The sequence below is a fragment of the Heloderma suspectum genome, chromosome 6 (assembly GCF_057233095.1).
Source record: "Heloderma suspectum isolate Gila_16-S chromosome 6, 16-S_ref, whole genome shotgun sequence".
In the NCBI taxonomy this organism is placed as follows: domain Eukaryota; kingdom Metazoa; phylum Chordata; class Lepidosauria; order Squamata; family Helodermatidae; genus Heloderma; species Heloderma suspectum.
In genome coordinates this window covers 129,084,035-129,205,930 of record NC_139463.1, presented here as the reverse complement: position 1 = coordinate 129,205,930, position 121,896 = coordinate 129,084,035, and the positions used below count along the sequence as shown (strand labels likewise).

Below are 121,896 nucleotides of genomic sequence, written 5' to 3'. Positions count from 1 at the left end.
TTCTTGAAATTCAGCTAGTAAACGTCCATCTTCCCTGATGTCAGTCAGTTGTTCTTGCAAACTAATTGGAAGGTGTTGCATTTTTATATTTTTAACAAATGGATTCAAAACCCACTGAAACTCTTCATTTGGAAGATTTTTAAACAGGTTAGAAAATCCCATTTCCAAGTTTTTAAAATGTTCAGATATGAGAGTTTGTATAGGTGACACACATTGTTTTCGGCAACAAAAACACATACTGATGGAAACATTTCTGAACGTCCACTTTCAAAATGCTCTCTCCATAGCACGAGTTTCTTTCAAAAAGCAGTTACTTTCTCACTCATTGTTAAAACGTCACCTTTACCTTGAAGGGACAGATTAAGTGTGTTTATTTTATTTTTTTTAAAGATCTGGGTAGCTTACTGCTGAAAGCTGCTTGTCATCACAGAAAAGGTCAGCACATTTGGAACAAACATGCTCTCTTTTGGCAGGCTGGCAGCTGCTCCGGTGCCGCGGCCGAGCAAGCAACTGCTCCTTCCTCCGCCATGCCTAGCTGAGACTGGCACACTTGCTCTCTGTGGCCATGGCAGAGGCAGGATAGGACTGGGGCTGACAGACATGCCATGGAGCTTCCCTCTCAGCTCCCGTTGCATCCTGCCGCCTCCGCCGCCGCCATCATTGCACACAGTTGCAGCTCATCTGGGCAGGAGGAGGTTGGTCAATTATCAGGCGGCTCACCCACCCCAATGGATCATCTTGTGCACCCCTGGGGTGCACGCACCCCACTTTGGAGACCACTGGTCTAGAAAGCTGCTATTCAGAAGCAAGTCCCACAGTTTCAACAGGACCTGCTCCCTAGTAAGGATGATTGAGCTACAAAGCAGGAAGTCCTTGGTTCGAAGTTTGCTTGTGGTGTGAGAGCCTTAGACCGCCCACCCCCACCTGCAACGTTTGGAGAATACTACTGACCTACCTAGTAGAGTTGTTGTAAGGGTTATGGTAAGATAATGTGTGAGTGAAGGGCTTTGAATGCCCAAAGCACTAGTTAAATGTGGAGCATTATGATTTATTAGATGCAGTATCCTGTGGTGGCTCTAAGGCATGCACTTGCTTGAAGACTGCCCTGTAAAAAATCAAAAAAACCAGAAGTGTGTGTGGGGGATTACTGTTTTAACTATTGTGTTTTGACTATTTTTATGGGACCAGCCTGGCTCCAAACTAGGTTCTATACTCAAGTACACAATTTTAGATTGGGAAATGTTGGTAATGGAGGAACTGGTTTGGGAGGACTTGTAGGTAAATACACGGAGGCACGTTCTGAGAAGAAAGGGTTGTGGGCAATGGGTTCCTAAGGCCATGGCAGGGGGCAATCAGTAAGAAGGGATTAGGGATACAGAGATGCGGTTCCATCAGGGAAAAGCTGGCCTGGGGAACTCTGGGTAATGAGAGGGATCGCCATGGCAACAGGGCCTTGTGACAGAAGCAGGCCTGCCTTGCCTGAGACAACAATAGTCGCGACGCCCCAGTGGATTGTGGGTAATGCAATGCCGTGGGGCAAGGTGTGTGGGGGGGAGGGGGCACTGGGACGTACACCATGGGGTGGGGGGCATATCTGATAAGAAGTGGGATTCTGCCTTTTTGCCTCCTCCAAAACCCCAGCTGCAGGGCCAGAATTTTTTACACGTTCCTTTGAAAATTGGCAAAGAGGCCTCAGAGCCCAGAGGAATTATGGATCACTACCCATATATTGGTTTGGGGGCAGCAGTGCTACAGGGCTGGTAGAGCTCCACACACACACGTGCGCGCGCACACAGGCAACCGCTCCCACCCCCCAATATGTCTCCTGCCAACCCCAGATTTGAACGGGTGTGCCTAGAACCCAGGCCCTCGATGGAGAGTTGGGTTGCCACCTCTGAGCAGCAGCTGGAGAGGAAGAAATTCAACGGATGAAGCTTCTTCAACCCCCTCTGCATGTCTGTGTGTGGGGGTAGTTTTTCAATTGTAAATCCTCATAAAGGGCCGCAGGCTTTTATTCCATCCTCTCCGCACACCCCTTTGTCAGCCCCACCAATTACGGGATTGCTCTGTCCATATCGCCACAGTGATTACCCCTATAGGATGATGGAGGATGAAATATTTTAGGAAATAGTGGGCAGGTTTTCAACTAATTAATAATATTTATTGACCAAACTTGATTCCAGGGAGGTTTCCTATAATTAAAAATACATCCATATTAAAAGAATACAACACCCCGCCACCCCCCACCCACAAACCATTAGCAACAAGCAGCAGCTACAAAGAAAGCAACACAAAACGCCGGGCAAATGGGAAGTTTTTGCCCGTCAGTCACCCAACGGTAATCGTGTTGGCACCAGGCCAGCCTCCTTGGCGAAGGAGCTCCACGATGGGGCCTCCACAGCCCCAAAGGCCCTCTTTGCCAGCCAGGCTTGCATCACAGAGTGGCATGATCATTATGGGATGTCCAGAGACATTCTCAATCTCTGTTTCTGTCTCACACACAGCTGCAAAGCACATGTGTACACAATGAACGGGCCATAGGAGTGTTAAAGGTGACTAAATCTGGGCCGCCAGATGGCGCCATGTGCTGGGCCTGAACATCCCCCCCATGACCACCACACACACACAGACAGGCCTGCATCTCCCCCCGCCCCCATGAAACCCCATGGGCAGAAGGACGAGCCAGGAAACCGCACCCCAGTGACCTTTGCCTGTGGTAGCTTCCCGGGCCTTCTTGGTCTGGGACATCTCTCCCGCCCCCCCGCCCCCGAGTTCAGGTGCCCACCCAGCTTGCCTTCGGGATGTCGGCTATCCCACTAAAACTCATTCTCTTCCCAGAGAAGCCAGGAATCCTGTGCTGCTCTCCACTAGACAACACTCTCCTCTTAGATAAGAACGCTGTGCCTGTGTAGACTTTGCTTCCCTTTTCCTAAGCACCTCTTTTCAAATCCTCACCCCCCTCCCAAACAGGTTTGCCTTCCTCTTTCTGGCAGGGCTTTTGTGTCTTTAGCAGGCAGAAATGTGCTCAGTGCAGCTCCTCTTACATGTAACAAGCTTCACCCATTTCATTTCTGTTTGAAGTGCAAGAGGCCTGACAGAAAACCCTCTTCCCAAATCTGGAATCTTCCACACCAATTGCGGCCCTCCAGGCCTTTCTCAGCCCCCACTGCCCCCAGATCCCAGGACCCCTGGCTCACAGCTCCCAAGATGCCCCTGGCACAAGGACTGCGACCAGACTTGTTGGTCTCTGGTGCTCCAGCCCTTGGGTGTCCGAGGGGCTTCCCCCTGTTTCCTCTGTGTCCGGAGAAGGGATCCCCCCACTCCAGGCCTGTGAAAGGTGAGCGGCAGCTAAGGTTACAGACTCGTCCTTTAAGCTGCTGCTTGGAATGGACCCTTTGACCTTTAACACGCGCTAAATTTAGGCCAAGACTTCAGTGGAAGGGCCTTGCTTCAAGGGACCATCTGCAAGTGAGTTCTCCTAGCCTGCACCTCATATGGGGCTGGCGGAGCACCGCCTCTAGGGTCACCGGGGCCCTCTCCTTTGTGCAGCTGGAGCCCCAACCCTGGAAGGTGCTACAGTGGAGGGAACCTGGGATTCATCCTCGCTCTGCTGTAAATGTCATTCATAGCCTTGAGTCTTTCTCTCCCTGCCTCAGTTTCCCTTCCTGTAAAATGGAAACAGTGTGCAGCTGATTTGTAGGGCTGAATCAGGGATAAAAACAAGGAATTCCAGGGGTGTTGAACTGAATCATCATTCATCAAATATTAGTTTGTATGTCATTAGTCCAATGTAATTGATTGGCAGTCACTTCAGGCCAGACCAAAGAAAAGAGCTTTTTTGCACAATGTGCAATGCAGTGGCCATTCGCTAGATGGCTTTAAAAGGCAATTAGGTCAATTAACGGAGGAGGAGAAGTCAGGTCCCCCAGTGAGAATTTGCCTCTGAACATGGAGGCTTCCTTTCGCCACCATGGCTGCTGCCACCCCCTAATTCCAGCAGCTGGACAAAGACAAGCTGGGGACAGGCAGCTGTTGCCTTTGTGTCCCGCTTCTGAGCCTCCCTCCCGGAGGGCTCTGCTTGGCGATTGCTGGAGGCAGGCGGGCTGCTGCCCCAGAGGGCGCTCAGCTTGGATGCCGCATGGAACGGCCCCTGCCCTGTTTCAGGGTGGTGCTGGGCAAGAGGAGTGCAGCTGCATTCTATGTGGCCAGCTCCACGTGGCACGTGGGCTTTCTGGCACGTGTCATGTGTGTGCTGTGGCACACCTGCAGGCTGGCTGCCTGGGCCGTCGATCCTTGGGGGTTGATGCTGCTCGCGCAGGCAAGCCGGTCCAGGCTGAAGGAGGCGCTGAGCACCAGGGCACCACCTGGGTGAGTTTCCCTGATGTCTCCAGCATGATGTTTAGACCCCACCTTCCAGACAAGCCAGGGAGGTGCAGCTTAGCAGTGTGGGAAGCTGCCTTGTCCCAAGCCAGGCCCGCTCGGTCCACAGGAATATAGGAAGCGGCCTTATCCCGGGTCAGACCATTGCTGCGCCTCGCCCAGCCTTGTCGACATGGGCTGGCAGCAGCCACGGCTCTCCAGGGCCTCAGGCAAGGGCCATTTCGGCCCGCTCTGGAGATGCTGCCGGAAATCGAACCAGAGACCCTCTGCGTGTGAAGCAGGGGCTCCCCAACTGGGGCGCAGCCCTTGGCCCACTCTGTGGGCATACGCCCCTCAAAAATCCTCACACAGAGCAGGCCCCCTGAGAAGGAATGCTAGGAGAGCTGGGCCAGAGCACAGCAGCCTCTGGCGGGGCTGGGGAAATGGATCTGTTTAATTCCGGATCGGTTTAGTTCTGCAGCCGCACGAAGCTCAACGCTGTGCCGGATTAAAGGCGCCCCAGGCGCGGGGTGGGGGTAACCAGAGGGGCGGGGCGCTGCGAGCCCGCGGCCCTGGGCCCCCGCAGCGCGGGAGCGAGCGAGCGAGCGGGCGGGCGGGCGGCGAGGCTGCCGGGGGCGCGCCGGGGAAGCCAGCCAGACACGTGCCCCGCTCAGGGCGCGAGCCCCTCTGTCCAGCCTGCCGCTTGCGGACGGCCCGGCCGGGGGGGCGGAGGGGGCGGGGCGGCGCGGGGCGGGGCGGGGCGGCAGAGCTCCTTCCCGCGATAAAGGCTCGGCGCCGGCGCCAGCCTGGGCACTGTCAGCAGCTCCCAGCCACGGCCGCCGGCCCCGAGCCAGCCCCACGCACGTGAGTGAGGGGGCGGGGGCCGAGGACCACCGCCGGGCGGGCGTCGCGGGGGCGCTCAGGGCCCCCCGTGCCTGGCGTGCTTGGGCCCAGTTCGCATGCTGGGATGGAGGGCAGGGACGCCAGAAAGCCCCGAAGGGTTGGAAGTGGGCCACGCCGCCGGGCAGTCCGGCCCGAACTTCTCAGGGCCGCTCTCGCCCGCTCCCCCTTGTTGGGCTGCGTCACCGCTGAGCCCTCCCGAGTTCGGGATTCACTCGATACTGCAGCGATCCCAGCTGGGTTCCCAGCCTTAAAAGCAGGGAGTGTGTGGAGCTGGTTAAAGCCTTCCGAAGACCATCCGCGTGGCCTCTTCGGGGAGGCTATGGCCAGGCCACGCCTGGGGCAGGGGGGCACAGCAAGGGCCCCTCCGGACTCCCTCGCATATTGGGCGCCTTTGCTGCCTTGAGCAAGAGGCAGGCAGGCGTGACATTCCCCTGCCTGGGGCAGGAAGGGAACGGGGGGGGGGCAGAGGTATTTTTAATCTTGGCAGCTGCCCTTCCCTTCCCCCACTAGCAATGGCAGTGTTAAGCGCACAGCCCAGCTTCTTGTCTGAAACTGCTGAACCGCTTGGGGGCCGCTGGAGAAGGGGGTCAAGGCCTGGGGCGGCGGCGGGGGGGGAGCGTGCTAGGAAAAGAGACGGGGGCGGGTTGCGGCTCTGCTCCTGCTCCCTTCGGGAGGGCAATGGGTGACCTTGGTCGGGCTGCTGGAAGGCAAGGCTTTCTGGCTCTCGGAGCAGGGCAGGACGGATGGGGGTGTTCTAGAAAGGACAGCAGCCGAGTTCCACCTGCTGACCCCCCTGTGCCTCCATCCCCCCCACAGCCATGTCTATCCAGAAGATCCACGCCCGCGAAATCCTCGACTCTCGGGGGAACCCAACGGTGGAGGTGGATTTGCACACTAGCAAGGGTGAGCTGGGGAGAGGGGCCCTTGGTGCCGCAGTGTTCTAGGGGTCGAGGGGGGTGCTGGACATCAGCCCACCTCCTTGGGAGGCAGGGCATCTTGCTGAGCCTCTCCTCTCCTCTCCAGGCCGTTTCCGGGCTGCTGTGCCCAGCGGGGCCTCCACTGGTATCTACGAGGCCCTGGAACTCCGGGATGGGGACAAGGCCAGATACCTGGGCAAAGGTGAGGAGGGGCAAGACTGCGGTGCAGGCGGGCTCAGCCTTCTGCCGAAATGGCCTGTGGTGGGGCTGCGGGCTGGGGAGAGGAATAGGCCTGTGGCTTTGGGGGTTGTGAAGAGGGTGGAGAGGCAGGCTCCACTTGGCAGGACAGGTGGCAGTGCTGGCAAAGTGCATGAGTGAGCTGTGGGACTCATTGCTACAGGATGGTGCAACGGCCGCCATCATTATTGGCTTTAGGAAGGGATTTCGTGTACAGGGGAGGCTTTTGAGGGCTACTAAGCAGAAGAGCTGGAGGCACAACACCCCCCACCCCCCAGGACAGCATTCCCCAAGATCCCCAGCAAGGGAAAGACCTTCCCAGCATGTCTTGCAGAGGCACCTGAAAACAGGATGCTGTGCCTGAGCGAGAGGGAGCCCAGCCGGTCTGGGGTTGGCCCCCTTCTACGCTGCCCTGCCTTGGATGCTTTCCCTCCTCAGAGCCTCCCAGGTGCACCATCCATCTGCCTCTGTTGCCTGGCTTGATGTTTCCAGGCCCCTCCACCCATTGGTCCAAATTCTGCATCTTTGTTCCATTCGTCAGTTCTTTCCCCAAAACCCGAACAGGATGGACAATGGGCTTTGGGGGCATGCGCCGTTCATGCTTTGCAGGATAACCTCTCCAGCGATACGTTTGTCTCTCTGTGTGTCACACAGGAGTGTTGAAAGCTGTGGAACATATCAACAAGACCATCGCCCCCGCCTTGATTGAGAAGGTGAGAGTGGTGGGGGGGGGGGGAGCTGTGGGTAGAGAGGAAAGCTTTAGTGCATGATCCTGAGCAGCTCTGGATTTCTAAACAAAGAGGAGATGGGGCACAAACCTAGAACCCCAGAATTAGGAGGTTCCCCCAAAGCCATCTACTCCAGTGCCTCCTGCCCCCATGGTCAGGTCATACACACACACACGCAACCCACCATGTAGACCAAGAGCAGGTGCTGTGTGGGGCAAAGTGGTTCAAGCCAGACAGGTTTTGCACGGGAAGGCAAAACATTCCCACCATTGCTGACCAAGCTAGCCGTGTGCGTGTGTTGGTGGCTGTGACCTCAAATCCATCCACTGAAGCATCCAAGGCAAGTTTATTGGATGCAATTGAACTCCCCCCTCCCCGCGGTTTATCCCCATGGATGGAAACAGAGGTTTGATATGGTTTCTAAATGGTTGGGGAATAACACTCTGCACATGCTCGGAGGCCCTTTTACCTGTTCAAGAATGGGGTCCTGCCAAGGTCCCCAGGCTTCAGTTCAAGCCTGACCTTGGAGCTTCAATGATTTGGAGGGAGGAAGAGGAGGAGGAGGAAGGTGGCAAACGAGAGCTGGAAGACAGGCCAGGGTCTGAGGCATGGAGTCACCCCCTCTAGTGGGCAGAGCAAGGCATGCCGGGAGCCAGAGCTCCGGAGTTCTTGTGTGGGATGGGGTGGGGGAAGAGGACTGTTGGGAACGTCACTAGAGAAGAAAATTCCCACAGAAATCGTGCGCGTGCTCCTAACTGAGAAGTCTGTGCAACAATCCTAGTTTCCCCAGTACTCAGAATGTCGGGAAATTCATGCCCCCCGCCCCCTTTTCTCTTCCCTCTGTTAGAAGATTAGTGTGGTTGAGCAGGAGAAGATCGACAAAATCATGATCGACTTGGATGGAACAGAGAATAAATGTAAGTGTGCGGGGGGGGACTCCCATTGTGGCCCCCTCCTCGCCTGTGTGCTGTTAGTTTCTTCATAGGCTGTTGCCAAGAGCCTCACTTCTGGCATTTTATTTCCTCATTGTAGCCAAGTTTGGGGCCAACGCCATCTTGGGGGTCTCCCTCGCGATCTGCAAGGCTGGTGCAGCAGAAAAAGGGGTCCCCCTCTATCGCCACATCGCAGACCTCGCTGGGAACAAGGAACTCATCCTGCCTGTCCCTGTGAGTGGACGAGGAGGGGGATGGAAGGCAGTGTTTGTGCAGGGGGTGGCAGTGGCTGGAGGGGAATAGAAGCCCGCTCCCCAAGGTTGGCGGGTCTGGCAGTAGTGGAGCTGGGCAAAGGCCCCCGAGGGGAGGGGCTCTGGGAGCAGCGGCGGAGAGCGGGAAATGCTAGGGTGCTGCTGCCCGTCACAGTGGGTGCCACAGAGCGTGGCCTAACAGAGGAAGCACAGAAAAGGGTGCAGAGCCTCCTGCTGGCTCCGACTGTGGCTCTCTCTGGTCTCGTCTCCTGCTCGCACCAGCAGGATGGGGCCAGGCCTTCCACAGGAAGGGGTGGGGGCTGGACTGCCAGCAAGGAGACGGCTTCTGGCTGGTCAGCCCTCCCTTTTCCTCCCCCCACATTCAGGCATTCAACGTGATCAATGGGGGCTCCCATGCTGGGAACAAGCTGGCTATGCAGGAGTTCATGATCCTGCCTGTGGGGGCTACCACCTTTAAGGAGGCCATGAGGATTGGGGCCGAAGTCTACCACAACCTGAAGGCTGTCATCAAGAGCAAATACGGGAAGGACGCCACCAACGTGGGGGATGAGGGTGGCTTTGCCCCCAACATCCTGGAGAACAACGAAGGTACCCTGGTGGGCCGGAGCTGCCTGGCCAGGCTGCCCACCTGCTGGAGTCCACGTTTAGCCAGCCGCAGGGGGTTGTGTTTCATCCCCCTCCCCCTAAGGCCACCTCGCCCTTTAAAGGCTGGCGCCAGAATTAGCTCCGAGGCTGTAACAGGAGCCCCAGGGAAAGGCCAAAGGAGATGCCGGGCTGGGGAAGGCATACTTGGCCTCTGCTGGGAGGCTGCGGGAAGGACCCCTTGGCCTCTGGAGGGCAGGGACTGGAGAAGCCAGTGGGTGAGGCACCTGGCACAGAGGAGGGTCCCCTGGGTGAGTCACCTGGCACAGAGGTGGGTCCCCTGGGTGAAGGCTCCAGTGTCAGATGGAGCCCCGCCATCAGGTCGTGGGGGGACAGGAGCACACGCTCATCCTGTGCAAAATGGGACTGTTCAGGCCATTGTTGTGCTGAGGGCCCAGAACAGGGGTGGCTAGAAATACAGAGGAAGTGAGGTAGTAGCGCTGTTTGATCTGGCTAGTCTTTAAAGCACTGGTTTCAGGCTTCTGAGTTGTACAGGTCTCTTCCTCAGGCTGGACTTTCAACAAAATGGAAATAGGAAATAGTTTTTTCCCAGACAGCTTTCTCAAAATGAACATCAGGCTGTACTGCTGAACTCTTCCACCTCCACCCCACCCCAAAACACCAGGTCAGGTTGCTCAAGAGGAGGAGGCCTGGGGCTTCCTCTGGGCCTGGTGCAGAAACGCAGCTGCTTCTGGGGTGGGGCGGCTCCTTGTGTTAACACATCCCCTGTTTCTCACTCCCCCCCCCCAGCCTTGGAGCTGCTGAAGAGTGCCATCGAGAAGGCTGGCTACCCTGACAAAGTGGTCATCGGCATGGACGTGGCCGCCTCCGAATTCTTCCGCAAAGGCAAATACGACCTGGATTTCAAGTCCCCTGACGACCCAAACCGATACATCTCTGGCGAGAAACTGGGGGAGCTTTACCAGAGCTTCATCAAGAACTACCCTGGTGAGAACGTGAGAGAGTGAGTGAGAGCGGAGTCCCCGTGGCATGAACGTGTCACAGAAGGAAGGGTGCCAGGGTGTGTCCCGTGGGTAGATGCACACAGGGTCCCCTGAGAAAGAGACACAAGGGTTCACCTCTTCCTAGCGAGGGACAGGCGCTCTGGGCATGCTCAGGGGCACTCAGTTCATTCTTCAGGCCCCCTGGGTAGAGCTCTGGTTTTTCCCATCCATGTGATGATGCTCTGATCCATGACTGAGCCAGTTGGGGAGGGGCTTGGCCTTTCACCCCACCTCTTCCTCCCCCACAGTGGTTTCCATCGAAGACCCCTTTGACCAGGATGACTGGGAGACGTGGAAGCAGTTCCTGACACATGTGCAGATTCAGATTGTGGGGGATGACCTGACAGTCACTAACCCCAAGCGCATCCAGAAAGCCGTGGAGCAGAAGGCCTGCAACTGCCTCCTGCTCAAGGTCAACCAGATTGGCTCCGTCACAGAGTCCATCCAGGCGTGAGTCTCTTGGGTGGCTGGAGGGCAGAGCAGGCCTGGTGGCTGCTGGACAAAACATCAAGCATCGGTCGCAGGGAGGAAGAGGTCCAGGTCCACCTCATTCAGGGACCCTTCGGGTGGAGTCCCCTGTGGTGGGGCACCCATACCTGCCTCCCAGCGCTCAGTCAGACTGAATGGCCTCCCACCCCCCCTCCCACTTTGGGATGAGGATGAACTAGATTTCTTGGTCCCCTCTCGCTTTACAAGGATCCAAGGTGACATAAAACAGAATTATTAAAATACACAAAATATAAAATACCTAAGAACAATTTACATTAAAAGTTCCAAAACAAATACCCACATCTGTCTCCCTTCTGTCCCTTCCAGCTGTAAACTGGCCCAGTCAAATGGCTGGGGGGTCATGGTGAGTCACCGCTCTGGGGAGACCGAGGACACCTTCATTGCTGACCTGGTTGTGGGGCTCTGCACAGGACAGGTGAGAGGCTGGCACCAGCCTGGAGCCACAAGCCCCGTTCTCTTTTGCCCATCCCCTCCCCCTCCCCTTGACAGGCCTTGGAAACATTTAGGTGCCCTTTTGCAGATCAAAACGGGAGCCCCCTGCCGGTCTGAGCGTCTGGCCAAGTACAACCAGCTGATGAGGTGAGCAGAGGTCTCCCTTCCTCGGAGAGTTTGCGAGCACTGGGGGCTTTCAGGACGAGGCTGGACAGCCATCTGTCAGGGATGCTCCGAGTTGGATTCCTGCATTGAGCAGGGGGTTGGACTTGATGGCCTTGCAGGCCCCTTCCAGCCCTACTCTTCTATGATTCTGGATCTGGAGCCTATGCAGCCTGCTGCGCCATTTCAGAACTGCACCTTTCTTCTCTTTGCAGAATTGAGGAAGAGCTGGGGGAGAAGGCACATTTCGCTGGGCGCAAATTCCGGCACCCTCTGGCCAAGTAAAACATGGCTCTGGCCCAACCCCCCCCCCCCCCCGAAAGACCTCCAGCGAGACCCAAGACCAGCCTCCTCCCACCTGGGATGCTGTGCAGCCACGTTCCTGAGAGGTCACCAGAACATCCACCAGGGCCATTTGCATTTAAGCCTTTTTTCGCATCCACCGTCTTGTGCGAATGCACTCATAGCACACCTGTGGGGCTGCTGCCCAATCCCACCTTGGGGCCATGAATAAAAAGACCCTTGTGCCAAACCATGTCGTGTGCTTCCTTGTGAGGCGCGTGTGTGTGAGGGTGACCAGTGTTCCCTTTTCTCAAACCAGTTCTTCCTCCTTCGTACAGCTCTTACTGGAACAACCTTAGGCCTCAGTAACTAGCACACACGTAAAATGTATCTTACATGTGCCATTGTCTTGTATGGCCAGTACTTTAAACAGCCAAATGTGTTGCTTTTGCATAGCATGGGCAGAGGCCCTTTGGAGGTCACCCTCAATTCATATTTATTTAATCTATATCCTGCCTGGCCACCCAAAAATGGCACTCAGTATGGGCTTGCACAGAAGGCCCTGTCCTCTTGCAGCATGAACCCAACCCCCCCACCCCGCTTAGTACAAGGCAGGCTGTGCTGGACCAGATCAGAGGCCCAGCCAGCACAGTGGTCAGCCAGGTGCCCCGGAGGCCAAAGCAAGCCATGCCCCCCCTCCCCCCCCAGTGCAGCAGCGCAGTGCTTGCAAATGTGGCAGAGAGGTAGCCATGAGCAGACTCTCTTTCTCCTCCATGAACCAGCATCCCCTTTGGAAGCATCCCCAACCTCCGGAAGCAGTAGGGACAAGTTATGCATTGCGTGAAGTCTGTTCTTGAATCTATGGCCAGTTCACTCTGCTGGATGACCCCAAGTTCCAGCTGGAGTATAACCCTCATCCACATTCTCCTTGCGTGTCTTTTGTTCTAAACTAACATTTCCAAACCCTGAAATGAGCTGGGGTCTGATTCTTCCTCTCAAAACTATCAGAGGCAGACACAAAGCAGCGCTCAAAACAAGTGTTTAATGGGGTACACACACGCTCTCTCTCTGCCCCCCTTATAACAACCCCCCAGCACTTACAGCTAGGCATTATGGGATCCACACAAGCAGAATGTGGAGCATGACCCGCCTCTCTGCTCCCCACAGCAAAGTCAAAGCGGGAGGGCAGGCCGAAAATCCAATGCTATTTACACACTTAAGACTCTCCAAACCTGGCAAGAACACCGGGAAAATAGAAAGGAATAGAAAATAGTATGGGAACTGCCACACTTGCCCTCGCCCCTGCCCCTCCAAATCCCCAAAGCCAGGAAAAAGGGATCCTGCCCCCAATGCAACCAACATCCCACAGCTTTTCCTTGCAGGGGCAAGTGGCACCTCCTCACTTGCAGGCCTGGCCCCAGCCCCACTGGGGAAAGAGGCGGCTCTTTGTCCTCCACCCCTTACTGTGCACACGTGCCCACATGCACAGGAGCAGGGAAGAGGTGGCCAATGCAATGGGGGGGGGGCAAATAACTTGGGAAGTGCAACAGTGACATCTACTGTAAGGAAGGCAGTACGGCAACTCTGGCTCCCCAGCAGCTTCTCTCTCTGGTAGGGAAAAAAAGAGCTGCAGAAAAGTGTCCCTGGGTGACGCACTTTCTAGCAGGGCAGAAGCAATACTGCAGCCCCAAGGACAACCCCGCATGGGACTGCTGCTGAACAGGCATCTATGGTGGAGGGCTTGAGATGGGGGAAAAGGCCAGGGGGCTGCAACCCCACAACCAAGCCCAGCAAGGAGGCCATACTGCAGGACCCCCTCTACAGGGTAGGAGGGGCAACAGCCATCGAGGGAGGGGGCTTGGGAAGCACACATGGGAACAATTTCGTGGGGAGGAGATACATACTTTTTCTTCTCTATATTTTCTAGGACATTCTCCAAAGGCATATGCGCGCGCGCACACTGGCCCACCCCAATGCTAGGCTGGGCTGGGCACGTCCCTCTCGGTCCCTTCTCACCAAGCTGGCAGAACTTTAAAACGATCCTCTCCATTGCCAGTCTTAAAATGCACTCCTAGGCTACAGATTAAATACCCAAAGGTCCAAGGAAAAGGAGGGAGCATGGGGAGGGGAACATCTGAGGAGGGGGGAAGGATGCACTGTGACACCCCTCCCCTGGGGCACCCCACAGGATTCACAAATAGCAGCAGCTCTGGAGACTGTCCCTGAAATGATTGCGCGTGCTCAGGCGGTGCAGGGCCACTGCCACGGCACCCACAACTCTACGAGCTGTTTGTTGGCAGAGCGGAGCCCTCATCCTCACTCTGGCGCAGGCGTTTCTTGGCTCGGATCTCATTCATGGCCTCTTCAATGGAGCGGGTGTCCCTCTTGTTGGCGACGGGAACTGGAAGGTAAAAGGAGAGGGGTGGATGGAAGCCAAAAGGCTTGGAGCCCAGCCAAGGGGGCCCCTTTCCCAGAGAACACAGGCCGCTCTAAAGCTCTGCTCTACAACAGGAGCCTGGTGAGGGGACCTCTCCGTAGGAAACCAGGAGGCTTTCCTTAAAAGCCCCCACCCACCCACTCATACGGGATGTGGGCTCACCACAGCCATACGCCTTGTTAGCCTCCATGGTGTGGGCGGCGTCCTTGGCAGCCACTTTGCCAATGAGATGGCTGTATTTGTCTTTGTAGTCCGTGTTGGGGTTCACCGCAGTAGGTCCTTTCAGCGCTTCCTCTTCTGCCTGCCTCTGAGCCAGCTCCTGTTGGACATTGAAGGAGTGCAAAGGAACACCAGTGAGGAACTTGTGGCAGAAACCCACCCCTTTAAAAAAGTAGAGGGAAAGGGCCCACTCTAAGCGGAACAGGAGGCGGGCAAGCTTCTTGTCTTCCACAAAGGAAACGAGGCACCAAAGGATGGGTTGGATTTTTTCAGAGAGTGGGAAGGAAGTCCAGCAGCTAACCCCCACCCCCCATTTGGTCTCAAGCAAGACAGCCCTCCCTATCCTGCAAGTGCGACTGCGCAGCACCGCATGTGTATCTATGGAAGAGCTTGATGCTCTTGACAGCGTCTGCTCTGATTGGAGTGCAGTAAATGGACCCAGATCTTTGCTGGCAGGTTTCTCTTCAGCTTCTCCCCAGCTCCTCAGTTCTCGAGTGCCCACCACGGGTGGTGGGTGGAGACCCTGCCCAGCGGCACTGACCCCAGTCCTCCCACCCCGCCCCCCAAGAAGGAAGATTGCACACCTTGAGCCGGCGTTTCTCCTCAGCCTGCTGTGGGTCCCATTCTTCCCCCCGGCGATAGGCATCCAATTCTTCATCTGATGGGGCAAATTCCTGAAGTACAGAAGATGTGATCAGCATGGCAACTGGGAGGTAGAAAACCTGGCTTGTCTGAGCGGGGAGCGGGGCATGGGCCCCAAGGAGAAGGCCCAGATGCGCAGAGCTACAGATCTTCCGCTTGCCTTCTTAAAAATCATGACGTAGCGTGATTCCTCTTCATCGCCAAAGGAAAAGGAGGTGAGGCCAGCCACTTCCGCTACATCGTGTCTGAAACAGGAAACCAGGTGTGAGGGCTAAGACCGGGCTTTGGAAAGAAGCATCCAGACCATCGTGCTTCTTCCCCTGGAGATGAACGGCAGCCGAGGGTGGTCATTTACAAGGCAGCCCCTCTGCCCTGCCCTGCCCTCTCGCCCAAGCTGGCCCACTCACAGAATACTGCGCTCAATCTTGTTCATAGGCTGGAATTTTTTCTTGGTTTGGTTGCTGTCTTGAATGAAGTCAGAGACCTCCTTCTCCATCTGGAAGATGGAGCAGGGGAGGGAAGAAGGTGCACTCAGGCCAGCGGCAGGTAAGAGTAACGCAAAGGGAGAAACCCCAGGTCCCCACCCAGACCCCATTTGGGGACACAGGAAGTAGGGAAAACAGACCCGTTTCCGGAACTCCACTTTCTGGCGCTTCTCTTGCTCCTGCAGCTTCTTCAGCCGCGCAGTTTGCTCTGCGAGGAAGAGAAAGAACCAGTCAGGAGCTGGCGAGGGGGGGCGGGGAACCTCTTGCAGCCCGAGGGCCGTTTGTGGGCCGCATGCGAGAGATGGGCGGGGCCCAAGGGCAAGGGGGCAGGGCCAAGGAGCAGCGGGCAAGGCAGCCACGCCAGCCTAGTTAGCGCACGGCTCTTCCCAGCGCACCCTGCCGCAGCCGGGAACGCGTGCGGAAGGGGGCGGGGCGCTGCTCGCACTTCCCGCTGTGGCGTCCGCGGCTGGCAGCCCAGAGCCCGGCGGCCCACCGAGGAGTCCGCTGCCGCTGCTTCGGGCCGGGCAGCCCTCAGGTGTGCCGGGCCTCCTGTCGCTTCCGGCTTGAACCCGCGGCCCCCCACCGAGTCCAGCGCAAGAAGGGCGCAGGAGCTCTGGGCCCCGTTTGCGCCGAGTTCCAGGGCGGAGCGGCCCTTCCAGGCCCCCAGCCCACTCCTCGTTTCAGCAGCACGGGGGGGCCGGCGAGGCCCGCTCGCGAAAGGCCGGCCGGCCGGCCTCGGCGCCCCCCCGCCCCGCCCCCGAGAGAGGCCCGGGCCGGCGAGGGCCCCGGCTGGCGGCCCGCGCCCACCCCTGGCGCGGCGGGCCTCGCGGTCGCCCAGCCCCGGCGGGGGCTCCATGGCGCTCAGGATCGAGCCCAGCAGGTCCAGGTCCGCCATCTCGGCCGCCGCCGCCGCCCGCGCGCGACGTCACGGCGCCGCCCTGGGGGCGGGCTCTTCCGGGCCGGGCTCGCGCGCCGCTCTGGGCCGCCCGGCGCCGGCGGGCAGCCGCGGCCCAGGCCCAGCAGCGCCCGCGCGGCGGCGCCCAGGCGAGGCGGGGCGAGGCGAGGCGGGCCCTCCTCCTCCGGGGCGCGGCAGCTCCTGCGGGGGGCGGGGAGGAGTCAGCGGCCTGCTGGGCCGGGCCGGGCCCCCCGCCGGGGCCCTCGGGGAGGCCTCCGGGCCGCCGCCTCGGGCGGGGCTCTGGCCGCGCTTCGGCCCGGGGCCCACGTCGCCGCCGGGGCTTGCGCGGCAGCCGGCAGCGCGGGCGGGGCGCCCTCCGGGGCGGGGCGCGCAGCTCCTGCCCCCGCGGCCGCAGCCGGCCCACCGCGCAGCTGCCGGCGGCACGAACGGGGCAGCCGGCGGCACGCGGGAGCGCGACACGGGCCACGGGGCCGCCCCCGCGGAGCCCGCTCCTTGGCGCGCCGGACGTGCAGCGGCGCGGCGCGCGACCCGACGCGGAGGCAGGCGCGCCCCGCAGAGCCGCGGCGGAGGCGGAGGCGCGCGCGGGGCGGCCCACAGCACGGAAGGGCGAAGCAGCCGGCGGAGCCCTCCCGGAGGAACCCGTCCTCGGAGGAGGAGGCCGATAACAGAGGGCGACGTATTTACCATTTTGTACATGCGTAAAAAGACAAATCTTTACAATATCTCAATTTTTTTCTCTTCAAATATATATATAGTATATATAAAATATATAGATGTATAATTTAATATTTTTAAGGCAGCAATGGGGAGTGAGTCTAAAGGGGGCTGGAAGTTGGGGACAGGATACAGAATAAAGACCTCCCTGGAAGGAGGCGAGAGCCATGTTCTCCCTGAATTAAGGCATTTCCACTTAACTGTGGCTGTAAGGCCTTGCACGCTTGGCGGCACACAACGCCGGAGATAACACAGGAGGGGGAGGTTGTACCCAACAAAAGGCAGGCTAAAAATTTCCACACATACATAATGAGATTTCCATACAGGATCCCGCCCCCCGGCAGGTAGATGAAGGTAGAAACTTCATGTCCAGCGTCCAATGCAGGCAGGCTCCACTGGGTAGTGCCAAAAGGGGACAGAGTTCAGGACAGCAAACCCCAGGAAACTTTGGAAACTGGTTCCCAGGTGGCTTACAGCTATGCAGTGCAGGGACCAAGTGAACAGCAGCTTTCGAGGAGGGTTGCAAGTATTTGGCCCCCAGACAGAGAAATGTCTTGGTCCATGTGCCAGGAAAAGGAATAGAGCAGGGGCCAGGTGGTGGGATGCGTGTGTCCCTGTCCAGAGGCACCCCACAACCCACTTTGGGGTACAAAATAGCAGAGAAACTTGATAACGTCTATAAAGAAGTTTTTCCAAGGCAAGGGAGGGCAACAACTCCTGCCAAAGGGGTGTGTTTGTGTTTGGGGTATTTGGTTCAGAAACCAGCAATGGTTCTTACCTAAAGCAAAAGGGGGGGGGGGGCAGCAAGAGAGAGCCAAGGGCAAGAGGCTCCTGGAGTTTTGAACAGCCCTTCTTTGCAGGAAGAAGTGGGCTCAGGACTTCATGCGCCTGCAAAGACTCACAGGGGCGCCCATGCCCCCATGCTGCAACAACTTGGTATGCACGTGTGCCGCCCCTTCCCCTATAGGCACTCTTGAATTAGTGCAATGCAGCTTACATGCACAGAGGCGGGGAGAGAGGAGGCCGTGGCGGCTTTCTCCTGGCAAAAGCATTTCTGGCGTCCAAACACCGTAACTACAGAACAAGGCACAGATGTGACTGAGTCTTGCGGGGCAGGGGGAGCCCACCTGGAGCCGGGGCGAGAAGCCCACTGACAGTTAAGCAGGACCACTCCAACCCTAGTGCCACATGATCTGGACAGAGGGCAGGGAGATGCAGCTGCTGTGGATGCCCAATTGTGTGGCGCCAGTCTTGACTAGGGGAGGGAGGGATGTGGTGGCATTTTTAGCAGGGAGTTCCCAGGTAACTGTAGCGGAGATGGTGCTGAAGGGCTGACATGAAAAAAAGAAGATGCGCCCTTAACCCCATCCTCATCCCCCCGGGGTTGGAGTCTTTGCAGAAATCTATCAAGGAAGGAAAGGCAGGAGGGTGCCCCAGGAGGAGAAATGCAGAGGGCCTCCGGGCCACGTCCATCGCTGTGCAGACCTCAAACCTCCAGGAGAACCTGGTCCCACAAGGCCCCATTGCTGCCCCCCGCCCCACCTTCCTCTCAGCAGCCCCAGAGCTTGCGATAGGCCAGGTACAGCAGCAGCATGACGAAGACATAGAAGACGCCAAAGCCTGCAAGGTGCTCGGAGAGGGCAGCAGGGGCAGGGAGAGCCGTCCCCGCTGTGGGGCGCAGCAGCAGGGCCTCGAGGAGGCGGAGCAAGCCACGGGCGTTGCCTTGGAGGAGGAGCAGACTGTCGGAGGCAGAACAGAGAGAGACCTGTGGCGGTTGGAGAGAACACAGGACAAAGAAAGTACAGACACACACACCAAGGTTGGCGGGTGGGGTGGGAGGCTCCGGGGAGCGGAGGGCAGTGGGCATGGAAGGAAGGTGCAAGGACCCCGGAAAGGTCCGTGTGTCCGCAGGAGAAGGGGGCCTGGGATTGCTCCTCAAGGACGTCTCTGCTCACCCACTCCCAGGCCCAGCCTCACCTCTGGAACCCCCAGCTGGCGGCAGGCAGCCAAGAAGCTCTCCACGTTCTTCCGGCTTTTGACAGCATTCAGCTTTGGCTGTCAAGAAGGAAAAGGAACGGGGGGAGAGAGAATGTCAGCCTGACAGGCCTGGATGGACAAGGGGCCCGTCCTGATCCTTCTGCCCCTTCGGGGAGAGGACTCTGCCCAGGCTGGAGGCCCCCCGGGCATGGGACAGTGGGCTCGGGAGCTGGCAGTGCCTCCCCCCCTGCCCCCCAGGCTCACCACAGCAGGCGAGGGCACGTGGATGAAGGGCACAGAACGGGGGCGCAGGTGGTTCACCAGCTGGCAGAGGATGACCCCATTGGCCAGCGCCTCACCCAGGTCCTCAGCCAGCGTGACATTCAGCTGGGATTCAATGGCCTGCAGAAGGGCGGAGGGAGAGAAAGACGCAGTCACCGAGGTGGGGAAGAGGGCACAGGACTCCCGCTGCCTTCCCTTTCCACCAAAGCCCCTACCGCCGGCCGCAACCTTAGGCTTGAACAAAAGAGGGTGGAGTCCGGTGGAGAAGGGCTGGCGCAGGCTGCCAGCAGCCGGGGGGAGCTCCGTGCCCTGTGAAGCCCTCAGCCTTGTCCCAGGCCAACTGCAGAACAAGCAGTGTATGGCATGGCGCAGGATTTATGCAGGCCTCCCCGTCCAGCCCTCACTGACACAGCGCGGCAGCACGGAGCAAGTCCTGCTCTTGCCCCACCTCAAGGCCCCTTCCCACTGCTGGCCCCTCTTCTCCGCCTGCCATGCCCCAGCACCTCCCCAAACACCCAAATGCTCAAGTGACAGGGGGACAGCACTTTGAGAGGGAGAGGGACAGGGGGAGTGCGACCCTGTTGATTCTCCTGGACCTCTCAGCGGCTTTCGATACCATCGACCATGGTATCCTTCTGGATAGGTTGTCTGGGTTAGGAGTTGGAGGCGCTGCACTACAGTGGTTCCACTCCTACTTGGATGGCCGATTCCAGAAGGTGGTGCTGGGGGATTATTGCTCTGTGCCATGGCAATTGTGCCATGGGGTTCCACAGGGCTCTATTTTATCCCCCATGCTGTTTAACATCTACATGAAACTGCTGGGGGAGGGTATCCGGAGGTGTGGGCTGAGGTGCCATCAATATGGGGATGACACCCAGCTCTACCTCTCTTTCTCATCAAAACCAGGTGAGGCAGTGGCTGTTCTGAACCAGTGCCTGGGCACGGCAATGGACTGGATGAGGGCCAATAAACTGAAACTCAATCCAGACAAGACGGAGGTACTGTTAACAGGTGGTTCATCTGCCCGGCTAGTTGATATTCAACCTGTTCTGGAGGGGGTTGCACTCCCCCTAAAGGATCAGGTTCGTAGTTTGGGGGTGCTCTTGGATCCAGAACGGTCACTTCAGGCACAGGTGAACTCAGTGGCACGGAGCACTTTTGATCAGCTTAGGCTGGTATACCAACTACGCCCTTATCTGGACAGAGACAGCCTTGCTACAGTTATCCATGCTCTGATAACTTCTCGTCTGGATTACTGCAATGCGTTATACGTGGGGCTGCCTTTGAAAACGGTCCGGAAACTTCAGCTGGTCCAAAATAGGGCAGCAAGATTGTTAACAGGGACTGGCCTGCGAGCTCATATTACGCCAGTACTTTTCCAGCTGCGCTGGCTGCCAGTCCATTTCCAGGCCCGATTCAAAGTGCTGGTGTTAACATTCAAAGCCCTTAACGGCTTGGGGCCAGGTTACCTGAAGGATCGCCTCCTCCCATATGTGCCTGCCCGGACCTTAAGATCATCAGCAGCGGCCCTTCTCCGTGAGCCCCTGCCAAAGGAAGTGAGGCGGGTGGCTACTAGGAGGAGGGCTTTTTCTGTTGTGGCACCCCGGCTCTGGAATGAGCTCCCTAGTGAGGTTCGCCTGGCGCCTACATTGTACTCCTTTCGGCACCAGATGAAGACCTTTTTATTTTCCCAGGCATTTTAGCATTTTAGCTTTCTAAATTTTTATCTTTGCTGTTTTAAATCTGTATTTTAAATTCCTGCACTGCTGCTAGGTTTTATTGTGGTTGTATTGTTATATTGTGGTTTTGTAGCAGCCATATCGGGGGTCAGACTAAGTAGCCTCATGCAGTCTCATGCTTCATGTTCTTGCTGAGCTCTTTCTCCCTTGAATACATTGTTGTAAGCTGACGAGACACAGGAATTCCTTGTCTTGTCAAAGGTCATACAATTGTATATCTTGTTCTCTGCTGTTCTCTTCTGTTCTCTCCTTATCATGGCTACCCTATAACCCAGTTCTTGTATTATAAACAATAGTGCTAAGAGAAGAAATGTTGAGGACTGCAACCCCACGCGGGAGGGGGAGGAGGAGCCATTTCATATGTGTCACAATGTCTATAAAAACAATGTGCTAATGTAAATCGGGGCTTCTGGCTCTTTGGAAATGATTCCAGCCTTAAGCCCGCGCGTTAAATAAAGAATCTCTTTTTCCTTCACTCCGTGGTCTCTCTGACTCTGGGTTCTGCAACATAAATGGTGCCGTGACTCGGATGTGGCAGGCTCTGAGCCAGACAGGTGGCAGTTGCCTGCTCTTGATCGCCGCACCGGGAAGACGAGCTCGGCGCATGCCTCCCTTTCTTGGCGCCACCGACCTTTTTGTCGAGTGAATGGGAGAAAGCCTGCACCGGGATCGCCCAAACGGCAGCGAGCGGCAAGAGAACCTTGGGAAGCGGAGGAAGGAACTTGAGCCCTGCCTGTATCGCAGCTGCAATTGAGTTGAAACCCACATTGGAAGCCTTCAGGAGAAAGGCAAGTATATGGGAAAAAGAGGGCCCTGCCTTTAGGGAGAAAGGCCACTGGGCAGAAAAAAAGAGGGCCCCGCCTCATGAAGGTCAGTGTTGGTGGTATACGTATACAAAAAGAACCTACTCCTTGCGGGTAGAAGGGGGGCCTGATCACACCCCCGAGTGGGCGCCAGTACCCAGCACGCCAGTACTCAGTAGGAAGCTGGGGAAGCCGTTTTCCGCTCTGGTAAAAAGTGGGAAAAGTGGGTGGCAGGGACATATGGATGCAGTGGAGAGAATGATTGTGTGAGTGGCTACTGCGGTTTCTGACGCATACCGTTGACCGTCCGGGTGCCCAGGCCAGTAGCAAAGTGCGTGGTGTGTAAAATCCTCTTGTGTCGGCCAGTGAGACCCCTTACTCACTGACCAATTCCCATTCCCTAATTGTGTCTGTCTTCAATTTAGGAGGGAGGCTATGGGTGGTGGGGGAAGCAAACCTTGCACCCCCTTGAGATGTATGTCAAACAAAGAAGGAAAAAGGTTTTTTTAAAAGATTCAGAATAGAGAGAGAAAACAGCAAAAAGCTCAAGGTCAAGCTGAGAGAAAAAAAACAAGATCTGAGGCTGTTAATTAGAGAAATGTTGCAGGACAGTCTGGCTTTTAACAAAGCGTGGGAGCGTGAGAGTGTAAGGCCGAAGAAGTAGCTGTTAGCCTAGCGCGCCGAGAGAGGGGGGGGCAGGAAAATTGCCCACAACGTTCTGAGTTGTGCAACATCATCACCTCGCCTAATTGAGATGAAATCCCTAAGAAATGGAAACTGAAAATGACGACCCAGAAGATGAAGGCAAAATAAAAAATAAAGGTGAAGAATCAGCCCCCAGAGCACAGGCTAGACCCCTCTTCGAGTGAAAAGTGTGCCATAAGACTGGCCCAAAGCAGAATGAAGCGGAGAGACCATGTTGAAGATCTCTGTCAAGGTAACCGTGTTTAGCTTTGAACTGTGTTAAAATTGCATAGAGCCTGTAGCTACTGACCATCAGCTATATGATTTCTGAAGAGCGTAACCATTAAGCTTTTTCCGTGGGATTCCCTGCAATGAAGAAATCTCACTGATTTGAGTGTCCAGTGTTACACTGCCTAAGTATGTGTGCTGAAGAGACCGAGAAACCAGACAGCATGTTCCTGGCCAAGCCAAAATCACGCTACTACCATGCTCCTGGAAGCTGCAATAAACTGTGTAAGCTGGGAGACCCAACCTGATTGAGAAGAAAAAAAGATATTGGAGCAACTGTCTTAAAAAACAATGAGATCTGTGTAGCTAGCTGGCTGACGCTGTCAGTGATGTTACAACTTTAAATTAAGACTGTTTTCCTGTTTGAGACCCCAGCGAAGAAAGCTGACCCGAGTTATTTGTTGCCCGTGCCAAAGCAAGAATTTGGCTGCCCTGTACCTCATCGTGTCCTGTTTTGAGCTTGGGATTTACAAATACAGACAAACTGAGAAGCTTGCCTTTGAAGTCCTGCAAATCACCCCACCGCCTCCCCGAAGATTAATGGCTGCCTGAAAAATGCAAGTATAAAGCGATGCCCATCACCCCCCAGCGTCCTGAGTTTCAGCACTCAGTGTTTCAGTGCTTTCGTGTACCAGGTTAGAAGAGAAAAAAAAAAGAGTAAGTTTTTAAAATGTCTGTGAGAGAACCTGACAGAAGTAAAATAAAATTTACAGAGGAGTTGCCCAAGTTAAAGCGTCATGGCTAGAGAGCTGAGCTGTGCCGCTCTGTTTAGACAGAGGCCTTGCTAAAAAGTTAAAGGCCCTTGTCTGTCAGAAGGGGTGTAGGGCCACACTTTCCCTTTTTAAATTGATGCAAAAGTAGAGAGCCTTTGCTGGAAACATCGCATCTTCATTGCCCAGAGCCTTCTCTGTTTGCCTCCATCACTGTCTGGGCTTTTTAGAGACATTCTGCACATGGACTAAAATTTTAAATTGTCAAAGACTTGCCATGGACAGTGCTGTGAAGCTTTTGATAAACTTGAACTCTCATCGCTGTGGACCATGTGTCTGTGTTTGTAGTCAGCTCAGTGTACAGCAGGCTGAGTTTGATCTATGACTTTTAGATTTCCTTCTGCCAGAACTCATGCAGCATAGAGTTGCTGATGCAAAAATGGTGACCTAGAACTCTGCGTGTGTGGGTATGCCCGTCCCTTGATTTTGATGAGCCCTGAGCTTTCAGCCAGAAGAGCAGTATGATTGCTGGATCTGCTCCATCATGCCTTACCATGCAAAAAGTGCTTTCCATTCATAGTGTTAAATTGCAGAAAAAGTTTGTTGTATATATTTTATGATTTCTTAGATATCATAAAGTATATGTGATATTTGCAGATTAGTGTTAGTTGCAACTCCAAATGATACTAAGTGTGGTTCCCAATGGATGACAAGGAAAAAAGACAAAAGCAAGTAAAAAAGAAGGAATAGAGAAAGTAGCAGACAGATAGAGAAGAGAGGGGAAAAAAAGAAAGAAAAGGCAAGAGGCAAAGAAAAAAAACATTTGTAGAAAAGAAGCATGGCCACAGTTGCCCCCAGGATAAATTAAAAGCAGCTAATTGTGCCTGGAGCTTATTACCTGGGGTAAAGTAGCCACAATAATGTAATAGTTCTTTAAGATGAAGAAAATGTAACTAGAAGGAGAAGAAGAGCCTATCCCAAATGTGTGTCATTGGGACTAGTGTAAGGCAGAAAGGTTTAAGTAAGTGAGTTTAACTTGAAAAAGACAAAGAAACAAGGCTGGTGCATGGATCAGAAAGTTTTATGTAAAAAGTTTGAAACATGATCTGCAATACAGACAGATCAGCAAAGAAAAAGAAAGCAAAAGAAAGAGAAAAAAATTGTCTTCCCATACTAATGAATAAAAGTGTTATCAAGCACTTTGGGAAGCGAAGTTGTTTACAGGAAGCTGTGCCTGAGAACCAAACACTTCTAGCCTATGCTGAAAATGCTTGCTAGTGTTGTGTTGCCTCATGTATAACATGTAACATGTATGGTATAAAACCCATTTAGCCCAATAGCTCGTGGTTCAGAGAAGCTGTCTGATCCAACCATTAAGTACGCCTGTGTGCTGTAAGTTACCCAATAAAGTCTCCTTGTAAATAAATCCCCCCCTCGCTGGAATCCCAAAACACAAGTGGGGCTAGAGCGCCTCACCCAGTATCAAACCCTGCTGTTAGAAGCCATGAAAGCAGGTATGAAGAAGTCAATTAATATGACCAAAGTGTCTAAAGTGCTGCAAGGTGCCACCGAGGCCCCAGAGCGTACTTGGAGCGTCTTTCAAATGCCTATCGCCAGTACACCCCCCTCGACCCAGAGGCCCAAGAAGACGTGGACGAAAGAAGAAAAGAAGAAGACCTGGCAGAGGCAGAAGATTCTTAAAAAAGAACCAGTGTGCCCAGTGTGGACAAGATGGACATTAGTGGCATGAATGCCCAAATAAAATAAATCAAATACACAAAGGAGAAAACCAAAGGGGCCAGAATGGGCGAGGAGGGAGACAGCTTGAGAGGGGCCGTAACATTGACTGTGAGGGACCGTGACATTGACTTCATAATTGACACTGGAGCAGCATCAAGAGCAAGCAAACCTTAGCCTTAAACAAGAAGTCCAAACACTGAGCGAAGTTCCTCAAGCCCAGCCTGGCTTTGTCTTAGAAAATAAGCCATTCCCATCACAGAAGTTCATCCTTTCCAACCAAGAGTTAAAGTATGAGTTAAAGAGGGAAAAATAACCCTTTGACTCCCAGATGGAGAGGACTGAGAACTGTCATACTTTCCACCCCCGCAGCTATGAAAGCAGCTGGAGTTAAACCCTGGACACATTAGACATGAGTCAAGAGAGCGAGAGGGGGAAAGTAGACTGTAAACAGAAATCCTGAAAATCCTTTAAAAATCATTCTGAAAAAGCAGTAAGAAGACTCAGGCTAGACCTTACTGTGGACACACTGGGAGACTGTCCCCCTGCATACGGTCAGACCTGCAACTGGAGAATTGAAGAAGGGGACTAGACCCTACTGCAGCTTGCCAGGTGAATAGCTGCCCAGCGTACGGTCAGATCCCAAAGAAGATCAAACATGCGTGTTGTAGTGTTAGTAGTGTTGCATTGTGTTTCCTTAATAAGGTGCGGAAAGGGGGGTCTGCCCCTGGAAAAAGAAGTTTGTCCCAGTGATTTGCTGATAATTACTGGCTTCACCTGGCTAACATCACGAGAGTAAAACATTTTTGTTTGCCAAGAGGTATACCTGCAGACAGGTTTATTAGCTCTTGCCTAATGCCTGTCTGTAGACATCCTGGGAAAATTCAAAAAGATACCATGTTAAGAGTTTATGGTGTAAGTTTAACTTATTCCCAAAATGCTAATTGGGGCGTAGTTGCAAAGATCCTACCCCCTACAGAGTTCACTCTACGCACCCCCATCGTTGCTGAAACAAATGCTACGTGTGCACGAATGCTTAATTGTCAAAAATTTTCCAGAAAATACAAAGCTATCCCTGGCCCCCTTCCACTGTAATAAAATTCAAAACATATCTTTTAATGATGCCCACATACTTTTGCCTCATAGTTTTAGACATGTAGTTCCCGCACTTGGTCATTCATTCCTGCCAACTTGTCTAATAACCACCCATGTTGCCTCAGCCGCCAATTGAACTGGTGCCAATTCTTCCCCTGTGGCCCAAGAAAATCCGTCGACGGAAGCCTCGAGCACTCCAACTAACTAAAAATTGTAATAGTCATGTGCAGTTATATTTTGACTCAGAAAAATTGGCCTTAGCAATGTCACTGGTTAGGGTTCCAGGTTTAGCCTTGGCTAATTGTCTAAAGATCAACCTCACGAGCATTGTCATTGTTAAATAAAGAGTTGCGTGATCTAAGAGGTGCAGTTCTAGAAAACAGAGCTGGTATAGATTACCTCTTCCTTCTTCATCATTTAAGTTGTGAGACACACCAAAAGCTCTGTTGTTTTAACTTAACTGATAATGGCAATGCTGTAGATGAACAGATCGACAAGCTGCACAATATAGTAGCTAACAAAACAATTAGCTCAATTAGTTAACCCCTTGGCTTCCAGATCTTAGCTGGCTTGAAGCATTGTTCATCCTAATTCTACCAGTGTTGTTCATAAAAGTTCTGTTATGTCTCTGCGTTCCTCGTCTTATGCGCTGTTTAACCAATCTGTTTTATGTCTCAGCTAGTAAAACTGCTGCCCTCTACGCTCTAATAGCCCAACAAGAGGCTAAGTAATATGTATGTCACAAAAAGCTTCGTATAGTTATCAGAAATGCTATAATTGTAATGAAATTATGCATTTAAGGGGGGAATGTAGCAGCCATATCGGGGGTCAGACTAAGTATCCTCATGCAGTCTCATGCTTCATGTTCTTGCTGAGCTCTTTCTCCCTTGAATACATTGTTGTAAGCTGACAAGACACAGGAATTCCTTGTCTTGTCAAAGGTCATACAATTGTATATCTTGTTCTCTGCTGTTCTCTTCTGTTCTCTCCTTATCATGGCTACCCTATAACCCAGTTCTTGTATTATAAACAATGGTGCTGGGAAAAGAAATGTTGAGGACTGCAACCCCATGCGGGAGGGGGAGGAGGAGCCGTTTCATATGTGTCACAATGTCTATAAAAACAATGTGCTAATGTAAATCGGGGCTTCTGGCTCTTTGGAAATGATTCCAGCCTTAAGCCCGCGCGTTAAATAAAGAATCTCTTTTTCCTTTACTCCGTGGTCTCTCTGACTCTGGGTTCTGCAACAGTTTTAATGTTCTATATATTTTAAATTGTTTTATTGTGTGTTGTTTGGTTTTAATTTCTGTGAACCGCCCAGAGAGCTTCGGCTATTGGGCGGTATAGAAATGAAATAAATAAATAAATACATACATACATACATAAATAAATGGGAACACAAAACATGGAAGCCTCTATGCACGCAGTCTTTTAGTTCGGACAACAAATCCCACCCGTTTGTGGTGCCTTCTTTGCCACCGCGAGGCTGAGGAACATGCAAAGAGCCGTGCTGGATCAGGCCAAAGGCCTCTCTAGCCCAACATCCTGTTCTCAGTGGCTGACCAGCTGCACCCGTGGGAGGCCCACAAGTGGGACGAGAGCCCACTCCTGCCCATGTTCCCCAGAAGCATACTGCCCCGTGGGGAAAAAGAGGGAGCGAGGGAGATGAGTCAGGCACGGGGAACATCTGGGCATGCTCCAGCAGGACTGCCCCGTCCAGTTGACGCCGACTGCCCCGCAGGAAGCACATCAGATGCTGGCTCCTGCATTCGTTTTTGCTTCACAAGCACATAGTTCTTTCTTTGTTGCACTTTGTAAATATAGTAACTCATTTTGAGGACTGTAGTCGAAAACTGGGATATAAATCTATTAAATCAATACAAATTATGAATAGCCATCATGACCAGTAGCCATGGATAGCCTCATATGCCATGAATTCGTCTAACCCCCTTTTAAAGCCATCCAAGTAGGTGGCCATCTCCACATCTTGTGTCAGCAAATTCGATTATTTAACTATGCGCTGAATGAAGATGGACTTCCTTTTATTTAGAACCTCAGTGGGTTCTAGTACTGTAAGAGGGAAAGAAAAACTCATCCCTATCCACTTTCTCCACACCATGAATAGTTTTGTACACCAATATCATGTCTCCCCTCACTTTTTCCTAAGCCAAAGAACCCCAAATGGTGCAACCATGCTTCATAGGAGAGTTGCTCCAGCCCCTTGATCATGCCTTTTTCTGCGCTTTTCCCAGCTCTACAATTTCTCTTTTGAGGTGTGATGACCAGAACTGTACACAGGATTCCAAGTCTGAGCACACCGTAGATTTGTATAAGGGCAGTATAGTCTGGGCAGTTTTGTTTTTAGATTCCTTCCCTAATGCTCCCCAACATGGAATTTGCCTTTTTCATAGCAGCCACGTGCTGGGCTGACGTTTCCATCTTTGAGATTCCGTTCACAGTATACATAATGTGCACCAATGCAGCTACTGCCGGCTATTTAAAAATGGGTCTGCTGTGGGGTGTTGGGGCCTCCATACCTTTTGCAGTTGAACTGTTAGTTGTCTCTCATCCAGTACCTGTGACCCAGAGTGCAGCCTCAAGGGCCTGTTGAGCTCAGAAGAGGAGAAATCAGGGCAGAGGGAGCCTGGGAACAGAAAGCTCAAGTCATCGGTTTCTCCTAGGTTAAGGAAGGGCCGCTGGCCACAAACAAGAGCACCCGCTTTGTATGCAGGAGGTCCCAAGTCACATCCTGGGTGCATCTCCCACTAAAAGGGAGCTCCGGAAGCACAACGGTTCCCAGAGGCCTTGGAGAGTGGCTGCCAAGCGGAACAGAGTCCTGCACGGGGTGGACCAAGGATGTGACTCTGTAGCAGGCAGGAGGATGGCCTCAGAGGCTCACCCTTTCTATGGGGTCCTTCTTTGGCATGGGGACAGGGGTCTTAAGCACGGGGGCTAAGAATGAAAAATAATGGCTCCCGCTGTTCCACAACCCCATGCGTTGATGGACCTGATGCTAGGAGGAAGAAAGGCCGTCGTTCTCGATGGGTGTTTCACAAGGGCGGCCTCTGGGTGGGATGCCAGAGTGCACCCGGAGTTGCTCTCTTTGTGTAGCTAGGACAGAGGGTGAAACCGCGGGAAGTGTGGTTGCCTGCCGTGCCAGCACCAAGGGGCCACCAGCCACTCTGCCAACTGGCATGCTGTCAAATGCCTAAACCCCAACATTGTGTCAGAACTGGACTGGAAGGGGAGGGCGCCAGTCCAGCCCAAGAGAGAGCAGGGTCCACCATTCCAAAGGTTTAGACATGTTGGGGTTGTTCAAAGAATATGTATATATATGTATCTCTTTTTTCTACCGGCTTATTTTGGATGTTCTCCAGTTTTGTCTGACCCTGGCATTTTTAAATTGCCAATGGTGTGGCAATGACAGCCCTCTCTTGGCCACTTTAGGATTGAAACCCAAGTACGCTGCAAAGACCCGGGGACTTTCCAGGTATGTTGTCTCCCAGGAGGACGGATTAGAGACGTGACTGAAAGGTTGCCTGCACTCATAAAGTCCACTGACAGGTATCCCTTTCTTCTCATCCATGTGGGAACAAATGATACCGCCAAGCGGAGCTACGGAGAAATCACGTCAGACTTTGAAGCTTTGGGAAGGAAACTCAAGAACTTTGGGGCCCAGATAGTTTTCTCATCCATCCTTCCAGTAGTTAGAAGAGGGAAAGGGAACAAAAAATACTCCGGGTGAATGACTGGCTATGAAGGTGGTGCCGACGAGAGAGATTTGGATTCTGGGACCACGGGCTATGCTTCCTGGAAGATGGGCTGTTGGCAAGGGACGGGTTGCACCTCACAAAGGCTAGGAAGAATGTGTTCGGCCACAGCATGAAGAACTTCATCAGGAGGGCTTTAAACTGAATCCTACGGGGAAGGGAGATGTAATGTTGGGGGTAACAATGGACGTAGGCGCATGCACTGCAATGGAGAGAACAGCTCTGATAGCGCCCAATAATAGTCTTCAGACACATGTAGGAAGAAACTGGACTATGAAGCACATGGTCTTCGATGTCTATATACTAATGCCCAGAGTATGGGAAACAAACAGAACGAACTTGAACTCTTAAAACAGGAGGGAAATTATGACTTGATAGGTATAACTGAGACCTGGTGGGATGACTCTCATGACTGGAATACAGCAACTGAAGGATATAACTTGTTCAAAAAGAATAGGAGGAACAGAAAGGGAGGTGGGGTTGCACTGTATGTGAAAAAGACATACCTCTGCACAGAAATACAGGAGGATGAGTTTGGTAGCCCCATCAAGAGCGTCTGGATCAAAATAAAGGGAGCAAAGAATAAAAGGAACCTGGTGGTTGGAGTCTACTACTGGCCACCCAATCAAGGAGAAGACGAGAACGAAACGTTTGAAAAGCAAATAGCCAATGTTTCAAGGAAGCATGATGTAGTAGTAATGGGGGACTTCAATTTCCCTGATATTTGTTGGGAGACAAATTCTGCAAAACATGGCCCCTCCAGGAAATTCCTGACTTGTGTGGCGGATAACTTCCTCCTACAGAAAGTAGAGGAAGGAACTAGAGGATCGGCTATCCTTGACTTGATCCTAACCAACAGAGATGACTTAGTGGATCAAGTAGCAGTTACAAGAACTCTGGGGGAAAGCAACCATGTTGTACTTGAGTTCTTGGTTCTAAGGGAAGCAAAAGCCGAGTGTAGTCAAACGCATACCCTGGATTTTAGGAAAGCTGATTTTAATAAACTCAGAACAATGATCAGTGAGGTCCCATGGCAAGCGACGCTAACAAGAAAAGGACTCCAAGATGGGTGGGAGTTTTTAAAAAATGAAATTCTCAAGGCACAATTACAAACAATTCCAACAAGAAAAAAAAAGGTGGAAGACAACCGAATAAGCCAATGTGGCTTCACAAAAAGCTTAGGGATGACCTGAAAACAAAAAAGGACACATATAGGAAGTGGAAAGAAGGCCAAGCAACAAAGGAAGAGTACAGGCAGGTAGCACAGAACTGCAGGGATGGCGTCAGGAAGGCTAAAGCTGAGAACGAGCTGATGTTAGCAAGGGATGCTAAAAGCAACAAAAAGGCTTTCTTCAGCTACGTGCATAGTAAAAGACAGAGGAAAGAAATGGTGGTTCAGCTATTAAATAAGGATGTCAAAATGATAACAGATGACAAAGGACAGGGGAAGTGCCAGATGACTGGAGGAGGGCTAATGTTGTGCCTATCTTCAAAAAGGGTAAAAAGGAGGAACTTGGGAACTACAGACCTGACATCAATCCCTGGGAAAATTCTGGAGCAGATGATAAAGCGATCCGTCTGTAAGCACCTTTATTTTATTTATTTATTTATTACATTTATATCCCGCCTTTTTTCCTCTTTAAAGAACTCAAGGCAGTGTACATAATTCTCCTCCTCTCCATTTTAGCCTCACAACAACAACCCTGTGAGGTACGTTGGGCTGAGAGTCTGTGACTGGCCCAAAGTCACCCAGTGAGCTTCTATGGCTGAGTGGGGACTAGAACCTGGATCTCCCGACTCCTAGTCCAACACTCTAGCCACTACAACACCTTGACAACAATGCCGTGATTACTCGAAGCCAACATGGATTTGTCAAGACCAAATCCTGCCAGATGAATCTGATCTCATGTTTTGATCAGGTAACCTTCCTTGTGGACTGTGGGAATGCTGTGGACATCATATACCTCGACTTCAGCAAAGCTTTCGACAAAGTGCCCCATGATATCCTGATGAGCAAACTAGCGAAAAGTGGGCTAGATGAAACAACGATCCGGTGGATCCACAGTTGGCTACAGAATCGGACTCAAAGAGTGCTTAACAGTGGGGTCTTCTCAAACTGGGGAGAGGTAACGAGCGGGGTACCGCAGGGCTCAGTCCTGGGCCCAGTGCTCTTCAACATTGTTATTAATGGCTTGGAGGAGGAGGTGCAGGGAATGCTGATCAGATTTACAGATGACACAACATTGGGCGGGATAGCTAATACTTTGGAAGACAGAAACAAAATTCAAAGTGATCTGGATAGACTGGAGCACTGGGCAGAAAACAACAGAATATTTCATAGGGATAAATGCCAAGTTCTACACCTAGGAAAAAGAAACCGAATGCACAGTTACAAGATGGGGGATATGTGGCTCAACCACACTACAAGCGAGAAGGAACTTGGAATTGTTGTCAATCACAAACTGAATATGAGCCGACAATGTGATGTGGCTGCATTAATAGAAGCACAGCTTCCAAATGATGTGTACTAGTTCCCCTCTACTCAGCACTGGTTAGGCCTCATCTGGAGCAGTTTGTCCAGTTCTGGGCACCACACTTTAAGAAGGATGCAGACAAGCTGGAGAGGGTTCAGAGGAGGGCAACAAAGATGATCAGGGGACTGAAAACAGAGCCCTGTGAGGAGAGACTGAAGGAACTGGGCATGTTTAACCTTGAGAAGACTGAGCGGAGATAGGATAGCGCTCTTCAAGTACTTGAAAGGTTGTCACAGAGAGGAAGGCCAGGATCTCTTCTTGACCATCCCAGAGTGCAGGACACAGAAGAATGGGCTCAAGTGACAGGAAGCCAGATTCCGGCTGAACATCAGGAAAAATGTCATGACTGTTAGAGTAGTACGACAATGGAGCCAATTCCCTAGGAAGATGGTGGGCTCTCCCACACTGGAGGCATTCAAGACAAGGCTGTCAGGGATGCTCTGACCTGGATTCCTGCATTGAGCAGGGGGTTGGGCTCGATGGTCCTGTAGGCCACTTCCAGCCCTACTATTCTATGATTCTATGAATGACGTGGAGGAAGCAGCATCCTCTCCTCGGTCATCGGAGAATGAACACCCCCCTCCCCAGAGTCTGACTGCAATCCAAGCTCCCTGAGGAACTGCTGGCTGCCATGTTATTTCTTGCTCCCCACTAGCCCTGTTTCCTTCCCTCCTGTACCCATGAACACCCTTCCTTCTGCCCTCAAATGACACCCTTTTTCATTTCAACCAATGACCATTTTTCACCCTAAAACTCACCCTTGACGCCACTACCCACATTATCTTAGAACTTACTCATCTGCAGTGCCAACATCTAAAAATCCCCCCAATGGATCAAAATTGTGTCCATCTACTTTTCTCCCTCCCGAATTTGGACAGACACACACACTTCTTAGGAAATACATCGTACTTCTCAGTTAGCCATCATTTCACCTACACTTGCTAGGACTGCTAACATCTATGGTATTTTTGCACTCTCTGTTAAACCAGTAAACGCCAGTTCTGGTTGAAATACTTTTAAATAAACTGCCTAACTTTTTCTATGTCTTAGTTTATTGAGATTGGTTTATTACTCCTTCAATATCCTTGTCTCTGACTTCCTGATTCCTCTGAGGCGACGGTGCCTTTTTCCAGCTGTGTGCGGTGACTCCCTTGCATGTGCTCAGGGTCCTGGTCCGAATGGCCACACGCACGTTAGCCCGTCTACAGGTTAACATGTGGGGGGAGCATTTCCTCATGCAGGTTTCCCTCTTTGCTGCTTACCGGAGCCCTCCTGCTGCATGCTGTGCCGTGATGAGGAGCAGAAAAGGAAGCTGGAAGGTTTCTGCACTGAGCCGGGCTCACGGGACAAAGAGTTGGCAACCGTGGAGCTCTGGGGGTGAGCAGGATCTGCAGAGGCAGAAAGTGGGGGGAGGGCTTAGCTGGGGATCCGCGTTGGGGGAGGCAGCAGGGGGAAAGCTCTCAGAAGAGCTGAGGCACAGCTCCTGTGTTTCCCAACCTGTGCCCAGAAAAAGCTGTTTCCCTGGCCCCAGCACCCTCTGCACAGCCCCATGCCCAAGCTCTCTCCTCTAGGGACACACTTGCAGGCTCCCCTCACCCCACTTCCACCTAACAGCCAGGGGGGCTATCCCAGGGAACACCCCCTCACCCGCCAGCCCTCCCTCTGCTTGTTCCCCCTGCTCCTTCCACAGCTTTGTGCCTAAGGGGAAGGGAGGCCTGGGCTGGACTTACCTGCATAGCGTGGGAGTTGCCGGGAGGAACCAGCCAGCTGTTCGGCTCCCTGCAAGACAGCAGGGAAAAGGAGCCTCGTAGTTAGAAGCTGCACTCATAGCGGAGAAAACAGCCGCACTCTGAAAACTGAACAAACCGTGCAAGGGAAGGGAGGGCGCTTATCTGTTGGCGGCAGGGGGCTGTGCCTGGGGGCCACAGCAAAGCATGACACATTTTCTGAATGGATGCCATCCACAGAAAGTGCCCTGATCCTGGTCTCACGCACACCCCAGCTGCAACCTGGCCGTACCTGGCTGCGGTGCTTCAGCTGGAGGAGGCTGCTACAGCTGTTCTCTGCCAGGCCACTGAAGGGGAACAGGAAGCACCGTCAGAAATCAGGACTGCCCAGGATGGGCCTACGCCACTGACGCCAAGGGACCATGCACCAGGGTATCTGCGGGTGCCTCGCTCCGCCCCCACATCTGGCGCCCCCTTTCCAACAATCAACTGCTGGATTGTGACAAGGAACTCCAATCTCCCTTTTAAAAAAGGAATGAAAAGGAGCAACAGTGATGGCTGCTAATGGCATCTGGTGGCCAGAGACCAGGGAAACCAGGGTTCAAGTCCTGCCTCTACTGAGCACAGTGTGACTTTGGGCTAATTACTCCTCACCCCCCAATCCATAAAATGGATTTTTGGGGTTAGTTATCCCCCCCCCCAAAAAAAATCCTACCTCACACGGCTCTTGTGAGGACAGAAGTGAAGACGACTACGAAGTGCTTTGCAAATTAGAAGTGCTCTTTCGATGGGAAAGAGCAGCACTAATATATTAAGGGAGTTTCGGGTCATCCTTAGAAGAACAGGAATATTGTGAGGAGAAGGAAGGAGGTTAGTTCCCAATGGTCTTCACTGAGGAACCCAAAAAGTCTGTTTCCAGGAACATCGGGGGGGGGGGGTGGACTGGGGCACTCCCAGGAAGGAACAGGAAGCATTTCTGCCTTAATCTGCCAGGCAGCCGGTGCATACAACTGCAGGCAGACCTGAATGTGTCAAGCTGCAGAGAGAAAGAGTCATGGCCACGGGCTCAAAATCAAGGGTGGCTCTGCTGGTTTGAGACTCTGGGAAGGAACATTCCTGCTGACACATGCGAAGGCAGATGCGGAACATTCTCAAAGGGAAACGCTTGCTTGTGAGAGGGATCCTGGCTGCAGGTCCGGCCCTCGCTGGGAGGGGCTTGCAGCAGGCCCCAGGGAGCCTCGAGCCACCCCGGTCCAGTACCTGTCACGTTTCTCTACCCCCTGGCCCCCCAGGGGCCGCCGCTGCTGCTGCTGCTGGCGCTCCCTCTCCTGCCACAGCTGAAAGACCTCGGGGCGACGGCGCTCCTCCCCAGATGGCGCTGGCCGGGTCAGGATGGCCTCACCACTGGCCCGAGAGAGGGAGGAAGGGGGTCAAAGAGCTGGAGGGGACCCACGCCCCAGCGGGGGGTGGAGCCAGCTGCACATAGCTGGGCCTCCAGCGCCAGGAGCCATATGGAAGCGAGCTGAGTTGCGGGGGTGGCGGAAAGCCACCGTCTGGCCGGGAGGGAAAGCCCTTCCAGACCATCAGGGTGACCGCCCTCCCAGGGGCAAAGCCCCAGCTGAGGCATCCCAAGCAAGACGGGACCGCGCTCACCTTCAGAGCAGCCCCCTGCTGCCCAACTGCAGGCAATTCCTGATGGCTAGGAGGAGTTGGAGAACCACCCCCACCCACCCCTCTGCAAGCCCCACCGCCAAAGCCCTGTCCTGAGCCTGGGGCCCTGGCCCTGAGGGAGGGGTTTGGGCAAGGCAGGGACACATATATGAAATGATGGGCTCAAGTGACAGGGAGCCAGATTCCGGCTGAACATCAGGAAAAACTTCCTGGCCGTCATATACGACAATGGGGCCCATTCCCGAGGGAGGCGGTGGGCTCTCCCACCCTGGAGGCATTCGAGACGAGGCTGGAGAGCCGTCTGCCAGAGATGCTCTGACTTGGACTCCTGCACTGAGCAGGGGGCTGGCCTCGATGGTCCTGCAGGCCCCTTCCAACCCCACTATTCTATGATCCTATGTGGGGGAGACAAGAGAGGACGACGATTGTGGAGGACAGTTCACAAACTGACAAGGAAGGTTCGGAAGGCAGCCTGCCTGGCCTGAGAGGAGGCTGCACCTGGCACATGAGGGGTCTTCTGGAAGGCCCCTCCCCGCCCAGCCCTCCAGAACAAACAGTGGCTCCGCGGAATGCCAAGGAGTCGAAGGCCGCCAGGGGGCGCACCGCACCTGCCCGTCGGTCCCAGCTCTGCAGCACCCACTTTCTGGAGAGAGCTCTTCAACGCCTTCGAGGGTTCCTGCAAGGGGGAGACCAAGCAGCGGAGAAGGAGAAGGGTCCTGCTCCTGTCTCCCACCAGCTCACACCCAAGAGGCAGCATGGGGGGCCTTGGATCAGACAGGCCAAGCCCTGCACTCCTGCCCCCGTCAGACCGCGACCCTTAGAGACACAGAAGGCGGGTCTGAAGCCGCGGGTCCGAAGACTTGGGCCCCTGCCCAGCTCCAACACCCCAACGCAGCTTTCGCCACCTGGTGCCCTCCAGACTTCCTGGGCCAGCTCCCATCGGCCCTGGCCAGCAAGGCCAACGGTCAGAAGTGCTGGGAATCGTAGTCCAAAACCTCTGGGGGGCACCAGGGAGGAAGGCTGATTTAACACCACCCCTCGCCCAGCCTGGAATCCAGGCGCGGTGGTGCAGAACCTCAGGCCTCCCCACTGCCCCGGGGCTTCCCGGAAGGCCACATCCCCTCTCCCGGCCTCAGCTCCTCTCCCCCGCCTCCGATGCCTGGGCGGAAAGGCCTCCCGGGCAGAGCTGCTGGCAGCAAGTGTGCTTCCTGGCTGATGGCCCAGCCCCTTGCCACCTGCTTGCCCTGCTGGAGGCGGCTCCAAGAGCTTCTCCCAGCTGGGCCGAGGCCCTCAGGCCGAAGGAGGTCCCGTGCCCCCGACCTGCACCGCCTCCCCTCTGCCTCCCAGAACCCCCGCCCCATCCCTGTCCCACGCACCAGTCCCCCAGGAGCCACCTTCCCAGTGACACTGGGAGATCCTGCGTTCAGGGCCCACGCCCAACGCACAGCAGCCCGCGGGCTGCCAGGGGAGGGCCAGAAGGGCCAGAGTGTCGGAGGGGGCTGGCCGGAGCACCACGTTTACCTGCACAGATGCGGCCCCCCAAGAGCCACTCCCCGACGTGCCCGTCCCTGTGGCCACTGGGGTGTCCTCCTCCTCCTCCCCATTGACGCTGCTGTCGGTACAGTCTGTCTGTTCCAGCTCACTGGCATCAACTGGGGGAGCAAAAAACTGGGCTTAGGGCTCTCCTCTCTTTTCACCCTCAGCCACCCGGCCAGTTCTCACCCGAAATGCCAAACTAGTATCCAAGCGGGTCTAATAGCCATCCTAGCTATTCACCTGCCCCATTGCGCTTCTCCTTGAGCTGCCTGGGGTCCCGGGCCAATTCAGCAATGCGGAAGGAGAGGTCTGAGAACTCCTCTGTGGACTGAGAGGAGGAGGAAAGGGAACAGTCTCAGAGGAGATGCACAGAAGCCCTCTAGAGAAAGGCAGGCAGACAAGGGCTGGAACGGAACACACGATGGTTCAGCACTGGGAGTCCCACAGGCCCCCTCTTAAAGCAAAAGTTGGCTCTTCCGTTCTGGCTGCACAGGGACTAGGGCCCTGGGGAAAACCTCCCCCTTTCACCAGCGCAAAAATTATTCCCGTGGCCAGAGCACGGCCTCGCTGTACCTCATTCCCCGACCACCGTTTGCTTCCACTGTCGACACTGTTGAAGCCTGAATCCAGGCCGCCATACAGCCGCACAGGGTAGAAATCATCTGGGAGGCTGGGGTGTGTGGGAGGGGCGAGGAATAGGAGAGACACACAGCAGTGTTGTGGGGGGAAAGATGCTCCAGGTGTTCCCCTTCTCAAGACCCTCTCCCTCTCGCTCTGTGGGAGCAGCCTCCCCTCAGATACAGTCTCCCCACATCAAAACCGGTGCTGCACAGGACAGGCTGCTGTTTGATGGGGGGACGGCAGCTTGGCAGCATCTCCTCCGCCTGCCCAGCCAGCCGTGTTCCTCACCACGCGCCAAAGCCAGCGGGGCGGCTCCCTCGGGCAAACTCTGCCAGGTCCGGCCTCACTGTGCTGCAGGCCTCCATGTTGAGGTATTTGAAGATGTGGATTTTGCCCTTCAGGCAAACCTGTGGGAAACGGAGATGCCAGGCGCAGTCCAGAAGCGACCCCCGGAGGACGAGGGAGCCGCCTCTGCTCAGCGAGCCCTGCTGGGAGAGGTGGCAGGAGCCCATGCCCCTCTGGATGTCCGCCAAGCACCACGCGCACCACTCTCGTAGGGCAGGCAGCTTGTCTGCCCAGGCGGCCAGATCAGAGGGGGTCTCAAGGCAGAGGGAGCCCCTCGAGTCCCTCTTCCTCCAGCCACGGAGCCGCCCAACTCAGTTCGAGCCACCCGCAGAAAAGGAGCGGCCAGAACCGGGGTGCTGGCAGCCGCCACACACAGCTGCCGCAGAGGCAGCCGCCGGGGCCAAGGCAGCGAGCGACGGTGCGGGAGGCAGCCTGCGGAGAGCGGTGTCCTGGGTGAACCCCCCCCCCCCCCGGAATGGGGAGGTCTGGCCAGAGGAAACAGGCCTGCTGCAAGCCCTGGGGAGTGGGGAAAGGAGGGAGGCGGACAGCCAGAGCATGGGGGCATGGATGTGGGGATTTCTGGAAGAACCACCAAGGACACAGATGTGTCAAAAGTGGGTCAGGCTGCAAGGGGAGGGGGTGTTGGTGGCTTGGGGGCAGCCATGGGTCAGTGCCTTGCTCCCAGAGCAGTGTTTGGCCCTTGCCTACTCGCTGGCTCCCCCCGCCCTGCCCCGCCCCGCCCCACACACGCTACCTGTGCAGGTGGGGACTGCAAGGGGTTATTCTCCAGAAGGATGCACTGCAGGTGTTGTAGGTGGCGGTAGCAGACAGGAATGCGAGTGACACGGTTGCAAGAGAAGTCCAGCCGCACGAGGGGCAGTTCGGCCAGCTCTGAGGAGGCACGAAACGATGGAGGCAGCTGGGGGGGCACCGCCGTGGCCACGGGAAGCACGGGGCCACGACGAGGGAGCAGCGCCTGGGAAAGCGTGCGTGAGCCGCGAGCAGCACCGAGGCAGCGAGGAGGAGGCTTCTGCCCGGCAGAGAAGAGCTGCGCGCCAGCAGCCGAGCCAAGAGCTGCCCACAGAGCTACTGACCTTCTGGGAGGCTGACGATTTGGTTCCTCCGAACGCTGAGGTCCCGAAGAGACTCCAAGCCCCCCACACTTGCTGGGAGGGACTGCAGCTCATTGCGGCTGACGTCCTGGTCAGGAGGGAGTGCAAAGCCACGGGTGAGCGAAGGGCCTCCCGCCGCAACCCACCCCCCGCCCCGCAGCTGTCTGGGGGGAAGGGGCATGCGGGGTGCAAGGGAACCACACCGTCCCTCCGAGACCACTGATAGGCGCTGTCTTGCCGGGCTGCCTTTGAAGGCCGTGCAGACACTTCCGCCAGTCAGAAATACTGGCAGTGAGGTTACTAACTGTGACCAGTCGAAAGGGATGCAGTTTACCAGCACACTGGATCCCAGCCCATTTTGCTAGGTGCTAGAGCTTACCTTGACAGCCCCGCATGGTTGGGACTTGGGTCCCTGACGGATCACCTTCTCCTGCACGAGCCTGCCCGGGTATGAGCGTCTTCCGCCAGGGAGGTCCGACTGCCTCCAGAATGAGGGCAGGGTGACTGGGGAGATGACAGGATCTGCTCTTCTGTGGCACCCCCTTCCCCCCACCCCAGGGAGCTTTGCCTCAAGGTCTGCTGGCACCAGGGGAAGATCTGAGCTTTTCCCTGGTGGCCACCAAGGCCCTGCTGCTGCACTGGTGGTACTGAAACCAACTTTCACTGACGCCGCTGTCATCGCCGTTTTATGTCCTACTTTTGTGAGCCACTCTAGGAGCTTGAACCAAAGAGCAGAAAACAAACTGTCTGCAACAAGCATAGTGGTGCCAAGGGGACAGAGGAAGATCAAGGGTCACACGCAGGCATGCGCGTGTCTGGATGTTTCCGTGTGCCATTCACAGGGGCAGCTCTCCGAAGGGACCTGGGCTGGGCGGGTTCTCTGCCCCTACTGGGACATTAGGGGTAGAACCCCGGGTGCAAGGAGCAGAGTCCCCACTTCGCAAGCAACTCTACGCATTGCTGAGGACCACAGCTCAGTGGTGGAGCCCCTGCATTCAATGCGGAAGGTCCCCGTTTCAATCCTCAGCAGCTTTTCCGGGCAGGGCTAGGAGATCTGCACCACCTGAGACAAGGGTCAGCCCCCCAGCTCTTTGTAGTCAGGCATCTCAGAAGTGACATGGGCTGGGCGGGCCGGGAAGGCGGCTCCCCTCCCACAATTACGTGATCTCTGCCCCTTCTGGGCCATTAGGGGCAGAATACCAGGTGGATGGAACAGAGGCTCCAGCCCCACCCACATTCCTCTTTGGAAGGCTCAGCGGATGAGTTTTGCTCCTACTCAAATTTCAGCCTGTCTCCATACTGGAGGAAAGGGAGGGACCCAAGCAAGGCTGGCGGCTGTGGCTGCTGCAACATGGGGCTGGCGGCTGTGGCTGCTGCAACGTGGGGCTAGGCTTAATGGTTTGAGGGATGTAGAGTCTGGCCGGGAGGGTAGAGGGTCTGGGTTTGGGCAGCCTTTGGGATTCCTTCCCCCATGACTCCCAGCCTTGTTTACTTAGAAGGAGCCACCACGGCTGAGAAGGAAAGGGGAGCGCATGGCAACCTGACAGGGTCCCCTTCAGAGGACTCCGGCAGCCCAGGCTCCCCGCATGCTGACTCACCAGCTGGCGTAGGCTGCCGAGGGAGCCGATGTCGTCAGGCAGGGTTGCCAACTTATTATTGCTGGCGATGAAGACTTTGAGGGGCAGGCGACAGAGGCAGGAGGGCAGGGAGGCGAGCTGGTTCCGGCTGAGGAGAAGGAAGGGAGAGGCAGCACTAGCTGAGAGGACGGCCTCTAAGGAGGGGGGGGCTGCATCCTCACTGGCAAAGCAGCGGGGGCGGGGGTCTGCTCCCTCCAGCAAGATAATCCACCACAGGATAATCTCATCAACCTGCCCAGGGGGACAAGAGTCCCCATCCCAGTCCGCCATGCCTTTCTCAATTTACCTGACATTCAGGTAGGTGAGGGCCTGGAGGTTGGCGATGGCCGGAGGGATGCTGCGCAGGCAGTTGTGGTACAGGCTCAGCCCTTCCAAGGACATCAAGTGGCAAGTGTCCTCGGGCACCTCAGCAAAACGGTTGCGGGACAGGTCTGCAAAGGAGGGGGAGAGGACAGCTCACCCCCGAAGCACTGCCCCTCGGCCCCTGCAGGAGCCCCAGGGCCCCTCTGCCCCGCTGCAGGAGGCCCGCTGACAGCCCGCCCCGGCCTCTGCTCTGGCCTCGGGGGGGGCAGCGCGAAGCGGGGCGCACCTTCGGCCGAGGGCCAAAGTCCAATCTGGGAAAGGACAGGGGGTGGCACTCCTTAGGCCCCGCCCCCATCCGGAGAGGGAAACACTTGGATCAGCAGCTGATCGGAGAACAGACCTTTCCCCTGCTGCACGGTAGCAAAGGCACAGCAGAGAAGAGCTCTTACTGCTGGTCAGCAGCTCATCAGAGAGACGAGCTTTTCCCTGCCCCAAGACAGGGCAGAGCCTAAGGAAGAAGCTGGCAAGCTGGATCAGGAACCCCCGTGGGCTGTATCAGTTTCCCATTCCTGGTATAGAGAGAAAGGAGGAGAAAATACCGGCAGCACACGAGTACTCCCCCCGCACCATTCCTTTCCAGACCCCACTGTTGTGCCACCAGAGGCGGAAGGAAGGGTTGCTTCACTCAGCCCTCTCCAAAGGGGGAAGACAGGGCCGTTTCTCCACTGCGAAGGTGAAGCCAATAATTTTTCCTTGCAACATAATGAAGTTCCACGTTGGTTAGCACCTCACTCGAAATCTAATTAGCGAAAGCAGAGGGTGGGACCTGGGGAGCATGTTCCCTGCAGGCTCTGTGCCCTTGTTCCAGAAAGTGCAAGCTTCCTGTTTCACACTTCTGGGAGCCTTCAGAAGAAATCTTTACACAGCGCAAGTCACCATGTACCAGGATGGGGTTCTTTCCTGGCACATTTCAGGATGGGGTAATTTTTCACAGGTTCAATTTGCCGTGTGAATGAACACTCAGGGCAAGACCAAGCCAGTTTCTTGCCCTTCCCCATACTGCCTACCATGGGGGCACAACCCAGTGGGGAATTCTCCTGTGCTATCCCCACTGAAAGGAACAGGAGATGAGCAAGGGGACAGCATTTCAAGGAGCCTGGGCAGGACAGCACCCCTGTGGGTCCAATCTGTCAATCTCCAGCCACAGAGACTGGCTCTCTGAGTAGAGACAAAGCAAACAGGCAGCCATCTACATGATACAGGAAGTCCTGGCTAAGCCATTCCATCACCTCCCCCTGTCCGCAAAACCCCTCTTCCTGGGAGCGAAGGGCAAGGCATGCATGAGCTCAGGGGACAGTTTCACATCCACGCAAAAGAATCTATGGCCACCTTGGAGCACCAGGAGAACAAGAGCCAACGCCCAGGTATGCATTTGCAATCTTCCTCCTCCTCCCTCTCGGGATCTTCAGGGAGGGAGGGAGAACCGAGACAAGCTCAGGAAGGCAGCCCTCACTTCTTTACTGTGTCTGCTTGAATGACGTTCGGAAGAAGAGGGGACTAAACTTAGAAGCAGAGCCCCAAGCACTTCCAAGTATTCTGGAAGACTTGTATGTCTGAGGAGGAGCGGCAAGCCCTACTCTGCTGGGCTGTGCTTTTCAGCTCAAAGGTTTTTCAAATGCTCCCTTTGCAAGTGCAAAAATCTCAGCCTGAAGGACTTCCAAGTCAGCAGAACTTTTGGCTCCCTCAATCCAGGGGTTTGCTCCTTGAAGCATTTTAGTTTTTGAAAGAAGGGGGAATATGCAAGTTTCAAATGCGCTTTCTCTAAGCCAGCCCCAGGGGGAAACCTCAGGACAGGCCAATCCAAAACCAGAGACTTTCATTACGCTCAAGGCCCGCTGTGCTCCTAAGCAACAAGGTGTGGGACAGCCATGTGGGGAGTGCCCTGGAAGGGGAGGGCAGCAACTCTCAGAACAGAGGGAAATGCCTGACGGAACTGGGAATCCTTTGGCCAGGGGAATATTCGGGGATGGGCTGGACTGGGAGTCGGGAGATCCGGGTTCTAGTCCCCACTCGGCCATGGAAGCTCACTGGGTGACTTTGGGCCAGTCACAGACTCTCAGCCCAACCCACCTCACAGAGTTGTTGTTGTGAGGATAAAAAGGGAGGAAGGAGGAGGATCATGTATGCTGCCTTGAGTTCCTTGGAGGAAAAAAGGCAGGATATAAATGCAATAAATAAATAAATGGGCAGGAGGGGGATCAATCCCAACCCATCTAAAAGATGAAGAAACCTGCTCACCCCAACAAGCTACCAAGGACACGGCGACAGGCTTAAAGCAGAAGGTTGGAGATCCAGGCTGGATATGGGGAAGACCCTCCCAACTCACTCTGGGGCAGATGAGGAAGGGACTGCCCCAGCAACCCCAGAGCTGCCTCCTTCTGGAGACGCCACAGCAGCCAGGCATCTTTTGGTGCTGTGGGAAGGGAGAGGGCAGGGCCTGGACGTGGGCAGGGCAAGCCACAGAGCTGCAGCCAGTGAGTATGCAACAGGATGCGAGCAGGGAAGCCGGCCTTCCCGACATCAACCACCCCCCACTCCCTCACAATGCTATGCCAGTCAATGCCCCTTTGATCTGAGCAGGAGCCAGCTGGCCCTGCAGATGCTGGAATGCAATTGGGGGCAGGTGGATGACAGATGAAAGAGGGCGAGCAGAAGCCCCTCTTGGTGCAAGCCCCCCACCTCATCAGCTGGCCGCAGCGAGAGAGCAGCAAAGTTGGAAAGTGGAGGAGGAAGGTGCTGGATCCTGCCAGACGATGGCACCGTGCTCTGGAGTCCCGCTTGCAGCCAGACGCCCCCTAAGTCACCAAGCATTCCAGCCAGGATATCTGTATACTCCCCATCTCCACATCCAGCAACTGAAGAATGCCCCAAGGGCCGGGGGTCGGGGGAGAATGACAGTGGCCTGGCAGATGGTGGAACAGAGCCAGCCCCACCATCCCCAAGTTAACACCAGCGACAGGCAGGCCGGCCCACGTGCTCCACCTGGACACAGAAGCCACTGTGTGTGTGCCAAGCCTGCTGGGCTGGCTAAGCGTTTTGTCAGCCACATGATTCAAAGGGGATGGCACGAGGCTACTCAGAAGTGCATTTGTGCTCCGGGGAGGCTGATGGACACGTGGCCCAGTGTGGTGGGCCAGGCAGGAGCCAGCAAGATGCTGTCACCACCCGAGGGGAGAAGACCACAGCGAGATGACAGCCGTTCTTTGCCAGTTGTGATGAAAAGCAAGCCAGACAATGCCCACAGATTGCGTCCTGCCCCCCCAAACCAGTTGCCCCCTCCTTCCCCAAGGCCACGTTACTCGTGTCTGGACATCCGCAGAAGAACAAGAGTTTGCAACGAGGCCACCAGTGCCCCAGAGCCAGCAATACCACTTCTCTCGAGCTGCTTCTGGGACGCTCTCTGCCCCACCAACCCTTGTGCACTCTTTTGTTACAGTTTAGGACTCTGGATCTTAAGAGACAAGGCATGCCTCCCGAGACAGCAGGCTCCTTTGCTTTTCAGGCAGCAGCTCACAGGAACAAGGCTGGGAAAATTCTCACGCACACTGAAGCGGCAGCATCAAAAATGTTTAGCCCCCAGCCCCAAGTGGCAATTATGGAGAGACACAGGGAGTGCTGCCAAAATGGTCAGTGCTACCATGACGTTTAGGAGTCTAGGCATCGAGCTCAGGCAGATGTCCATGAAATCTGGCTGGCCCTGGTGGACAGACCAACATTTGTGGTTGCCGGAGCCTTGCCCTTCCCCAACAGAGGGCAGCAGAAGGGAGGGTCCTGTCTCCAGCGCTGCATCCAGCCTCAGGAAGTGCTCAGGTCCCAGGTCAGGGATAACCCCCCTGCCACCCACGAACTCAGTATGGGTCCTGTGGCTGGTCTGTGTCGTGCTGCACTTCCAAGGCACTCCTGGGGCACCTCAGAAGTACAACGTGGCACAGAGTGGCCGTGGGGGATCTGCAGAGCACTGCAGGGATCCCCAGAGCACTCTACAGCGCAGGGCAGTTGCGCAGGTGATCCCCGCCCGCGAGCTGGGGAGAAGGGCTGGGCGTGCCACGCCTGCCAGCAGCGGGCAGGCACGGAAGTACAGCCTTCCGGGCAAGCAAGAGCACCGATCCCACCCGGAGCAGCCCATCGCAGTCATCAGCACTGACAAGCACACCACACCCAAACCAAAACAGGCTGGCAGGGCTTCAGCCAGCCTTGCAAATACGCCCACAGAAGGTACGCGCCTGCAAGAGATGTTTTCCTAGCAGGCTCAGAGGAAGTAGCAGGCATTCCCAAGCTTGCTGCAGAGGAAGGAAGCCCTCCTCAGCCTGCATTTCCCTGCAGCTACTTAAAAAGAAAAGCCTCAGCAACAAGAGCCATGCTGGACCAGACCAAAGACCCATCTCTTCCAGCATTCTGACCCACAGTGGCCAGCCAGATGCCTCCAGGGGAGCCCAAACGCAGGACACGAGGCCAAGGGCCACCCTCCATGAACTGGTCTAATCCCCCTTTACAGCCATTCAAGTTGGTGACATCACTGCATCTTGTGGTACCACATTCCATAGTTTAACTATGTGCTGCACAAAGTACTTCCTGAGCGTTGTAACCTTTCCTCATAGGGGAATTGCTCCAGCCTTTGGATCATTTTAACTGCCCTTTTCTGCACCTTTTCCAGCTCTACAATATCCTTTTTAGGTGCAGTGAGAAGAACTGTACATAGTATTCCAAGTGTGATGGCACTATGGATTTGTATAAGAGCAGCATGATCTTGGCAGTTTTATTTTCGATTCCTTTCCTAATTATGCCTAACATGGAATTTGCCTTTTTTCAGAGCAGCCACACACTGGGCTGGTTCACACAATCAAATAAGCTACCACAGCTTATTTAAGCCAAGGAGGGCTGTGGCACAGATGGATGGCCATAATGAATATTCAAGCCTCAGCTTGTCAGGTCATCCGAACCCAGGCAGTGGGAGTCGCGCGAGGGATCTTCATTGAGCTGTGCGCCACAAGCCCAACACGATATCTGGAATGTGCATCACTTTACACTTGCTTACATTGAACGACATTTGCCATTTGGCTGCCCATTCTCCCAGTTTGGAGAGATCCTTTTGGAGCTCCTCACAATCCCTTTTTGTTTTAACCACCCTAAACAATCGGGTGTCATTGGCAAACTTGGCCATTTCACTGCTCACTCCTAATTCCAGATCATTTATGAACAGGTTGAAAAGCATTGGTCCCAATACAGATCTCTGTGGGGCCCCACTGTTTACTTCCCTCCACTGGGAGAATTTACCATTTGTTCGTACTCTCTGCTTTCTGTTCTTTAACCAATCCATAAGAGGACCTCTCATCTTACACTATGACTGCTCAGGAGTTTTTGATGAGGGACTTTATCAAAAGCCAGTTCAAGTAAAGTACCGAATCACTGCTATCCACATGCTTACTGACACTCTCAAAGAACTCTAAAAGGTCAGGGAGACAGGACTTGCCTTTGCAGAAGCCACGATGATTCTTCTTTCCCAGATCAGCCATTGAGCTAACTGTCCTGTATTTTCCTGAATTCCCCCAGATCCCTTTTTAAAAACGAGCGTTACATTGGCCACTTTTCAGTCCTCTGGCTCAGAGGCCAGCCTTCGGAATATGTTGCATAGCTTTGTTAGAAGATCAGCAGTTTGACATTTCAATTCCTTAAGAACTCTTGGATGGATACTGCCTGGGACCGGGGATTTGTTGGTTTCCAATCTGCCTTATATCAAGCAGACAGGGAGAGGAGGGACGGCGTGCTCCGTCGCTCCTCGGACGGACGGCTTGGTTTCCTTGCAGGTCGTGGAGGAAGGGGCTCCTCTTCCTCCAGGGCTCAGACCACGTGAACTGGTGGAGGGGAACCCAGCCCACTCACTCAGCCACCGGCATGGAATTCCTGGGCTAAAACAAATGGCAAAATGTGTGCATGTATAAGTGCGGATGGGGGTGGGTGGGAATTGCATTACAAAGTATTTTAGGCTGGTCCTTTATGATCCCTGCTGCTCTCCATCACACGCAAAGGGGCTTAGCAAGAGGAAGGGAAATGGCTGGGCTAAGGAGAGAACACCGGATGGCCAAGGCCTCCCCTGGCCACATGCAGCCTCAGCGGATGGCTTCACAGAGCTAGTGGCGCCATGCACCGGGAGCCACCTAAGCACAGGCAGGGATTGTCGCAGTCGTCTGCTGTGGGTGCTTCCGGGGAAGGGCGGCTCCCGGAGCTACCTAGCAAAAGATCTCACGCAGCAGGTTCGCCTTTTTTTCCTAAGCGGATTTTCTGTGGCAAGGGAAAAGAACGAAGAGATGGGAAAATACAGGGGGGTTATGAGTGGGAGATGTTGTTCCCTGCCCCGCCCCACTCATAAAATTCCGTGGATGAGGCAGGGCGATGATGCTATAAATGCCTCATTAATGACATTTCCCAGCTTTGCCTGAAAGCAAATTCAACCCCAAAGGTTAGATGTCCCCATGCTGGTGAGGAAAAAGACAGTAACAGCCACATCGCTTTTTAAAATGACGAACAACTCCTCCATGGGAGTCCTCTCCTTGCCACCTGTGGGGACACTTTCCCTGGCGCCAGACTGGAAATGCCTCCGTGTTAGAAACAAGAGTCCACCTCATTTGCTCAGTAAGCAACTCCTAGGCAGATCAGCAAATCCTGGAGAGCAGTGTCGGGGAGAGGCAGGCACTCTTGCCTTCTGCAGATAAAGGGTCGCCTTCTTGCTATCCGGGCATGCAGAGTACTACAACAGTGACAGGCGGTGCCGACGGAGAGCTGACCGGTGCCTGCCGTTCCACAGAAAAGGGCTGTTCCAGGCTGCAGAGTGCTCACACTACTCAAGGGGTCAGGAGGGACCACAGCAACCCCTTGCCTCACTGCTCCTGGCTACTGAAGTCCCAGGCCTGGCCACACAGAAAGCCACCAGGAGAAGCAGAAGATAAGGTGCCAAGGAGGCAGGGAGGGCGGCGCAGGCAGACGCAGGGCTGCTGGCAGGGCTCAATGGGCCCCATGGCCCTGCAGGAGGCCTTCAGAGGATCTCGCTCAGGGGTGCACAACCTACAGGTCACATGTGCCCCCTCCCCAGTGCTATTTGGGGCTCCCCACGATCCCCACAGCCCAAAGTGCCACCTAATTTGCTGCCGCTGACAACACTCTAGCAACCAACACGCAGAGGGCTGTTTTAGGTTTGAGGGGAAGTGTGCGCGGAGGAAGAAGAATGTGCACACGTGTTTGTGTATGTATGGGGGGGCAGAAGAGAGAGAGTGCGCGCATTTGCCTGTACTTGCAAACATGCGTTTGTGCACGTGTGTGGCCCCCAGTCCCTCCACCGACACCACGTCTGACCCTTGGAGTCGAAAGGATTGTGCAGCCCGGCTCTAGCTAGTCTGGTCAAAAGGTTTTGGCACATTAAACATTCAATTATACATAACTGATAAAGATACAGCCCACACCCTTTACATTTGTAGGCTCTGCTTTCATTGGGGTGTTGCTGCACATGCGGTGTTCAGAACAGAGCCCCCACCCTGGAGGTGAAGTCACTTTTTCCCTGGTGACTGGTGCGTCCTCTCTTTTTCTATTGTCCCTGTTTCCTTCAGTGGCAACAAATGCATACCGATGGCACTCCTGGCAACAGTGTTTTATGGAAAAGGATCCTGCCCACCCCAAGGAAGGCCAGCCAGCGTCTGCAGCAGCATCCCCGCCCCAACCCCCACTACCCACTCTCCCTACCCCACTACTCTCCCACACTGGAGGCGTTCAAGACGAGGCTGGACAGCCATCTGTCTGGGATGCTCTGACTTGGATTCCTGCATTGAGCAGGGGGTTGGACTTGATGGCCTTGTAGGCCCCTTCCAGCCCTACTATTCTATGATTCTATACCCATTCTGGCGGCTCCATGGAGGAGGGAGAGCTCCCTGCCCACCCACAGCCATGGCCGCCACTGTGCAGCTAGGTGAGGCAGCACTGGAGAACTTCCATGCTGTGGCTGGAAAGCAAATGCTCTTACTAAATGCATAAAACCTCCTGCTCTCCTGCCCCAGCTGGGAGGGATCCAGCAGGGAGAGGTGATGGAGGGATAGGGACGCTCTGAGGTATGCTGCTACTGCCTCTGGGCAGGCCCAAACAATTATGAGAACAAAGGAGTTTCAGAAAGAGGTTTCTGTCTGAGGCAGCCAGGAAGGAGGAAAGCCTGCCCCTTTGAGGGCTTCCCACCAGGCCTCTCCTCATGAGCTTCCTTCCTTCCACTCTTGCTTGAGAGATGCTTGGGGGCAGGGGGATGCTTTGTTGTTGTCCAGTCGTTCAGTTGTGTCCGACTCTTTGTGACCCCATGGACCACAGCACGCCAGGCCCTCCTGTCCTCCGCTCCCTCCCTCCCTCCGTGTCTGGTGCCTGAACTACGTGGCTGCCTTTTCAGCACAGAGGACTGCCAGAGAAGGGGTTCTGCTGGGGCAGAGCAGAGAGGCAGGCAGCAGGGCTTCACCATGCCTTCGGGAAGAGGTGGCCCAAGCAAGGGTGCTTCGACAGCAGGAGGGCTCCTACTGCCACCAGAGAGAAGGCACCGTGCAGCTATTCCGTCTTTTGTTTCTTAACAGATTATCTGCGAGGAGAGAACAGACAGAAGAAGGGGGTGGGAAAACATGGGAGGTTTCCCATCACTTCCACAAGTGAGAGACAATGTCATGTGGACACACACACCCCGTAACATTCTGTGAATGGGCCATAAAAGCCTCGCCTGAAGCCATCCTAAGAGACATGGACCTTTTTCTTTGATTAAATCTGCCCCACCACTGCGTTTCGTGCTCCTCTCTGCCGCCTCCCTGCCTGGCTGGCTGCTCAAGGAGGCCCCCAGCCACACACAGGTCATACTCTGACTCACAACTCTCCCCCATCTACTGGGCACCAGCAATCCAGGCACTCAGGACTCCCCCTGGACTGCATCGAATGAGTTGCGACTGGGATTCTGTCTAAGCATCCCATGAAACCCTCGACAGGCAATCCAGCCGTGGAGAGGAGGGGGCAGGTTCACAAGGAGCAGATGAAGGCACTGGAGCCAGGGCCAGAGGAGGGATGGAAGGAGCGGCAGGGAGGACCCACTGGTGACACTCAGCCAGCCAGGATGCTACAGGATACTAGAGAAGAGAGAGTATTCCCCGGAGGTCAACATCTGCGGGGGGGTGGGGGGGGTGGATCAGTGGTGGAGCCCCTGCTTTGCAAGAAGAAGGTTCGATTCCCAACAGCATTTCCAGGTAGGGCAGAAAAATATCTCCTGCCTGAAACTCCTGGAGAGCTGCTGCCGCCAATCAGGGTCAATAATACTGGGCTATAGGGCAACTTCCTCTCTTCCTACCTTTGTCACTTGCTTATTCTTGCCATCCTGTGCATAACTGTTCCCCCCCCCCCAAACACACAGATACACCCCAAAGCAAGGCGGGGAACCTACATTGCACTTGGCTCCCCGTTCCTCCACAAGATCCTACACTTGGGCTCAGAGAGAGGTTGCCCTGCAAGCTGATCCTTCCCAGCCACGCACGGCATTTTGCAGCTGGCCCTGACTGTCCATATTCAGCACAGCCAGCTGCCTCTTCCCCTCCCCCCATACCCCCAGCCCCCTAGAATCTAGATCACAGGAGAAGGGAGAGGATGAGGAGAGCACAAACTACCAGCAAGCAGACTGGGGGAAGTTCAGACCCCTGGCTAAAAACAAGAATGTTAAAAACTCCAGATGTTTCCTTTCTTGGATAAAAGGGGTTTTTGAAGAAGTAATTGCTGGCTGGACATTCTTGCTGTCAGCAGACACAGGTGGAAACGTTTGGTGGGAGCCAGAAGCGTGCTCGGCTCCAGAGGGAATGGCGGAACTGACCCAGCCAGGAGGGATGCCCATTTATACTCTTAGGGCACGGTGGCGGTGGGTGGATGGGAGAGACGGGGGCCAGGAAGAAGCTCTCCCCCAGCCAGGGAACTTCTGTCCTCTCGGTCACTGCTGTCAGCAAACCCCACATGCAAATAGCCACAGAGGAGCCCACAGCCAGGTCTTCCTCCATCTGTGCTCAGGGGCCTAAGCACAGAACACAAGCCCAGCAGCTGGGCAGCATTCAAGGGTGTCTCCAGCAGCAGCAGAGGACAGCATGGGCGGGGACACAGAGATGGCCAGCCCTGGAGGAGCAGGGGAGAGGCCCCGGAGCTCACGCTGCGCATGGATGCTCAGCTGCCAGCTGGACAAGGGCACGAGGAGCAGCTGCTGCTGCTGCTGCTACTGTCTGCCCGTGAAGCCTTCAAGCCTCAAGGAAGAGCGAGGATGAAACTGGAGTTTATTGTGTAAACCGCTTCAAGAACTATTCTAACTAAATGCACCGAGGGGCCATGACCTTCTGGGCAGCTGCTCTGCTCAGGGACGGGATGCCAGCCACACACGTGCCAGTGGCTTCCTGCCTGCTCCCCTTCCAGCCTTCTCTCACCCGCACGCTCTACCACCTCCCTCTATAAAATCATAGAACAGTAAGGTTGGAAGGGGCCTACAAGACCATCAAGTCCAGCCCCCTGCTCAATGCAGGAATCCAAGTCAGAGCATCCCTGGCAGGTGGCTGTCCAGCATCGTCTTGAACGCCTCCAGTGTGGGAGAGCCCACCGCCACCCTAGGTAACTGGTTTCATTGTTGTATTGCTCTGACAGTCAGGAAGTTTTTCCTGATGTTCAGCCGGAATCTGGCTTCCTGTCACTTGAGCCCATGATTCCGTGTCCTGCACTCTGGGATGATCGAGAAGAGATCCTGGCCTTCTTCCCTGTGACAACCTTTCAAGTCCTTGAAGAGCACTACCCTATCTCCCCTCAGTCTTCTCTTCTCAAGGCTAAACATGCCCAGTTCTTTCAGTCTCTCCTCACAGGGCTTTGTGTCCAGTCCCCTGATCATCTTTGTTGCCCTCCTCTGAACCCTCTCCAGTTTGTCTGCATCCTTCTTAAAGTGTGGTGCCCAGAACAGGACACAGTACTCCAGATGAGGCCTAACCAGTGCTGAGTAGAGGGGAACTAGTACTTCCCAGGACTTGGAAGCTATGCTTTTATTAATGCAGTCCAAAATAGCAGTTGCCTTTTTTGCAGCCACATCACATTGTCAGCTCACATTCAGCTTGTGATCAACAACAATTCCAAGATCCTTCTTGCTTGTAGTGTTGTTGAGCCAAGTATCGCCCATCTGGTCACTGTGCATTTGGTTTCTTTTTCCTAGGTGCAGACTTGACATTTATCCCTATTAAACTGCATTCTGTTGTTTTCTGCCCAGTGCTTCTGTCTATCAAGATCACTTTGAATTTTGTTTCTGTCTTCCAAAGTATTAGCTATCCCGCCCAATTTTGAGTCATCTGCAAATGTGATCAGCATTTGATCAAATTTGTTCTCTCTGCTTTGGCTTCAGGGGAGCATAAGCAAAGCAAACAGCCCCAAATCAACAGGAAAGCGCCTGCCCAGGCACATTCCTGCCCCCACCTGCCCCAAGAGAAAACAGCCCGGGGGGCAGGACCCCAGGCACAGGGACAGGAGTACCAGTGGAAGGTTACCCGAGGACTGAATCTGGCAGGAGGACCTTTGCCCTAGCCGAATGCCGAGGAGGCAGCTTCACTGCAACACACACGAGGAGGCTGAGGCCTGGGCCTGCCTGTCATGCTGGGGCCTCCACAGCCCAGCCCCTATCTGCGCTGGGATCAGAGCCCAAGAGAGAGCTGAAAGTCCCTCTTGATGCTGGACTCTGTAAAAGCAAACTCTCCACTGATATGGAAGGAGCAAGAATCATAAAGAAATGGCTGGCATATCCCTTCTTTCCTGGTGGGGAGGCTATTCAAAAAGCTTCTCAGCCCAGTGGGCTGCTGTGTGTCCCTGGGCTGAGCACAGCAATTTGTCAAAAGACAGCCAAGGGGGTCCTTGGGCAACTGGAGAGTGATTGTGCCTTTCCAACAATTGTTCTCACGTTCTCTCCCTTTACACACACTATTATACCCCCCCCAGCCAAATCCTATCAAACTGAGAAACGGGGTCCTACCTGACAGCTGCATCTCTGAAGTGGCAGCTGGCATGAAATTCCTCATGCACCGGGGGCTGGCTGGCAATTACCCAACAGGAGCCACTCCAAAGCACTGCTGATGAGGTTGTGAGGCTAGCCAGGCCAGCCCCCCACCCTGCAGTCCCAGGGGCCCATCTCATGCCCCTGCCTCTGGTGCCTGGCTTTCGCTGCAAAGACGTGTCTGTGCAGGGTGTCTCAAGGGGTGAGGAGCCCAAGACTGGGCCCCCAGAGTCCTGCGAACAGCAGAGGAAGAGGCTGTGCGGCTCACAGGCCAGGCAATGTGGGGGCAGAACTCAAAGGCACACAGTGGGAACTCTGGCTCAGGGCACCCCCACCACCCAGAATCCTCCCCCTCCTCTCTACAAGCAGAAGGCCAAAGAGCAAAGATGCCCCAGAGGTTCATAACCTCTTCTAAAGGGCCCACAAACGTCTAAAAGCGCCCTGTGAAGAAGCCCGTTGAATCTGAGCATACCTAGGCAGTCTCTTCCAACATACTCTGCTCAAGCACCGCTGCACGTGGCCAGAGGAAAGCATCACATCACCCTTGCCGCCGCTTGTCCCACCCCCCCTCTTGATTCTGCTCCATTCCTTCAGCCCCTGGCCATTCCTTCCCAAGGCCGTGGAAACAGAATTGGAACAGAAATTCAAAATCTGAAAGCTCACATATGTCAACAAAGCACATTTATATCCTATTTATTCCAAGTGTATAATCCAGAACTTTGCTCCCCTTCAGCACTTCCCACATGCCAGGACATACGGAGACGAGCACTTCTCAGATAAGTGAGACCTGGCATGAGATCCCGGGTTTAAAACCAGAGAAAATCATGATACCTGGATGACGACATCCCCTGCTTTTGGCATGAAGGTCACATCCTGAGAAGCCACACGGGGGAGGGGGAGGCTCCGCCGCCTGCGGTGGACAGAAGACACTAGGCTGGGCAGAGCAAGCCACCTTCCATACCATCTCTATAAACAACACTAGACAGTGAGAACCAGTGTGGAGCAGTGGCTGGAGTGTTGGACTGAGAGTCGGGAGATCCAGGTTCTAGTCCTCATTTGATCATGGAAGCTCACTGGGTGACTTTGGGCCAGTCCAGGGGTGTCATTAGCAGAAGGCCCACCTGGGCACAGGCCCTGGATCTTTTTTGAGCTGTGCCCCGGATCTTTTAAGCTGTCCCAATTGTGATTTTATTACATTTTATTACATTGACTTGCACTGGAAAATAGAAACAGCCATAACCTTTTAGTTTGTAAGATAAATACATGAGGTTTGGAGACCTGGTAGCCCCTATGGAGCTGACTGAACCTGCCAAATTTCAGGCAGTTAGGTCCAGTGCGTTTTGTGCTAGTCACAGGTAAAATTTGCTTTTTCAAGAAAATCTGTCAAAGTAAAGAGCTATAATTTTTTTGTTCTTCCACATAAGTACATGGAATTTGGGGACCTGGCTGCCCCCATGGAGCTGACTGAGCCTGCCAAAGTTCAGACAGTGAGGTCAAGCAACCTTTGTGCTAGCCACAGGTAAAATTGGCTTTTTTCAAGAAAATCTGTCAAAGTAAAGAGCTATAATTTTTTTGTGCTTCCACATATAGTCAGGGCCAGAAATATTGGAACAAGAATAACTGTTTTGGCAGTTGGCCTCTGTACACCACCACATTGAAGTTGAAAGGGAACACACCCAGATGGGAGCGAAGTCAGGACTTTCAGCCGTAATTCAAGGGGTTTGACAAAAGTGGGGCGCTAACCATTCAGGAAGCACAGCCAGTGGCATACACACACACACACCATCGTTGGTGGCTCATAAGTAATGGAACAAACCAACATCATTTCAAACTTAAGGATCGCCTTTAATACTGGGATGAAAATCCTTTGCAGTCAATGACTGCCTGAAGTCTGGAACCCATGGACATGACCAAAGGCTGCGTTTCCTCCCTCGAGATGCTTTGCCACGCCTTTACTGCAGCTGCCTTCAGCTGCTGCTTGTTTGTGGGTCTTTCTGCCTTCAGTCTTGTCTTCAGAAAGTGAAAAGCATGCTCTGTTGGGTTGAGATCAGGTGACTGACTTGGCCATTGAAGAACATCCCACTTCTTTGCCTGGGGAAACTCTTGGGTAGCTTTTGCTGTATGTTTTCGGTCATATCCATCTGCAATATGAAGTGGCATCCTATCAGTTTGGCAGCATTCAGCTGAACCTGAGCACGAAGTATAGCCCTATACACTTCAGAATTCATCCTGCTGCTTTTATCAGCAGTCAGGTCATCAATAAACACCAGTGACCCGGTTCCACTGGCAGCCATACATGCCCATGCCATAGCACTGCCTCCACCATGTTTGACAGATGCTGTGGTATGCTTTGGATCATCAGCTGTTCCTTTCCTTCTCCATACTTTTCTTCCCATCATTCTGGTACAAGTTAATCTTGGTCTCATCAGTCCAAAGAATCTTATTCCAGAACTGGGCAGGCTTTTTTAGGTGTTTGCTGGCAAAGGCTAATCTGGCCTGTCTGTTCTTGAGCGTTACCAGTGGTTTGCACCTTGTTGTGAAGCCTCTGTATTTACATTCATAAAGCCTCTTGACTGTAGATGTTGACAATGGCATGCCTAGCTCCGCAAGAGCGTTCTTGACCTGGCTAGATGTTGTGAACGGGTTCCTCTTCACCATGAGCAGAATTCTGCGGTCATCCACTTTAGTTGCCTTCCGTGGTCTGCCAGGCCTTTTGCTGTTGCTGAGCTTGCCAGTTAATTCCTTCTTTTTCAGGATGTTCCAAACTGTGGTGTTGGCCACTCCCACTGTTTTTGCTATCTCTCTGATGGGTTTATTTTGTTTCCTCAGCCTAATGATGGCCTCCTTCACTCGCATGGACACCTCTTTGGACCTCATGTTGGGAGTTCCAGTGAACAGCTACCAAATGCAAATGTAACACTCAGAGCCACCTCCAGGCCTTTTCTCTGCTTGATTGGTCATGGGGTACCCAGGAAACAGGCCACACCTGGCCACGCAGCTGCTCACCAGCCATTTGTTCCATTACTTACGAGCCACCAATGATGGGGGAGGGGTGTATGCCACTGGCTGTACTTCCTGAATGGTTAGCGCCCCACTTTTGTCACACCCCTTGAATTACAGCTGAAAGTCCTGACTTCGCTCCCATCTGGGTGTGCTTCCTTTCAACTTCAATGTGGTGGTATACAGAGGCCAACTGCCAAAACAGTTATCCTTGTTCCAATATTTCTGGCCCTGACTGTAGGTGCATGGAATTTGGGGACCTGGCAGCCTCTCTGGAGTTGACTGAACCTGCCAAATTTCAGACAGTTAGGTCCAGTGGCTTTTGTGCTAGCCATGCATAAAGTTCCCTTTTCTCAAAGACCAAAACAAAAAGTAAAAACTGTCAGGCCACACAGGAGATTAGAGATCTTAGTCAGAAGGTGTTTAAGCTGACCATTATGAGGTCACTAACCCTAATCTCTTCAATTTAAGCCGAAATTTTGCAAGAAGCAGCTCATGATCTGAGCCACAGTCAGCTCCAGGTCTTGTTTTGACTGACTGTATGGAGTTTCTCCATCTTTGGCTGCAAAGGACATAATCAATCTGATTTTGATATTGACCATCTGGTGATGTCCATGTGTAGAGTCGTCTCTTGTGCTGTTGGAAAAGAGTGTTTGCTATGATCAGCGTGTTCCCTTGGCAAAACTCTATTAGCTTTTGTCCTGCTTCATTTTGTACACCAAGGCCATGCCTGCCTGTTATCCCGGTGATTTCTTGACTTCCTACTTTAGCATTCCAATCCCCTATGATGAAGAGGACATCTTTTTTTGGTGTTAGTTCTAGAAGGTGTTGTAGGTCTTCATAGAACCGATCAACCTCAGCTTCTTCGGCCTCAGTGGTTGGGGCATAGACTTGAATTACTGTGATGTTGAATGGTTTGCCTTGGATTCGTACTGAGATCATTCTATCGTTTCTGAGATTGTACCCCAGTACTGCTTTTCCCACCCTTTTGTTGACTATGAGTGCTACTCCATTTCTTCTAAGGGATTCTTGCCCACAATAGTAGATATGATGGTCACCTGAATTAAATTCGCCCATGCCTGTCCATTTTAGTTCGCTGATTCCCAAGATGTCGATGTTCCATCTTGCCATCTCATGTTTGACCACCTCCAGCTTACCTTGATTCATTGATCTGACATTCCAGGTTCCTAAACAATATTGTTCTTTACAGCATCGGATTTTCTTTTCACCGCCAGACACATCCACAGCTGAATGTCCTTCCGGCTTTGGCCCAGCCGCTTCATTCTTTCTGGCGCTACTTGGAAATACCCTCTGCTCTTCCCCAGTAGTATATTGGACACCTTCCGACCTGAGGGGCTCATCTTCCGGCATCATATCTTTTAGCCTTGTGATACGTTCCATGGGGTTTTCTTGGCAAGAATACTGGAGTGGGTTGCCATTTCCTTCTCCGGTAGACCACATTTTGTCAGAACTCTCTGCCATGACCTGTCCATCTTGGGTGGCCCTGCACAGAATAGCTTATGGCTTCACTGAGTTACGCAAGCCCCTTCGCCACAACAAAGCAGTGATCGGACTGCAAGGAGGTCAAATCAGTCAATCCTAAAGGAAATCAACCCTGAGTGCTCATTGGAAGGACAGATACTGAAGCTGAAGCTCAAATATTTTGGCCACCTAATGCAAAGAGAAAACTCTCTGGAAAAGACCCTGATGCTGGGAAAGATTGAAGGCAAAAGGAGAAGGGGACGGCAGAGGATGCGATGGCTAGATAGCATCACCGATGCAATGAATATGAACTTGAGCACGCTCCGGGAGAGAGCGCAGGACAGGAAGGCCTGGCGTGCTATGGTCCATGGGGTCAGGAAGAGTCGGACACGACTGAACAACAACAACCCTAATCTCTGGTGTAGGGTTTTTTTGAGGTGCAAAAAACTCCTCTTCCTCTACTTTTCTGCTCTTACATGCCCACTGTTGGGAGCTTGCTTGCAATTAAGTTTTGAAGAGGGAGATGGAGGGGAAGAAAGAGTTCCATGTGAAATACTGGTATTTCACACAGCATCTGATTTCACTGCCCCAAACTGGAATCTTTGGCTTCTGCAGAAGTTTAGTAGCTTCAGTACAGCAAAGGATCCAATCAGCCTCCACAAACTCCTTTCTCCCCCTCCACTTTAATTTCTCCGAAATAACTGTAGGACTCGAATTATTCCAAATGGAGGGTTAGAACTATGTGGCGTCATCGAGGAACTGCCAAGGCTTTTAAATACGTTCAAGAGTGTGTGTTTTTAAAAGCTAGAAAAAGATCTCAGCCACCTCACCTCATAAAGTTAACATAAGTCCATGCAATCCTTACAAACCCTCCACAGCATCCTAAATTCCTCTGAAGTACTACCTCTCTGAAAGGAGCCACTTGGCTTAGGGAATTCCCTCTACAACCCTGCACCCCCGCACATTTCCAATCACCATTCTTCTTTTCTTCTTCCCTCACCTATCCTGTTCTTTCTTTCTCTTCTTTATTCCACCCAGGGCATATCTTGGGGAATTCTTAAAGAGAATTCTCTTTCATGGGCAAGAGATGTTCTGAACTGTATTGGACTTTATACAAACAGACAAGAGGGTTGGTTTTTCTCCTTCTCAAGCCTTTGAGAAAAGTGGGTTCACATGGTTGCAAAGAAACAAATCTGGGGCTGTTTTGTTTGTTAGTTGCCATTATCCAGCAATAGGAAGGGCTGTAGCTCAGTGGTAGAGCACACGCTTGGTATGCAGAAGGTCCTGGGTTCAATCCCCAGCATCTCCAGGTAGGGCTAGGAAAGAATCCTGCCTGAAACTCTGGACAGCCGCTGCTGTCAGTCAGTGTCAACAATACTGGGCTAGATGGACCCAGGGTCTGACTCAGTATAAGGAAGCTTCCTATGTTCCTATGAACAGAAAGCCTTAAAAAAAATAAGGAGTTTTAGGTTCGTTTTTTAAGTGGAGGGGAGATAAATACTGCTCGTTTATGCAATCCTATGTATGCCTACTCAGAAGCCCCATTATGTTTAATTAGGCTTACCCTCAGGAAAGTGTGCATAGGATTCTGGCACAAGTTACTTTTGCAGGGAGGTTTGCACCTTGATGATCTGCATGTTTACTCAAAAATAAGTCCTGAGTTGTGAACACGGTACTGCAGGCTTAATACAGCGCCTACCCAGTTCCAGCTAATGAATTGACTACCTTTCCAGCTCAGTCCTATGCATGTTTTGTCATTTGGGGGTGGGGTGGGGTGCATGAACTCTAGCTTCAGTGGTGAGGGAAAGGCACTAAGTACATGCTCAGAGTTTCTCCATAACTTAGCCCTAGTTTTGAAAACAGACTCATTCAGTTTTGAAAACAGACTCATTGGCTGAATCCTGATGAAGTCTTGGCACAAATGAAGTTATAGGGAGGAAGATACAATGAGAGCTTGTGCATAACAAGGAGGAGGTAGAGGAGAGTTGCACAAAACAAAACATCTGTTTTTATGAAGATTTGCTGGAGGATGGTAGGATGAGGAGGGATAGTTGCATGGAGGGGAACAGAATTGGCAGGGGGAGAATGTAAGTGCTCAGTGGTGAAAGAAAAGCATTCTGTATATGCTCAGAGGCATTCTCTACTTAAGAACATAAGAAAAGCCATGCTGCATCAGACCAAGGTCCATCTAGTCCAGCATTCTGTTCACACAGTGGCCAACCAGATGCCACGGGAAACCCACAAGCAGGACATGAGTGCAATAGCACCTTCCTACCCATGTTCCCCTGCTGCTAACATTGATGAAATGTAAACAAATTCTAGTAATCCTGAATTTGCAGGCATGTATATCCTTCAGAAACTTTGCAGGTTTCTTGCCTGGGGACACTTCTAACGACCTGTGCATTTTCATACAAATCTACCCAAAAACTATTGGGGAGGGGGTGAAGGGAAGGGAAAGCAAATCACTCCCTCCTCCAAATTGGGGAACTCCCCTTCCACATGAATTGCTGCACTTATCCTTCTGAAACTTTGCTGGTTTCTTACTTCTGGTTTCTAGGCTGTCTGTAATTTTCAGAACAATGGTCCACAAGGAACATAAATAGAGAAATGCATCCTCTTTTGGAGACCTCAAAATGTCAAAGCCACCCTTGCACAAAACCCCTTGTGGCTATCATTCTGAAATTTGGCAGGCATGATCTCCTCTGATGGGGCAATGAATCCTGAAATTTTTATCCAGTTCTTCCAAGGAATAACAATGTTATTGGCAGTTCGCTTTAAAAGAAAATCAAAATACAAACCCTGCACCTATTTTTTCTGACATTGGGCAGATGTAATCCCCTTCTGGGGGCTCCTATGCCTGAAACTACCATCCAGTTCTGACCAAGAGAAAAAAGTTAGTTTTTTTTTTCTAATTTTCCATGGTAGTCAACAGGAAGCAAAAAGACTAATTTTTCCAAATCTTGACCAGGTTTGGTGCTGAGCTGGACTGACTACAAACTGGCCCGAAGCAGAAGCGGGATGTTTTCCAAAACGTTGAATTGGGGTCTGAGTTGAAGTGGGGTGGGGGGTCAGTGCACACTTCGTATTATGTATGCATGTATGTATGTAATCTATGCACACACATAAGCACACCACAGGCACACACCACACACACATTAGAGGTCCGCTTAGGCTTGGAGATATATAGATATATGCATGTGCAAATTTGTGTTATGGGGCAGTGCCCAGGATCTTTTAGGAATGTAGCAATGCCCCTGGGCCGGTCACAGACTCTCAACCCAAATCCACCTCATAAGGTTGCTGTTGTGAGGATAAAATGGAGGAGGAGGATTATGTACACTGCCTTGGGTTCCTTAAGGAGGAAAAAAGGCAGGATATAAATGGAATACATAAATAAATAGAACGCGGTCACGGTTCTTGCAAATGTGAGATGGGCCTTGTTCTCCTTATGCTTGAGCAGTTCGCCTTGGTGATGGCCTTTACATAAGAACAGAAAAGGGGCCCTGCTGGCTCAGACCAAAGGTCCATTTAGTCCAGCATTCTGTTCTCACAGTGGCCAACAAGCTGTCGACCAGGGACCGACAAGCAAGGCCTGAGCGCAACAGCACCCTCCCACCCATGTTCCCCAGCAACTGGTGTACATAGGTAGCACATAGCCATCAAGACTAGTAGCCACTGACAGCCTTTTCCTCCAGGAATTTGTCCACCCCCCGCTTTTAAAGCCATCCAAACTGGTGGCCATCACTACTTCCTGTGGAAGCGAATTCCATAGTTTAACTCTGCGCTGTGTGAAGGAGTCCTTCCTTTTGTCTGTCCTGAATCTCCCACCCATAGGAGGGTCATGGGAGGACCCCACTGGGTTCTAGAATTTTGAGAGAGGGAGAAAAATGTCTCCCTATCCACATTCTCCACACCAGGCATAATTTTGTACACCTATCACGTCACCCCTTACCCTCCTTTTTTCCAAGCTAAACAATCCCAGCTGTTATAACCTTCTCTCATAGGGGAGTTGTTCCAGCCCCTTGATCATTTCAGTTGCCCTTTTCTGTACTTTTTCTAGCTCTACAATGCCTTTTTTTAAGTGTGGTGACCAGAACCGCACACAGTGTTCCAAGTGTGGTCGCACCATAGCTTTGTATAGGGGCAGTATGGTGTTGGCAGTTTTATTCTCAATTCCTTTTCTAATTAAGCTAACATGGGAGTTTGCCATTTTTACAGCAGCTGCACACTGGGCTGACATCTTCATTAAGCTGTCCACCACAACCCCAACATCTCTTTCCTGGTCAGTCACTGCTAGCTCAGATCCCATCAGGCTATACTTGAAGCTGGGATTTTTCCCCCAACGTGCATCGCTTTACACTTGCTTACATTGAACAGCATTTGCCATTTAGATGCCCATAGAGATCCTTTTGGAGCTCTTCACAATCCCTTTTTGTTTTAACCACTCTAAAGAATTTGGTGTCATCTGCAAACTTGGCCACTTAGCTGCTCACTCCTAATTCCAGATCACTCCTAATTCCTGATGAACAGTTTGAAAACCACTGGTCCCAATAAAGATCCCTGTGGGACCCCACTATTTACTTCCCTCCATTGGGAGAATTTATCATTTATTCTACTGTAGGCTTTCTGTTCTTTAACCAGTTATTGATCCATAAGAGGATCTGTCCTCTTATTCCATGACTGCTAAGTTTTTTCAGGAGTCTTTGGTGAGGGACTTTGTCAAATGCCTTTCGGAAGTCCAGGTAAACAATGTCTACTGGACCACCACTGTCTACATGTTTACTGACACTCTCAAAGAACTCTAAAAGGTCAGTGAGCTGGGACATCCCTTTGCAGAAGCCGTGTTGATCCTTTTTCAGCAGGGCTTGTCCTTCTATGTGCTTACTAATTTTATCTTTAATAAAATTAATGCCTTCAACCAATTTACCCAGAACAAACGTTGAGCTAACCGGCCTGTAGTTTCCCAGATCCTCCCTGGATCCCTTTTTGAAAATTGGTGTTACATTGGCCATCTTCCAGTCCCCTGATATAGAGGCTGATCTTAGGGACATGTTACATATATTGGTTAGAAGATCAGCAATGTCATATTTGAGTTCTTTGAGAACTCTAGGATAGATAATATCTGGGCCCGGAGATTTATTTGCTTTCAGTTTTTCAATATGGTTGAGAATGTCACCTTTTGTCACCATTATTTGCCTCAGACTCCCTTCCTGAAAATATGAGTTCAGGCACCTGTCCTATATCTTCTGCAGTGACGACAGATGAAAAGAATTTGTTCAGCTTCTCTGCTGTCTCCTTGTCCACCTTCAGTACTCCTTTAACTCCATCGTCATCCAATGATCCAACTGCCTCCCTTGCTGGTTTTCTGCATCTGATATATTTAAATAATTCTTTATTGTTGGTTGTGATGTTGCTAGCGATACGCTCTTCAGAATGTTTTTTTGCATCTCTTATTGTCTGCTTGCATGGCCTTTGTGCAAGCTTGTGCTGCCTTTTGTTTTCCTCACTTGGGCGAGACTTCCATTTTCTGAAGGAAGCTCTCTTTTCTCTAATGGCTCCCTTGACGCTGCTCATGAACCATGCCGGCAACCTCCTGGACTTGGTGCTACCTTTCCTAACTTTTGTTCTGCATGTCCTGATGCCTTCTCTTCTCTGCTATATTTTTGCTTTATCTAGGAGAGTTTGCTTGAGTACTATGGGTATTAATGCACAGAGATCCTTTCAGCCTCTGCCCTGCCTTTCACAGCCCTTGGTGATGGAAGAGTTGCTGACAGAACTGCAGAGATTCAAAACCTCCAGCAGAAGGAGGGAGGGAGCTGCAGCAAGCCCCTCCTCTCAGGAGAGCTGAGCCAAGATCCTGCCTGGACCGGGGGTGGGGTCCCAGCTCAGTGGGAGACCACATGCCTTGCACACAGGAGGCCTCCCCAAGCTCAGCCCACAGCGGCTGCAGGTGAAGTGAGTTCAGGTGATGGGACAGGCTTCTCTCTGCCTGAGCCCCTGGAGAGCCACCGCTACCTCTCAGAGTAGACAAGACCTGGTGAGACGGGCAGACAGTCTGATCCGGCATACGGTCGCTTGCAGCGGAGGAGGGAAACGTGTCCAAGCCCCAGGAGAGGTGGCATCAGGGGACTCTGCAACTCCACAGGCTACAACAGAAGCCCACAGTCCCTTTTTCCCTGTTTACCTTCTCAATAACAGTTTCTGGTTTAGCTGCTGATGCCTTTTCAAAGCCTTTTACTCATGCCTTTGCTCCGGCAGCGCCCAAAACCCCACCCCTGCAAACTGCATGGTCCTGCCCACAGAGAGTGAGCAAGTGGGACACAGGAGGCCATTCGGGCCATCCTTGGAACACCGGGCACGCGCGCGGCTAACCGGCCTTACAGCAGACAGAGCATCAAGAGGAGGAGGAGGCGGGTCTTGGCAGTTCTTCAAGCGTTGAAGCCACAAACTCAGAGGCCACAGTACCCAAGTGGAAAAGTTCCAAACGCCAGGCATTCTCAAAGGCCCTGCCCTGCATTCGCCAGTGGCCGAGGGCCAAAACGGGAGAAGCCTTTGGGTCATTAAAAGCGTGGAATGCAAAGCACCCACCTCCAGGCAGGAGGAATGGGGCCCTTGCACCCAACCCCTGCTGCACACCAGAAGGAAGGCTCACCAGCTGAAGGGGCCACCGGACAGATTTCCCTTGGCCCCCCCCCCTGAACCCCAGTGGGCAGCAGCACCTCCTGGCCCGCTCCCACCAGAGCCTTGCTGTGGCTTCAAGCAAGGAGCTCCCCAGGTTGTGTTCTGTCCACTTCCCCAGGGCCCTGGCCAGATCAGACACAGAAGCCCACACACTTGGGGGCAAAAGCAGGGCATGGCTATCGCGTTACTTCATCCTAGCTGGTTGCGATGGTCCCTCGCCAAGCCAAATAGTAGCTCACAACTTCTCCCTGACGCTGACAGAGGGATGGCTGGCACTCAACTGGAAGTGTCTATGTGTAGCACCAAGAAGGCCCAAATGGTCCTGGGGGAATTCTCTCACACATGAATCATGTAGAAAACAAGGAAGTAAAAAATATATTGTTTAAAAGGAAATTGCTTTTAAACCTGGTTTTTTGAAATCTATCATTACATTCAATCAAGCACATTAAATTCTACAAACATATCTTAAACCATAATTCATGACCATCTGTCATGCACACCAATGTCTTTTTGGTAGAAAAGAAAAAAAGGGGGAGACAAACATGACTTCTGAGATCAAGAATTGTAAATATGATACAATTGGACATGTATTCTGCTTTATTGCAGCAAAAGTTGAATATCTGACCAACAAGCAAACCAGAGAGGATTACAAAATATTAAAAATTGGTGTGCATTTTTTAAATGTCAGTTTTATACACCTTTAAAATAATCTGTCTTAAAATATTACCTGAGGGTGCAATCCTGAAGATCTGCTAGCGGGCTGAGGGGCTGTAAGCTTCAGCCAAAGACCCACCATGCTAGCAGAATGCCAGAGACACCACTGCCACGGCAGATGGCATACACCCCCAGGAAACATATGTTGGTGGGACAGCGGAAACGCTGCGGATGGAACAGGGAAGGAGCACTCTTATGCCGTATCCTATAACCTTTCAATCCAGGGCCAGGGCCACCATTGACAGCACAACTTCACACTAGCCCCACATCTGCTGAAGGACATTTCCCTCCCGCTGACTTCAATGGGCATCTTTAAGAAGCCCTCACCGGCCGCTCACATAGCCACAGCAGAGCATCCCGCTATCACAGCACACCACTGGCAGTATATAAACCCACACAGAAACCATGATGCCGATAACCAGAACACTCTCCCTGGCCCCAGATGTGTAGACAGGGAGCTCACAAGGGGGGATTCTGGCGATGGGAACTATGGAGAAAGGGAGCACTTTGCAAACAGCCTGGCCTTCAAACATTCATGGGAACGTGGGCATATTGCTAACCCTTCTCTGCCTAGAACCCTAAGCGGTGCCAGGGTCTTTGGATTCCAAAACAGTCAACATGAAACTCCAGTCCAGCAACTGGGGGTGCCAGGACAGAGCACCCTACACAGGCAATCAAGGGAAGGGGAAAGCACATTGTAATGGATAACATGGAGGATAAGGCCATCAACAGCTACTAGACATGATGCCTACATATTACTCTGGTATCACAGGCAGTAGCCCCCCCCCCAACCCAGTTCCTTGTGCTGCGAGGGGCCGCCTCGGAGGGGCACAAGTGGAACAGCCGGTGCTGCCGCGTGCGCGAGCTGGTCAGCACACGTGGGGTGACGCAAGAGGGAAAGACGGCATGCTGGGATGCTGCCTGGGCAGCTGGCCAAGGAGGCGAGAGGGCGGGGAGGGAAAGGAGAGGGTGGGCGGGGACTGCTGGTGGCCTGTGTCAGAGCTAGGCTACTGGCTCATGTGTGCCGGGGTGTGGTGTAATTATTTTAGTGTGGGCTTGTACCCTCGGGAACCTCCAGTATGTCAAACAGAACATACCTCCCCACCAGACCAGAGCTCCTCCTGCAACTGCTACTGAGTGGACCACAACAGCCCCACCACTGCTTGTATAATAAGATCACAATTTATCCTGCTGGTGTGTCAAGGACCCTCCCTCCTTCCCCTCTGGTTAACTTAAGACAAAACAGGCCCTCCTCTCTTTACCATTTAATGCTTGCAAAGCAGCACGGAACTTGAAGCCACTATATAAATAAGGGTGAAAGGACAAGGGATGTTTATGATCCCAGAGGAGAGGGCACTGGGGGAGGGTGCTGTGCGAAGAGGCCAGGAAGAGAAAGAAAGATAACAGGCTTCAAGCATGTGAAAGGGAGTTGGTGGGCGGGATCCAGCCCCTCCCAGCTGCCACCAGGACTGCAGCAAGATGACACTGGGCTGTGGGGGGCAGAAAGGAGGGCCAGAGGTGCTTGTACTCCACCTACGGAAGGGCCTTAAGGTGACGTGTGGGGAGCAGCAGTGGGGGTCCTCACCCACTCCTTCCGAACAGCAGAGGCTCCAGAACCCCAGATGATATTGACTGGAAACAGAAGCACTCTGGTCCAGCAAAGCCGCTTTCCACAAAGGCGGGCATTTCCACAGGAAGTTGCGATGGCCACAATCTCTCTCTCTCTCTCTCTCTCTCTCTCACACACACACACACACACACACACTCATTCCCAACGGAAGGCATGAGAGGAAACACACAAGAGGGCGTTTGAGAAAAGCCTCCTGGGCTGCTAAATAGGCCAGGAATCCCCCCCGCCCCAGCCCACTGCCCGGCAAAGCTCAGCTTTCTGCCAGCTGCCTCCTTAGTTACAGGGCGGCACATTTGTTTGCTGTAAGTGACTGCGGGGGTGAGAAGCCCCAACCCAACTCAGAAGGAAAAAGGCACGTGCAAACCTGTGGCGACAGAGACTTTGGCATGCGTGCCCTGGGCAACCATGCCTGGGCTTAACCAGTGGCAGCAGTGCAAGCCTCAGGGGGCGGGAGGAGCTGAGCCTTCACCAGAGAGGCCCCCCCAGGGCCCCCAACAGGGCTGTGGCCAGGAACAGGTGGCCCAGGCCAGCTGCTCCGTTGGAGAGACCCACTTTCAGCCACCCTCAAGGTATAGCCCCCCCCCCCCCCCAAACACGGTGAGGGAGGACAGGCCACCGTTTCCTTGCGCACGGCGGAGATCTGGTGCAGCTCCCGTGCCTTGGTGGGGGTGGTGCCCAGCGTGGATAAAAACGCCCCCCTTGCTCAGAGCCTCCCTGACCACAGAACTACACGACTGCGCCACCCAACCCTTCGAAGCCAGCTGGGGGTTGCACAAGGCGGCAGTCTCCCCCCCCCCATGCTCTTCCGCATCCTCCATTTCAGCAAACTCTAACCAAGACACGAAAGCAAGCTTCCCCAGCCTGGTGCCCACCAGATGTGTTAGGCTACATCTCCCATAATCCCAAGGGGGTCCTTCTGCCATCATAATCCCAAGGGGGTTATGGGAGATGTAGTACTACCTCCAACATATCTGGAGGGAGCACCAGGTTGGGGGAGGCTGCAGTACAGTGACAGCAAAACAGAATTTTTAGGCACGTGTCACTCCTGGAACTGAGCTTCGGCGGGGGGGTGCATTTGACCCAAAACAGACACACGCGCTCAAGCCCGTTCATCCAGCTGGGGCCAGAAATGGTTGCTTAGCCCCTGCCCATTCCCCCAGCCCACAATGCAGCTGGCGGGCCTTGGCAAGGAGCCTCCTCACCTCTTGGCTGAGGCTGATCAAGGGCAGCAGAGACGCTAAGAATGGCAGCAGGACGAGCAATACAGGGGAGAGGGAAAGAACCTTTGCTGCGTCGGTGCATGGAGCACAGAAGACCAACGCTGCCTGTCCACGCCAGAGCGCCAGCCCTGGGCTTGGCGCTATGGGGGAGAGCAGCGAGGCAGCCACTGGGGCCAGGAGGCAGCCTCTGGCTGGAGGCGGGGGAGGCAGAGGCAGCAGCTGCTGCAGCAGCACAGCCAAGGGTGCCAAACACAGGTGACCACAGGAACCATTTCTCATACTAAGCGAGGTTCCTGCTCCATGAAGAGCGCTGGCCAGGGCTGGAAAGAAGGAAACAGCGCTCAGTGACGCGACACCACTCAGTGTCCAGGAAGGCCCGCATTTCTTCTGTCCCTGCATAGGACAGGCACTTCAGAAAAAGGTGCTGGCTTTTCTTTAAGAGTGTCTTCACACCAAGGGAATACAGGGCCCCTTCAGTCTCAGGGCCTGGAACTTACTCAGCTGCTCCAGAAATGTGCATTCAAAGCTTTTTGCCCTCCGACCCCCCTCCCCTGCAAGCGGCCACATCCCCCTAGCCATCCAAGTGGCCTGGCTTCTGCATGCAGACCACTGTCAGGCCAACCTCACTCTCGCAGAGCCCCGCAGATCCTCAGGGCCAGCTGCCTGCCCTTCCGCAGGCCCAGCCAATAGAGGATTTCCTATTGCCACTTCCATCCCTTCGCAAGCCGACCTCTGGAAGGGAGTTTTCCAATGGACTACCGCCTGTTCCCCATCCAACAAGCTGTGCCTTGGCTCAAAACAGCACTCAGGGTTAGAAGTGACTTTCCAACTTACCACCTTCTGCCATCATCCATTGTTTAAGGAACCAGTATTATACGCTTGGGGCCGTGGTGGCTTAGTGGTTAAGATGCTGAACTGCAGACCGGAAGGTTGGCAGGACAGCAGTTCGAGACCCGAGTGCTGCGTGACGGAGTGAGCTCCCGTCTTCGGTCCCAGCTCCTGCCAACCTAGCAGTTCGAAAGCAAGAAACTGCAAGTAGATAAATAGGTACTGCCTTGGCAGGAAAGGTAGCAGCGTTCCGTGCACCTCGGTGTTCAGTCATGCCGGCCACATGACCACGGAAGCGTCTTCGGACAGCGCTGGCTCTTCGGCTTAGAAATGGAGATGAGCACCACACCCTAGAGTCGGACACGACTGGTTGGGGACACCTTTACCTTTTTTTAATTATTATTATTATACGCTTAGGTGCCAGCCCTGTGCAGTGTTGGAAACTTTCCAGATTCTTTAGGATCCAACAAAAAAGCTTCAGGAGCCCAGGCAGGGCTTACATTTTATGACCATTGAACACCCCAAGGGTGTTTGTCAGTTGGCTGGTATATAAATCTAGATGATGTGGATAAGGATGCCAGGAAGCTGGCATTTCCCCCCAGCCCTGATGATTAACCTCGGCTTGCAAACAGCAGATAGCTGGGGTGGGGGAAGGAACCTTGGACGAAAGTCTCCCGGATCCGGGCCCAGTTCTCTGTTCTGAGGACTATACTAGCTCCTCAAGCCTTGGGGTGGGGAGGTCTTGAAATCATGGGCCCATTTCTATGGCTTCAAGGGGGCTGGCATATAACCTAGCACTCCATCAAGCTCGCCCCGCATGACAGCAATTCTGCCTGTGCGTTGGAGGCATGTGGAGGGAGGGAATAGCTCTCTCATCCCACCAGGGCTAGAAGGACTTTGGGTGGGGGGAGGCTCTCCAGGGCAGACCCCTCCAACACACGATGGTTGACAGCAGGGCACATGCCCTCCGCCCCTGTACGCAACTGATCAGAGCTCCAGTCTTTCAATCAGTTAATTTCTTGGAGGGAAGTGCGCTCGAGAAAGTGACAGAACAGGTTCCTGCCCTAGCCGGGCCGCATGCCAGGGTATGCCACTCCTCCTCCCAAATCAGGCCGGAGCCAAGGCCTCTCCAATGCAGATGCCTGGTTCGAGGAAGGCTGGCAGCTGCAACTTCCCCGCCTGGGCATGAGGCCACCCTCCCTGTTCACGCCTGCAACACAGCTTACCCAAAGAGCCAGCAACAAGCATGGCAGAACAGACAGGCACCAGGCTGAGGTGGCTGGGAAATCAGCCCCAACCTTCAGATCTCCTGTTCGATTGAGATATTCAGCTGCACCGCTGACTTTTGAAAAACACAGAAGGTTTAAGACCAAGTAACATCACGGGGGGGGGGGGACTGTGTGTGGGGGGAGACGAGAGAGGGCGCTGTGCACACGTGAGCCATCCATCACCAGCCGCTGTGGATCCTCGCTATAACCAGGACCGCGGGGAGGGGCCAGGGGCCAGGAGTGGAGCACAGGCTTTGAATTAAGAGTGCCCCAGGCTTCGCCCTGGACCTCTCCAGCTACCAAGGGTCAGCCAGGAGACCCTGCAGACCCACTGCTGCCAGTCAGTGACAACAACACCAGACCGGAGGGACCAACGGTCTGGCCCAGCAGAAGGCAGCTTCAGGCATGTGCAAGTGGAGCAGCAGCCCCCAACTTCAGGTCAGCCTTCCCCAGCCTGGTGCCCTCCAGATGGGCTGGGCTGCAACTTCCAGCACAGCTCACTGGGGATGCTGGGAGTTGCAGTCCAACCCATCTGGAGGGCACCAGGCTGGGGAAGGCTGATCAAGATGGTTCACAGCTGGGCAGGAGCAGCAGATGAGTTCTGCCACTTTAAGAATGCCAAAAGAATGGGCCTCTGTCGGTTCTTCAGGGCCCCCTCCCCTGACTGCTACGTGCTCTTCAGGGGCTAAGGACTGCCTGGAGCATCACATGGTTTCAAAATGAAGTTGGCAGGTCACTAACTGGGGACAGCAGCGTAGAGCAAACATCTGTTGCACTACACCATCTTCTTCAGTGGCTATCAATTTGTTTCCAGGCTCAATTCAAAATCCTGGTTTCGACCTTTGAAGCCCTAAACCGGGGGGGGGGGGCATGCATGGCTCTCCAGATGTTGCTGGGACTGTAGCTCCCATCAGCCCCAGCCACTAGAGCCAATGGTGAGGTGAATGGGAGCTGCAGCCCAACCCATCTGGCGCAGCAAAGCTTGCCCACACCTGCCCTAAACCATCTGGGACCAGGATGCCTTAAGCACTGTCTCCTCCAAGACAAAACCTACCCAAACTCTGAAGTCAGTGTGGTGTAGTGGGAAGAGTATTGGACTGGGAGCTGGGAGATCCGGGTTCTAGTCCCCACTCGGCCATGGAAGCTCACTGGGTGACTTTGGGCCAGTCACACACTCTCAGCCCAACCCACCTCACAGGGTTGTTGTTGTGAGGATAAAATGGAGAGGAGGAGGATAATGTAAGCCGCCTTGGGTTCCTTGCAAGAGGAAAAAAGGCAGGATATAAATGCAATAATAAAATAAATAAATAAATAAGTCAACAGCGGAGGCTCAGCATGGGTGTGTGCACGGGGGGGGGGGCTGCCCCTGGCTCCACCCTCGTTGGCCTTCTGGCAGGCTGTGGACACATACTGACTCCCATTTGGCTTTCCAGGTAGGCAGGCAATCTCGGTGCCCTGCAGATTGTTTTGGAGCACAACTGCCTTCGCTCCCGACCACTCGCCATGCTGGCTGGGGCTTAGGAGGGTTGTAGTCCAAAACATCTGGAGGGCACCAGGCTGCCTGCCCATTAGACTGTTTTAGCTCCTTGTCTTGTTTGTTTTTAAAAAACATTTCTTGCTGATGACACTTATTTGGGCCACGTCTCACTTTGGGAAATGGAAAAGTGAGACAAGAACAATCAGAAAGGAAGAAATGGGGCCCAGCTGAGCCACTGCTGCGTGTGACCCGCGCGCCCCGCTGTCCTGGGCCTGAGGACCTGGGCCAGCCAGTTCTTCCACCCCCTCCCAATGTGGCCAGGCCTCTGATTCAGACTAAGAGCACCAGAAAGAGAACCAGAGCTGCTCTTAGGCCGTGATCCCCACACCTGCCAAAAGCACCAGGCTTGACCTATTGAGAAAGGCACCCCCAAAGGAAGAGGGGCTTGGCTGCAGCTCCACTGAAGGCAGCCTTTTGCCCCCAGCCCCCTTTTTCTACCATGGGGCAGGACTGAAAGCTCCAGGAGGACCAATTACACCGTCAGCAGAAAATGGACAGCTTTCTCACAGGGGTGGTGCGTGGAACACGACAAGGGGGGTTTCTGCCACCCTCCCTCAGCCCTGAGGGCTGCCTCCCCACACCAGGCTGTTCTCACCGACCTCCCTGCCCACTTAATTTCAGAAGGAAGCCAACACTGCGGCCACCCCGGGCCAGGCACTCCCGTTTGCCTGGGGGTGCTGTGAGTGCCTGACTCTGCAGCCCTCCACCCACCTGCTGGAATGAGGAGGACAGCTGCTCACTGCAGCGAGCAACAGCAGAAAAGTGTCCCACTGGCGGCAGCGGCCTCCATTGTCTAGCCTGGCAGCTGGACTGATGGGGGGAGCAGGCTCATGTGCAATCTGCACACAAGAGAGGGGGTGGGAGCGGCATCACATGGCAGACCCACTCCCATGATCAGAAGGATCACTCGCCCGGGGCCTTCATTTACTAGTGGCTGAAATGGAAAGGAGGCTTCTGGGCTACAGAAAAGGGGAACCAGAGAGAGGGAGGAAGGAGGAAGGAGGAAGGGAGGAGCAGGCCTTCCAGCCCTGCAGCACAGCTTGGAGTCCCTCCCCCCCACCAGTTCACTGGCAGCTGGGCCCGTGGAGATCGGGTTCCTGGAAGAATGAGTGCTGGCAGGAAGCCATTCACACACAGGCCAGTTTGGACCACTCCTTCACCAGAGAAGCCAAGAGGCATTTCTAGCCCCAGAGATCAGCTTAAGGGGGATTGAAGAACTATAGAATGGAAAGGTTGGAAGGGGCCTACAAGACCATCGAGTCCAACCCCCCGCTCAGTGCAGGAATCCAAGTCAGAGCATCCCCAACAGATGGCTGTCCAGCCTCGCTTTGAATGCTCCCAGTGTGGGAGAGCCCACCGCCTCCCTGGGGAATGGGTTCCACTGTCGTATTGCTCTGACAGTCAGGAAGTTTCTCCTGATGTTCAGCCGGAATCTGGGTTCCTGTCACTTGAGCCCACTACTCCGTGTCCTGCACTCTGGGATGATCCAGAAGAGGTCCTGGCCTTCCTCTCTGTGACAACCTTTCAAGTCCTTGAAAGACACAGACCTGTGAAGAATCAACTAAATATGCGATGACAGCAGGTGCCACATGCAGAGAGAAAAAGAAGGCAGGCCCAGGCCCTGTCATGATCTGGGACTCGTTTGTTTTAGATTTCTAGTTGTCAGTAGCAAGTAAGAACGACCTCCAAGCAAACAAGACAGGGAAGTTTTTCTAAGCTGGACAAGGCTGGTGATCGGCAGTTCCCCTGCTGCTGATGTGCCCCACCTGACTAACACTGGCATGTATGACGCCAGTTAAAATGTTCTTCTGCAAATAAGTTTTTAAAAGGTTACTAGACCAGATCTGCCTTAAAAGAGTCCTACCTCTATAAGACGCAGAACTCTGGAATTGAAACGGCCACCGAAATCAGCCCTCTGCTGTGAAATAGGTTTACCTACCACCGACCAACCCAGCTGGTCTATAGTTTCTATACAAGGCCAGATGGCCTCTCTCTGCACTGGGCACTCAGGGAGAAGCAATTACGAGAGGGTGTGTGTGTGCGTGTGGTAAGGGGTTGCTTTGAAACCCAAGCCTCCAGAGGTCACCCAGGCCTCATGTGCTAGCTCAGGGTTTTCCTTTAAAAGTCATCCTCAGGAGCAACCTAAAGCAGGTTGAAAACTTGCAGGGCTCTCTCACATTTTGCACAGGCCATGCCAAGCACATGTCAAGCTTTGTTCCAAGGAACTGGCATCCCTGCAGTGCCGTTGCTGGGCAACGGGCTGGCCCCCCATCCATCTCCATCACTCCTGGAGCCCTTCCTACACAGAAAGGCTTTAACAGTGTGGACTCCAGTACCAAGGAGACACAGGTCAAGGGCTCGGAGACAGTGCTCAGACTGAAGCTCCGCTAAAGAGTCACGGGGCCCAGAGCAGGAAGAGGCCAACTCAGCATTTGGCCAGGCAGTCATCCACCAACCCAATTTAAAAACGGATTTCTGCTGCTTCCTATTCTATGAACAACATTCACACACAATTCGAAGAGCAGGACAGAGCCTGTTTAGCAACATGCAGGTGGACACAGGTCCCCAGAACAGCTCGTCACAGTGCTATCCATCACTTGCCACAGTGTGGCAAGAAGGGGCCGCAAGGTTTTATAAATGACTCCAGTCTACGAATGCTTGCTTGCTCTGCATTTCAGCTCTGCCGAAGGGATTAATCCAAGCAGGCCCTCCACAGGAATGCACCAGAGCAGGTTAATTTGCAGCTAAGCAAGGTACAAGGAAGAGGGGCTGGACCCTCTTGGCCTGGAACATGCCCTAGCCAGTTCTTCCACACCAAAGTCACCCTTTGCCCTGTGGGATGCCATCAGCTGAAAATCCAAAATGGCCCAGGCTCATTGGCAGTCTGGCTGGGCTACAAGGGCACTTCTCCGTGAAAGCCCCAAGCCAGTGCGCAAGGCTGAAGACGGGGCAGTGCTCCAAGGACCAAAGCAACATCCAGGGAGAGTGCAAGTAAACACTGTAGCAGGAGGGAGTTGGGGGGGGAATAGTTGAAGCTGCCTGAGAGGAATCGCATTAATCCTGACCGCTTCATCCAACAGACAGCCCCTTCCAATGGCAAATCTCACCCCCCACACACACAAAATGTCCCAAACCCAGTCTTCCAAGGAACACTTTCCCAGCTCGAATTATTTATACGCATACACACACTAACCTTTTGTTACACACAGTGGCACAATTCAGACATCTCAACACACCGCTATTAAGAAAGCTGGACTATAGTTTAGCATGATGTATGAAATGACAAAGCGTAGCTTCCAACCGGCCAGCAAACCAAAATGAGAAAGCACGGGCTTTGCAAGCCATGGTTTGTTCCAGCCATGGTTTGGCATGAGTTGACAAGCCGCAGTTAATGGCCACTGCTCCTCCACTGGAGGCCCCCACACCTAGAGACCGAGCAGAGAGAAAACTAAAGCAAGCAAGCGGCCTGTGTGTTTGAGAGATCAAACCAGGGTTTGGTGTGATGTCTGACCTCAGCCAGTCAGAGTTGTGATCTTTTGCTAGGCTCTTAAATGGAGATGACATTGCCCTATGCTGATGAACAGCACAGGCATTGCCCAGCATGATCCAGGAAGGCAGCAACACATCTATAACAGGAACATATTGCAGAGACGGGAAGTTCTTTACTGACCTCCCCCCACCCCCACCAAAAACCTGGGTGTCCTAGGTCTCACACAAAAAGTTTTCCTTGCTTCCCAAACCTGGGACAACCCACAACTCCAGCCTCTCACCTTCCGGAGCAGGTGTGGGCAACTTGTGGTTCTCCAGACCTACAGGTCCCATCAGCCCTAGCCAGCATAGCCAATGGTGAAGGGTAATGGCAGCTCTAGACCAAAACATCCTGAGGGCCGCACGTTGCCCATCCCTGTTCTGGAGAATGCAAGTGGCTACTTGTTTCCCATAAGAGAGGTGAAGGCTGCAGTCTTATACACACTGAACTCCTGAACAGACACACATAGGATTGTGCTGTAAGGAAGATCAGAATGGCCGCAGTAGATGCAGTCATGCAAACCTCGGGGGTGTACTGTGCCCTCCACTCCTTCACCACACTTGCTCAGCCCCTCCCGGAGCCATCTGGGCTCTTGATTCCAGCTCAGAGAAGAGGAGGGGCTACTCCACCCTCCCTTGACCTGAACGAGGAGGAGCCACCGGTAAAAAAAGGTAGACATGCCTGCCTATTTCAGCCCACAAGGCTGGAAGGTGCTACTCTCAAGCCAACTGTGCTGGACAAAAATGAAGCACTCCTTCACACAATGGCATCATCACCCCCCTATGGAGAGGATCCACAGGGGATCCTCATCACTGTCACAAGATGTAGGCACCAGCATAGGGGGCTTTAAAGGGGGCTTTGACAAATCCATGGAAGAGGAGAAATCTGTCAGTGACTATAAGCCATGATAGCTCAGGGGAACTTCCTCCTTCAAAGGGAGTGTACCAGATACCAGGGGGAGTGTACCGGGGCGGGGGGGGGGAGGAGACTATAATGTGCGGGGGGGGGCGTCTTTGCCTTCAGGCCTGGCTTGTGGGCTTCTTGGAAGCATCTGGCTGGCTCCCCACTGTGGGAAGCAAGGACATCAACCTTGATCAGCCCCTGGTCTTCCCAGCACGCCAGGGGAATGAGCAGAGGAGAGATCTTTACGCAGCAATTGAGCCCCCGAGTACCACTGCCCAAGGGCAAGCCCCAGAACAGAAGTTTCAGAAGCAAGCAGCCTGACAGAGCTGGAACAGACATGCTGCACAGCCTCAGCTGACTCACCTCTTCCCAGGAAGAAGCACCCTCCCCCTCCCGCCCGCAGCAGCATCTCCCCTGCCCAGCTAGCATGCAGAGAGTGAGAGGCCCCGACTGCTGGCAGGGGAGGGGGGAAGAGGGGAGAGAAGTCACTCATCTGCAGCAGCAGCAGCAGCAGCAGCACCACCACCTTGCAGAGCTGCAGCGGTCCGCAAGCAGCATATGCAAAGCGGCACAGGAAGAGAGGCTGGCTGCAAAGCGTCACACACACACAGGCGCCCACAGGCGCCCGAGGGCTCCTCATCTCCTCACAGACTGTTACTGCTGCAAGTGTGGGACGCTTAAATTTAGAAGCCCCACTCGAAGAGGCGCCCCTCCCACAGCTTCCCAGTCACAGACTGAAGGGGGGTTTAGGCAGCTCATTAATTCTTACAGGGCCCTCCTGAAAAAGAGGGGATTCAGAAGCACCCCCCCGACAAAGCATTCCTCAGGAGTCACAACGTGGGGCACTATGCTCTGCCCCCTCACTCCATAAAGTGATGGTGGAAAGCTCTGATTACATCGAAAGGGGAACGGAGCTGCAAGGCTGATGAGAACGAAAGCAAACAGAAGCCCAGAGTGCAAAAGGGGATTTTCTCTCACACACACACCCCTGCCAGTTTTCACAAACAGCTGCTTAACAAGAAGTATGCCACTGTAAGAAAGAGATTCTGTTGAGATACAAGCTCATCCGCCCATTTCCTTCACCAGAAAAAGCCCCTCAGCCTCAAGGTAAAGGAAGTAGATCGTCTTGGCAGATATACACTCACACAAGGTCTTTCCACTAATTCCAGTGGTCCTGGCAAGAGAGTTCAGACCCCAAACATCAAGCTCACTACTACAAACCTTGTCCCCTGTGCACACAAACACATTTCCCCAGAAATTGCCCAATTCCTCACTTTTGTTATTTTGGCTCTAAAGCAGTTTATTTCTGTAGCCAGGGTGGGGGCGATCCTGCTGTTCTTTGGGAACTCAGTGCAAAGGCAGCATTCTGATTGGGCCCACCTCAAAACTCAGTAAATGAAAGAGAGGATCAGGAAGTGGTTAAAGGCCCCAAGTCAACCCGAGCCACAGCCAGCCCTTGAATCCCATCTTCTCGCATGCACACACCCTGCAACACAGATGGGATCCCCTGCCTTATAAATGGGTCGCTCCTTCAAAGAAGTTATGCTGGGGGAGATTCCACCATATCTCTCAGTAACTTGTTCTACAGCCCAACCACCGCTCTAGTCATCTCACCCTCTCAGGGATCTTCCTGCAGCTGAAAACCTGAGTCTGGACACCATTTCCTCAGTGGCAGCACAGAACAGCCACATCTTTATGGGAAGCTTCTGCAGTAAAAACGTCTTATCAAGACTCCCTTTTAACCCCTTCTCTAGGCAAAACACAGATACAGAAAAATTTAAAGCAGCAAAAACATGTCTTTAACCAGTGCACTCTGTCTCCAGAAGTCCCAGAACTAAAGGACTGTGATGGATTCCGCTCCATTAGCCAAATGAAATGCAGCCACTCTTCTTTCTTCATTACCCCTTTCCTAAGCAACACACTGACAAGAGAGGTCCACCAAACCTCCACTCTTTTAGGAAGGTCCTTCACAAGCGGTTGTGATTAAAAACCCTTTCCAACCTGGCACCCTCCAGATGTGTCAAGACTACAGCTACCATTGTCCCCAGTCAGCATGGCTGTCATTGGGGTGATGGGAATTACAATCCAATGCATCCGGAGGGCACCATGTTGGGGGAAGAAGACTGGATCAACATGTGTCTTCTCCAAATACAGTTTTGTTTGGGGGTTTTAAAAACCTCTGGGACTGCCAACTGGACCACACTTCTGAGGCAATGCACAGACCAGTCCACATACATGCTTAGTTCCAAGGGGCTCCCCAAGTCAAGACACAGCTGCTGCCTCCTCAGTGGTCCCTTGCCAAAATAGCCCCAAACTGCCCAGCCTCCTGGCAGGCAAGAGAAACCCTTGGGATGAGCCCATTGGAGTGACAAGACCTTAACCTGGAGTAATCTGAGGACAACAGGGAGAAGAGAGGGCGGCCAGGAAGCCCGGAGGAAATCCTGACAGGGGCAAAAGGGAAGTTAGGGCATGGGCGAGATAGGAACACCCACAGGGCTGCAATGGTGCTCATCAGGAGAAGAGGCAGAGGAACACAGGAGTCTAATCTACTTGGACCCAAGCTGGAATCACTACGTGGCCCAACCACTCTCAGCACAGCCTGCCTTACAGGGGTGTTCTACGGGGCGTCTCACCCTTATCCCTAGGGCAGCCTTCCCCAACCTGGTGCCTTTCAGATGAGGTGGACTAAAGCTCTCAGCATCCCCCCCCCCCTCGCCAGCATGGGGGATGCTGGGAGTTACGAGTTCCAGGCTGGCTGGGGGATGCTGGGAGTTGTCCAACCCATCTGGAGGACACAACCCATCTGGAGGGCACAACCTTGAGGAAGGCTATCCTCTGGATACAGTAACCCCAAAGAAAGACAAACAAATAAATAAATAAATAAAGGCTACTTTCAAAGGTGGGCCGTCTAAGAGAGTGGGCGTGGCCGAATGGGGGCGCGGCCAAAAGGAAGAGGAACCCCCTTTGTGGGTGGAGCCAAATAAGGGCGTAGCCAATGAAGGCAAGCCGAGGTTGCTAAGGAACGGGATGGGGCGGGGCCTGAGAAGGAGGGGGAGCTAAAGATCTCTGGGGCAGGGGGCGTGGCGAGCCTCTCACCCGCTTGCGTGGTGTCGCTGAGGTCCCAGCGCCGAGCTGCTCCTCTGGGGAAATGCCTCAGGCGCCGCCCCGCCAGGCTCAGGCTGCCCGAGGCCGCCGCTTCTTCCAAGGCGCGCTCTGGGCCAGGAAGAGGGCCGGGCGAAGAGGGGGAGGGCGGGGGCAGCGACTCGGCCCCGCCCTCGCCCGCTGCCATCCCGCACGCTAGGCTGTCTCCGCTGCGGCACCCGCCGGCCGAATGAGAGCTGCGACGCACAGGCAGCGAGACCTCAGCCAGAGGGGGCGGTCCTTGAATCACCGCGTCAGCCTATCACAGGCCGGCCACGCGGGGCACCGGAAGCAGCAGGGCGCCAGGCGGGGCGTACGCACACCCGGCAGCCAATCTGGTGGAAAGCGACGGCCCGTTCTTCTTCCTTTTCCTCCAATCAAATGCGCGAGGGGAGGGACGCGGGGGCATTCGTCGTCGTCTAGCGAATGAGACGTTTGTGCGTGCAATGACTGCCATTTCAACCAGCGTGAATTCGTCCTACGGCATTCAAAGAGGCGGTACGTGAAATTATTGACCAATCATTACCCATGCAACTAGAAAATGCGCTTATCACAGCGCGCAATGGGGCGAAGGCGAGCTCGCCTATATGACTGATGGATATATTACCAATCAGGCGAAAGGTGACGATTCCCGATGCTTTTGGCGGCAACGGTTGAAAGATTGAATGTGCGGTAGCGGGAAGTGGGGGGGGGGGTGTCCTTTGCTTGGTTTTAAGCAAGGGGGAGGCAAGAGTGGCAGCGATACCAGCCACCCAGAAATGGGTGAAAACCCAGAAATGGTTTTCCCCGGGGAGGGTGGGTGCTGAGGGCTGGCTAAGGTCCAATCAGAGTAAGAGCTACCCCGGGAGAGGCGGGCGCTAAAAGTTTGAATAGCAAGGTGACTGACCAATCAATAGCAGGAGCATGAGTGGCAGAGAAAATTAATGTCTGATTGACAGACCATTCTGCCAATATTGTGTCAGGTTGGTGTGAAAAAAGGGCGGGAGGGTACACAATAGCTGGAATGCGTCGTGGTACAGGATGACTGAAAAGAAAGTGGTGAAAAGAAAGTCCGATGCTGTAAAGAACAATATTGTTTAGGAACCTGGAATGTCAGATCAATGAATCAAGGTAAGCTGGAGGTGGTCAAACATGAGGTGGCAAGATTGAACATCGACATCCTGGGAATCAGCGAACTAAAATGGACAAGCATGGGCGAATTTAATTCAGGTGACCATCATATCTACTATTGTGGGCAAGAATCCCCTAGAAGAAATGGAGTAGCACTCATAGTCAACAAAAGGGTGGGAAAAGCAGTACTGGGGTACAATCTTAAAAATGATAGAATGATCTCAGTACGAATCCAAGGCAAACCATTCAACATCACAGTAATTCAAGTCTATGCCCCAACCACTGAGGCCGAAGAAGCTGAGATTGATCGGTTCTATGAAGACCTACAACACCTTCTAGAACTAACACCAAAAAAAGACGTCCTCTTCATCATAGGGGATTGGAATGCTAAAGTAGGAAGTCAAGAAATCACCGGGATAACAGGCAGGCATGGCCTTGGTGTACAAAATGAAGCAGGACAAAAGCTAATAGAGTTTTGCCAAGAGAACACGCTGATCATAGCAAACACTCTTTTCCAACAGCACAAGAGGCGACTCTACACATGGACGTCACCAGATGGTCAATATCGAAATCAGATTGATTATGTCCTTTGCAGCCAAAGATGGAGAAGCTCCATACAGTCAGTCAAAACAAGACCTGGAGCTGACTGTGGCTCAGATCAGGAGCTGCTTCTTGCAAAATTTCAGCTTAAATTGAAGAACGTCGGGAAAACCACTAAACCGTTCAGGTATGACCTAAATCATATCCCTGATGAATATACAGTGGAGGTGAGGAATAGATTTCAGGGATTAGACCTGATAGACAGAGTGCCTGAGGAACTATGGACGGAGGTCCGTAACATTGTTCGTGAGGCAGCAACTCAATCCATCCCAAAGAAAAAGAAATGCAAGAAAGCAAAGTGGCTGTCTGATGAGGCTTTACAAGTAGCTCACGAAAGAAGGGAAGCGAAAAGCAAGGGAGAAAGGGGAAGATATATCCAACTGAATGCAGAGTTCCAGAGAATAGCAAGGAGAGACAAGAAGGCCTTCTTAAATGAACAATGCAAAGAAATCAAGGAAAACAATTGAATGGGAAAGACTAGAGATCTCTTCAAGAAAATCAGAGATCTCAAGGGAACGTTTTGTGCAAAGACGGGCATGATAAAGGACAAAGAAGGCAGGGACCTAACAGAAGCAGATGAGATTAAGAAGAGGTGGAAAGAATACACAGAAGAACTATACAGGAAAGATCTTAATGTCCCTGATAGCCATCATAGTGCGGTCACTGAACTTGAGCCGGACATCCTAGAGAGTGAAGTCAAGTGGGCCTTAGGAAGCATTACTAACAACAAAGCTAGCGGAGATGACAGTATTCCAGCTGAGCAATTTAAAATCCTAAAAGATGATGCTGTTAAAGTGCTGCACTCAATATGCCAACAAATCTGGAACACTCAACAGACTGGAAAAAGTCAGTTTACATTCCAATTCCAAACAAGGGCAATGCCAAAGAGTGTTCAAACTACCGCACCATTGCACTCATTTCACATGCCAGCAAGGTGATGCTCAAAATCCTACAAGCTAGGCTTCAGCAGTATGTGACCCGAGAACTACCGGAAGTACAAGCTGGGTTTCGAAGAGGCAGAGGAACTAGAGATCAAATCGCCAACATTCGCTGCATCATGGAGAAAGCAAGAGAATTCCAGAAAAACGTCTATTTCTGCTTCAATGACTACGCTAAAGCCTTTGATTGTGTGGATCACAACAAACTGTGGCAAATTCTGAAAGAGATGGGAGTACCAGACCACCTTACCTGTCTCCTGAGAAACCTGTACGAGGCCAAGAAGCAACAGTAAGAACCAGACATTGGGAGAGGAGTACGACAAGGCTGTATATTGTCGCCCTGCTTATTTAACTTATATGCAGAGTACATCATGAGAAACGCCGGGTTGGATGACTCAAAGGTCGGAATTAAGATTGCGGGGAGAATTATCAACAGCCTCAGATACACAGACGATACCATCCTAATGGCAGAAAGCGGAGAAGATCTAAAGAGCCTCTTGTTGAGGGTGAAAGTGGGGAGTGCAAAAGCTGGTTTGAAATGCAACATTAAAAAAACTAAGATCATGGCATCTGGCCCCATCACTTCCTGGCATATAAAAGGGGAAGAAATGGAAGCAGTGACAGATGTTATTTTCTTGGGCTCCAAGATCACCGCAGACGGTGACTGTAACCATGAAATTAAAAGACGCTTGCTCCTTGGGAGGAAAGCTATGGCAAACCTAGACAGCATAGTAAGAAGCAGAGACATCACCTTGCCGACAAAGGCCGGCATAATCAGAGCTGTGGTTTTCCCAGTAGTAATGTATGGCTGTGAGAGCTGGACTGCAAGGAGGTCCAATCAGGCAATCCTAAAGGAAATCAGCCCTGAGTGCTCATTGGAAGGACAGATACTGAAGCTGAAACTCAAATACTTTGGCCACCTAATGCGAAGAGAAAACTCCCTGGAACAGACCCTGATGCTGGGAAAGACTGACGGCAAAAGGAGAAGGGGACGGCTGAGGATGAAATGGCTAGATAGCATCACTGATGCAATGAATATGGACTTGAGCACACTCCGGGAGAGAGCGCAGGACAGGAAGGCCTGGCGTGCTATGGTCCATGGGGTCACGAAGAGTCGGACATGACTGAACAACAGAACAACAACAACAACAACAGGATGACTTCAATGTCATAGGCTTTCTCTGATCATGGGCAGAGTGCCTTTCCCCTTAAACAAAAGCCTGGTCATAGCCCAAGAATAGAGTGGTTGGCCAACTGACTGCCACAACTGGTGAACCATTCCTTGAAGCCCAGAATGCTACTTTGAGCATGTCCAGAGTGCCTTTTCCTCCTTGCTGATTAACTGCAACCGGCTCAAATGCAGCTATAGTTCCTCCTTGTGCGGGGAAAGCGCTGAAGCCAAGCGCCTCCCAGTCTTCCAGGCCGGCCTGGGTCTCGGTACCTCCCTTTTCTGGAGAGAGGGAGAAAAAAGAATCCTAGAAGAGGCAGCCATGCTAGGGTGGACCTTGTCCGCTCAGAACGTTTCCGAGCAGTGGCAGCACAGCCTCCCATAAATACCCCGTGCTAAGCACAATGCACCAGTGCTCCTGTACAGCCTCATGCGGCAACACACACCCCCCCGCGCCCGCCCGCTGCTGTGCTGTGTTGCCTCGCAATCGCATAGGACACGTGCAGCGCCCCAGTGCAGCGGGCCAGCACGCTCTGCTGTGAGGCCCTCATTTCTGTTCCTGGCATTTAAGTGGATTTAGCACAAGTGCTGCACGCCATTTTGTTTTCCTTAGCCGCTTTGAGCACAGAAGTGGAAAGGTGGGATATACACGGAATGAATAAATACTTGATTGTCCTGCAGGCCCTTCTTCATCACGACAGCCTGATGGCATGGGCCCCTGGGGTGCCACAGCCACGCAACCCACAGGGGTGGCCCAGGTCTCGTGCGACACAGTCTAATGTGCAGTTGTCAGCTCAGCAGAGTGTGCCCTGCCGCACTACGCCCACACGGCCCAGCGCCCACATTTATCTGTCACTGCGGGAGCTGCTGTCATATGGTGCTGGGGTAAAATGAGAATTAGGAAAGAAAATACTGGATGTGGTGAATAGTTTGCTGGAAGGGGATTTCTGGATGGGGAAGACAGATAGGCAGCTAAATAATTGGACATAAGCTGAGAGGAGGGAGTGGGAAGTTAAAATCCTTGTAGATTTTAAGCCCTCAAAACTATGAGCTTTGCAACCAAAGTGTAGTAAGCCCTGAGCCATTCAGTTCCACTACATTTCCTCATGCTAAAGGTGGTCTTCTTGTCTACAGAAACACATTTGTCATCATATGCAGGATGTAAAACTACGGCCCACATTGAGCCTCCAGTAGAGTATCTGCAGGTAAGAAGGGCGACGAGGAAACCTGGGGTGGCACCTACTGGTAAGAGGAGTAGGGCTGGGGAACAGAGCAGGGTCCAGTGGGCAAAAGCAGCTGTGGCCCAGGGCACTGGTATTCTCTGGAATGAGAGTGGAGTCTTGTGGGTTAGAACTAGAGGGCAGGATCTAGAATTCCTGAGTCCTCTGGAAGCTCTTGCATGCCCAGTGAGTGGACATACAAGAGCTTTTGATCTGAAGGCAAGCTCAGTGAGGGAGCAGCCAACTGGAATGAGCTGACTCTAAATTTGGCCACAGTGTCTGCTGTATTGCTTTGATTAGTGAGGAAATTTCCAGGGCATCTTTAATAGACCAGACAGCTTTTAAAACATGGCGTTACTAGCCATCCAGGAATACACACATGACCCCCAACCGCCTAATATCTCTTCCCGTTCCCTCTACCCCCAAAATAAGTGGGATTGGAAATCGTTTCGGGGGTAACAAGCCAAGCAGTCCTCACTCTGAATTCAGAACTTACTGACCCCACCCCACCCCAGTTTCCTCTCCCACTCATGGGCCAGTGCTAGATGCTACAAAGGAAAGGTTAAAATAAGCAACAGAACTGAGACAGGTCAATCAGCCCTTCAGGTTTAAGGACAACCCTGAGTGCGAAGTGGAAATATCTCAACTAATAATTATGAAAGAGAAAACTTGCTATGACTCCAAGGAGAGAAATCCCCAGCCTCTACTCCCTGTAGCCCACTGCCCCTCAGAATTCAAGTGTGAGGTTATACGGGAGACACCAGACCACAGAGCACTGCTACAAATCGGAGCTGCTTGCATGATCCAAACCTCTGTGTACACACCTTGGTTGGTCTTTGCTCCCAGGTCCAGGATGGTCCCCAGTGCCTGGGTCACAAAGACAGTCCCAGATGGGTGCTGATGTCACAGTGCCCCAGTAACCAGGGGAACCCCAGTCTCTGTGAAGCCATCAGGACGGCCATTATCACATAGCGCCAATGAGTTTGTGCGCAGAGGCATTTATAAGCCTTGGCCATGCTGAGCCCAGCAACAAGGGTGGGTCTGAGAGCTCACACCCACTGCGCAGGCTACGGCCGGGCAGGCAGACATGAGCGACAGGCGCATCGCCCAAAAATTCAGGAGGAGAAAGCTTCAGCGCTTCTCCCACATCTTTAGCACTGAGGAACTGCTTGGAGTGAGCATGTTATATTTTGGCCACAGGGCAGGGAGGAGACCTATGTGGGAGCAGAAGGGAAGGAAGAAGCACTCTGCTCGGGGGCTAAGGAAAGGGCTCAGCAGGGGTGCAGGAGCTTTCTCCTTCAGTTGGCATGCATTCTGAACAGGGTCACGACTTTCCCCATGGCTTGACTGCATGTGCAAATTAACTGAAAATGGATCAGTAAACTGGGGACCAAGCTACACCATATTTACTTTGAACATGGAGAAATCCTCAGGAGTTGTCTTTTTCAGCAGATTTTGTTGTCTTTGATCAGAATGTGTCGGCATTGTGATTCACCATGTCTTGAAAAAGTGGGTCGAAGTACGATTTGGCAAGTTGCGCTCTCGCCATGCCTCAGAATATTTATCAGTTCAGGTGTCAACACAGCAAAACACCTGCAAAAAAAGTCAACTTCGTGTTGTCTTAGCCACCTAAAAAATTGTCACACAAACCGATTCTAGAGCAGCCTTGTCCAGCTTGGTGCCCTCCAGATAGGTTGGACTATAACTCTCAGTATGCACCAGACAGCCACACTGGATGGGGCCTGCTGGGAGTTGTAGTCCAACACACCCAAAGGGCACCAAGTAGGCGGAAGGCTGCTCCAGTAGAGCAGAATCACCTCATGGCATCCAGTGTCCACGTGGAGCAAGGGAAAGGCATTTCCCAAGGACTAAGAGTGTGGCAACATTTCTGTGTTTAAAGAAAGGCACTGTTGCCTCCTGCTGCGCGTCTAGAGAAACGCATTGGATATCTCTTGCGGTATCGCTCGCTTTCCTATCTTCCCTGTGCAACAACAAATGAAAACGTCTATGAAACTGGTTTCACGTTGGTTCAGTGAATCTTGGTTTCCCTTAAAGAACTCTGGAGATTATTGTTTGTGCCGGTACTGAGAACTTTTGGTTAGAGATTGCTGGCCCCTCTTGGCACTTAAGCAGCAGCCCTGGCAGGGCAGCTCCTGGGCCACACGGAAGCGTGTCCTGGCAAGCCTTCTGTGCTTTTAATGAGGGTAGGACAGCCAGACATTCAACAGGTGGCCCTTTTTCTGCCACTGCCTGTCCACGCTAGGAGAAAGCCACACCTCTTGAAATCCTGCCAGGTGTTCCCTCGGGATGGGGTCCAGCACCTCTCTTCGGTGCAATGAAGCACAGGGGATAAGATGGTGTGAGGCTGCTTACGCTCTTGCCTCTCTTCTCTTTGCCCGGCCCTCAGCAGCCCAACAAGAAGCAGCGGGGAAGCTCATCCGCAGAGACCACTGAAGAGGAGGAGGCTAGAGGAGGTCCTACCTCTGTCCAGAACTTCCCTCCGGAACTGGTGCGTGAACCTCTCGGGAAGGCCGCCCAGGGAGCTGCTTTGGGAACGGCTTAGGTCAGCCTTCCCCAACCTGGTGTCCTCCAGATGTGTTGGGCTGCAACTTCCATCATTCTCAGCAAGCGTGGCTGACTGGGCATGATTGGAGTTGCAGCCCAACCCATCTGGAGAGACCAGGTCGGGCAAGGCTGGCTGAGGGGGCCCTACCTGCACTCAACGTGACTGAGTCCCTCTTCTCTCACTCTCTCTTCCCCCGACCCTCTCCAGCTGTACTACATCATCTCCTTCTTGCCTGTGAGGGACATGGTGGCTCTGGGCCAATCCTGCCGGTACTTCTACGAGGTGTGCGACAGTGAGGGGGTGTGGCAGCGGATCTGCCGTCGCCTGTCCCCTCGGCTACGGGATGAAAACTCGGGTGGCGCCCGGCCATGGAAGAGATCGGCCATCCTCAACTGTCAGTATAGCCTGGAGCAAAACAAGGGGCCCAAGGAGCGGGAGGCGGAGCTTACGAAGGGGGATCCCTGCAGGAGAAAAGCCTGTGTGGGCCTGGGAGGGGCTGGTGCTGTGCTGATGTGGGAAAGGCAAGGTGGCCAGCTGGAGAAAAGCGCACTCCACAGGGATAGAAAGTGGGTCTTCTCCCCTGCCCCCCAGGAAAGGGGAAGGTCATTCGGATTCGTCTCCAGACAGACCCACATCTCCCACCCTGGGGTCTCTCTGTCCCACAGACACCAAGGGCTTGTACTTCCAAATGTTCAGTGGCCGGCGGCATTTCGTCAGCAAGACCGTTGCCCCGCTGCTCTCGCATGGCTACCGGAAGTTCCTGCCCACCAAGGACCACGTCTTCGTCCTGGACTACAACGGCGCCCTCTTCTTCCTCAAGAACGCCCTGGTCTCCTCTACCATGGGCCACATCCAGTGGCGCCGTGCTTGCCGCTGCACGGTGCTGTGCCGCAGCGCCAAGGACGTACGTGCCCTCGAGGGGGAGCCCAGCCCTCGGCAGGCTTTTCATCTCGCTCCTGCCCGGCGGGGAGCGTGGCAGACTGTGCCGGAACTGGAGCCCTGGTTGAGAAGGGGGGGGACACCCGGCAGCAGGATGCAGGAGCCCCTCCCCGAGCCCGAGTTCCACCCCTCTTGATCTCCCACCCTCTTTCTCCTCCACCTGGAAGCTCATTCTGTATCACTCAGCAACCTGCCAACACATTTCAGAGAAACCATTCCCACAACATGTTTGTTCCACCCTCATTTCTGTTCCCTCCCTTTCTGAGAAAGACATCCAGCCACAAATCTGAGAAAAAAATAAGGAAGTCTTGTGGCACCTTAAAGACTAAGAAATTCATTCTGGCATAAGCTTTCATGGACTGGAGTCCACTTCATCAGATGCATTTGATGGAGCGTGCTCTAGTCCATGAAAGGTTCTGTGGGTGTAAATTAACATTTTGGGTGCCACAAGCCTATGTGTTGTTTTTGTTGCAATAGACTAACTCAGCTGCCCTCTGGAAGCCTGAGAAAGGCGACTCTGGATAGGAAGCGGCCCAGAGGAGCTGCTTCCACCGGCTGCCTTGTGCTCCCACCCCACCCTTTCAGAGCCAGCTGAGCTTGACTGTAGCTGCAGCAGCTCATGCGAGAGGAAGGCCCATATGCAGGGAAGGCACTGATCCCCCTTCTCCAGCATGAACGCAGACCTCTTGGGGAAAGCTGGGCTACCAATGCTACTGTAGTTCTAGCCTGCCTTCCCAACTGGGGACCTTCCAGATGTGTTAATCATAGAATCATAGAATAGTAGGGTTGGAAGGGGCCTACAAGGCCGAGTCCAACCCCCTGCTCGATGCAGGAATCCAAGACAGAGCATCCCTGACAGATGGCTGTCCAGCCTCGCCTTGAATGCCTCCAGTGTGGGAGAGCCCACCACCTCCCTAGGTCATTGGTTCCATTGTTGTTTTGCTCTAACAGTCAGGAAGTTTCTCCTGATGTTCAGCCGGAATCTGGCTTCCTGTCACTTGAGCCCATTGTTCTGTGTCCTGCAGTCTGGGATGACTGAGAAGAGATCCTGGCCTTCCTCTCTGTGACAACCTTTCAAATACTTGAAGAGCGCTGTCCTATCCCCCCTCAGTCTTCTCTTCTCAAGGCTAAACATGTCCAGTTCTTTCAGTCTCTCTTCATAGGGCTTTGTTTCCAGTCCCCTGATCATCTTTGTTGCCCTCCTCTGAACCCTCTCCAGCTTGTCTGCATCCTTCTTAAAATGTGGTGCCCAGAACTGGACACAGTACTCCAGATGAGGCCTAACCAGTGCTGAGTAGAGGGGAACTAGTATTTCCCGGGATTCGGAAGCAATGCTTCTATTAATGCAGCCCAAAAGAGCATTTGCCTTTTTTGCAGCCAAATCACATTGTTGGCTCATATCCAGCTTGTGATCGACAACAATTCCAAGATCCTTCTTGCTTGTAGTGTCGTTGAGCCACGTTTTCCCCATCTTATAATTGTGCATTTGGTTTCTTTTTCCTAGGTGCAGAACTTGGCATTTATCCCTATTCAGTGTCATTCTGTTGTCTTCTGCCCAGCGCTCCAGTCTATCCAGATCACTTTGAATTTTATTTCTGTCTTCCAAAGTATTAGCCATCCTGCCCAATTTTGTATCATCTGCAAATCTGATCAGCATTCCCTGCACCACCTCCTCCAAGTCATTAATAGAAATGTTGAAGAGCACTGGGCCCAGGACTGAGGACTCCAGTGTCAACTATGCTGGCTGGGGGATGCTGGGAGTTGTAGTCCAAACTATCAGGAGGGTGCCTGGTTGGGAAAGGTTGTTCTCATCTGTATCCCACTCCTCACTTCTATACCTCCTCTGCGTCCCAGTCTTGCTGCCTTCCAAGTCACTGTTATCTCAAGCCTCACCATGTTTTCCTTTCTCCCTTGAAGTTTCCTGAATAGCAGGACTTTGACTGCAAAAGAGAAGCAAGATGAGCTGTGCAACAGATAGGCTGAAGGGTGCCACCTTTCTTTTCCCTTAGCCCTGGTCCTGTGACTATAATGGCAGGTTTACGCACAGATGCTTGGCAAGTGAAGCTTTTTCCGTGCTAAGTTTCTGTGTATTGGGTACTCTTAAAACAGAGCAGGAGCAGGAGCTAATTCAGAAACAAGGGCAAGAGTTTCATTGCCAGTCCGTATAAGACTGGAGTGTGCAAACAGTCTTAAACTGGCAAACATAGAAGCATAGAATCATAGAATAGTAGGGTTGGAAGGGGCCTACAAGGCCATCGAGTCCAACCCCCTGCTCAGTGCAGGAATCCAAGTCAGAGCATCCCTGACAGATGGCTGTCCAGCCTCGTCTTGAACGTCTCCAATGTGGGAAAGCCCACTACCTCCCTAGGTAATTGGTTCCATTGTCATATTGCTCTAACAGTCAGGAAGTTTCTCCTGATGTTCAGCCAGAATTTGGCTTCCTGTCACTTGAGCCCATTATTCCGTGTCCTGCACTCTGGGATGAGCCAGAAGAGATCCTGGCCTTCCTCTCTGTGACAACCTTACAAGTACTTGAAGAGCACTGTCCTATCCCCCCTCAGTCTTCTCTTCTCAAGGCTAAACATGCCCAGTTCTTTCAGTCTCTCTTCATAGGGCTTTGTTTCCAGTCCCCTGATCATCTTTGTTGCCCTCCTCTGAACCCTCTCCAGTTTGTCTGCATCCTTCTTCAAGTGTGGTGCCCAGAACTGGACACAGTACTCCAGATGAGGCCTAACCAGTGCTGAGTAGAGGGGAACTAGTACTTCGCGGGATTTGGAAGCTATGCTTCTATTAATGCCGCCCAAAAGAGCGTTTGCCTTATTTACAGCCAGATCACATTGTTGGCTCATATTCAGCTTGTGATCGACAACAATTCCCAGATCCTTCTCGCTTGTAGTGTGGTTGAGCCACGTATCCCCCATCTTGTAACTGTGCATTTGGTTTCTTTTTCCTAGGTGCAGAACTTGGCATTTATCCCTGTTAAATGTCATTCTGTTGTTTTCTGCCCAGCGCTCCAGCCTATCCAGATCACTTTGAATTTTGTTTCTGTCTTCTAAAGTATTAGCCATCCCGCCCAATTTTGTGTCATCTGCACATTTGATCAGCATTAATAAATCATGCTAGTGTTTCTTCATTCTTATAAAAATCGGATTTAGAGAGATGATCATAATAATGCTTAATGTTTAGATAGCACTTTTCTTACGTGCTCCTATATTTCTCTGCCATTTTTACAGCAGCCTGTATGACATGCAGATACTGAGGCTGAGAAACAGCAGCCTGCCTCAGACCACCCAGTCCGTTGCTACACTGGAGATTTCCTGCTCACAACTCGCACTTTTAACCACTATGCTGTGCCTGCCCTTAATAGCTACGCCGGTATCATTGGCTTTACTTCCATGCTAACTCATAGGGTATGGGGACAGTTAGTGATGGGGGAGCATGACCCAGGCAAGCACAGAGGTGGTCTGGCTTCAGGCGCAGAGCCAGTCACTTGACCATTTACAGTACAGTGTCATTCCCCTCTAGGGGAAGACGATAAACAGACCTGTGGCACCCTGATGATGGATGAATTTCACCCTGCGCTTGCAGAAGCTCTTTCTGCAATAAATGAGCTCGCCTTTCAAGTGCCCCAGGAGGACTCCTGGCAACTCCTGGATACCCATTTGGTGGGCAAGAGGGAAGATAAACCCCACCTCCCCTGGGTGCACAGATTGGCCTCCCAGTTCCTTCTTCCCATTCTAGATCCCTGCTTAGTTACGGCCGCTTCCCGCGTCTTCCGACTTCCTGATGCTGGGGCCTCCTGCTTTGTTATGCCTGCAGTTTGCCACAGACCCCCGGAGTGACACTGTATACCGCAAGTACCTGTACGTGCTGGCAACCCGGGAACAGCCGGGAACAGCAGCCGCGGGGCGCAGCGAAAGCTCTGGCACAGCCACCAGCGGCCGCCTCTGTGACTGCGTGGAAGTCTACCTGCAATCCAGTGGGCAGCGGGTCTTCAAGATGACCTTCCATTTCTCCATGAAGTTCCAGCAGATTGTGCTGGTGGGGCAGGAGACAGAAAGGTCCCTCTTGCTCCTGACAGGTGAGAGGAGAAAAGCTGAGCGAGAGGGGTAGCCACCGCCCCGCCCCCCACCACGCACGCCCAGGCAAAGGCTTAGCGGAGGGGTAGGGCACATGGCGACAGAGACTGCAGTTTAACAAATGCTTCGTGGATCGGGGCTCCCACTCACGGAGAGGTGCACGAAAGCAGCCTTCCCCTACCTGGTGCTCTCCAGATGTGTGGGAGTGCCGGGAGCTGCAGTCAGCACATCTGGAGAGCATCAGGTTGGAGAAGGCGTGCTAAAGAGGGGATACTTCTCCAAGGAGGAGCAGGCCCCGCCGTTTGCTCCTGTAACTGTTGGCAGGATGGGAGACACTTTGCCCCTCTTTCAGGGTGCTTCTGTCCACCACAGCATGGGCGACCTCTGCACAGGAGACCCCTGGGATATCCCTCTATGTCTTTTACTGGAAACTGTCCTCCTTATGGGGAAGAGTGAAGAGCCACATTATACACGGAGCCTGTGCAGACCACATGGGAGTGAGCTACGGCCCTCCCCTCCTCCCATCCAACAGCCCTTGTACGGCGCTGCCGCCGGCCTTTTGCCTGTGCTTGCGTGAGTGCAGCCTCATGTTCCCCATTACCCTCCCCTTGCGGGGTGGGCTCTTTCCCCACAGAGGAAGGGAAGATCTACAGTTTGGTGGTGAATGAGACACATCTGGATCAGCCGCGCTCCTACACCGTGCAGCTGGCGCTGCGCAAAGTCTCCAAGTGCCTTCCCCACATCTCCATCCGCAACATGCTCTCCAACCAGAGCAGCGCTGTCTACCTCACAGGTAACTCGACAGACGCCCACCTGCCGGCAAGACCAGTCTCATCCCAGAGGCACAATGCTGGGCTCCACAGCCTCTGCCCGGGCTTCTTCGCCCTGTCCCATGCCCTGCAGAGAAAGAGACAGCCATCCCTGGACGGGAGGTCCAGCAGAGGCGAGGCCAGGGTGGTCGCTGGCACACAGGGACCACCCAGTTGGGCACGGAGCGGGAGCGGGGCTCCGGGTGCCCGAGAGGCAGCGTGCTCCTCCGGCCTCGGTGGGAGAGCCCCCTTTGGCTGCAGCCCACTCTGGCTTGCTCGTCCCGTCCCTCCCCGGCCACAGGGGAACGGGCGCGGGGGGCGAGGGAGGATCAGGCCAGAGCCCGAAGCGGGTCAGAGCAAGGCAGCCACCTCGCCCAGCCCTCTGCGCCTCCGGGAGCCAAGCGGGTGTGCCTGGGAAGCGCAAAGCAGGGCACGAGCGAGCGCGGCAGCACCGCCTGCTCGGGCGGCCGGCCACGGGTGCGCGAGGCGGACTGCCTCTGACGCCGGGGGGAGCGCAGAGCCCCCGGGACCAGCAGCCACGGATAGCCTGGTCCTGCATGAGCTTGAGCCATCCACACGGTGGCCATCGCTACATCTCGCGGGGGCGAAATCCACGCTTCAGCCCTGCGCCATGTGAACAAGGACTTCCCCCCGGTCTGACTTGAAGCTCCCGCTGGTCAGTTCTATGGGATGACCCCATCGGGCTCTAGCATTAGGAGCGGGGCAGAAAAACGCCCCCACTCTCTCCACGCCACGCGTCATTTTGTACACCTCTATCATGTCTCCCCTTACTCACCTCCTCTGCAAGCTAAGCAGCCCCAAACACTGCAACCTTTCCCCTGCTCCACAACTTTGATCATTTGGGTTGCCATTTTCTGCACCTTTTCCAGCTCTACAATATCCTGTTTCAGGTACAGTGAGCAGAAGTGCAGACAGTATTCCAAATGTGGTCGCACCGCGGATTTGGTACCACTGCCATGGCTTTTGCCCATTCTTTCAGTGCAGGGGTGGGGAACCACTTTCAGCCCGCGGGCCAGATTCCTTTCAGAGAAGCCTTCGGGGGCTGCATTCCACTGGGGGGGCAGGGCCAGAATACAAAACGTACCAGCATCTTCGTAAAGCTCTTACGTTAAGCTTCAGCAGAGGCGTTTCAACCTTTTAGGACTGCACAAAAGCCACGAAACCAAACATTCAGTGTTTGGGGGAAAGGGTCTGGGGCCAGGGAAGGGGGTGTGGCCATCTGAGGCCCCAGGAGGGCAGGATTTGGCATCCAGGCCTGAGGTTCCCCACCCCTGCACTAGAAGTGTGGGCAAAAGTCATGGTGGTGGTGATGGCACTGGTATACTAGGACCAGTATAGAATATCGGCACGACATGATCCATACCTGGAGGGCTTAGAAGTGATCTCGGAAGGCCTAGACTCGGAAGGCCCAGATGCAGCCAAGGGCTGAGCATGGGGGAGGCCGAGGGGTGAGAAGGGGTCAGTGGGGATCTGGGAGCAGAGAGTCAGGTGGAACCGGACAGGCAGCCCAGAGGCAGCCTGAAGGAGAGGCTGTGCTGGAGATCTGGGCTTTGAATGGGCAGGAGGCGGAGAGGGGGCAGCCCGTCAAGCAGAGAGCAGGAGGGGGTAGAGGCAGCTTGGCAGAACGCAGACAAATGGGGGGGGTGGCATCTGAGGGGGATGAAAACAGCCGGGTTTGTGTGAGCAGGTGGGGCGGTGAGGGGAGTATAGGAAAGATGTGAAAGGAAGAAAGAGAAGCTCGAACCTGATGCAAAACATGGCAGGGAATCCTTGACGAGGCCAAGAGCGGAGGTGTTTCTTCCCAGTGTCCTTGCTTGGCTGCAGCAAGTGAGGAGAGACTCCAGTCCCAATTGGCTCTCCCCTGTCCCAACTCAGAGGGTCGGATTCTACTCTGGGGAGGCCCTCTCTCTTTTGAGGGCTGGGGTGGGTCGACCTGACCCTGTCTCCCCTTCGCAGATGAGGGCACGGTGTACTTTGAAGTCCACTCGCCAGGCGTCTACCACGATCTCTTTGGCACCTTGCATGCTTTTGACCCGCTGGACCCACAGATGCCCCTGGCACTCTCTCTCCCAGCAAAGGTAACGCAGAGGTGGGATTCTGCCCTATGCCAGCCCACCCCAGGGATTGAATGGTTGACATCTAGCATCTGCAGAGACTTTCAGACGCTGTGGGGCAGCGATGGGCAACTGGGAAGTGGGGCCATGGTCAAGATAGGAGTAGATTCTGTGGGAAATGGTGGCAGGATCACGATACCCACTCAGCCTCAACCACTTTCCTGCCCAGACAGCCACTACTGGTCTCCTCTCGTGCCCATCAGTGCTTGTGGAGGCTGCTGGTGCTGGGCTCCCAGGAGCCATGTTTCTTCCTGACACCAGGTCTTGGGTACCAGCAGCCCCCACAAGCAGTGGATTCCCAGAGAAGCCATGATTCCCAGGGTGGCCTGACAACGAGGACTTGCATGATTAAGGGTCTGAAGGTTAGGGAGCCATGACTTCCCCTCCCCCTGCTCCGGAGAGGGAATGCACTCTGCCTGTGCTCAGAAGTGCTCTGCTAGCAAGGTTTCCAGGGAGCGAGTCCTAGCCTCGGGGACAGCTGCCACAGCCGACTACAGAGGCCCCCTCTCAGACAAAGCCCCGTGCCCCGAGCTCCTCGCCACCCGGGGTGGCCCTCCTACCCCATTTGGGCCCCAGGCGTGGGTCAGACTCTCTCAGCCCTTCTGCCTCTCTCCCTTTGTGCCAGGTGCTCAGCTGTGCCCTTGGCTACAACCATCTGGGGCTAGTGGATGAATTTGGCCGGATCTTCATGCAAGGAAGCAACCGCTATGGTCAGCTGGGCACGGGGGACAAGATAGACCGTGGGGAGCCTGCCCAGGTGAAGCAGAAGCCCCGATGTCCCCCACACCTTCCAGCGGGTCCTCTCAAGTAGTGGCGGGGGGTTCAGACCTGTTGAGCCAAATCTGCCCATTCCCCAGAATTCACCTGGTTGGCCCCTTGCAACTTCAGCACAGCCCTTGCTGATTTTGGCCATATCCTGCTTTGGCCTGGCGCTCTCCATCTCGGTGGGCTGTGGCAGCCACATGTAGAATTCCCAGGAGATGTTGAATCAGACAGCGAGGAGGGAACTTTTGTCTTGGATCATCAAGTCTGACCCTCTGCCAGCAGCAGGAAAGCGACCCGAAGCACTTTGGATCAGGGAAAGGGTCTCCTCTGCCGCACGCAGGTCTCCGCTCCGTAACCCTTCCCCCTCCCCAACAGGTGCACTACCTCAAGTGCCCCATAGACCTCTGGTGTGGCCTCAACCACACCCTCGTGCTGAGCCAAAGCGGGGACCTCAGCAAGGACCTGATGGGCTGCGGCTGTGGAGCTGGGGGCCGCCTGCCTGGATGGCCCAAAGGCAGCGCCTCGTTCATTCGGCTGCATGTCAAGGTGAGGGGAGGCCATGTGCCAGAGGGAGAGGGGGCACCTGAGGACTGGGCCGAGATGAAGAGTGTGGCACAGGGACTGGGGTGGGGGCGCTGAATGGAGCAGCCCCCACTGCACAAGGAGCTGCTGCCGGTGGGCCTCTAACACAGAACCTGGCTGGGCCTGGGGAATCCTCTGAGCACCAGCCAGCCCTGCTTCCTTCTCTTTTTTTGGCTGGGTTTTTCGAAGACCAAGTTTCTATCCCACATGGATCACAGGAAAATAATATGGCCATTTCCTGCTCAACGTAGAAACATGTCTGGATGGGATCTGTCATGGTCAGAGGAACAAGACGTGATCACTCAGCATCTCTCCCGCCCCTTCCTGTGTTGTCTCCAAATCTTTTCTCCATGCAGCCGGGAACTGAGAGGAAAGGTTTTAAGATTTGACAAACTGCCCCCCGCTCCAAACTAAGCAAGAAGCAAACACCCGTCCACGTTTTGCAAAGCATGCAGACGATGCTGCTTTATCTGGGGGACCCCCGCTCATGCCACCATGGTTCCGTAATTCGCGGCATGGCTTTATCTCCTGATTCTCAGTGCCCTCCCTGGGGCGGGTCTTGCAGGCCCCACACACGGCCCCCTCCTCACCTGTTGCAGGTCCCGCTGTGTGCCCGCCGCATCTGCTCCACCCGCGAGTGCCTCTACATGTTGTCCAGCCATGACATCGAGGAGGCTCCTGCCTACCGTGAGCTGCCTGCCGGCAAGGCCAGCACACTGCCCAGTGACACGGAAGCCGCGGCCGCCCGGCTGTGTGAGGAGTACCTGAGCCAGCTGCACAAATGCCTGACCCTGGAGGGGCGTGTGGCCAAGATGAAGGAAGCTGTCGGCAGCATGCCGCTCACGACATCCCAGAAGGGCTTCTTCTGGGAGGCTTTGGGCATGATCCAGCAGGCAGCTGAGCTCCGGGAAGCCCCTACTTCCAGCTAGCCCGCGGATCATGGCTCCCCCCCGCCCCCTGCCCCCGATGCCCTGCCCTTATACACACCATGGATCATGATTGACAGAGAGAGAAGACTTCGCACCGAACCATTGGGAGTAAATAAACCACGAGCAGAGCCCTGCTGCAGGGTCCACTGACCTGTATGGGGGAAAGGGCAAGCTGCCATCCCGGGCCTCGGGGGGATGAGGAGCAGCCTGCAGGTGCGTGACGTGCCCTGAGGGGATGGTGTGCAAACATGGGTGCACCTTGGGTCAGACGCGGGTGCCCACAGTGCTGGCATCGGGCCTTCCTACTTCCAGCCTCTCCCTCTCTGGCCCATCTTCTTTAACATCCCTTCCATCAATGGTTAGCCATCAGGAGAAGGAAGCAAAATCTTTCACCACTAGCAGAGCAGGCAGGGGATGGAGGAGGGGGCAGCTACACGCTGGTTATGGGGCACCACCTGGCATTGGGGGGCCTGGCCAGGGTGCTCAGCTGCGGCGACAGCTCCACCACGTGCTCTCTCAGCTTAAAAGGGCTGCTGTCCCTTGTCTCCAGCCCAGAGGACAAAGCCCCCCGCCCAAGTGCTCCCTGGTCCCTGGACAAAGTCTGCTGGCAGCCCAGGGTCACAGCAGGCACAGATGGAGAGCAACCAGCCCTTTCCAGGTCAAAGGGTACTCCCCAGCGTACTCTGGGGAGGGGTTGTGTGCGAGAGGGAGAGGGAGAGAATACAGAGGGGGATCAGGCTGGTGGAATGAAGCGGTAGGCCGAGAGGCACACACAGCCCCACAGAGCAGCTGCCGTGGATGCAGCCACGGAGCCTTTGCTCCCTAGGAAAGATGCACGGAGCAGCCTGGTCCAAGAGACTGAGAGGACCCCAAAGGCCCTGTTTCCACTATACATACCCTGCTGCAGCTGGGCAGCCCCCTGAAAACGCAGCCCTCTGGCGCTTCCATGCTGCTTTGCGGGGTTTCCTGTGCCAAAAAGAAAAATGCAAGGGGGTCATGCCTGGGCAGAGCAAAGAGCCCCGATTAGCCCCAGGGCCTAGATGTCAGTCAACAGTTTCAGAGCCTCCCGCCTCTGGGATGGCCTTAAAGGGGCATGTCAGCGGCCACTTGTAGTCAGGATGGCTGTACGTCCTCCGCAGTGCCCAGAGCAGGGTGCCCTGGAGTGCCTGTCCCTGGGGAAGGTGCACGGGAGGGTGTTGTTGTGCTCCTGTCCTGCCTGTGGGCTTCCCGTGGGGGCATCTGCTTGGCCTCTGCAGGAACAAAGTGGTGGTCTGGAGAGGCCTCTTGGGTCTGAACCAGTGTGGTTCTTTCTATGTTCCTGTCAGCATGTGATATTCCCCAAGACCTTTGGTGGCATGATGTCTCGGTGTCCTGCAGTTGGGAGGGAGGGTGACGGGGCCAGAGCACAGACTTGGGGCTCCTGGTTAGGTTGTCCTAGAACAGAGGTGAGCAAACTGCTGGCTTGCAAGTTCTACAGTTTCTTACACGAGCCCTGCGATCCACCAAATGGGTTGCGTCCAACTGTAGTCATATGTGGAGTAGACCCCTTGAAATCAGTGGGAAGTTAGTTATGACTCACTTCAGTCCCATTGATTTCCATAGGCCTACTCTGACTAAATCTGGATCCAAACAAATGGCAACAGATCCCAAATGACGACTCGTTTACCTACTGCACCTCATGAGCCATATACTGGAATGAGCCCCAGAGGCCAGGACAAATCTAGGAATGTTGGAAGCTGCCTCACAGTGAGTCAGACTGTGGCTCCACCAAGCCCAGTAGGGTCGACAGTGACTGGCAGCGGCTCCCCCCAGGGCTTCAGGCAGAATTCCTTCCCAGCCCCCTTACCTGCGGTTGCCAGGGATTGAACCTGGGACTTGTGTGTGCAAAGCAGGGCCTCCCTACATTTTGTTTACTACTGATCAGCGATTCTAACAGCCTAAATTAGAAGGGAGTCATTTTCGTGTTGATATTGTGTAAAAAACAGGGAGTCGGAAACCCTTGCTGATCTACTTGAACTCATCCAGGGATCTCCCATTGGATCCTGATCTGCCTTCTGCCCGGCCCTGTTGCAGAGGCTGCGGGACTCTGGGGTTCGTTCTCTTCCCTCTAGTGATAACCTTGACAGTCAGAGGGCATATGTAGGCCGGGACTTGCACCATGTTGCAAAGCTGCTATGCTAGGAAAGAGCATGTTGCCTCTTAAATGGACCGCCCCACACAGGAATGGCTAAACTGCATTTGGAGTAGGGCACAAACCAGGAGCCTCCGACAGGAGGAGTTCCCCCTGAGGGGGGGGGGAGGTAAAGCTGTCAAAGTTTAACCACCCCACCCACTACTATCCAGCTGTGCTGTTAACCCCCAGGCCTAGTTAGAGCAGGAGCAGGGCATATTGGCCTGTTTTGCACCTAATGCTAAACCATAATGTGGTTTATTGTACTCTGGCTTGTTTTATCTGAACCCATCTCTGCAAACAAACCATGGTTTGTTAACCAGCTCACAAACCACAAGGAAAAGCCGCGGTTTCTTGTTGGCTTATGAAGTCTGGCTTGCTTAAACCATGGCTTGTCATGACGTCTGAAGACAAAACCATGGCTTATCCCTGGCATGTCCACCCTGAAATGGAGACACCTGGCAAGAGCAGCCTGAAAATAAAAACGTTCTGAAGCCTTGCAAAATGGGTTCAGAAACAGCTCTGAAGGCTGAGAAACAAACCAGAAATGGAGAAAACAAGCCACAGTTTGTTTGCTCATCTGCAAGATGAGTCATGGCTAAAGCAATAAACCATAGTTAACATAAGCCATGGCTTAGCATTGCCTGTAAATGCAGCCCGGAAACAGCCCTGGGCACTTAGAAGAGAGTGTCTTTCTTCTGAGGCTGAGCATCTTCCCCTCTTTGGTAGCGTCAACCAGCCCCACAAATTTGGGACTAGGTAGAAGGGCTTGCAAGTCTGGGAGTGCTTAAGCCCCCTTGGCCCTCATCATTCTAGCCCTTGAGTGCCCCCGCCCTTCCACGGTGATCCCTGAGTGGAGCACAAGGCAGCCTTTGTCCCAGAAGCTCCTCTGTTAGTTTCACCAGCAGATCCACGTGCTAGCAGGGATTTCCTCCTTTTGTCCTTTGCCCCATAGGTCTTTCTATATTTAAACCCCTGCCCCCACCTCCTGGAGCTCCTGCCAACCCCCCACATGCCATGATTCAGCGCAGCCACTCCGCTCTGTATCCCCCAGCAGAAGCCTGGACAGGACCTCTCTCTCTTTCTCCCCCCGCCCAAGGGCTTCTGGAAGAGCGTCTCACATGCTGGCCTTTTGGTGGAGGCTCAGCTGTCCCGGGGAACTTTTCCATGCATCTGTCATGGGGCTCAGCCAGCCCTGACCGCAACGCCCTCGAGGTCCAGGCAGGGAGCTTGGCACGGGCAAGGCAGCAGCCAATGCTAGCTTCTCCTCCTCTCTTCTTATCCCCGTATCGAGGCAGGAGGAGGCATTGGGGAAGCTGGGACTGGGGGGAAGAGGGTCAATGGGGGAGGCGAGGGAGGAGGATACTGGGATGGTGCTGCTTGGGCAGGGGTGCGTTCTGGGCTGGCCTTCTAGCTCTGCCTTGTGTCTGTTGGGGCGGGTTGCAGAGAAGGCCTGGTGGGGACACCCGCCCAGCCGCAGCAGCGGAAGCTGCCCTGGGCCCACTGCTCCGCCGTGCCCTCCCTCCAGGGGTCAGGCACGGGCCTTTCCCGGGTCCAATCAGGCGCTGCTGCCGGGGGGGGGGGAGCCAGGGGCTTGCATGCCCAGCAGGGTCTCCCCCACTGGCCTCTGCCCCTTCCTGCCCTTGCCCACCCGCAGCATCTGGAGGGAGGCAGGACAGACAGGGTCCTCCTGCCTGGCTGTGGATACTAACCTCGACAGACTGAGCCTCTAGTGCAGGGTGGGATCAGGTGGTCTCCCAGACATGGCTGGACTGCAACTCCCATCAGCCCTGGCCAGCATAGCCAATGGGGAAGGACGGGGGGAGCTAAAGGCCAGCAACCTCTGGAGGGCCACATGCTCTTGGAACCCCCTGCACCAGCAAGGGCCTGGCCTGGCCGGCGTTCGAGGTAGGGATGTCAGAGAATTCCGCCACGGATCTCAGTGAGGCTGAATGCCAGTGCCAGTGCATTCAGCCCCCCGAAATCCGTGGTGGAACAAAGCCCCTCCGCCCTGCGAAATGGGCCCGGAACGGAGCACCTACCTGCTGCCGTCCACACTGACTTGCGAATGGCGGTCGCGTCTGCGGCCGCCGTTCGCTTCTTCCATGTAGCCGTGATAGGCTATGTAAATACTTACGAAGCCTATCACAGCTAATGCAGGGACGCCATTTGCATCCCTGCGGAAGCCATGATAGGCTACATAACTATTTACGTAGCCTATCACAGCTTAACTAAGGGAACGCAAATGGCAGCGGCTACAGCGGCCGCCATTTGCGTTCCCCCTTTTTTTTTTCCATTTTAGCCTACGTAAATATTTTTCCATTTTAGCCTATGTAAATGGCCACTATGCCATTTGTGTTTTCCCCCCCTTTTTTTTGCCATAATAGCCTACGTAAATATTTACGTAGGCTAAAATGGCAAAAAAAAAAAAAAAGGGAATGCAAATGGTGGCCGCTGTAGCCACCGCCATTTGCGTCCGCTGTTTTGTTTTTGCCGTGATAGGCTACATAAATATTTATGTAGCCTATCATGGCAAAATACAGGGACGCAAATGGCAGCGGCTACAGCAGCCGCCATTTGCGTCCCTGCAGGCTGCCCAGCGGCCAGATGACTGGCTGCGGGAGGCCCTGACTGGCGGCTCAAGGGAATCTCCGCGGAGCAGAGCCGGCCGGAGAGAATTTCGGGGGGAGTGACGGAGCGCCTCCCCCCCACTGCGAATGTCACCCTTTGAAAAGGTAAGTGACTTTCGTGCATCCCTAGTTCGAGGTGCCTTCCACCCCAAGGAATCCTTGGCTCCACTGAGGCCCATCTGTTCCAATGGATGAGCCTGATGTATCTTTGGAATGGCTTTCCCTCTACTTCCCCCAGACATGCGCACACACGTACCGCTCCGAAAGGTACAGGCCTCCATCTCACCCCCTTGCCCCCAAAAGGAACATGCCAGACAGTTGCCGCCCTTCTCCAGAGAGCTCCCTGGTGGTCATCCCATGCACAGCACCACTCGGCCAGCCAGCTTGCCCTAGGACTGCTCCTGAGGACAGCGTCCGGGCGGGAAGAGCCGACATGCCTGAGGGCCCCCAGCAACATGAGTGGAAGATTCCAGCAGCACCGGAGGCGCTGGGCAACTGTGGGGCGGGGCGGGGGACAGGCGAAATGTTCTGCCTCGGCTTGGTGCCTCTGGAGAAGAACGCGGCCCAGCCGCTTAGAGCAGGAAAGGCCTGACAGCTCCTGGCTGGCTGGCTTCCTGGCCCTCCTGCTCCTGTCCCCAAGCTGCCTGCCCTGGGTTCCCCCTGCTGAGGGGAGGAGGGGCAGAAGCCTGGCGATGGCAGGCTGCATCTTGCTGACGGATAGGGGCTCTGCCTGTGGGGTGGGGATGCTCTCTGCGCAGTCGCTTCCCGGGTGAACAGTGGAGGGCTGGACGCCATTTTCTGTGCTAAGTAAGCTCTGCGTGGACAGAGGCTGGCTGGGTTTCAAGCCTGACTGCAGCTGCTGTACAATTCAGGGCAGAGGCGGGATGTGCACGCATGGATTCAGGGGTCCCAACAGAGTAGCTCCTGTTTAGACTCGAAGACAAAAATAATCCCTTGCCAGGAAGCCAGATCCCTCATAGGGCAACAGGAGGGAGGCGAAGGAGGCTCTGGGGTCTGCTTAGAAGTTAGGATCCGAGCAGGAAGAGTGGGCTTTTTGTGAGCCGTGGGACTCTTCTTCTCACCACAGTGACCCTGTTTCTCTCTTAAGACAGCCCTGGGGTCCTGGCTCCCCAAGGCCTAGTCCCAGCAAGGGGAGAGGCTGAGCCCCGGGGCCTTTTCTTTTAGAAAACAGATACTGAAACCTGCATTATCCGAGCGGGAGCGAGAGGGGCTAGCAGGTGAGGAAAGTGGAGGCCAGAGAGTTTGTGTGTGTGTGGGGGGGTGCCTCTTACTACCCACTCCTGCTGCCACTCGGAGTGAAACCACAGGCCTGGATGCATTTTGCCCAGCCAACCTTTGCTTCCCTGCCCCCTCCAGTGCCAGCAGCTGTCACACAGCGCTGCAGTTTCAGTGTTACTTGGAGGCTGGCAGCAGGGGGAGGGGGCAGAGAAGGGGAGAGGCCTTCCTCGTCCAAACTGCGGGGAGAGGCAGCACACACCCCTTTCCTGCTGCAGAGCGGCCACCCCGCTGGAAGGAGCCCCTTGACATGCAGGGCTGGAGGCAGCGGCCAAAGTTTCCACTCAAGCTATATTTACTGCTGCTGTTCCCCCTCCCACCAAAAAACAAAACCAAAACACCCCTATTTTTGTGCATTAAACACAACAACTCCATGTGTGCATGTATATATTTAGGCTGAACACAAACTGTCCTGAGGCTGTGAGCCTGGGAACTGGGCTGGAGACTTCCGGAGGGGATGGATACCTGCTGGAGAGAAACAGGCTAAGGCCAGCTTAGTGCGGGCAGGGCCGGGCCAACTCCAAAGCGCTTGTACTGATGTTCTAAAATCTTCCAGGAGGGAGGGAAGATTGGCAGAGGCAGAGCTAATAAGTAGGGTAAAACCCCAAAGCTGGATTCCCCCTGTTGCCGGGGGGGGGGCGCCCAAGGTGCAGGGGAGCGCAGCCACCTTTGGTCCAGGGGCCAGATTGCCCCCCACCGGGCTGCGCCTTCCGGTGCTGCGCATGTCCCAACCGGGTGCCTGCAGCCGGGGAAGGGCCTTGGCCAGGACTCGCAGGAGCGCCTTGTTCCTGTGCTGCAGACACAGAGTGGTGCAGGAGAGTCCCCAGCGTCTCTCCAAAGGGAATTCCCCTTTGCCCCGGGGCCTCAGGAGGGGAGGCTGGGGAGGGGCCCGGGCCCACAGAAGGTGCTGAGCCTCTGCGGGCAGATTGGGCCCGGTGCAGGCCACCTGCCAGGGTTGCTCTGACGTGGATTCCTGCACTGAGCAGGGGGTTGGACTCGATGGCCTTGTAGGCCCCTTCCAGCCCCGCTCTTCTATGGTTCTATGATTCAGCGGAATTGGAGCTCAGGCCTGGCGCAGAGCGAAGAGGTGCCAGCCTGCACCTCAGCCAGAGCACTGCTCCTTCCCAGGGACCCTAGGAGTGCGGGCACCGAGCCCCCTTGCTCAAGCCCCTCCCGGGAGAATCCAGACCTCCTGGCTCCCAAAGAGCACGGATGGGCGCAGTATTGCTACCCGCCACCACTCCCAGCAAGCATGGAAATCTTCCCCTGCGGCCTGCCCCATTCCAGGCCAGAAATTTGCCTGTAGGAAAAATAAAGGCAGGCAGCCACCCACAATCTCGGTCTTTCCATCCACTCCCCTTTCAAGTTGTATTTGCACAGCTAACTCAGTGATCCCGGCTATCTGCTCTGATCACATCCCCCCCCCCGGGGGGGGGTGAAGGGCTTGTCATCTCCAGGAGCCACTTTTTGAGTTCAAGTCTCATCCTTTTATTTCGATGTTCTTCTCCATGCGCCCCCTCCCTCCCACCCCACCAAAGTTCAGTCCAGTGTGAATGGTAAGCACAGTTTGTGGGTCGGTTGTCAAATGTGTGTCACACCCAGGATGCTCTGTGCCTCCTTGGTGCAAGCCCACGCGAATGGGGAGCCCTGCGGCCCGACGCCCAGCCTCGGCGCATCAGTCCCCTTTCCTGTGCTGGCTCTGCTGGTGACTTGCGTAAGCTCTGAGCCCGAACCAGCCAACGATGCTGGCGAGCAGCGTCAGCAGCAGCAGCATCACTCCAAAGGTGGAGAGGAACGTGGGGGCCCTGGGCAGAAGGGGGAGCCCTGCCCCCAGCTCCCGGATCTCCCCTTGGATCATGCGGAGCTCGTCCAAGATGCTCATGAAGGTGCAGCAGTGGAACCACTGGTGGCTGTGGCCCCAGATGTCGAACCTCCCTGGGCTGAAGCGCTCTGGGATCTTGCCGACGTTGAAGACCCCTGAGGCCAGCAGCCAGCAGCAGTGGCGCAGGAAGAGGCAGCCAGTCCCCGGCCCGCCCCCGGCCCGCCACAGCTTGTGGAAGACTGGGGCAGAGACCACCGCGAAGGGCAGCAGGAAGACCAGCGTGCGGATGAGGTAGCGGTGGCGAGGCCACTGGTGGCGGGTGCTGCAGCAGGCCAGGGTGCAGAACAGGGCGATGAGGCAGGCCGTGGGCACATACAGGGCCTCAGACCATGCGCCCATGTGGCTCGCCACGGCCGAGAGCCAGCCAGCACCCTCCCCGCTGCCGGGCCACAGGCTAGAGGAGAGGTTGGCGGAGCCCGGGGCTGGCGGCAGCGATGGCAGGGCCCCTTGCGGGTGGATGTAGTAGAAATAGGCCAAGGAGGAGCCCACCGTGTAGGCACTGATGGTGCCGTAGTCGATGTAGAAGCAGATCTCCCGGATCACCAGCGACATGGAGCTGAAGAGGTGGGCCATGCTGCTCGCAACCAGCAGGCCACAGACACCCAGGAAGTAGTTCCAGAGGGGGTAGTAGAAGGGGTCCAGCAGCCCCCCAGGCACCTGGCCTCCATCCGAGAACTGCTCCAGGAAGTGGAAGGCAAACACGAAGACGGCCAGGAAGTGGGTCCAGAAGTTGCCCGTCTCGTTGGTGGGCTGGAAGGCCGAGACCAGGCACTGGGCGAAGGTGTAGCCTGGGCAGCGGTAGCCGCTCAGGATGAAGCTTTCAGCCATGCTGGGCGGCACCTCGCTGGAGCGCAGGAGCAGCCCGCCTGCCTCGCGGGGCCCGAGGGGCATCTCGCCCCCCACGCCTGCGGAGCCCCGCCCCGCTCCTCCGCGTGCGGCCCTCGGGGGTGCGAGAGCACTGCCTGCGGCAGGCCCGGGACCGGCCAGCAATTCCTGGGCTTGCGGAGGGGACGGAGAGAGAGGGCGCCACGCGCCGAGCGCCCCGACCCCCGCGCGCCTGGCACCCACCGCTCCGGCGTGCTGCGCGGGGGCGTCTGGAGGAGGGGAGGCCGACCCCCGGAGGCCGGCGTGCGGGGGCGGCGCTTGCCGCCTCGCTGGGGGGGCCGCGAGGGGTGGGGGGACGAAGCCCGCGGTGCTGCTGCTGCTGCTTCAGCGGTTGCCATGGGAAGCCCGCCTCCGCTTCGCCGGTCCGCCCGCCCGGCCGGGGCGTGGGGGCCAGTGTGCGCGCGGGGGCGGCGCGGAGGAGGGGCGGGGGGCGCCGGGGGCGCGCGGCGAGGGGCGCTCAGGGTGGCGGCGCCGCATCGCCTCTTCGCGGGGCGCTTGGAGGAGGCCGCTCTTGCGGGCCAGGGGCGAGCCCTCCCGCGGCGCCGGACTCACCGGCGGCGGGCGAAGGGCAGGCGCCTCCTCAGACGGGGGCGATGGGGAGAGGACGCTGGGAAGCGGCTTGGAGCCGGGGAGGCAAAGCCTTGCGCGGGGCGCAGGGCAGCCGGAGCCCGGCGGGGGCAGCGGGTACCTTGCGCGGAGCGGCGGCGGCTGCGGCTGCTGCGAGCGCGACCAGCCGGGCCAGCCAGGAGTGGCCGGGCTCGGGGGCTGGGGGAGCGGCGGGTGCCCGCCCGGGTTCGGCAGCAGGGACAGTGGCCAAGCGAGGCTTCCTCCTGGCGGAGCCGGCCGGCCAGCCGGGGAAGGCCCGCCCGCCCGGCCGCCCGCCGGTGGTGGCTGCAGCTGCCCGGGTGCGAGCCCCGCCCCGCCCCACGGAGGGGGGAGGGGGCGCATCCAGCTGGTCCCGGAGGCCCACGCCGGAAATAGGCGCCGTCCGCCGCCGCAGTAGCAGGTGACCGGGGCGGCCTGCCCCGCGTCGAGCGTCCCGAGCCCCCAGTGCGACGTGGAACGGGGTGGGGGTGATGGTCCGCGGAGGGGGGGCGAGGAGGCGCTTTCTGGCCACAGGCGATGGGGAGTCGGGGTGTGGGAAGAACGGTTGCTCGGCCGTGGGAGCGGGGGGTTGAAGAAGGCATCGGCCCGGAACTGAGCGCTGGTTTTAAAGAAACTGAAATCAAGTTATAAGGGGGGGGGGGGTTGAAAAGCAAAGAGCCCCCGCCCTGCAGAGAAAGAGACAGCCATCCCTGGACGGGAGGTCCAGCAGAGGCGAGGCCAGGGTGGTCGCTGGCACACAGGGACCACCCAGTTGGGCACGGAGCGGGAGCGGGGCTCCGGGTGCCCGAGAGGCAGCGTGCTCCTCCGGCCTCGGTGGGAGAGCCCCCTTTGGCTGCAGCCCACTCTGGCTTGCTCGTCCCGTCCCTCCCCGGCCACAGGGGAACGGGCGCGGGGGGCGAGGGAGGATCAGGCCAGAGCCCGAAGCGGGTCAGAGCAAGGCAGCCACCTCGCCCAGCCCTCTGCGCCTCCGGGAGCCAAGCGGGTGTGCCTGGGAAGCGCAAAGCAGGGCACGAGCGAGCGCGGCAGCACCGCCTGCTCGGGCGGCCGGCCACGGGTGCGCGAGGCGGACTGCCTCTGACGCCGGGGGGAGCGCAGAGCCCCCGGGACCAGCAGCCACGGATAGCCTGGTCCTGCATGAGCTTGAGCCATCCACACGGTGGCCATCGCTACATCTCGCGGGGGCGAAATCCACGCTTCAGCCCTGCGCCATGTGAACAAGGACTTCCCCCCGGTCTGACTTGAAGCTCCCGCTGGTCAGTTCTATGGGATGACCCCATCGGGCTCTAGCATTAGGAGCGGGGCAGAAAAACGCCCCCACTCTCTCCACGCCACGCGTCATTTTGTACACCTCTATCATGTCTCCCCTTACTCACCTCCTCTGCAAGCTAAGCAGCCCCAAACACTGCAACCTTTCCCCTGCTCCACAACTTTGATCATTTGGGTTGCCATTTTCTGCACCTTTTCCAGCTCTACAATATCCTGTTTCAGGTACAGTGAGCAGAAGTGCAGACAGTATTCCAAATGTGGTCGCACCGCGGATTTGGAAAAGGGCAGGATGATCTTGGCAGTTCTATTTTCTGTTCTATTCCTAATTATGCCTAAAATGGAATTTGCCTTTTTCACAGCGGGCACATGCTGAGTCGATATTTTCATCAAGCTGTCCATCAGAACCACAAGGTCCCTTTCTTGGTCAGTCACTGCTAGCTTAGAAGCCATCAGCATGTATGTGAAGTTGGAGGGGGGGTTGCCCCAATGTGCATCAGTTTACATTTTCTTGCATTGATTCACATTTGCCATTTTGCTGCCCATTCGCCAAGTTTGGAGAGATCCTTTTGGAGCTCTTCGCAATCTTTTTTTATACTGACCACCCTAAATAATTTGGTGTCAGCAGATGTGGCCACCACACCACTCATCCCTAACTTCAGGTTATTGATGAACAAGTTAAAAAGCATTGGTCCCAAGACAAATCCCCATGGGACCCCACTGCTTACTTCCCTCCATTGCAAGAACTGTCCATTTATACCTACTCTCTGCTTTCTGTTCTTTAACTAGTTACCAGTATACGTGTGGACCTCTCCTCTTATCCCCTGACTGCTAAGTTTGTTCAGGAGTCTTTGGTGAGGGACCAATGTTAGGTATTAGTGCCCTTTGTCAAAAGTCTTTGAAAGTCCAAGTAAACAATGTCAACTCGATCACTGCTATCCACATGCTCTCCCAAAGAACTCTAAAATGTCAATGAGCTTAGACTTATCTTTGCAGAAGCCATGTTAATTCTTCTTCAGCAAGGCTTGTCCTTCCATTTGCTTGATATTTTTTACCTATCTTAATAAAAGGGATGTGTGTCTGTCTCTCCATCTGTCCATCCATCAGTGCAATAGCACCAAGGCTGTGAAACCTAAATACTTGAAACTCAGCATGCATACTAAGGGGACCCTGGGGGTGTGGACTTTTTTTAAATGCGGTCTTGGACTTGGTGTTGAGGACCCCTAGGATGATGGTCCTGGGGGATCTCAACTTCCATGCCGAGGCCGCTGTATCCGGGGCAGCTCAGGATTTCATGGCCGCCATGACAACCATGGGGCTGTCCCAACATGTCATCTGCCCAACACATATAAAAGGACACACGCTTGATCTGGTTTTCTCGACTGGGCAGGAAGACGGTGATCTGAAAGTGGAGGAATTAACGGTGATCTGAAAGTGGAGGAATTAACATCTGTCCCTTTGTCATGGACAGATCACTTCCTGCTGAGGTTTAGACTCCTGGCGGCCTTCCCCCTCTGCAAGGGTGGGGGACCTATTAAAATGGTCCGCCCCCGGAGATTAATGGATTCTGATGGATTCCAGAGGGCTCTGGGGGGTTTTCCTGCTGGTATGGCTGGTGTTCCTGTCGAGGCCCAGGTCGCTCTGTGGAATGCAGAGATGACTCGGGCGGTTGACATGATCCCGCCCAAGCGCCCTCTCCCTCTGAGCAGAGCCCGGCCAGCTCCTTGGTATACACCTGAGCTGAGGGCAATGAAGCAAGAGGGGAGATGGCTAGAATGCAGCTGGAGGAAAACTCATGCTGAGTCTGACTGAACACAGGTAAGAGCCCACTATCAAGCCTGTGGCGGTGAGGGTGGCAAAGAGACAGTTCTTTTCCACCAGCATTGCATCTTCTCAGTGTCGTCCAGCGGAGATTTTCTGAGTGGTTCATGGCCTGTTACATTCTGGGCCAGGGAGAGAGACGGTGGAACCCTCGGTAGCACGCTGTGACGAGTTTGCACGGCACTTTGAGGATAAAGTCGCTCAGATTCGTCATGAATTGGACACCACGATTAATGCAGTTCCATTGGTAGAGGCGTTCAGAGCACCATCTGGTCCAGTTTTATTGGATGAGTTTCAGTTACTGAGGCCTGAGGATGTGGACAAGGTGCTTGGCCAAGTCCGATCGACCACTTGTGTGCTTGACCCTTGCTCTTCATGGCTTATTAAATCAAACAAGAAAGGGATGTCCGGCTGGGTCCAGGTGGTTGTAAATTCCTCCTTGAGAGAGGGAGTGGTGCCTGCCGCTTTAAAAGAGGCAGTAATTAGACCACTCCTGAAAAAGCCTAACCTGGACCCAGAGGATGTTAACAATTATAGGCCAGTGGCCAACGTCTGGATTACTGCAATGTGTTATACGTGGGGTTGCCTTTGAAAACGGTCCGGAAACTTCAGCTGGCCCAAAATAGGGCAGCAAGATTGTTAACAGGGACTGGCCTGCGAGCTCATATTACGCCAGTACTTTTCCAGCTGCACTGGCTGCCAGTCCATTTCCGGGCCCGATTCAAAGTGCTGGTGTTAACATTCAAAGCCCTTAACGGCTTGAGGCCAGGTTACCCGAAGGATCGCCTCCTCCCATATGTGCCTGCCCGGACCTTAAGATCATCATCAGCGGCCCTTCTCCGTGAGCCCTGCCAAACGAAGTGAGGCGGGTGGCTACTAGGAGGAGGGCTTTTTCTGCTGTGGCACCCCGGCTCTGGAATGAGCTCCCTAGTGAGGTTCGCCTGGCGCCTACATTGTATTCCTTTCGGCGCCAGGTGAAAACCTTTTTATTTTCCCAGGCATTTTAGCATTTTAGCTTTCTAAATTTTTAGCTTTGCTGTTTTAAATCTCTATTTTAAACTCCTGCACTGCTGCTAGGTTTTATTGTGGTTGTATTGAAGACCGGAAGGTCGGCAGGACAGCAGTTCGAGACCCGAGTGCTGCGTGACAGAGTGAGCTCCCGTCTTCAGTCCCAGCTCCTGCCAACCTAGCAGTTCGAAAGCAAGAAATTGCAAGTAGATAAATAGGTACCTTGTGATACGTTCCATGGGGTTTTCAACGTTCCAACATTCGCTGCATCATGGAGAAAGCAAGAGAATTCCAGAAAAACGTCTATTTCTGCTTCATTGACTATGCTAAAGCCTTTGATTGTGTGGATCACAACAAACTGTGACAAATTCTTAAAGTGATGGGAGTACCAGACCACCTTACCTGTCTCCTGAGAAACCTGTACGAGGGTCAAGAAGCAACAGTAAGAACCAGATATGGAACAACCGAGTGGTTCAAAATTGGGAAAGGAGTACGACAAGGCTGCATATTGTCGCCCTGCTAATTTAACTTATATGCAGAGTACATAATGAGAAATGCCGGGTTGGATGAATCAGAGGTCGGAATTAAGATTGCTGGGAGAATTATCAACAACCTCCGATATGCAGACGATACCACCCTAATGGCAGAAAGTGAAGAGGATCTAAAGAGCCTCTTGTTGAGGGTGAAAGAGGAGAGTGCAAAAGCTGGTTTGAAACTCAACATTAAAAAAACTAAGCTCATGGCATCTGGCCCCATCACTTCCTGGCATATAGAAAGGGAAGAAATGGAAGCAGTGACAGATTTTACTTTCTTGGGCTCCAAGATCACCGCAGACGGTGACTGTAGCCCTGAAATTAAAAGACGCTTGCTCCTTGGGAGGAAAGCTATGGCCAACCTAGACAGCATAGTAAGAAGCAGATACATCACCTTGCCGACAAAGGTCCGTCTAATCAAAGCTATGGTTTTCCCAGTAGTAACGTATGGCTGTGAGAGCTGGACTATAAGGAAGGCTGAGCGCCAAAGAATTGATGCCTTCGAATTGTGGTGCTGGAGAAGACTCTTACGAGTCCCCTGGACTGCAAGGAGGTCAAATCAGTCCATCCTAAAGGAAATCAACCCTGAGTGCTCATTGGAAGGACAGATACTGAAGCTGAAGCTCAAATATTTTGGCCACCTAATGCGAAGAGAAAACTCTCTGGAAAAGACCCTGATGCTGGGAAAGACTGAAGGCAAAAGGAGAAGGGGACGGCAGAGGATGAGATGGCTAGATAGCATCACGGATGCAATGAATATGAACTTGAGCATGCTCCGGGAGAGAGCGCAGGACAGGAAGGCCTGGCGTGCTATGGTCCATGGGGTCACGAAGAGTCGGACACGACTGAACGACTGAACAACAACAAAATAGGTACCGCCTCAGCGGGAAAGGTAACAGCGTTCCGTGCACCTCGGTGTTCAGTCATGCCGGCCACGTGACCACGGAAGCGTCTTCAGACAGCGCTGGCTCTTCGGCTTAGAAATGGAGATGAGCACCACACCCTAGAGTCGGACACGACTCTACCTTTTATTGTTATATTATGGTTTTAATGTTCTATATATTTTAAATTGTTTTATTGTGTGCTGTTTGGTTTTAATTTTTGTGAACTGCTCAGAGAGCTTCGGCTATTGGGCGGTATAGAAATGAAATAAATAAATAAATAAATAAATAAATAAATAAATAAAGCATTAATTCATTTTAATTACTTTAAATGTGTCTGTGTGATTGAAGCCTGCAGTACATCTTCAGCCACTAGAGGCAGATTTCCGTAACCAGCACTTCGCTTTGCAGGCCATACAGTTGAAAGCTAAGGAGATCAGTAGGCCAAGAGACAGCGTTATAGGCCTCCCCTGTGCTGTGGGGCAGCCCTGCCCCCTCCCCCAGGGAATGGAGTGGACAGACCAGGCATGGCCTCACTCAGAGTGGGCAGGCACAGTGTGTCCAACTCTGACAATGGAGAAAGACTGCTTGAAGGATTCGCTGTATCAAACTAAGGGCTATTCCAAGCCATGCAAAGCCAGCTCTGTTCACTAGTTGAGAGATTACACTAATTGGCCTGTAATTTCTCAGATCCCTCCTGGATCCTTAAAAGGGGGGGGGGACTACATTGGCCACTTTTCAATTATTTGGTAAAGAAACTAAGCTTAGGGACATGATACATATCTTATGTACATAGCAAGAAGATTATATATACATAGCAAGAAGATTAGCAATTTCACACTTCATAGAATCATGGAACAGTAGGGTTGGAAGGGGCCTACAAGGCCATCGAGTCCAACCCCCTGCTCAGTGCAGGAATCCAAGTCGGAGCATCCCTGACAGATGGCTGTCCAGCCTCGTCTTGAAGGCCTCCAGTGTGGGAGAGCCCACCGCCTCCCTAGGTAACTGGTTCCATTTGAGTGAACTCTCTCAGATGGATATCATCTGGACCCGGTGATTTCTTTGTTTTCAATCTGTCAGTAAAGTCAAGAATTTCTTCTCTTGTCACCACTATTTGCCTCAGTTCTTCAGACTCCCTTCCTGGGAATATCAGTTCACGCACAGGCACCTGTCCTGTATCTTCTGCAGTGAAGACAGATGCAAAGAATCCATTCAGCTTCTCTGCAGTCTCCTTGTTGTCCCTTCAGCGCTCCTTTACGTCCTTTGTCATCCAGTGGTCCAACTGCCTCCCTAGCTGGTTTTCTGCTTCTGATATATTTAAAGAATTCTTTATTGTTGGCCTTGACACCATTAATGATACGCTCCTCAGAATCCTTTTTTGCATCCATCACTGTCTGCTTGTATCGCCTTTGTGATGGTTTATGCTCCTTTTGGCAAGACTCCCATTTCTGAAGGAAGCCTTCTTTTCTCTGATGGCGTCCTTGGCACTGCTCATTAGCCAGGTGACACACACCCCCCCCCGAGTCAGTGCTGCCTTTCCTGACCTGTGTGTTTCCTTGGCTGTGCATGGATGTCCCACTGATCCTGGCTGTGCCTGAGCCAAGAGAGCAGCCCATAGCACCCTGCACTGGCTCCCCCCTCCCAACCCCCCACCCCGCTCAAACAATTCTGGTGCAGCTCAGATTCCTCCATTTGGGGGGAAAGCAAAGGTGGTCTGAGCTCCCACCACCATATAGAGTAGGAACACAATGCGAGAGCAGAAGAATCAACCCTCAGGCTGTGAACCCCCTTGCAAAGCCCCCCTCTGGTGGCCCCCCTCCCCCATGCCACCCAGCAATGCCCCTTGTGCTCAGGCCATGGCTGCTGCAGCCCTGGCACCGCTGCCCTCCCTCCTTCCTTGGCTCAGGAACCCATCCTGTGAATTGATAGACTGATTGTGGGGCTCCTTAGTTCTGCACATAAGAGTGGTGCCATGGTTTGGGCATGTGGTGAGAGAGAATCAGGTGAAGATGGCCCCATAAATCCAGGGAGAAAGAAGACAGACCCAGACGCACACACAGATCATGGGAGAGACGACGGCGACTTGAGCACTAGACAGAATGAGATGCAAAGGAAAGCTACGCAGGTGGGTGCCCCCCACCACAGTCCCTTTGCCAGCCCTGTTCTTTCCCCCTCCCAGGCAGGGACGGTGTGTTCCGTACAGCCCAAAGGCGACACAGGAGCACACAGGTGCCAGCTTCTTTTCTGTCCGCTCGCCAACCTTCCTCGGGGGCTCCCTGCACCAGACACCCCCCCTCACATTTTGTGTAGCGCCAGACCAGGCCTACCACGAAGGGAAGGTCTGCACACATTGCTGCTGCGGCAGGGAAGGAGGGTCACATGCCACTTCAGGGTGCGACTCTGTGCCCCTGTGAACAGCTGGCCCTGGGCTGGGCCAGGGCACAGTTGCGCAGGCTGCGGCCAGCCGTCGAGAAGTGCACTTCCGGCGCCACAGGGAGCGTCCCGCGCCAGCTCCACGGCGCGCCCGCGCCTGGAGTGCTGCAGGTGGTTCTGGCCGCTGCGCCCGCACGGGGCATTCTGGAGCTGGAGACGGTGCAGAAAAGGGCAGCCGCCGCGATCGAGGGGCTGGAGCGACTCCTTGGCTGGGCCTGCTCAGCTTAGAGGAGAGGCGAGCGAAGGGGGGAGTCCCGACGGAGGTGTACAGAATCATGCCTGGCGTGGAGAAAGTGGAGGGACGCCCCCCGCCTGTTGAGCGGTGGTCTGGTGGGCTGCCAACGGCGTTGGATTGGCTGGCGATTCAGGGCGAGCAAAGGGAAAAAGCTTTCCCACAAAATGCCCGGATCCCTTCGGCGACTTGCTGCCGTGGGATGCGGCGACAGCCCCTGGCTCAGGCGACCTTCAAAAACGAGTCAGACAACGCTGGGGAAGAGGAGGAGAGGCCTCCCCAGCAGAGCCTCCGGGCGCGGAGCCTACCGCCGGCTGCCCGTTGCCGAGGAGAGGCGCCTCTGCCTTCGCGCCCTGCTCGTGGACCTCTGGGGACACGGTGAGAACCCGGAGGCAGGAGGGCTTGGTGGGCCCCGATCCAGCTTCAGGACTCTTCCTACGCTGGCCATGCTGGCCCCCCCAGCCCCTCTTGGCCTGCCCCATGGCGATGCCCCGCCCCGCCCCCCCGGCTGCTAGCATCGCGGCCAGGCCCCCTCGCCTTTCCCCAGTGTTTGTAGACACCTCCCCTGCTGGGAGCTTGGGGGCCCGCGGAAGAAAGGGCCGGCCCAGGTCTGCAGACGGACAGGGCCACCTGCTCCGCCAGCCCTGGCTCAGGGCCCAGCTCGGGGGCGCTTCAGGACAGCAGCTGGGGCTGCACACAGGGGGAGGGTTGCATTGGACACTGCCCCGCCCCGCCCCGCCCCGCCCTTCCTTCCGCCCCGGGTTAACTTGTCCTGCAGCCCCACCAGCTGCCACAAGGAGGCGCCCGGGGCCAACGCTCGAGTGTCAGTCCCAGCCCATGAAAGATCGGGGAGGGGGCTCCTGGGTTCATCAGGCGGGGAGTCCAAGGCAGCTTTCCCCACCCTGGTGCCCCCAAATGCATTCAACTACAATTCCCAGAATCCCCTTCCTGGCTTCTCCCTGGGGGATGTCCCTGTACCTCCACGCTGGGGGGGCGCAGCTGCACGAAAGGCGCCCGCTGAGTTTCTGCTCCTTGCACTGCTGGAGGGGGAGAGGTGACAGGGGCTGGGCAGGGGGCCAAGAGCAGGCGCAAGGAGGCCTGCTTCTGCTGGACGGCCTGAAGTGCAGCTGGGGCCAAGGCGCCTTTGGAGCAAGGGCTGGAGGCGGAAGGAAAAGTGTTCTCCGACACTGATTAGCTGGCGGAGAAGGGGAAAGCAGGTCTGGCTTGGGCGGGATTCAAATTCAGCCCTGACTGGAGCACCCCTGCGGTGCCCCCTGGCACAGCGCCCGAGGCCTCCCTGCCGTTCTTCCATCTCCCCCACTGGCCCCTGCCCCAAACACCTCTGGAGCACGGGCAGCAGCAGCAGGAGGCCCCACGGGGCGGACTCGGGCCCCGCAGCCTGAACCATGTGGCAGGGTGTGCCGTTTCCCCTTGGCCTGCTCTGAGCTGCGTGGGCGGAAATTCAATCTGCTCTTTCGTCTGGAAAGCAGAAAACTCCCAGAGTTGCTGCTGGAAGCGAGGCAGAGAGGGTGAGCTGGCAGGCAGCTCAGTGTCCCTCTGAGTCTCTGCTCTTGCCCTGGCTGTTTCCCAAAAGAGGGGGAGGGAGACCCTTGTGCAACAGCCGATGCATGCCAGACCCGGCCCCCAGCACCCAGGGGTCCGGGGGAGCAAAGATGAGCACAGGCTGGTGCCCCCACAGCCCAGGGCCTTGCTGGGATTTCACAGTTCCAGACTTCTTGGGAAGAAACTGCATGGAGCACGCATCTCCTCGGGGGTGACGGCCCCACACGAAGCCACAGCCTAGGCCAAGATTCAGCACACATGAGGCAGTCTCTGAGCCACTGCTGACGTGGACACAACTTCACTCCTACATAAATTGGGCAAGCGGCTTGCAAAAGACGCTCCCACTTTGCTCTGATGCCTTGCACAGCCGTCCAAAGCACATCCTATTTCGCCCAGGCACGTGTGAGGGAACACCCTACCCCACGGCCCAGTCTCATAGCATCTAGGCAAGTGCCTCGTGGCTGATGGCACAGGGAGTGCTCTGTCTGGAAGAGGGGAGCACTGTGCCTGTCCTGTGCCACAGCCCACGCCATGAGGCAGGCTGTGAAGCTAAGAACAGCTTGTGCCAGACAGAGGCTCAAATGCTCGGCTTAGCAGAGGGCAACTGCGTTCGCCCTAGAGCAGAACTAGACCCCCCTGCTGCATGACAGCGATGGAGGCTGTGGACTAGTCTCACTCCCCACCCCCAGGAGCCCTTTCAGCTTGTTTTCGGACTGGAGACTCCCTTGAGAATGGCAAATCCAAGCACAGAGCGGCCTGCACCAGGCCATTCCTTGTAATATAGTGCAGGAGAACCCCCAGATGCCACTGTGTGGTCTTGTATGAGCATGTGGCAGGGAGTGCGCAAGTGTGTTCTGCACATGTTCCCTGCACAAGCAGGGCGCAGGGAGAAGAACTGGAGGGAGTTATTGTCCAAGGAGGGGCCAGCACGTGTGTGTAAAAATACCTTTAAGAGAACTGAACGGATGTGAACAAGCATGCAAAGACGTGTGTAAATGCTCAAAGTCACACAAACATGAGCACGGGGCATCCACAAACTACATTCCCCCCACCCGTTATTGGTCACGTGGAGCCAGACCGGGCTTTCTGTGGGTGCTGGATGCATGCCAACGCCATGGCCAGATGAGGCATCACGCGGAGCTCTGTCCGTAAACAAGCAGGGAAGTGGGCTGGGAGGCTCCCCCCATAACCACCCCTCCCCAGGCAGGTTCAGGTCCTGTTCCTGGCAGCAGGTGCGGCACAAGGCCGTTTGCTGAAGTTGGTGAGGATCTGGTGCTGCTGCTGTCGGAAGGGCACCACGAAGCTGTTGGGGGGCAGCTGCCCTGCGCCGCCCGCATCCACCTTGCCCATGAAGACGTACTCGGCACCTGTACAGGAAGAGGGAAGGGAGGGCCAGTTGAGAGGCAGCCAGGGGCCCTGGGGGAGGGCAAGGAAGGGGTCGCTCCAGGGCTCTGCTTGGAGAGATCAGGGGAGGCTTGGGGCCTAAACATGGCTGGGGGGCTACTCCTGAATGCCAGGCGTGGCAAGGGAAAGGCCCCCTCTGGCTGGCCCAGGTGCCACTGGACATGCCTGGAGTCCTTGGCTGTGCCACAGAGCATGGGTGCTCTCCAGCCACATTGAACTACAACTCCCATCGTCTACAGCCAGCTGGGATAATGGGAGTTGCAGCCCAACGTCCCTGGGGAGCATTGGGACGGGGGAGGCTGCTGCGAAGGATGCAGGATCCAGCCCTCAGGTGGCATGCTTTCCCCTCTGGCAAGGGCCGGCTGAAGCTGACCTGGCCCTGTGGACTCTACACATGCTCAGGCGCTTCCTCCCCTCCCCTTGCTCAGGCCTCCCTCGTTCTAGGGCAGAACATGCACCACCTCTCGCCTGGCCCGAAGAACGATGCCCCCCTGAAAGTGGCCCCGCCCTGCTTGTCAAACACCCCCCCCCCCACATGCACTTGCGCTGGGGTAACCAACTGGCCCCGTGCCTCTTCCTGGCCGCCAAACTCTCCCACCCTCATCAGAGCCCCTTCCCTGCACACGGCCCCGGCCCATTCCTGCTGCTCCTTCTTTCTGGGGTGAGGGAGGGGAGAGCCCAATATTTCTGGGCTCGGCCATCTTGGCCACTTCAAACCCTACAGCAGTCACTGGCCATGTTGGCTGGGGATGATGGGAGGTGCAGTCCAACACGTCTGGAGAGTGCCAGGTTGGGGAAGGGGGCCCGACAGGAACATCGCTGCCCCCCGCCCAGTTTGTGCAGTGCTCCAGCATTGCTTGGGGTGCATTTGAGGTGATGCTTTAGCAAAAAACGGGGGGAGCCTGTCATTTCGAGAGGAGGAGCATCAGCCCCACCCGCAGGTGATGCACCGGAAGGACCCGTGGGGGTGAGCACGAGACACTTGGGGCTCTGGGGCCCACAGAGGGCTCTCACCTTTCTTGATGATGGGGCACTGCCTGCAGGGCACGTCCAGGCGGATGGTGGCCCCGGGTCCTGCTGCAGGGAGGCCCAAGGCTCCAGCCTTGTACGTGTTCACGAGCGTCACCGTGGCAGCAACTCTGTTCCCAGCCCCTCGCACGACAGCCTTCACCATGCCCGTGATCACTGCAAGCAAGGCGTTGGAGGGAGGGCCCAGTGACCTTTCAGGCCCCTTCCAGTTCTCTGAACTCCCCCCCGCCACGGCTCTGCTTCTCAGGTGCCGCCCAGTCTGGTTTCTAGAGCCGATCTGGGCGCATCTGTGTGTGTGTGGCAGAGTTGCGCCCGCCACCCCATCCATCAGTTCAGTCCCTCCGCCACCTTCCTGGCAGAACGTCTCCCAGGCGGCTCACCAAAATCGCTGCTGCAAAAATTGCTCTGGAGGGTTCCTGTCCGGCGACAACGTTGTGGGCACATAGTCTCATCTGGAGAAAAAGAAAGTGGGGGGGGGGCTGTCAGGACAAACCTCAGGTCAAACAAAAAGCACAGTTCTCTCCCCCGCCCCCGCCCCGTTGCTAAGAAGAGGAGGCTAGGAAGGCTTAGCCTCCAAATCCTAGGGAACAGAACTTTACACATGCTCGGAGCACTCTCTCCACTTCACCTGGAAGCAACCACTCGATCACTCTGGCATTCAGGACAAATCCCAGGACAGAGAGCCTGGTGGCCAAGGTGAAGCTCCCACTAGCCCCAACACATTCCCTCCACCCCCGCTGACTGCTTTCGCTGGACTCTCTTACCTGTGCTACTGGCTGTGGGCCTCTCGGCACTGGGAAGAGGCTTTGGTGTCGGTTTGGGGACTGGGGCTGGCTTGGCAGGGCTGGCTGGCTTGCCGGCGGGCCTGGGCTTTGGTACGACGGGTTTCCTGCCTGGCTGCACCGGCTTGGAGCCTGGGAAGATGGGGCCGGTGGGCTGGGGGCTCGTCTGGTCCACCAGCTCGTTGCGGTCCTTCACCACGTAAGAGGCAGAGAAGCCGTCGGCTGTCACGCTGAGATCTGAGACAAACTGGACCAGCAGTTCGTTCCCGTCTGAGTAGACCAGGCTGCGGGGTGGGAGAAGGTGAGCTGAGGTGAGCCAAGGGACTTCCCCAGGGCGAGTCTGGGAGCGCACCCCCGGGCTGCACGTCGCGCCAGCCTAAGCCTGGCGCCATTTCAGAACTGGCGTGAAGGAGACCAGGTGGGGCGCTTGGCACACGGAAGAGCTCCGCCGTACCTGGGCGACTCGTCTCCGCAGAACTTGCCGATGCGCCGCGAGTCGTCCCGGTTGCCCCCGTTGAAAACGGCCACGTAGTCGTAGCGGCAGTACGTGTCGGGCTCCACATCAAACTTCCCAAAGGTCAGCGCGATCACCTAGGCCAGGGGGAAGGTGGGTCAGACTCACGCCCAGCGCCGCTCTGCGCCTCTGGTCACCCATCCACCCTTCGAAAGCAGGAGGTGCTGGGCGGGAGCCTCCTGGCAAAAGGAGGCTCAGGAGGAGCGGCAGGGGGCTCCAGACCCTCCCCTGGCAACACTACCTTGTCGGTCGGGGCAATGATATGCCAGGAGCAGCTGATGCCGGGCGGATAGTCGCTCTCGGGCCAGTTGGGGGTCTTGAGGGCACCCTGGGGCTTCTCGAGTTTCCCCCCACAGAACTGGTGCTCTGCAAGAGAGAGGCCACAGCCAAGGGCTCAGCAAGGTGCCCAGGCCAAGGAGGGAGGAGGCGCCCCCACGCCACAGGCGGGCGGCAGCTAGCGGCCTTGTCCCCTGAGCAAAGTGCTGTGTTGGGGAGAGTGTGCCAGGCACAGCCCCTCTGTGCCAGGGAAAGGGCTGGGGGGAAGGGGCTGGAAGCGGCCAGGTGCCTCTTTCTCCCCTCACAAGCCACCCTGGCCGTGGGGCAGAGGGCTGGACAGGTGTGCAAGAGAACTCCGCGCTGTGGGCGCAAGCTTCTGAAGGTGTGGCGCAACAACCCAGGTGCACAAGGCCTGGCACCAGCACGTGGAAGTGTTTCCCATGGGAAACCTCCCTGCGCAGAAATCTGTGCAGGCAGAAGTGAGGGTGCCCGTGACCCACCCCCCGTGAGGCAGCCCAGGGACCCTGGCTCCCCACAGCAAGCACACCCACAGGCACAACCCTGGGGGATGCATTGCGCTCGCATGCAAAAGGTGCTCCAGCCACCATTTCTTCCACACCCGGGGAGAAGAAACCCCCCAGACATGCCCACCCACGCCTGCCAGCCCATCGGCGCTGCTGCCACATGCCCATGCGCAAGCCCTCTGCACGCCCTCAGGCAGGCACGGCCCCGCTCCATGGCACAGGTGCGCAACTCGCGCTCCCGTGCCTTCTTGCATGCCAGCGTCTCTTCCCACCGGGAGGAGTGCTCAAGCCAAGCAGCCCCCTAACTAAGGCTCCATGGACCAGGCCGCTGCGTGCTCAGCCAGCCGGGGGCGGGGGGGCTGGCCAGGATGGAAGCCCCAAGAGCACAGCTACAGCAAAGCCGGGAGGGGAGCGAGGCTGGGCCGGCGTCGGATGGTCTAAAATCTTGTTTGCTCTGCAAACAGCCCAGGGGGTGAGCGGCTGGGCAGAGGGAGCCCCCCGCCCAAGGGGAGCAGAACAGCAACACAGCAATTTTGGAGACCACAGAACTCTGGCTAATGACCGGTTGCAGAGGAACCGGGAACGGAGAGGGAATGAAAAGTCCTGCACCAAGTCCAGCTGGGCGGATGGGGGGTGGAGGAAGGCTCGGCTTGGGGAGCAAAGGCCGATTTGCAGGCGTGGGGGCGACCCCTCCCACGTGCAGAGCTTTCTGTTCCCCTTTGGCCCATCGCTTCTAGCAGCAGCACCCGCTCCTCGCTTCAGGCAGGGTCACCCCTCCAGAGAAGCAAAGCCAAGTCCAGGCCATCCCTTTAGACTCCCCAGGAGGCACTGCGGCTGCAGCTGGGAAAGCGGGGGTCCCCAGTCTCATACTCACCATCCCAATAGTCCCATGGCTCCCAGAACCCCCAGGAGCCT

General features: G+C 54.6%; 6 protein-coding genes across 10 annotated transcripts in view; 2 read left to right on the top strand and 4 right to left on the bottom strand.

Moving 5' to 3' along the window:
* The first annotated feature begins 1,425 nt into the window (after positions 1-1,425).
* On the top strand, positions 1,426-11,632 carry ENO3 (enolase 3). 2 transcript variants are annotated; one of them, XM_084806917.1, is made up of 12 exons: positions 1,426-1,518; positions 6,079-6,165; positions 6,286-6,381; positions 7,071-7,129; positions 7,992-8,061; positions 8,177-8,310; positions 8,714-8,936; positions 9,741-9,938; positions 10,243-10,444; positions 10,811-10,919; positions 11,025-11,083; positions 11,314-11,632. In XM_084806917.1, the coding sequence occupies exons 1-12, from the start codon at positions 1,440-1,442 to the stop codon at positions 11,381-11,383; spliced, it is 1,386 nt and encodes a 461-aa protein (XP_084663043.1). In that variant the 5' UTR covers positions 1,426-1,439; the 3' UTR covers positions 11,384-11,632. The 2 variants fall into 2 exon arrangements, with proteins under 2 accessions (XP_084663043.1, XP_084663044.1); XM_084806918.1 differs by lacking the exon at positions 1,426-1,518 and adding an exon at positions 5,128-5,223.
* A 771-nt stretch (positions 11,633-12,403) lies between these two features.
* Positions 12,404-16,080, bottom strand: SPAG7 (sperm associated antigen 7). Its single transcript, XM_084806919.1, has 7 exons — positions 15,971-16,080; positions 15,304-15,371; positions 15,086-15,174; positions 14,839-14,923; positions 14,621-14,710; positions 13,980-14,136; positions 12,404-13,781 (listed from the first exon to the last, which is right to left on the bottom strand). Exons 1-7 carry the CDS (start codon positions 16,056-16,058, stop codon positions 13,660-13,662), a joined length of 699 nt encoding a protein of 232 aa, XP_084663045.1. The 5' UTR covers positions 16,059-16,080; the 3' UTR covers positions 12,404-13,659.
* On the bottom strand, positions 12,404-79,641 carry LRCH4 (leucine rich repeats and calponin homology domain containing 4). 3 transcript variants are annotated; one of them, XR_014784014.1, is made up of 23 exons: positions 79,365-79,630; positions 41,348-41,492; positions 41,023-41,149; positions 39,407-39,512; positions 39,067-39,203; positions 38,256-38,374; positions 37,920-38,016; positions 37,587-37,674; positions 37,332-37,462; positions 36,419-36,486; positions 35,400-35,543; positions 34,432-34,486; positions 34,143-34,191; positions 33,675-33,800; positions 28,646-28,752; positions 19,035-19,172; positions 18,771-18,848; positions 15,304-15,371; positions 15,086-15,174; positions 14,839-14,923; positions 14,621-14,710; positions 13,980-14,136; positions 12,404-13,781 (listed from the first exon to the last, which is right to left on the bottom strand). XR_014784014.1 is itself a non-coding variant. In XM_084806916.1 (18 exons), the coding sequence occupies exons 1-18, from the start codon at positions 79,555-79,557 to the stop codon at positions 18,343-18,345; spliced, it is 2,124 nt and encodes a 707-aa protein (XP_084663042.1). In that variant the 5' UTR covers positions 79,558-79,641; the 3' UTR covers positions 16,842-18,342. The 3 variants fall into 3 exon arrangements, 2 of the variants coding, with proteins under 2 accessions (XP_084663042.1, XP_084663041.1); XM_084806916.1 differs by lacking the exons at positions 12,404-13,781; positions 13,980-14,136; positions 14,621-14,710; ... (1 more) ...; positions 15,086-15,174; positions 15,304-15,371 and adding an exon at positions 16,842-18,558 and having other exon boundaries at positions 79,365-79,641; XM_084806915.1 differs by lacking the exons at positions 12,404-13,781; positions 13,980-14,136; positions 14,621-14,710; ... (4 more) ...; positions 41,348-41,492; positions 79,365-79,630 and adding exons at positions 16,842-18,558; positions 39,804-40,283.
* A 728-nt stretch (positions 79,642-80,369) lies between these two features.
* LOC146343219 (F-box only protein 24-like) lies at positions 80,370-97,383 on the top strand. The gene is made up of 10 exons (XM_084808709.1): positions 80,370-80,519; positions 84,360-84,430; positions 86,853-86,954; positions 87,219-87,405; positions 87,677-87,915; positions 91,770-92,031; positions 92,664-92,822; positions 94,816-94,937; positions 96,114-96,284; positions 96,920-97,383. Exons 1-10 carry the CDS (start codon positions 80,510-80,512, stop codon positions 97,247-97,249), a joined length of 1,653 nt encoding a protein of 550 aa, XP_084664835.1. The 5' UTR covers positions 80,370-80,509; the 3' UTR covers positions 97,250-97,383.
* Positions 97,384-104,820: 7,437 nt separating this feature from the next.
* LOC146343218 (membrane progestin receptor epsilon-like) lies at positions 104,821-106,300 on the bottom strand. Its single transcript, XM_084806884.1, has one exon. The coding sequence runs from the start codon at positions 106,116-106,118 to the stop codon at positions 105,021-105,023; it is 1,098 nt and encodes a 365-aa protein (XP_084663010.1). The 5' UTR covers positions 106,119-106,300; the 3' UTR covers positions 104,821-105,020.
* Positions 106,301-117,382: 11,082 nt separating this feature from the next.
* The window catches only part of PCOLCE (procollagen C-endopeptidase enhancer), an 8,139-nt gene continuing 3,625 nt past the window's right edge, over positions 117,383-121,896 (bottom strand). The window contains exons 4-10 of one of the 2 annotated variants that reach the window (XM_084806874.1): positions 121,856-121,896; positions 120,423-120,547; positions 120,122-120,258; positions 119,650-119,951; positions 119,266-119,337; positions 118,871-119,041; positions 117,383-117,819 (exon numbers count right to left, since the gene is read on the bottom strand). The exon at positions 121,856-121,896 is cut by the window's right edge and continues 40 nt beyond it. In XM_084806874.1, the coding sequence (XP_084663000.1) occupies positions 117,662-117,819; positions 118,871-119,041; positions 119,266-119,337; positions 119,650-119,951; positions 120,122-120,258; positions 120,423-120,547; positions 121,856-121,896 (1,006 nt within the window). In that variant the 3' untranslated portion in view covers positions 117,383-117,661. The remainder of the gene's footprint in view (positions 117,820-118,870; positions 119,042-119,265; positions 119,338-119,649; positions 119,952-120,121; positions 120,259-120,422; positions 120,548-121,855) is intronic. The other variant, XM_084806873.1, reaches the window with a different exon arrangement.

Coding starts and splice junctions, on each gene's coding strand:
- ENO3 (XM_084806917.1), top strand. CDS start 1,440: ATGGCAACAGGGCCTTGTGACAGAAGCAGGCCTGCCTTGCCTGAGACA. Junction 7,130..7,991: donor CCCCCGCCTTGATTGAGAAG/GTGAGAGTGGTG, acceptor TCCCTCTGTTAG/AAGATTAGTGTGGTTGAGCA. Junction 8,937..9,740: donor CATCCTGGAGAACAACGAAG/GTACCCTGGTGG, acceptor CCCCCCCCCCAG/CCTTGGAGCTGCTGAAGAGT.
- SPAG7 (XM_084806919.1), bottom strand. CDS start 16,058: ATGGCGGACCTGGACCTGCTGGGCTCGATCCTGAGCGCCATGGAGCCC. Junction 15,372..15,970: donor CGAGGCCCGCCGCGCCAGGG/GTGGGCGCGGGC, acceptor TCTTCCTCGCAG/AGCAAACTGCGCGGCTGAAG. Junction 14,711..14,838: donor ACGTCATGATTTTTAAGAAG/GCAAGCGGAAGA, acceptor TCTGTACTTCAG/GAATTTGCCCCATCAGATGA.
- LRCH4 (XM_084806916.1), bottom strand. CDS start 79,557: ATGGCAGCGGGCGAGGGCGGGGCCGAGTCGCTGCCCCCGCCCTCCCCC. Junction 41,150..41,347: donor CTCACCTACCTGAATGTCAG/GTAAATTGAGAA, acceptor CCTTCTCCTCAG/CCGGAACCAGCTCGCCTCCC. Junction 18,559..18,770: donor GCCAGCTGGGGGTTCCAGAG/GTGAGGCTGGGC, acceptor CAACCGCCACAG/GTCTCTCTCTGTTCTGCCTC.
- LOC146343219 (XM_084808709.1), top strand. Junction 92,823..94,815: donor CAGCGCTGTCTACCTCACAG/GTAACTCGACAG, acceptor TCCCCTTCGCAG/ATGAGGGCACGGTGTACTTT. Junction 94,938..96,113: donor CACTCTCTCTCCCAGCAAAG/GTAACGCAGAGG, acceptor CCTCCCCAACAG/GTGCACTACCTCAAGTGCCC.
- LOC146343218 (XM_084806884.1), bottom strand. CDS start 106,118: ATGCCCCTCGGGCCCCGCGAGGCAGGCGGGCTGCTCCTGCGCTCCAGC.